At 40.0% G+C, this 122,502-nt stretch overlaps 3 protein-coding genes, 1 long non-coding RNA gene and 1 pseudogene across 7 annotated transcripts in view; 1 reads left to right on the top strand and 4 right to left on the bottom strand.

The window, feature by feature from the left end:
• The first annotated feature begins 2,794 nt into the window (after positions 1 to 2,794).
• On the top strand, positions 2,795 to 62,040 carry LOC146497172 (solute carrier organic anion transporter family member 5A1-like). 2 transcript variants are annotated; one of them, XM_085140640.1, is made up of 10 exons: positions 2,795 to 2,925; positions 3,704 to 5,256; positions 32,633 to 32,765; positions 36,752 to 36,972; positions 39,585 to 39,749; positions 46,262 to 46,460; positions 51,336 to 51,495; positions 54,252 to 54,496; positions 56,621 to 56,685; positions 57,272 to 62,040. In XM_085140640.1, the coding sequence occupies exons 2-10, from the start codon at positions 4,293 to 4,295 to the stop codon at positions 57,796 to 57,798; spliced, it is 2,679 nt and encodes an 892-aa protein (XP_084996766.1). In that variant the 5' UTR covers positions 2,795 to 2,925; positions 3,704 to 4,292; the 3' UTR covers positions 57,799 to 62,040. The 2 variants fall into 2 exon arrangements, with proteins under 2 accessions (XP_084996766.1, XP_084996767.1); XM_085140641.1 differs by lacking the exon at positions 2,795 to 2,925 and having other exon boundaries at positions 3,553 to 4,064; positions 4,279 to 5,256.
• Positions 62,041 to 65,073: 3,033 nt separating this feature from the next.
• Positions 65,074 to 85,596, bottom strand: stard3nl (STARD3 N-terminal like). The gene is made up of 9 exons (XM_085140961.1): positions 85,444 to 85,596; positions 77,986 to 78,350; positions 70,109 to 70,186; positions 69,893 to 69,970; positions 69,505 to 69,558; positions 67,629 to 67,746; positions 66,973 to 67,068; positions 66,064 to 66,131; positions 65,074 to 65,984 (listed from the first exon to the last, which is right to left on the bottom strand). Exons 2-8 carry the CDS (start codon positions 78,202 to 78,204, stop codon positions 66,067 to 66,069), a joined length of 708 nt encoding a protein of 235 aa, XP_084997087.1. The 5' UTR covers positions 78,205 to 78,350; positions 85,444 to 85,596; the 3' UTR covers positions 65,074 to 65,984; positions 66,064 to 66,066.
• A 1,708-nt stretch (positions 85,597 to 87,304) lies between these two features.
• The window catches only part of LOC146497169 (uncharacterized), a 40,259-nt gene continuing 5,061 nt past the window's right edge, over positions 87,305 to 122,502 (bottom strand). Inside the window, exons 1-5 of one of the 2 annotated variants that reach the window (XM_085140688.1) lie at positions 99,135 to 99,401; positions 97,120 to 97,329; positions 94,842 to 95,051; positions 92,567 to 92,788; positions 87,305 to 90,561 (exon numbers count right to left, since the gene is read on the bottom strand). In XM_085140688.1, coding sequence (XP_084996814.1) covers positions 89,375 to 90,561; positions 92,567 to 92,788; positions 94,842 to 95,051; positions 97,120 to 97,329; positions 99,135 to 99,297 — 1,992 coding nt within the window. In that variant the 5' untranslated portion in view covers positions 99,298 to 99,401 and the 3' untranslated portion in view covers positions 87,305 to 89,374. Of the gene's footprint in view, positions 90,562 to 92,566; positions 92,789 to 94,841; positions 95,052 to 97,119; positions 97,330 to 99,134; positions 99,402 to 122,502 lie in introns of those variants that run through there. The other variant, XM_085140689.1, reaches the window with a different exon arrangement.
• On the bottom strand, positions 100,283 to 101,682 carry LOC146497170 (uncharacterized). The gene is made up of 2 exons (XR_014870800.1): positions 101,295 to 101,682; positions 100,283 to 101,211 (listed from the first exon to the last, which is right to left on the bottom strand). It is a non-coding gene; the product is annotated as an uncharacterized LOC146497170 (long non-coding RNA).
• LOC146497168 (uncharacterized) overlaps positions 106,590 to 122,502 on the bottom strand; it is a 23,444-nt pseudogene continuing 7,531 nt past the window's right edge. The window contains exons 4-6 of the transcript XR_014870615.1: positions 112,705 to 112,903; positions 111,718 to 111,945; positions 106,590 to 109,174 (exon numbers count right to left, since the gene is read on the bottom strand). The product of XR_014870615.1 is annotated as an uncharacterized LOC146497168 (transcript). The remainder of the gene's footprint in view (positions 109,175 to 111,717; positions 111,946 to 112,704; positions 112,904 to 122,502) is intronic.

Raw genomic sequence — 122,502 nt, 5'->3', positions numbered from 1 at the left:
GAAAAGCGACATTCATGACGGTAATACAATGTTATCCTAATCATCCGGACAGATGTACTGCTAGAGGTCAGGTTCTGAGTAGAGAGAGTCTGACGGACGTTGTTACTGGGAGGTGGAGAAAGATTCAGGGGGTGCTTTAGTGGTGGAAAACAGATTTGGAGAAAATGACAAGTCGTGGGCTTTGGGTTTTTATAAACATCGTTATGATTTCAAACATATATTACCACTCCTGTCTCAGGTCCTCGTTCCTCCAGAGTAGGAGTGTACCTGGATCACAGAGCAGGTATTTTGTCCTTCTACAGCGTCTCTGAAACCATGACTCTCCTCCACAGAGTCCAGACCACATTCACTCAGCCGCTCTATGCTGGACTTCAGCTTAATAGTCCCATAGGACTATAACTATGAAGGACTATGAAACACATACAGACTTCATGATGTTTGGCTAATATTTTTATTGTGAATATTAATCATGAGGGTAATTTTAAATGTGTTAAATATTAATAATAATGTGAAAAATGTGATTAATTTAAATGCAGGTTTCTGTATTTGTTGTTTTCATATTAACCACCAGAGGTCGCTGCGTTCTTGTGCTCTTTTCTCAAGCTCAGGTCACTTACCTTCATATCCCAAAAGTATATGGACACCCTTTGTAAACTTTTAAATGGTGTCTGTTTTTGTTTTTACAGTTTGTTTTTCATTAGTTGTTCATATTTTGTTTTTATTTTAGCTGGATTTTAATTCAGTTAGTTTCCAGAGATAAGTTTGGCTATTTGTTTCTATGAGTTTCTATTTTGAGAATGTTTAATTTTCAAACTACACTTGACTGTTTGTGAGATGTAGACATCACACGCTCAATAAACACATGTACAAATTCCTCATTTTGTTTTATATTTTAGCAAATTTAATTAAAAAAATAAAAGATTTTACTTTATTGTGTTTTTTGTAAGTTATTATAGTTTTTGTTTTCAAATGTTTCTTCATGCTACTAAACTTAAATATAATCTTGTCTTTTGCAAACTCTTGTGGAAGACCCTATCCAGTGTTTACATGATAGTGATCATGCCAGCAAAGCTGGGTCCATAAAGACAATCTGCATGATAATTGTAACTTAATCTTTCATCTTTGCGGTGAACTGAAACAATGATTGTGGACGTGTTGTTGCACAACATCAGTGTTGGACTTCTCTAAGGTCTCATCTGGCTAAATGGGTGTAAATGCCTGCTCCCATGTTCAGTGTCTGCATCTCATTTTTTGGGGTTGTTTTTGAATTTGGATGCCTGATAATAATATTTGTGGTTTTTATATGTTTTTTCTTATGTATCTACCAGAGATGGGCAGTAAGGCGTTACAAGTAACGCGTTACCGTTACTGTATTTTTTAAGTAACGAGTAAAGTAAGGGATTACTATTGCAAAAAAGGTCATTAGATTACTGTTACTTTCCCGTAAGCACGCTGCGTTTGATTCCGTAAAAAGTGACAAAAACATTAGCGACTGCTGTTCACTGCGTGGGAAGAAAACTTTTTTTTACAGCGAAAAAACCCCCTAAACGTCCGAGCAAGTACCGACAGTACGCTGCCACGGGACTGTGAAACTCCCAGATCCTTCAACTGACCGCTGCGACACACCTGCACCAGGGCAAATCTCCTGCCCCACTCCTGCTCTACAGGTGAAAGCAGAGCAACAGGACCGCTGAGTCTTTGATTTTATTTATTTTCTGCTGTGTTTTACTTGCATCTGTTTGAAAGAGTGAGTGTAAACACAAAAAACTTTTATTATATATGCTGGAATGTGCAGAAAATAGGTTTAAATGTTAAACAAATTTCTTCTAGTCAGAGAATGTTGCATATAATTTAATGTTTGCTTGATGCATAAAGTTAAAAGACTAAAACTAATAAAACTAGTTTCAAAAAGAGACTTTTTCATTTGATTACATTTTATATGATGGATTATGCAGAAAAAAATAGAAAGATCTATTGCTTTATTACCTATTCAGGTTGTAAATCATTTTTTAAATAAGTAACTAAGTAACTAATTACTTTTGAAAATAGGTAATCAGTAAAGTAACGGGATTACTTTTGGGGGAAGTAATCAGTAATTAGTTACTGATTACTTTTTTCAAGTAACTTGACCAACACTGGTATCTACATACTTCATTTAGCCCTCGAAGAAGTTTGAAACCACATTATGCTTATTATGCTGCATGATGTTTTAACTAAACAAATAAATACTTATCATTAAGTGTATATTGTATATTTAACATGCAGTATGTGTTTCTGTATTCTAATTTTTTTTTCACAATCTCATTGTTCTCACTTTTTTAGATTTTAATTTATATTTAACTTTTATCTAAACTCTTTGCCTATTTTATGATCTAGATAAAAATGTAAGATAAAAAGGCTTAATTTAATATTTATATATTGGTCACATACTCAAGTATTGGCCTCACTGACTGATACCTGTGGAAACTTGTTTCAGCCTCTGACCTAATAACTCGAAATTTCGTCGAACCTTTGCTTGGCTTTTTTACTCTCACGCAGAGGGGTGTTCTTTGCTCTTTACATCTGCTATCTTTGACAAAGAGATGAAAGATTTGAAACAGTTTAGCTTATCTTTTGATTTGACACTACAGTATGAATAAATAACAAACAAATAAACAAACTCGGGTACATCGGCTATTGGCCAAACTGGTATTTTAAATACCTGCAATTCCTCAAAGTGAATCTCTCCAAAGTTCCCTTGCTTTAATGAGCGATCGCCCCCTTTTTTCTGACGCTTTTATTTTATTTTGAAAACACTTTTCCGGTATTTTCTCCACTAATTTGCTACATGATGTTTTGGATGTGGAATATTTTAACATGGACGTTGCTTGAATGACTCTTCACTACCAGCCCTTGAGTATTATTTAGTGGAAGTTGGACATGAAGGTCTGAATGATGTCTCATCTTTACCGTATGTCAGGTTAATGAAAGACAATGTCGATATTGTTATTGTTACGGGTTGTTAGCCGCTAGCTGTATGGCCGTTAGCCATGCTTCTTTTCAAAATAAAATATTTTAATCTTCCACACATTATATTGTAAACCCTACATTAAAAAGAAGAACAACAACAAACAAGCAAAAAAACCAAACAAACAGTAAAATTGTGATAATTCCGAATAATTCTAATCCGATAATTCTTCTAATTTGCTAATTTTGCTGTTAGGAATTTATTGTGTTTGTGTTAAGCAGACCGAATTTAATATTAAATATCGCAGATTCAGTCACATGTTCAAGAGTGATTATATATAGAGGCACGTGAATATACACAGAAAACGTTTTTTAGATGTAATATACAGTTAATGGGATTCTGTTTTTTTGTTTTATTTATTTTTGCAATATTTGAAGCCGTGTGGAGATAATTGTGAAAACATGCATTGGTCGGGAAAGTTACTGCAAGCTATATAATCTTAAATAGTCTAGAAAGCCCGAGATGGCCATTACATTTCACAGTTATGTTGCGTGTCTTGCGAGTTTTGTCACTAAAATTGTAGCTTTTATTTTGAAGTGTTTCCTGGATGGAACCTGGTTGTTTTCAAAACAGCGACAGACAGCAGCCGAGCAGCACTGCAGTGAGCTGCAGCTCTGTCTCTGCTCGCTGTCTTTGGTTCTCCTCGACGACTTCTCCCCATTTCCCTGATTTTTATTCGTTCATGTTCCTCCCCAGGAATTTGCACCGAAAGATAATCCCTAAATGCCAGCCCCCCTCGCCCGCTGGGAGGACAGCTGGTGCGGTGATAACATTGGAGTCGGGGTTGCCCTTGACTTGGGCAGGAGTTAGGAGGAGCAGGGGACGACGATCATGCAACCTGATGAAAGAAGTGACATTATTGCGGCTGTGTGATCTGCATCGGCAGGGCTGTCAGGGATGCTCTGTGAATTAATGTCATCCCTGCTCCCGACCCAGGAGCACCAGCGTCCTGCTGAAGCGAGCATCTGCAGGGAGCCCTGGCCCCGGAGCTCCGCTGGCCGAGCAGAGGAGGCCTGAGCGGTCTCCACCTCCGGATTATGGTGGATGGTGGCAGAAGGCAAGTGTGCATGACAAGATAAACAAACCCAGAGCTGTCTGCTGTCCTGCAGCAGAGATAAAGTAGAAGCTGTGAGCGTGCTTGTCATTGTTGCTTTTTTGGGTCTCTTTGTGGGAGTAGGTGATCCTATTAATAATAGATGTGATGGCCAGCAGCCCCTGAACTGTAAATGTGCTCTTTGACTGGGCCGGCTTGTTTTTTTGAACCTCTAAAGAAAATTGACTGAAAATGATGGCCGACCACGAGGAAGCAGAGCTGTCCGAGTCCCTTCAGAAGGAGGACGGGTTTTCCAGCGAGGTGGAGGATCCAGGTACCAACTTCAAATCTAAAAGTTTGCCTGTTTTAAGCGAAGCTGCATCTCAGGAGAAAACCTTACTGGCGAGCTCAGTGCGGATGTCCATAACGGCCGAGGAGAGCACAGAGTTCATCCAGATCCCGCCCAACGCTGAGTCGTTCCAGGCCGAGTCCCCAACGAGAGCAAACTACCCGCCAAAGCCAGGGAAGTCGGCGCTGAATAGGCCGACCTCGTACATGGAGAACACGGAGATCCGAAGGAGTAAACACATGGCTAGGAGGAAGCCCCCGGGGTTTTTCGCAGCCAGGCTAGCTCAGATTCGTCTGCCCAGTCGGAAGCACCTTGGCGTCATCTTGCAGGACTCTCGCTGCTTCCTGTTCTGCATGTGCTACCTGACGTTCATCCAGTCGCTCATGGTGTCTGGCTACCTCAGCAGCGTCATCACCACCATAGAGAAAAGGTACAGCTTGAGGAGCTCAGAGTCCGGCCTGCTCGTCAGCTGTTTCGACATCGGGAGCCTCCTGGTGGTCGTCTTCATCAGCTACTTTGGTGGGCGGGGCCAGAGGCCTCGCTGGCTGGCAGTGGGGGGCATTTTCATCGCTGTGGGTGCTGCCCTATTCTCCTTACCTCATTTCATCTCCCCGCCCTACCAGATCCAGGAGGTCAACTCATCTTCGGCCAACGAGGGCCTGTGCATGAATAGCAATGCCAGCAGCAGGGATCGCGTTGACATCACTTCCTGTCCCAGAGACCAGGAGGGCAACGAGCACAACCTGTACGTGGCGCTGTTCGTCATCGCTCAGATCCTGGTTGGTATGGGGTCCACGCCCATCTACACGCTGGGGCCCACCTACCTGGACGACAATGTGAAGAAGGAGAATGCCTCGCTGTATCTAGGTAAGCGTTTGGGCGAATGTTTGGTTAGTTTTCCTGCCCACCTTAAATATGGAGAAGTTCTGCTGGGGTTTGTACATGCATCCACCACCAGCATGGAGGCCAGTAGCAGCCGCAGTGGCAAATTGGGCATCACTGGCTCACAGCAAGACAGCGCTGTGACACTTTTGTATGTTGTGTTTGCATTTTGCTCTGGCAGATCTGACAAAACTACAGACACTATGAAAGATGGAAGTAGCCACCATGGTTACTAACCAGACTTCCACTGGTTTGTGAAGTCCCATTATGAAGCCTCAAGTTGAGCATCATTTCACTGTAAAAACGCCCACCTTTTCCCTATGAATGCGCCCACGATAATCCTCTAGAGACTCTTAGAATGACTAAAATTTCCAAATTGGGCTTGATGTTTATTCAGTGTGACCTTAGATGAGTAACTGAGTCCATAAACTCATCAGGACAGAGTTTAGAGAGGGCAGGTTGGAAGGTTGTTCTCCTACTAACTTCTATACAACTAGAAGTCCAGCTGTTGGCCCCTACTGGCTATTAAGAAGAACGCAGGTTTAAGTTTAAGGCACTTCCACGCTGGCTTCACCTTTAAGATCCATGTTTTATACTGCCTGTGCTCACCACTCAGCAGCCGTACTGGCCGCGTCCAAAGTTTTAATCAAGTTTTAAATTAAGAAAGTCCATTTGAAATTATGTTAAATTTAAATAAATTAATAAAAAAATGTGAACAGAATGAATCTGGAGTTTTAGAGAAGTGTAAAATTAAAGGGAATTAAGGTACTAAAAGGCAAAATAATACTATTATTAGAAAACAGTAGTTTGTTTTATCTTAATCATCTGGGTTTAATAATAATTGGAAGCCAAAGTTAAAATTGAAATCAGGTTAAAAGCTTTGGTTGTCAACATTTTATACTTGTACTACACATGCAAAGCTACACACCATGACGGCTTCGTTCATGGCTGTGTTAAAGTTCAGTGACTTTGGCTCCTCCCACAGGAGATCTGAACAGATATTACCATTAGAAAGGCTATAAGTACATTTACCTACATGTTTATTGTAAATGGTGTTCACCAGCAGTGCAATAACACAACTAGCCCACATGGTTTACTAGTTTGGCTGATGATTGGCTCTTCTTAGAGGCAGTGGTGGGACAACCGCCATCTGGAGCCATTATGGAGTCCTCTCAAAAACTTCTATTAGTGATTCTTTGAATTCCATGTCTCTGTTTTATACAGTGTTTAGTAGAAGCACTTGAATCTCCATTGGGAACAAACTGAAAGCCAGAGAAAAACAACTCAATGCTTATGTTTTTATTTCGATGAGTCCCTGGATTTATTTCTAGAGAAGAAAAGCATGATGGAGTCACAATAGAAATGAAATACAATAAAACAGACAATAACTAACCTCACCTGATTAATGCTGGGAAAAACTGAAATTAGGGCTGTTCGATATAACGATATATATCAGATGACGATATAAAAACGTCTATCGTTTCATTTTACGCTATCGTTTGTTTCGTGGTGTCGCAAAATAAACTGTTTGCGGCAATATTTTTTCATTGTTTTGATGGTCACTGTAGTGGCTATATTCATTTCTTAAAGTTCTCTCTTTCTCTTATATTTAATATAACCACACTATGGACGGACAAGCGCGTGTTTTTATGCGTTGTGGTTAGCAACAACGACGGTAACAGCATCGCGTGTCCGCTTGTTTATGTTCCACACAAACCTTTCACAATAAAGCTCAAGATCCTGTTGAGACTTTTCAAAATAAACGGAATCACATGAAAGAGCAGATTATTTACGGATGAGAAGTAAAAAAGAGCCGCCAGGTGCTAAAAAATAAACCTTAGACTCAAACGTTAGAACAGGCTTTTCCCCGCAACACGCCGTGTAATAAATACTCACAAAGAAAACGGCGGCTGTTACAACTTATGTCTAAAAATGTATCGTTTTATGCATCGGTTAAGACACTCGACTCCAGCTACATGACACGCAGCTGGAAACACTTCACGCAAGTCGAGCTGCCCGAGATTCACAGAATTTACAAAATGTTACATTTTTGTGATTTATATCGTTATCGGACGATAGAATTCTTATATCGGGATATGAGATTTTGGTCATATCGCACAGCCCTAACTGAAATGTCTAAATGCGTTGCAACCCTTTGTAAAGTAAAAAAAAAATTATACATTGTGTATTGTGTGTTTTCTAATGGTTTAATACATTACTTACTGTGTGAAGAAACCTCCAAAAAACAAATGAAAATCCAATTTATATGACACAGAGAAAGCTATGAGGTTTGTAAACACATCCGGTTTTTAAACTCAACGACTAAAAATGTTACACTTTAGTTGATCTCAGCACTGCACTGATAACCTACGAAGCACAAGGTAGTTGACTTTAACAGCAGATGCTACGACACAGACATATAATTAGTGTCACTTTTGCTTATTGCTCTTTGTTTATCTATAAAATGGTTAAAAGAGCGAGTAAGTAATATCCGTGTCGTGTCTTTTGTCCGAGCAAATGCCTAAAAGTTAGCAGAAGTTTACATTCATACACGATCAAGAAAAGCGATCGACTAAAGGATTAAATAGCCTGAAGAATGGCTGGTTACATGTTGGTTTGTTAGGTTATGTGTGTTTTATATGCTTCTTTTCCTCCAGTCATTACAATCCAGTGTAACAGCTGTGTGTGAATTCACTGTGGCTGCAGCTGCTTCTCCACACTGATGAAGGACTCTTAGAGCCTCTTTAAAACCTATAGCTGTGAAGCTTTTGTTTTTATTTTATTTTTTTGGTGACGCAGTCATGAAATGAAGACATGCGGAGTGAAGAGATGTGCTACAGAAGATATTTTAGTGTTAAATACTGAGCTTTATTATAAAAAACTGAAGTTGTTGATCTTTGCCACGTCTTTCTTGTGAAAAGCAATCAGTCCTCCCACCTGACTCCCTCACAATGAGCTGATGTATTTTAAATTTAGAGTAACTTTATTTGTTAAATTTATGCAATTTTTAGTTTCATATTATGAGAACTTTATGAATTATGTTCCTTCACATGTGGTGAATCAACCATTTCCCTATATTTTTGAAACCCTCACAACTTTGTAAGTGTGGCAGAGAACCACAAAAAAACCCTTTTAAGCTAAAAGTAAAAAGAACTGTCAAAAACTGCAAGCAAATCAGTTTTATAGTCTAAATCCAAATTCATCTAAATCTCATGTTTGTTCAGATTTGATCAATATGGGATAGATCATAGTTTCAACATAGTTTCAACGTAGCTTCAACATAGTTTCAACGTAGCTTCAACATAGTTTCAACAGAGGAACAGACACAAGCTTTCATAGCCTGGATGTAAGATCTGTTTTCTGATATTTCACCAAAGAAAACTTAAAGTTCAGTTTAGGTCAATTTTCCCAGCTTGTATCTGGTCAGAACCTTTGTGGCATCGGAAAGGTCTCTCCTTTTTGACATCAGGCTTATCTTCTAGTAATTTCTTCTATTATAACAGGCCATCAGTAGGATACGTAATCCCTGTTAACTACATTCACTTTGGGTTAGCCGACTGCAACTAGAGCTTTGATTTCAGATACTAGCTGAACAAAAAAAAAATCATACCATTTGCTGAGTTTATTTTTTTCTTTTTAGAGGTTTCTTTATAGTTCTTTATAACTCATTGGCCGTAGCTTATATTTAAAAAAGGCTTAAAACTACAAACTCCAAGGATGATGAAAACTTGAGGCGGTGAAGAATAATAACATTGTCTTCTAAGCTAGCCCGCTGGTTAGCTTAAGGCAATACAAAACATTCAGTTTGTGAGCCCTGGCTTAGAAAATGCTTATGTTGAAGGTGTTTAATTATTGTTTTTGTTTTTAAAGTGGTTTTAAATTTTAAATTAAAAGACAATATCCAGTCTTATGGGAAAGCACAGCTGGATCTGCATCTGGCTGCAGGGATTTTATTGAGTGAAGAGCATTAGTGTGGTCCAGCAGTTGTTGGGTGATGATTGGCTTTTTGCTTCATCTCAAAAGTGTTAGTTTGGGGAGGAATATGACCAGTTAAGCTCATAAAACTAAAACTATTTTTATGTTTAATTACCTGCTCTGTGACTCTACTGAGCCGCAGACTTGGTCCAGAGAGTTCTGCGGCCAAATGGGTTAAGTGACCCCCCCTGTTTTCACATGCTTCCCCAGAAGTTCTCGCTCCAGCAGCCTCAAACAAGGTAAAGCCTAATTAAACCGCCAAATGAGAGCTGAGTTATGAAAGGGGTAGGGGGGTGGAGGGAAGAGGGGAAGCTCTTATGTGCATTCCTGTTATTTGGTGGTGGGGGCAAAAAAAAGAGAGCCTCTGTACCCAAGTCTTGGGTACAGCCTGAGCTCTGTGCTCTTTTGAGCTAAAATGAGGCTTTGATCAGTGGATGAGCTCGATGGCGGTTCACTGTCACCTGGATCATGATTGGATGCTTTCCAAGCACGCAAAATGAATAGTAAGGGTTTCAAAATGAGCTTTATTTGGCTGCATTTTGCAAAGTGCAGCCTGTTGGTCTTCATTTCAGGGGGAAAGAAATTTAATGAAAAACAAAGTAGAAATTCCCCAAAAGACGCCTCAATAGCTCCTCAGTTTGTCTCAGAAAGAGCAACATCTGGTGTTGTCTTTTCTGCTTTTTTTTATCCACGCATCCATTTTCTTAACCAAGTTCAAGTTCAAATTTTATTCGCCACATGCAGGGGCAGGTTGCCCTGCAGTGGAATGAACCCACTTGTACAATTCAGGGTCACAGAGACTAGCAGCCTTTCCCGGCTGTCACAGGTCAAGGCAGGGTAACCCCTGGATGGGTCGCAGGGCCAACACAGAGAGGCAGTCAACCTTTTACGCCTGTAATGTCTTTGGGCTGTGGAGGAATGCTGAGTACCTGGACAAGGAGAACCCACACAGGGACATGGAGAACATGCAAACTCCAGAAAGGCCCCAGGCGAACGGAAGGTTCAAACCAAGAACCTTGTTGCTGTGAGACAACAGTGCTAACCACTACTCCACCGTACCAGCAACATTTGGTGCTGGGAAATTTAAAAATTAGTTGTGTTAGAAAATCAGTCTGGGAGAAGAGTGAATTTCAAAGTTAAATCAGAGGTCTCATACGATCCATAATATTCTTATTAAAATATAAATATGTCTGTATTTTAAAATATAGATACATTATTGTTATTATTTTCTCTTTTTGAGTAGGTATATGTACAAAAATCTAACAAAACAAAAACAAATAAACGTTACCCACATTCTCCCCTAACTGAATCGGGTTTGTCTGGCTGGACCCAGTTGACCAGTAACCGTTGGCATTCTTTTGTGGTGGCTTAAAGAAAGCATTTGTTCACAGCAGCGAGCAATGGCTGGATGTGACAGAGCAATGCAGAGCAGGGCAGAGGATCCTCAGTGAGCAGGAGGTTGGCTGCAGAAACACGGTGATGTGGTCGGCTGGGTTAACGGCAGCTGACAGCTCCTTCAGTTACAGGAATGAGGACATGGGCTGTTTAAAAAACAAACGGTCTTGTTTTCAGTCCTAATGGTGAATGTTGTGTGTAGGTTTACATTCCCATCACCTGATATTATAGAAGTAAGATGCTGTGTTACTGGGAGACAGAATCAGAATGTTTTTGCTCCTGTAAAATCTTGACTTCTACTGGTTTTGCTTCACTGTTTGATTTGCAGAGTGACAGCATGTCTGCATCAGTATGCTGAAATCTTGGACACTGCAAATCCTCCCAGTCATCAGTTTTATTATATCACTGGATTTCTCTCATAAGTTGCAACCAGTTCACCTCGCAGTTCCCAGTGAATGCACAGCAGAAGGAATGGGAAGAGACTGCAGTGTTTTTCAAGCGTTGTAACAGCGGTCAGCACATGCACAGATTAATTTACCTGTTAACAGTTCCTTTAATCTGTTAATTTCTCAACAGGAAGAATGAAATGTTGCCGTTGTTACACAGTAATGGTTAAAAGCAGTATTTTTCTTTTGTTTTAAATGCAGTCCAGGCTTTTTTAAATATGACATGTAGTCATTTTGAGGCTTTGTTTGAAGGTTTGGCTCGCTGCCTCTCTCTTGCATGAGTTGGGATCTACTCTGCGTCTGATATTGACCATGGAGAGTGAGCACAAAGGGCTGACTGTACTCGGATAGGCTCTTACGGTGCTTAGCCTACTTAGGTTATTATATTAGTGACATGAGATGAGTGGAGACAGATGATATCTTCGCTGAATCTGAAGCCATACTGTGAATTCAGCTATCCAAATAGACCACAGCTGCGTTTATCTGGGCTGGAGATCTAACTCTGCAGACACAATTTTACCAAAGCAAATTTGGTGAATCTGAACTTAAATCAATCTGTGCCACATGACAAATTATTTTCCTGATTCAGGGCGTCACTTAGTGTCTCAGGGCTGGGAGGGAGTTTTAAACTGGAGTTTCTAGTAAATCTTAAGTCCGACTGGCATGCCCATTGCAAACTGGGCCAACTCACAGCAGCACAATGCAACGTTTTCTTTGAGTGTGGCCCTGACTTGTTAAAGGAAAAAAGAAAAGAAAGGTCTTTCTGGGACAAAGATGGGCTTTCGCAAAAGTAATTTGTTATTTAGAGAGCTTTAGAACAACTGGGTGTTTATACCACTGCTATTATCACTGCTCACAATAACAATACTTCTTGTTCAAGTACATGCTTTTAAAGATGGACTTCAAAGAGGAAGCTGGTGTGTAATGATTGTACTGGGGCTCTCGTAGCTCGAGGTTCAGCCTGGACTCCTGGGCCAAAGGTGAAGGAAAAGTAAAAGGCCTGATAAGTAGCCGGGAGACCTTTCACCTTAGAGTTTAATAAAGCTTAAAATCCATCCCAGAACACACAAGGCTTTCATTTAAGAGGATAACACCATTCATACTCTAAAAGCTCTGGCGTGTAGCTTGTTCATGAGCATTTTCAAGCTGACTGATGAGTGATAAGGTGATGCATCTGAAGTGAGACGAGGTAAAGACAGGGGAGGTCCTTGTTTTTGAACATTTATCAAGATGCTTAACTGTCTGCTGTAAACACGCATTCTGGTCCGTATTGGCCCTTCTTTGTGTTAGCCTACATATGAGATCACGCCCAAAGGCAATAACAGACGACCATTAGAATAATTCAGGACAATATTGCTTTGTAACCCCAATAAGAGGCGCTCTGTTTGGTTGCCATGCGAGGCAGAGGGCCACGCCGCAGCCACTTGAAATTTTAATGTGCCAGCTCAGAGACGCAATGTGGTCCTCGCCGGGTGTGACGCTGCTAACGAATCACGTTAGCACTCCATGAATATGACCTCAGACCAGTCGCCTCGCAATTTTTTAAAACATTTTTTTTATTTTTTTAGGGGGGACAAGTAAAATCAGTGTTATTTACGACCATGAACTGCCAGTGTGACGGTCTAATTGGATTTAAGTTCACAGCAGATTAAATCACTTATTTTTGGCTAGACTTTGGTGCATCCACACCACAGGAGACAGATTTCTGTCTGAGTCTGCTTACACCTCCCCACTGAATTGTCTCGGGATCAGGATTTGTTTGTGATATTATCTTAAAACCTTTGGGAAATATCTCTGTTTTTTTTGTTATGTCTTGTTGTTGTGTAATTTAAAGCTGTGATATGAGGCGTCCAGCTTTACAGTGTCGGGCAGTGGGGAAAAAAACAGTCGAAAGCACATCTGGATCGAAAGCAGATGTAATTCACCTCTGGTAAAATTTCATCAAGTTATCCTGCTAACAAACAAACAAACAGCAAAACATAATAAATCAGGAATGCTCCGTTAATTGAAAAGAAAAGCGAGATATAGCAAATATGATACAAATTAAAACTAGAGAATGTTTTAAAAGTTCAATAAACACTATTTTTTTTAAAATTTGAATTTTCTGGCAATTATTTTTTCGTTCAGGGTTTACAGGGTTATCACCGTGACACGTGTTGAAGCTTCCTTCTAAGTTTTCTTATTACTCAGAGATCAAGCATAAAAAACTATCATGGCAGGTTTGTACAGTCTTAATGCTGTAAGGGCCTCTTCAAAGGATATAAAGGCAATAAAAGAAAGATCTAAAAGTAAAACAAGGGAAAAAGAGTCAAACAAAAGAGAGAAATAAATTGATACATCAGGACTGTATGTAAGGTCAAGGTCAAATTTATTTATATAGCACATTTCAAACAGCCGATGCTGCACAAAGTGCTTAACAATATAAAAATGGCATAAAAAAGCAACAATGTCATACAATAATAACAATAATAGGACAGTAAAAGAATTAAAACAATAACTAAACTAATTCAAATAAGATCAAAATGCTTGGGTCATAGTGTGTTAAAAGCCAGGGCATAGAAATGTGTCTTTAGTAATGATTTAAATTGCTCAAGTGTTTGTGCAGATCTAATATTTAAGGGGAGACTATTCCAAAGTCTGGGACCTGCCCAGAGAAGGATCTATCACCACGGGAGTTGAGGTTAGTCCGTGGGATGGACAGCATTAGTTTTGAGCTAGACCTCGTGGTTTTTCCTGGAGCATAGGCAGAGAGGAGCTCAGACAGGTAAGGAGGGGCTCGGGCATTAAGTGACTTAAAAACAAAAAGTAAAAGTTTAAATTAGATCCTGTAGGAGACAGGAAGCCAGTGTAAAGAAGCTAAAACTGGGGTTATATGCTCTCTCCGTTTGGTACCAGTAAGACTGCATTTAACTGTTTACTCTGTCTTAATAAACAGGTAAATAAAATAAAAAATGGTATCAGTCATTACAGTGAAGCTACATACAATATGAATGTGACATTTCCAGTTTTTAGCTTTGGACGACGTGATATTTGGGCTGCGAATTACATAATAAAGCAACCATAAAGTGTCTTAGTGAAGTGTAACCAGATCAGCCCCGATCAATCCCATAAGTATAAATATGTTTCATCACAGGATAAATGTGATCACTCAGAACAACTTTGTATTGATCTGTAGTGCACCTTCCCTCTAAGAGAGCACAAACAGTGCCAGCCAGACGCCCCCACCCCCACCCCCACTGCACAACAGAGTCACCTGAGCCCCTCACTGTTTGTCATCAGCTTTATATGTGGTGCATAAACACTGCTTCCTCACAGTGAGGTGCCAGTCAGGAGAAATGATGAGAAACAACGTAAACAACATTTTACAATAACTGTTGAAATTAGCTACCGTGCCTTATTTAGCCTGATGTATTCTTCCCATCGGCACGATCTGCATTTGTCACAGTAAGTGGTGAAGTTGTTGTTGAGGTGGAAGTGATTCAGAAATATTAAACTAGGCCACCACGAGTTGTGGTGGTTACCCATTGAATAGAATAAGCTACATGTTTAGATACTGTGATCCATTTAGTGGTTTGAGGCAGCAGTCCCCAACCTTTTTTGCGCCACGGACCGGTTTATGCCCGACAATAGTTTCACGGACCGGCCTTTAACCCTTTAAAACCGGTCGGAGCGGGCACGCTCTGTTTTGCGCAACTATTTTTAAATCCTGGTAGCACTGCAACCACATAAGCTAGCGCAATAATTTTTTTTGCATATGAAACCGGAGGAGTTGTACTTACATCTTATGCCATCAGCTTGTCCTCGGTCACAGTTTCCTTCCACATATAGCTTTGCAAAAACTGCATAAAAAGCACTTGCAGCAACAAAAACATAATATTCCAGAAACACGCTTTGCCGATCCGATCAGCTGTTCATAACACTTCCTACGTCGCGGAAATGTAGTTTTTTACCATCAGGGCCTTATGAGCCTATACTGGTGTTTTTAAAAGTTATGTTTGACTTTATGACTTTCTGTGTGGTTTCTGGGATGCTTAGGACTCATATTGCACTGCTGGAAATAGTTTATTTTGATGCATATGCTGCTTTTTTGCAAATTTGCATCATAATATTTATTTTCGTTTTTCCTGCAGTGTATAAAAATTGGTGTATTTCAAAAATAAAACTATGAAGACACTCAAAATAAATTTCCTGTGATGGGAAACTATTTTGTGCAACTTTTTTGTATTTACAGTTTTGAGGGATAAGCCTCTTAAATTTCTCTAACTAGAAATATATGTTAAAAAAAAAAAGATTTTCAATTTTTTTTGTAGTTTATTGCACTTTTTTGCAATTTATGTAATTGCTATGCACTTAATGCAGACATATTATTAAAATTTGGGCTATAATGATTGTATTGATGTATAGCAACTTGAAATGCTCCCAAAAATGGCTCCACAACATGTAAAAATATAATATAAGCTCTGGTGGATTTGGTTCTATGGTAGGTCTTAAAGGGTTAAGGTGTCGCGGATAAATACAACAAAATAAAACTAGTACCGGTACTGAAAAAAAGAAGATTTATTCATAACACACGTGAAAAGACCCAGGAAAACCAAGTAAATGATAAAAACGATAACAAAATAACGCTGAAAACCGATAAAAACCCTGAAAACAATACATTTCACACTTGAGCCTCAACTCTCACGGCCCGGTACCAAACGACTCACGGACCGGTACCGGTCCGAGGCCCGGGGGTTGGGGACCGCTGGTTTGAGGTATTAACTTTACTTTACACTGAGTCTGTACGTCTACATTTAAAAAAAAGGATGATTATTGCGCTCTTTGATTATACCTGAAGAAGTTTACAACATTGAGAAGAAGAATGTTGCGCTTTCTGCTTGGCCTGTAAATCAAAGAATTAACGAGCCAGCAGTTCATCTTAAAACTGCTGTGAGTTACTTTTTTGTCACAGCTTGAAAACACTCGGATTTCTAACAAAACTGTTTTGTTTTTCCTTTGAGGAGCATCAGATGTTCTTACGAGCCGCTTCAGCAGCGTTTCACTCTCCAGATTTGAGCCGCACATGACACGAGGGTGGGTTATCATGTTTCTGGGTTTGTGTTCTCAAATATTGATCTGGTCAGCAGCAGAGACAACGTGAGAGGAAGGATTTGGTGTTATTTACCTCTGAGGGCTTTCTTTCTTTTTCCTTTTAAGTAAGAGAGGAGCAAGGCAGGGTTAGCAGTTCAACACTATGCTGTTATACACCATAGACACTCATGGTGTTGGGTAATAAATGGTATTCACTGCTGTATAAATCTATTTATCCTACTTGAGTTGTGTTTGCAGCTTAGATCAGACCAGGTGTTGTGCAACACGGGGCCACATTTGGCCCTAAGTTTGTTCCTGACCGGCACGTGTGAGGCCAATGAGAAGCTGGGATTGAAACATAAATAAATAAACATCATGGAGCTCGTCCCATTTCTGCCACCAAACGCTCTTGATAACCCCAATCGTTGATAAACTACACTTAGACTTTGTCAGTTTGGTGTATTTTATTTTGAAGGTGACTGCTACTTTTAAATACTTTTTTAGAAATATGTGTAAATGGAGAAAATGCAGCTTCACTGGTACTGTTGATGTTGATACGAGGTGTGACTTTGCCAGCCCTGAAAGGGCTCCGCTCACTATAAACTATAAAATAAACGATTGAGACAGCATGTAGAGTTTTAAACAAGACATTAACTTGTAAATATGTATTTGCTGAAGTCGGAGGTAAATCCTGGTGCTTAGTTTTTGGAGAGCAGATCGTTTTGTTTCAGGATTACAGTTTGAATCACTGTTATGGGGCTGAACACGCAGAGATACAAGAAATGCAAAAAAGAAGGATTTGAGGAGGTAGACCTCTCAAGGTGAACCTAACAAGACAAATCGAGGAACAATCTGGAAATAAAAGTGCAGGAAATGTGAAAAATAAAAAAACGAGGAGTCACTTGCGGACACGGTTCACCTTGTGTGGATGTAAAGGTTACATATAAACTCAGAGGCAGGTGCATTTGAAAGTCAGTTACTTTACTGCAGTTTTTGATTCATCTCATCCTCGCCTGCACACTTCTTATGAAGCGATGACAGGAAATGTGCATTACTGACTTCTTTTAAGCCTTTGCAGGGCTTTTTTCTTGGTTCTTTACAATTCCTTATAAGCCCGAGTAAAAGCCTGCAGCTGGAGCTCCTCGAGCAGGAATCGGCTTCAATGCTCTGATTTAAATCACACTTCAATAACAAAAGCGTCTAAAAAGTTTTGTTCTTGCCCGTTTGTCTGCTGTAGCTGAAAAGCTGCCGTCGGTGTGTTCAGGGAATGGCTCATATATAGGTCAGGAAGAAATTCATGTGGCCGATGCTATTATTTTACCACTTTGGTGTCAGGCTGTTCTCTCGGATCAGGTCTGGTTTCCTGCTCTTGTGTTGCAGTGGAATTAAAAGATCATCACTGGGGGTTTGTGTTAATACCAGGCTGCAGTTCACTTGTCTCTCTTTTTTTTAATGCAGAGGTAGTGCATTTAAAAAAAGACTCACCGTCGGGGATTAACAGCAAAAACCACAAACCAGTTGGTGTGCTAAACCTGTCTGTGTGTGTCTGTCGGCTACGTTTAGTGTGGGTTTAACGTGTGGTCATGTTCTAAAACGTAACAGGTTTTCTTGTCAGCAATTTTAGAACGGTTTAATTAAATCTTTGACTGAAAGTTGTGTTATTTCACAGAGGGGAACTTTTCTGTACTAAGATTTCCAGAGTTAGAGAGGATATGTTGGTATTTAATGATCCACTCTGGGATCCAGGTGCTGTCCTTCCTCACTTTAATATTTTAAAAGATTTGAAGCCAGAAGACCGCTAATGCTGTAAATCCCAGTCACGCAGCCCGTCAACTTTACTTCAACTCTAGTGGACTTCCCAATATTTCATAAAGCCCAGGTTACACTGCCTGTTTATCTCATCTGCCCCAGAAACTTTGTAGCTTTGCAGCTTTGCACAACCATAGACTAAGTATAGTTAACCTGGGAATCTCTGCTTCCAAGCTGTTCTACTCTAATGCATGATTTCATTAAAATACTAGCACAACGGTAATCTTTACTCAAATCCTGTTTTTTCTTTTAAAAAGTATTATTTTGGGTTATTGGAAATGCATCAATTTTAATGCTAAAGTGGATTTTAATGGCTTTTTCTGATCTCTGTAGTTTCTGGAATAGTGTGTTATAGAGGTGTGGTCATAATTTAATCAGCATAAAGGCACACCTGCAGACTTCAACACAAACAAACGCACAAGAATGTGTGTGAATGTGAGAGTGAATGAATAATGGCATTGTAAAGCGCTTTGGGTGCCTTGAAAAGCGCTATATAAATCCAATCCATTATTATTATTATTATTAAGATCAGAAGAGTTTTGTGTTAACACAAAACTTCTTCACGGGGAAGTAAAACACCCTTTTACTTCCCCGTGAAGAAGTCTTTTATATTATAACTGCTTCCTCTCTGGGGATAAATGACCACATCGCTGGTTGTTTTACATATTTTTGTCCCTTGATGACTGACTAACTACTTCTTCTGTGCACTGGTCATTGTTTATTTAGAATGAATTATGAAGGCTAAGTCCCCAACGGTTGGAAATTGGTTTTGAGATTTCATTTCAGTAAACGTGTTAGCGCTCCACCCAGCTTTTTACCTGCAAGCAGTCAAAGCTTGCTCGAAAATTACCCACACTGCAAATGCAAAACAGTAAACCTTCAGTTCAGATAATGATAATAAAGTCAGTGCAGTAATAGAGTTTATTTGATGCTGCTCTAAATCTGTTACAAAAGAAATCGGGTATTTCATGCAAAGGCACAAACGACCATAGACCTTTAATGGGTTACACCATTAATTTGATTCCATACTAATGTTATTATGTCTTCTGTCCTGATTTCTTGTGCAGATATTTTATTTTGATAAACAAATATAAATGAACCACTTGGGCCTGTTTAAACTGTACGCTGTTATGTGAACAAGCGTCTTCAGTGCATAGAGAACTATTGAAATGGAGAATGAAATGAAGTGATGGGGTAACCTGGCCGCTCACGCTTCAGCTTTTTTAAATCTGTCTCTGGAAAGCGCCGCGATATTTGGAACTGTGATATTAAAGCTCGGACACATCTGTGGTTTTAGTATTTGTGATTGTTGAGCTGCAGTGCAGTGTGATGGCCGGGTTAGCGAGGAGCGAGTGAAACGCTGACGAACATGAGGATCAGAACACGTGCTGAGGTGAAACGCGCGGGAAGCCTCCTCACAGATTTCACGGAGGCAGGGAGTCTGACGTTAGCGCTTACGTCCCGCCGGGAAGTTGTAACCAGACCTTGCTGTGTCAGCAGGTTGCTATGACAACGCTATCATACCATAACATTTCATCGCGCTCCCTCCTCCTCGTCGTCCTGGGCCGGGCTGGCCTCAGCGCTGTCCGTCCGCCAGTCTGTCTAGCGTACCGCTACGCCGCTTGCCTCAGCTTTTACTAATCCTGTCGTGTGCAGCTGCACTGTTGTATGATTAAATCATACCATCAACAGGCAAACATCTAATAAAACATCAAATGAAAGTTGGCAACTCCAGTCCTGATTTATGCCTCTGATTTATCTGAGTAGACTGAAGGCTCACAAGCTTGTGCCTGCTGACTGAGCTCCGTGTCTTTCTCAATCTCATGATGTTTTTTTTAAACATTAATTTCAAAATTACATTTATTATGAGCATTTTGCAAGCTCTGAGCTTTTTCTCTAATGTACAGCTGCCATAAATCTCTTTCACGGCCCTGCTGTGAGTGTGTGTTGCTGCCCCAGCAGGTCCAGACCAGTGTAATCAGTGTAGCGGGGAGCCGAACTACATATGCAGACTCTGTACTCGATGCTGTAACACCTGAGAGTGCTCTCTGTGCTCATTATGCGTGATGTTGATGCAACTCTTTGGCTGCAGCAGTATTACAGCACATTAGGGTATTGTTACAGAGTAATCTGCAGTTATCTACACACCAGTGAGTGACATGATGCTAGCCAGGTGAAGGATGTGAAAGAGGGAAGGAAAGATGGATAATTAGCTACCTGCTCACTGCAACAGCTGATGCTGCCGCCACTGAAACATGACTCACAGTGCAGTTCAGATTGTGTCTCAAACCAGATCCAACCAGATCAGACTGCTTGGCTGCTTCTACCTGTTGTGTAACAAGCAGCATATTGAGGCTCTCTATGTAAGTCCGGCACACTGTCAAGGATCAGGGTATTATATTTATGCCTCAGGGACATCTCAGACTACATGGTGTACAGCTGAAGCTGATGAGGAGGACGAGGCCTCTGTGTGTGTGAGAGAGACTGGTTTGGTTGGTCTGCCTGTTCATTAGCAGTGTTACTCTAAAAGTTACAGAGGTTTGTGGAAAATGTTTGCCAGAGGTGGGGCTTAGACAAACCCAGAATCTGGATCTTATCCAGATGTGGATACTGGGACTTTTGAAGGATTGTTTATTGTGATATTGGACAAAACTGAACTTTCTGCCTCGTTTTCTAGGAATGCACCCATGCAACTCTTTTAGATAGATTTATGTTGGCTTTGGGTATCTGCTGGTGCAAGGTACTGATCCGAAGCCAGGGTTAAACGAATAAGCTGAGAGGCATTGTTTGATGTGTAAGGAAACATCAGGATTGACTTAAACGTTGATTGTGTGACTTTTAAAGTAAATTATAACAAATTCATCCACTATTAAGTATTAGTAATGTATTAGCAAGCGCTTAATTCAACATTTATACACATTAATCCTCCTTAATCCTCGTTATTTGTAAATATGCACATATGTTTATTCATCTGTTACCGATACACGATGTACAGCTTATCACTGCTAGTTGAATTCATAATCATAATCACTGTCATTATAATCTATCTGTATTTATCTAAATTATGTATAAATGGCCTACTAAGGAGAAATAATGCTATATAAATGATTAATTAAGCACTTGCTAATACCTTGCTAATGTTCAATAGTGTGACATTATTTTAAAGTGCTACCAAAAATTTTCATGTAATTTATTTGCACTTGTCTCGTCCCAGCCTACTGCAGGGGTGTCAAACATAAGGCCTGGGTGCCGAAGTCGGCCGTGGCGAAGCCTCGAATCAAGCCCACTGGATTTTCCTTCATACTACGCCAACATAATTAACTAACACCAATCAAATCACAGGAAAGTTCCTGTTTTTCAGCTATTAGCGAGTCCACAATAAATTTAAAAAATGTTTTATATATATATATATATATATATGTTTTAATTACAGGTCAGTCTGTGCAATGAACTGTCACAACATTTTCTGTAATTTTACACATTTATCGTGTAGTTTCACTGGTCCGGCCTACTTCAGATCAAAGTTGGCTGTATGTGGTCCATCCTGTAAGATGATTTTAACATCCCTGGGCTGCTGCTGTCTTAGAGTTGTGCTGCTTTCCTTTTCCTGCCTCTCTTCACTAATGCACAATGAACGTGAAGCTAACAGCTGAAGTGAAACAGTATCAGTCTAGATTACAGTAGCACATGATGTGAAGTGAAATTAAGTTGCAGTGAACAAACATCCTAGCGTCTGCTTGCTGTAACACCTCTATGTCCGAGCATAACAAGAATGAACGTAAACAAGTGAGCAGTAGAGAAATAAAAGTGTCGTCATATCAAAGCTTCTTGACCGCATTTTGCTGTTAGGTTAAAATTAAATTTTGCAAACATAAAAGAAAAGCTGTAGCAATAACTGTGAAGTACTTCCAAATTGGTCACTCTTTGCTTTTAGCCTCCTCCATATAATGTGCTAGCTTGTACTGCTGAACTGCTGCCAACGCATGGCATTACAAATCAGTCTGTTGTCACGGATACCCAGTCCAGCTCTTTTTGTAGCCGGGGTTGGACCAACATCTGTCTGTTTGTTCTGTCTTCCTCCCCTCACCCCAAGCTGTTAAAGCAGATGGCTCCCGCAGCCTGTTCTGCTGGAGGTTACTTCCTGTCAAAAGGGAGTTTTTCCTTCCCACTGTCGCCAAAGCGCCAGAGGTCATATGGGGATTTCTCTGTTGCGTTATTGTCGGGTCAACCTTACAATATAAAGCACCTTGAGGCAACTGCTGTTGTGATTTTTCGCTATTTAAATAAAATTGAATTGAATTGTGGAATTAAGAAAAAAACTGCGAGTCGTCTACTTTACAAACCACTTCATCCAAATAGCCTTTTGGATCCAGTCACTCAATTCAAGCATGGTGTGGAGAGAAGTTTCAGCCTCAGCTGAGGTCCATGAGTTATACTGAGACTGCCCAAATTGTCACCTGGCATTTGGACATGTAAGATGAGGCATGCATGTTTGACATATTAGTGTTTGTAGCTCATCTGGCCAAAGATTGAGTGAATTTATACTGTGACCAAGTGAGGCGAAGTGTCCGTTTGTCAGTCCATATTTCACAATAATCCACACTCCTGTAGTTTTGGAAAGCAAAATAACAATCACCTCGTGGGTCTACAAGTTGTGGTCATGGTTAAGGTTATATTTGTTATTTTATGAGCATTTTCATCACTACTACTTGGTCAGATTTTAATAAAACTTACACACAATGATCACTTCTTGGGTCTTAACTAGGGATGGGTATCGTTTAGGTTTTATCTGATACCGGTGCCAAACCGGTACTTTTGAAACGGTGCCGGTGCTTAAACGGTGCTTGAACCTGTGCTTAAAGAATGGAGAACACAAAATTGGTCCAAAAACCTCTCATGTTCAGCTGGGGTTTTTTTGTAAAAAGATAACAATGTTAGCCTTTTCTGCAGCTATGGGGCATATATGGTATCACTCTTGGCTGGAAGCAGCTTAAACAATGGAAAAAACACAAACTTTGTCCAAAAACCTCATGTTTAACTGTTTTCCACTTTTTCTTTGGTCATTTTAGCCTTTTTGTCCAGGGTGAAGGGAGTATCTGCCATCAAACAAGAAGACAGCCGCATGTAGCTATGATGATGTTTGCTAGTTCACCTTACATGCATTAATGTAATAACGTGGTTAGCCTACTCAACGTAAATTACACACGAACAACATTAAGCTACTCACGCAGAGAAGAACGGCTGCTGCTGCATCATCATCCTCATCATTTCTGCTACACTGGCAGGGCTAGGGGCCAGGACACAAATCTTCGGGTTTTTGGGGGATGTTGCTAACTCCGGGTCCGATAACAGGCACCACACCCGCAGTAGATGTGCTCGGTGTGAGGTCTCGCAGCAAGCTATCAAATACGGCGCATTTTTCGGCTTTTAAAAAAAATGCTATACGTCGCCAGGTGTTTCATCGGATTTGAGGTGTTACCTCCTTTGACAGTATCACAGTATCACCTTAAAGCACTTGTTGCAGCTGCTGAGTTTGCATCTTTTGCTGTGAAGTACAGCCAGACTTTGACCGCTTCGCCTTGGGCATTTTTAATCTGTAGCTCTGCTCTAAAAGAACGTACGTACCTGGGCCTGCCTACTATCCTCGGAAACGTAAAATGATTGGCTAGAATTCAAAGTGTGTGACATCTCAGGAAAAAAAAGCACCGAAATAAAGCACCGAAATGTGCGCTGCTTTTTGGTCTGGTTACTACCGTTTATGTAAGGTACCCATCCCTAGTCTTAACCCAAACTCTGCTCAAGCTCACATGTCTTGCTTTACCGGCATTGACCTGTGAACTATGACGGATCAGGAGGCGGATAAGCTGCTATGTCACTGACTTTTGTGGGTATTTCTTAGGATGACTTATGCAAAGTGCTTTATGTTTATTTTATTTAAAAGGGGTAATGTACAGTTATTTAATTAACATGAGCACTTATGTAAATATCTGAGATTTTTAACTGCAGGTTGATGCAATTTATGTAACAACATAAAAGAAAAAGCAAGCATACAGAAGGATCTATGCAGAGATAAAACCCCGAAGTATCTGAATGATAAAACAAAGACACAACCATTAAACATGTCCATCACCCCCACTGCAAAAACATAACATATATTTATAATAGGGTGGTGTTAATGGGACTGCACAGTGTTAACCGGTCTAAGGTTATAGATCATAAAGGTGTCTTTAGATTTACGCAAACTTTAGATTTCGAAAGATTTTCATTCCCAGGGTTTATTCTACCTTAACATTGATCGTTGGAACGCTGAGGCCAAAGATGGTTTCCCTCCATCAGCATAAACACTGCTGCCCCGACAGCAGCAGGTTGGTGCGCACTCTGCTCTCCTTCTGCTTCCTCTCTCTTTACATCCTGTCTCCTGTCTGATTTTATTTCATCTTTCTTTTTCCTTTTCTCTTCATGAAAGCCTCTTTCTGACAAACCATATGTGTGCAGAGTACATAGTTGAAGTAAATGTGACAGAAAGCATGGTTTGTGTGGCTTACACGTTCATCTGTTGGATTTTTTGTTTTTGACCTATTTCTTTAACCACTGAAAAAAGTGCACACTGGCTCCTTTGAGCATTTGCAACCTGCTTATAAAACCACTTTTAACAAATAAAGCACATTACTGTTGCTTAATTAACTGGAAGGACTCACAGAGACCTTCGCCAAGCTTCTAGACTGGTGGACCTATAATGCTAATTTCCAGCTCCATATTTTTAATGTCTTTTTTCCTGTGCTCCACCTTAGTTTTAAAAAATTGTAATACTGCTGACGGACAAACAAGCACAGGCATAATTCCTTTCACTTATGCTCCACCTCCGTGAGGTGCAGTGTCCTGGCTTCATACCAGGGCAGGGCTCTTCTGCGCACTCCTCTAGGTGCTCTGGTTTCTTCCATCACTGAAACATTAATTCTCCTTTCATTGCACTGGTATAGCTGGAGTTGGCTGTATTGGCTGCATACTGCTCCTAATATTTCGGATGGCTTAAATGGAGAGAATGAACTTTCCTATGGGCATCTTTCAGAGGCATCTTAATCTTCTCTTCAAAGTGTTTCTTTTGTTTATAAAAGTGGTTAATCTAGCAAAATTCTTAATTAGAGCAGGGCGATATGACCAAAAATATTCATCACGATATACATTTGAAAATTTGCGATAACGATATAACTGACACTAGACAAAATACTTTACAACTCCACAACTTTATTAGTGCAACCCCCCCCCCCCCAAAAAAAAAAAAAATCCATCAATGTATTTTCACTTAAACAAGCAGCTGTTTTTTTATGTGCATTAAAGTTATATAAAAATTTAACAGTGCAAATGCAAATTCCTCGCTGACAGTTTAACCAAAAGGCATTTCCAGTAGAAACTGGCCGACATATCCTCAGCATAACCATGTATAATATCCACAAAACTTAAAAAGAGGTTATACACACACAATACGGTAATATTATGTTGAAGCACAGTACGTATCGCTCCGCCAACAATAGTCGTAATGCTCCGACAATCCATCAAGCGGTGCGGGTTCGTAGCTTAGCAACGTTGTACTGAAACATCTGACAGATTTTCGAGCGTCGTGTACATAAAATCGTTTCAAGGTCAGTAAACACAACCAGAGTTCATACATAAGGCACACGGGATTATAAGGGGCTCTGTCGACTTTCAGAAAAATCAAAGGATTGATTTTAATTGTGCCGTACTTTCCAAACAACACGGTAATAACGACGGCCCGCTAGCATGCTCTACCAAAAAATAGTGCTTTGTTGTGTATCTGACGGACGAAAGCTAAACCAGTTCCACTGAAGTTGCAGCATTTTTACAAACCAGTTCTGGTTCATCTGTTTCATTTAATGATCCGCTTTCGCCCTTCTCATTCTCCGTCATGTGCGTATGAAAACAACGGCACTGCGTATGCGCGTTTAACCATATTCTATCGCGATATTTCATTTTCTTATCCTTGCCCAAAATTATACCGGTATTACTGTGAACGGTATCATATGGCTCAGCCCTATTCTTAATATAACTAAAACACATGATTGAGAGGCTTTTAGAAAAGTTTTTGGTGCTTAATGGTTATGTATTAAGATTTGACTTCCAGCCTACGTTGGAAATAAAGAGCAGCAAAGAAAAGCCATCATCCTTCTGGTCCCTGACTACTTTATCATAAAACTTTAATGAAGGTCTCACATCTCCGCTGTCACAGTCTGTCTTTCTTTGTATGATTCATTATCTTCTTTTCAGTTTTTATTTTTCTCACTTTCTTGCTGGCTCCTCATATCTCAGCTGGGCCCGTTTGCCTGACCTACGACCGGCAGCGTGCTCGTCTCTTATCCCTCTGAAGACAGTCACGTTACTGCATCACGTTGTGCAACACGGCAGCCTGCCAGCCGAGGGTTTTCCCTCTTCTTTTGCTTCGTAAGGGATTATCCACGGGTCCCCTCGGAAGGCCTGAGCCCTCAATCCCATCACTCTGTTTTATCATCCCAGAGTCTGGCTCTCTCAGTCAGATGATATAATAATCGAGTGGAAGGATGGCATGGAGAGACAGACATTGTGGTTCTGTCAAGATGCTGTGCAGATGAGTAACTGCAGTGCTCACGTTGCTGCCGGCATTTCTGGAATGTGTTGATTTGATTGGGAAACGCTCCCTAAATGAGGAATGTGTGCTGAATCTTTTCATTTTGCTGAGTGTTTGGGGTTTTTTGAGAAATCAGGCAGGCAGGTACATATTGATCAGTTTTCAAAATGTAGCTGAGGGAATTATTATACTGTTATTTTTATTTGAAGTAACTATTAACCTTGTCAGAAAATCAACATAGTATAGATGAGCAGCATACTGCTGTATTTTTTTTTTTTTCCAAGATTTATTTATTGCTTTTCCGACAACATTTTAACCAACAGGAAGAGAGAGTTCAAATAAAAATTAATAAAAAATTTGAGTGTATAATAGTAATGTATGTACATCGTATATGAACAGTGTTAGGGAAACACATAGATATAGTTATACATACTCTCCCATGTAGATCATTCAGATATTATTACAGAAAAAAAATATATAGATAGATAAATAAAACAAAGCAAAACAAAACAACCCCACAAAAAAACAAGGGTTAACAGATAGTGCTCCAGAAAAAAAACAGGTATAACATAGTGAGACATTAGGTTTAAGTGCATTATTCCAGGGCTTCGGGCTGAAGTTTAGTCTAAGGGTGTCAAGTTAGTTGCAACGATAAGCTGTGTCCTCTTCAGTTCCAGTCCATTTAATTTCACATCTCTTCTCCTGTCCTTCTATTGAGAGGTCCAGCACTCGCAGGCCAACCAGGTTCTCTTTGACAGCTGCAACACTACTTCTCCCATACAGGTTGAATGGATATAGTCATTTCTGTTCACTATCGATCATCTCCTCACTTTCCAAAAATAACAAAAAATTTCCCCACATTTTTTTAAAGGAAGCATGTTTACCCTTTATCATAGACGTAAGTTTCTCCAAAGCAAGGGATTTTGACAGTGTCGACAACCAAGTTCTCAAGTGTGGTCTACTAAAGGATCTCCGTGATTTGGCTATGCTATATTTCGGAAGATTGTGGTTTTTTGGTTAACTTTGCTCAGCTGGATTTCAGCTGGGAAAATTCCTAGGATGCATAGTTTAGGACATAGATTCAGCTTGACACTTGTAATATGCGCAATTACATCTAAAACTTCTTTCCAAAACTTTTGGATTTCTGAGCATTCCCACAGGCAATGCATCAGTGTGCCTTTTTCCCCACATTTAACACATATGTCCGGAGTTTTGGGGTCAAATTTGTTTAATAATGTTGGGGTGATATGTTCTCATTAACCATTTATACTGGATTAGTTTAAATTGGGTGTTTATAGATTGTGTTTGGGCTTTCAAGCAGGCTTTTTGCCATTCCTCTGTAGTTATTCTACACTCTAAGTCTTGACACCATGCAAGTCTGCTGTATTTATAACGGGTGAGCTGAAAGCCTCTGAGAAGATCAGATACATCACGTGAATTATTGGCTATGGGAATGAGACTTTAAAATTATACATAAGTCTGGATTATCAACAGTCAGTTTTTATTATTGAAAATGTTTCTGTTGAATAAAGTGTTTTTAAAAATAATAATTAATACCATATCAAAATGTTGTCATTATAGTTCAAGAAAATTTGCGATACTAATATTTATGACGATATAGAAAAAAAATACTGAAGTTTCAGTAATGAGGGGCATTTTTCAACGAGCTGCTGTCAGTGATGACACACTACCGAAATTGAATTGCGAGTTTACTGAAACAGGGTGGCAGCAGCAGCACTGTAACACAGCACGAGTCAAATGGAAGTACAGGTGGTGTTTCCCTGGAAATTTTAAGGAGACGTATAAAATAACAGCTTAACATGTTTCTTTTATAATAAGCAAAGTAACATAACTTTGTAACTCATCAAGAACTGAGCAGGTGTGCTGTATAAGTCCTGCTTTTCTTCCATGTAACACATCAGTCATTTCCACCTTCTCTCTTGGCTCTTGCTGTCAGACATGCCGAGGCTAGGAAACACAAACACATGGTGTTACTATAGCAATGATATCACATATGACACATGTCACATAAAAATATTCACAGGTTTATCACATACGATAAGATGTGGCACAGCTATAGTCATTACACTGTAGCTAGTCTTGGCGGTTTATCAAGACATTTAACTACTTTTTAACTGTTTTTCCAACCTATTGAATTGAGTTTTGTTTCTCCCAAAAAGATCTAGCAAAAAAGAAGAAATAAATCTCTGGGTAGTGACTTACTGCTTTGTAACTCAGCTGAGCAACAGCTCTCTCTGTGCCCTGTTTGTTCTGTGACTGAGCAGCAATGCTTCAGAGTGACAGAGAGCAGCAGTGCAGCGTGAGAGGGGAAAAAAACACTGAAAAAGTTATGCACACCGGTCATCTATCGAGCCATCCTCTTAATTGCTTATCCATCTTAGTGCCGTTAGGGGTGCTGGAGCCTATCTTTAAACAGCTTTGAATTATGAAAGCAAACCAGAGGACACCCACTGGACACAGGAAGAACATGCAAAATTTGCATGACTGGGGGAAGATAAAGAAAATGAACCTAATATTGTTTACTGAAGTCAAAGAGCCTGTTTTAAGTGTCGTGTGTAGTGAGAGAGAGATCCCAGCTCTTGTCTCATTGAAATAAAAACTCTCAACATGAACACAGAACAGAACTCAGCAGTTACTCTAAGGGTGTTAGTAACAGTGGGCTGTGATTACCCATGCAAACACTGGGAAAAAACACATATTTGCAAGAATCAACCACAACTTAAACTTGGTCCGTCCTGTGAAGAGCTACTGCAGAAGTGTTCTGTATTTAGGAAGATCAAATTATTTCTTTATTAATTAACAAGTATCCACAACTACACACTTCAGCACATGATCAAAAACGTAACATCACTGTAAGAGTGGCAAGTTGTTTGATTTGCACTATTTATAATAAGGCTTTTAAACCTTCATATAGTACATTGAAGTAAAAGCATGCTACATAAGTGAAAGTTAAGTGCATCTTGTTAAGTGTTAGTTTGGCAGCTTAATAAAATAAAAAATAAAAAAATGTCATTATGGACATCTTTGATTCTTTAAAAGAAGGTTAAAAGAACAGGAACACAACATTTACAACTGTGTTAAGAGACAAACATCTCAGTTTTAGTGTCATTCATGTGCCCCGTGCACCGTACTGTTTGTATTTAGATTGACTGAGTCACTTCCAGGCCACAAACACAGTGGAAACCATGTTACGCGTTCACAAGCACTAATATGACTGAAATAATCATCACAGGACTAAATTAGTGATTTGAAGTTAAACATGAACAGTGCCTTTTCACTTTCCAGACATGTTCCAAAAACATCTCAGTTATTCTACGAAATGAGTATCCACAAAAAAAGGACAGATAACAAAGTATAAGCAAGTAAACTTTAAACGCTCATACTTGTTGGTCAAAGTTTGTATCATTTGCTGCTGATTAGTAGCAAAAATGTAAAAGACAGATGTCAGAAAATATATGTCGTGTTCACTTAACAACAGTAAACAATAAAAAAATAGAAAAAAACAAAACAAAACTAAAGTGAAGTTAACAGTTTAAGCCATCACTGACGGAAACCCAGTGCTTCCAGTATTTCCCAGGACTCCCGGGACAGTTTTGGTTCAGATAATTTTCAGGTTCCTCCAGTGCCTGGCCCAGCTTTGAGTTCTTAAGTGCTTTCAACTCCAGCCAAGGAATTAAAGATTTTAATTCCCTCTAATTGGAGAAATCTTATTCGCAGCCTCAGCAGCCCCCTGATTGCACAGTCATATGATCTGCACACATGACACACACACACGACCTTTTGTAAATGGCTAGATTAGTTCTAGTGTTGCATAAGGCCTGCAGTTTGACAAATGTCATTGAGTTCAGTGTAATAGTTAAACTTTGACACAGAAGCTAAACAAAATGCACGATGCTGTAATTGTACCGGTTGTTCTCAATGCTAATGGAGTAGTCAGCATTCTGAGTCAGCATTTATTAGCTTTAAGTTCAACCTCGGGTTTTTACTTTCAGCCATGATGGCAGAGCAGTGCCCACTAATGCAAAGCTCACTCTTTTTCAGTTCAGTCCTCGTACCTGTCCATTTTCAGTGAAATGTTTTTTGTTTGTTAAGCCCCTTAACACTGACCTATGAGTCATTGCAGCATAAAAACGGCTCCTATCACAAGAGATGAACCAGTGTTCTAGTCACACATAATTGACAACTTCACAAAAACCCATTTTAAATGGTATTTTTAGGCCCTTCTTTATAGATTAAAAAAAAAAGTTATGTGTATGTAGTGGTATAGCCACCTTTTTATACAATCTATGGATGGATGGTTGCTTTTTCAGCATTCATTACAAAGGCTACGTTCACACTGCAGGCGAAAGCGCATCAAATCCGATTTTTTTGACCCTATGCGACCCATATCCGATCATGGTCTGACAGTGTGAACGGCACAAATCCGATATTTTCAAATCCGATCTGGGTCACTTTCATATGTGGTACTGAATCAGATACATATCTGATGTTTTAGAAAGCGACTTCTGTTTGATGGTCAAGTCGCATTAAATCCGTCTTTTACGTCACCGACACAAGACAGACGCTGATTATCAGCGCCGGAGAAGACATCGCGAACGCTTCCTGGCCATCCGGTGAAACTGTTGGGAAGACAACGTTGGAGGAACGTGAACATTTTATTTGTACTGTATAATCTGCAGATTCTGACAGAAATCTGCAACTATCCTTTGAAGCACCGCTCCTCTAAAACAGCAATAAGGATCATTATTAGGTTATTTACATTATTATTTAATAACAAAATAACTTAAAGCAAAAATTGGAAACATGAAGTCCGAAGTCTTTATATTAAGGGCCATCAGTCAAACAATACTGTTGCTCTGGGTCTAAACAGAGCGCGTTGTGTGTGACGTCTTCTTTTGCGCATGCGGGCCGCTTTGAGCGTTCACACTAGAGCGCGTTTGCTGTCGCATTTTATTTGTAGTGTGAACGAGCCGACAAAAAAATCGGATTTGATCAAAAAATCGGAATTGAGCATCAAGACCTGCAGTGTGAACGTAGCCAAAATGAAATCCAGTCATAGTACTCACAGTATTAAATCATTCCTCTGTCAATTATAGGTACTTGAAAAAAGTTTAGGATTTATTGAGGGGCAGCAGATGAACTCTGGGACATGTGCTGCAGTAAAACTAGTCTAGTGGCACTGCAGGAAAAGGGAAGTGTCTGACAAAGAATCGATTTTAGCCGTTTCCTAACCTGCCACCATCCCATCAGTCTTGGGATCCTGGTTGTAGCTAATGTCGTGTCGTGTGCTGCCTCCTTCAGTTTTCTCACTTAATACATACAAAAATAGTGCAAATTTGTGTTAAATCCGGGCAATCGTGGCTCAAGAGTTGGCAGTTCACCTTGTAATCGGAAGGTTGCCGGTTCGAGCCCCGGCTTGGACAGTCTCGGTCGTTCACCTACCACCTACTGGTGATGGCCAGAAGGGCCGATGGCACGATATGGCAGCCTCGCTTCTGTCAGTCTGCCCCAGGGCAGCTGTGGCTACAACTGTAGCTGCCTCCATCAGTGTGTGAATGTGTGTTTGAATGGGTGGATGACTGGTTGTGTAAAGCACTTTGGGGTCCCTAGGGGGGACTAGTAAAAGCGCTATACAAATACAGGCCATTTACCATTTAAATGACTTCTTCCTGCTTTGTGCTACATGTGAGAGAGAGGAACTACAAAATATCCAAACAGATTTTCTCAAACACGTTCACAGTTCATGTTTTAGCTCAGTTTTGGTCACATTAAAAAACTTCCAAAGCACCAGACAGCACAGTCAAAGATAAGAGCTTTTGATGGCCTTCAATAGAGATCGAGACCAAAACAAAGCAGAAAAGATGCATGAATGTTGGAGTTGATTTATCTGAACTGACTCCAGTGAGATGACGAGGCTGCTTTGTGTCTGCTGGATGTTGTTCAACTCTAAAAGTAGTTTTGATGTTCGGCCAAAACTCGCACACATTTAAAGTTCGAGCTCTCTGCTTCTCTCTGCTCTTTTCAGCCATCATGTACGTGATGGGAGCGCTGGGCCCAGCAGCTGGCTACCTGCTGGGTGGAGTCCTCATCGGCTTTTACGTGGACCCCAAGACTGTTGTCAACATCGACCAGAGTGATCCCCGCTTCATTGGAAACTGGTGAGAAGAGTCTGCCACGAGCCCATCGAAATGTAAAATATGTGTGTATGTTGAAGTCGGTGGTTTTTTATATAAATTTCCATTAAAGCAAATACACTCTGTGAGTATCACTACTATTACCAACACAGTAAGTTAAACATTTGTGTCTTCAGTGTGATTCACTGGGTTTAGTGCTGAAGCTCACAAACGGGGCACTGAAGAGTATCCTTCGAGTTTTTATCCCCAGTTTCTCAGAGTGTTAGTGGTAAATAAACTGTCTTACCTAAGTACAATACAATACAATACAACTTTATTTGTATAACACATTTAAAAGACCAGCGGTACACCAAAGTGCTTTACAATAAAAACAGGAAAATTAAGACAATAAATAAAAGACTATTAACAAAGTACCACATATGTCATCAGGTTAAGGGCACTAATTATACAACAATAAAAGGGAATATAAGAACAAAGTTACTAAGAACAGATATAGCTAAAAGATAAAGTACATAAATAAGAAATTGAACCAAATATAAAACAGGGACGCTAACTAGATGGAAAAGCTATGTTGAATAAATGAGTTTTTAAACAGGATTTAAAAGATAAAGCGGAGTCTGACGCACGGATAGCGATAGGAAGGTTGTTCAACAGATTCGGTGCAACCAGGGCAAAAGCACGGTCACCCCTAGATTTAAGTCTAGATCCAGGCTGAGCCAGGAGTAATTGGGCTGAAGACCCGAGGGCTCGCCCAGGGACATATAGACTAAGAAGATCTGCAAGATAACGAGGGGCTAAATTATTTATATTTTTAAAGGTGAGCAACAATATTTTAAATTCAATGCGATACTTACCAATGCAAATCAATAAGAACTGGGGTGATAGAGGCATGCTTTCTAGTGCCAGTCAGAAGGCGAGCCGCAGCATTCTGGACAAGCTGAAGTCTGTGAAGGAGAGCGGAGTGAAGACCAAAGTAGAGGGAGTTACAGTAATCCAATCTAGAAGTCACAAAAGCATGAATGAGCTTTTCAAGATCTTTGTGAGGGACATAGTGCTTAGCCTTAGCAATAAGGCGCAGCTGGTAAAAGCTAGATTTGATTACTGAAGACACTTGTTTGTTAAATTTGAAAGAGCTGTCCAGCAGAACCCCTAGGTCACTAACTTTCAGTTCATTAACACAGTACAGTTCAGTAGTGTCTTTCTTAATGAAAGTGCTAGAGACACACTTTAGTTGGTACCTGGGGTGGATTCTAAGTTAACCCTTTGGTGATGACCAATTTTGTGTTCTCCATTCTTTAAGCACCGGCACCGTTTCAAAAGTACCGGTTTGGCACCGGTATCGGATAAAACCTAAACGATACCCATCCCTACATCTGACAAAGGTCATTGCAAAACTAAGCTAGCTGGGGCTAGCTGCTTAGCAGCAACTCAGGTCTTTTACTAGTGAATTACAGCTAGCTTAAACTGGCCTCCTGCTGTACAGAACACCATGATTTTCTTTTTTATGTATAAAAACTACAACAATTGGATGAATGTATCTTATTAACCTGCTATCACCTTTTCACTTGTTACACTTCTAAAAAGATCTTAGAAAAAATGCAACTAAGGAAAAAAGGAAAAAAGAAACAGAAATGCTACAATTTAATACTTACAGTGGGGCAAAAAAGTATTTAGTCAGCCACCGATTGTGCAAGTTCGCCCACTTAAAATGATGACAGAGGTCAGTAATTTGCACCAGAGGTACACTTCAACTGTGAGAGACAGAATGTGAAAAAAAAATCCATGAATTCACATGGTAGGATTTGTAAAGAATTTATTCGTAAATCAGGGTGGAAAATAAGTATTTGGTCAATAACAAAAATACAACTCAATACTTTGTAACATAACCTTTGTTGGCAATAACAGAGGTCAAACGTTTACTATAGGTCTTTACCAGGTTTGCACACACAGTAGCTGGTATTTTGGCCCATTCCTCCATGCAGATCTTCTCAAGAGCAGTGATGTTTTGGGGCTGTCGCTGAGCAACACGGACTTTCAACTCCCGCCACAGATTTTCTATGGGGTTGAGGTCTGGAGACTGGCTAGGCCACTCCAGGACTTTCAAATGCTTCTTACGGAGCCACTCCTTTGTTGCCCGGGCGGTGTGTTTTGGATCATTGTCATGTTGGAAGACCCAGCCTCGTTTCATCTTCAAAGTTCTCACTGATGGAAGGAGGTTTTGGCTCAAAATCTCACGATACTTGGCCCCATTCATTCTGTCCTTAACACGGATCAGTCGTCCTGTCCCCTTGGCAGAAAAACAGCCCCATAGCATGATGTTTCCACCCCCATGCTTCACAGTAGGTATGGTGTTCTTGGGATGCAACTCAGTATTCTTCTTCCTCCAAACACGACGAGTTGAGTTTATACCAAAAAGTTCTACTTTGGTTTCATCTGACCACATGACATTCTCCCAATCCTCTGCTGTATCATCCATGTGCTCTCTGGCAAACTTCAGACGGGCCTGGACATGCACTGGCTTCAGCAGCGGAACACGTCTGGCACTGCGGGATTTGATTCCCTGCCGTTGTAGTGTGTTACTGATGGTGACCTTTGTTACTTTGGTCCCAGCTCTCTGCAGGTCATTCACCAGGTCCCCCCGTGTGGTTCTGGGATCTTTGCTCACCGTTCTCATGATCATTTTGACCCCACGGGATGAGATCTTGCGTGGAGCCCCAGATCGAGGGAGATTATCAGTGGTCTTGTATGTCTTCCATTTTCTGATGATTGCTCCCACAGTTGATTTTTTCACACCAATCTGCTTGCCTATTGTAGATTCACTCTTCCCAGTCTGGTGCAGGTCTACAATTCTTTTCCTGGTGTCCTTCGAAAGCTCTTTGGTCTTGGCCATGGCGGAGTTTGGAGTCTGACTGGTTGAGGCTGTGGACAGGTGTCTTTTATACAGATGATGAGGTCAAACAGGTGCCATTCATACAGGTAACGAGTGGGGGACAGAAAAGCTTCTTACAGAAGACGTTACAGGTCTGTGAGAGCCAGGGATTTTCCTTGTTTGAGGTGACCAAATACTTATTTTCCACCCTGATTTACGAATAAATTCTTTACAAATCCTACCATGTGAATTCATGGATTTTTTTTCACATTCTGTCTCTCACAGTTGAAGTGTACCTCTGGTGCAAATTACTGACCTCTGTCATCATTTTAAGTGGGGGAACTTGCACAATCGGTGGCTGACTAAATACTTTTTTGCCCCACTGTATGTCCACCAATTATAGAGTCGATCATTTATTTGCTGTATGTGACTCTAACAGTGTCGCATTCTTCCTGGTACAGGCTGTACTGCGGGAATATCTTGTTCTCTCGGCTTCCCCGTACTGTGGGTGCAGAGATGCAACGAGACCAACGTAGCTGTGAGCGCATCTGTGATTAAATGAGTCGCAGGACGGACGCACTTGGGCGGCTTTGTATGATAGACTCGGGCAGTAATAACAGACAGAGTGTACTTCACTCAACACCAAATAATAGACTCTGTTAAAGTCTGGAGGGGTAGAATACACTTTGTCCCTGTTCGTCTCTGTTAAATGTGCGAGAAGAGAAGGAAACCTCTCCCAACACGGTCGCATCTGAAAACAAACTCGGGGTTTGAATCCTTCCAAACCGAGACGTGTTTGGTCCTTAGGTCACGTTTTCGCACATATCATCCATCTGAAAATCTGTTGTTGTGTGTGAGATGTGGTTAGTCATCTATTTAGAGCTCTCACTGATGCCTTCCTCTGACTGACAGCATAATCAGTGACTCACAAGCGAACAGCCACGAGCTTTCTACATGAATTATAGGTGATGATAGCAGGAAGATGATGGTGTACCAGTTTATGTGCATATTAATGAGGCACACGAGATGATACCAAGTCTGAGGTTGACTCTTTGGTAGCAAAAGGAGTAAAAACGGACTCAGAATTTAATAAAAACATGTGTTTTTAATATTTTACTTCAATAATCTCTGGGCTGTGTAGGTGGAGCGGGTTCCTGCTGTGCGCCATAGCCATGCTGCTGGTCATCTTCCCCATGTTCACCTTCCCCAAGAAATTGCCGCCCCGACACAAGAAGAAGAAGAGGAGGAAAAAGCTGAGTCTGGACGACCTGTCCAGTGACGACGACGTCCTCAAGGAGAAGAGCAACAACAACAAGACCCAGACGGTCACTTCGTCCATGGGCTTTGGCAAGGACATCAAAGGTACTGGAAAATCGATGATGTCAACTATTAGAGGAGTGTTTCCCAGAACTATGAGGGTGTGGGCTGTTTAAATATAACTCTTTAGTTCAATTTATTGACCTTTAAAGACGAGTTCAGACGGTCTTTCAAGTCTAATGAATGCAGAACCCAAGTCAGCCTCCTCTAATTGAATAACAGAGTAGAGGCTTATCGTGTAACTGCAGCTGCCAGAGAAGAGAATAAAGCAGGAAGATTTCTACTATTCAGAGCCGTTTCTGAGAAATATGTTACCCTAAAAATCCGTTTGGGGCCACAAAACATATTTCAGCATTATAATGAAGGTGATACAGCTTATTGAGTGTAAATAACCCTGTGAGCATGTCAGTAATTCATATATTTTACCACATGTTTCTACTCTGCAATCCACAATTTTTTTATTTTCATTAAAGTAACATTGGGGTTTTTTTTGCATTTAGGAAACGTGACTAAACCAAAGAATTTGTCAGTTTTATTATGAAACAGTTGTGAAGTAGAGAGAAACAAAAACAGCTGTTAGCATTTTTAGGCCTACTTTGAAACAAAGTAGCTGTAACGCTAAGATGTCCCCTGTGAGTCCCAATTAACCACGTTAAAATTGTCCCAATTTAATAATTAGTAACAGGAACGGGATCATTAGGAATCCCAAATATATTTGGAGTAATTTTGACTGAAAGCGTACTGCTAAGCCAGCAGTGTTGGTGGTCAAAGCATGTAGATGTAGTGACATCACTGTTAAATTCTGACTTTCCTCCTTGACTTTCATTCTTTTGGATTTGGCATCTGTAGCTAGTCAGCAAAATTAAAAGAATAAGTAACCGGATGATACATGGAGGCAATGACACGCAAAATATAACAACTTTTTTTTCAGTACACAACAGTATCCAAAACAATAAAGGATGAAATGATTTCCTTAATCACGATCATCTAGTTTTCTTTCAAAGCCACGCGGTTCCACTGAGAATGAGCTAAAGAGCTTCAGTTTCGAGACGCCCGGGTTAAAGCAATAGCTACACTTTTTTTTTTTTTTTTAACATTATGTTTATTGACTTTTATATTACAGAACAAGCAAAGAATAATAGTACAGTTAACATGAGATTTATATTAAAGAACATAGTCCCAAAATAAACAAATATAAATTAAAAGAAACAACAACAATAATAATAAAAATAAATAAATAATAAAATAAAACAAAACCGATGCACAGCATGGGTAAAACAAACAAAGCAAGATGCGAACGAAAAATAAAAACAACAAAAACAAAGAAACCGATAACAAAGAAAAAAAGAAAAAAAAAACACACACACAAAGAAACCCAAAACTCAGCACCAAGTATCACTTTCTAAATTAATTCCCTTCATAATGTCTCAGAAACTCAGTTAAAGGTAACCATATTTCTTCAAAATCTACTCCCTTTCCTCTGACAATATAAGTAAGTCGTTCCAATACAATACATGATGCCATCTCCTTCACCCACATATGACTTGAGGGTACATCCACTTTCTTCCAATACAAAGATATTAAGCGCCTAGCTTGCAGGAGGCCAAAGTCAATTAATTTTAGCTGTCTGGTGCTAAAGTCACAGTTCTTTGGATATATACCCAACACACACATATAGCTACACTTTTAGTATAGAGAATAACTTCTTAAAATAGGATGGGTACAGAGTAGAAAGATATAAAACCATCAGTTATATATCTCAGCACGCACAGCAACAAGTGAGGCAACAACAGATGGTTTAGAGTCGATCGTTGTCCACAAAAGTCCTGTTTTTGTTTCGTGTTGACCCCGCTGAAAGCCACAAGCCGAAACAATGAAATGACCACATACTGCATTTGTTGCTGGAGCTTTAATCTCTTCAGGATTGCAACTAAATAAAAATATACTTTTTGCTACATCGCGGTAGCATCTTTGATGATTTAAGCAGACTTCGGTGTTGCTCAGGCAGCTCCTCATGAAAAGGTTTGACAGCAAAGTCAAGAGAACGTGTTACGTGTTACTGCAAGCTTTGTTTTTCTTCTGAGTGCTGCAGAGTTTGGAAAGAGAAGTCCAAATGGAGTTGGTTTCAGTGCCCCTCTTCACAGCACTGATTTAGGAACATTTAGCCAAGGGGGTGGTTAAAGTTTTCATTTGAAGTGCCAAATTAAGGAAGTAGTATTGAAGGCTTCAATTTTAGCTGTTGTTCATGATTGTGAGGATTTTTACAGGCAGCCCTTGAAGGGCTAAATGGTTCTCTTACCCCCGTGTGAAATATTTCATATTTATTTACGGCCACTTTTTCCCCAGTTGAGTGGTTTTATTTATTTTGTGATAGTACAGCTCTGTTTGTTTCTTGTCATATTTTCTGTACCCCTGAGAGTAGAAAAGCTACTCTAAACCTGTGTGCAAATGTGTACACATTTTGACAGCGTGCAGATTATGAGGACAGTTGAACTAAAGGGAACTCGTCAGTCTGTCTCAGCCATCTGTAGTTCAGACTGAATCACAAACGGATTTGCAAAAATCAGAAGGGTTTATTTTCACTGTTGTGACGCTGACAGAAAAAAAACAAAAGCTTTACTTTGTGTTCATGTCTTTTTTTCTTCACCCTCTTCCAGACCTGCCTAAAGCCGCAGTGAGGATCCTCAGCAATGTGACCTTCTTGTTTGTCAGCCTGTCCTACACGGCAGAGAGCGCCATCGTAACTGCTTTCATCACTTTCATCCCTAAATTCATCGAGTCTCAGTTTGGGATCCCTGCCTCCAATGCTAGCATCTACACCGGTGAGTTAAATGTACACATTTTAAAGAGCATTTCGCCTCACCATCCCACCTCTGAAATCCTGCAAAGACCGAAAACTGGGCTCAACTTTTTAAACTTGGAATTTATTTCTCATATTAAATGAAGCCTCCTGTGATTTTCCTGCAGACAGCATGCAGACAGACCAGAATATTCATACGACATCCAGGGCTTTAATTTGTGCAACTGCAGCGCTGGTTTTATCGGAGAGCAGAGCCAGAGAGGCTGTTACCCTAGTGCTGCAAGCCAGCACATTAATAATAAAGAAACTGCTGTTCTTCAAATGAAGGGGGCACCTGGGACGCTGAGCTGGAGCACTGAGTGCATCACACACAAAACATTAAGAAACACACAAAGATACAAGCACGTTAATGTCCTACATACACTCACAGTCACACGCCGATGCACATGCACACTTAAACGGGCTAATACTTTAGCTTAAACACAGAGTTTGAATGCTTGTTGTGCTGATTTTCTGTATTTGATCTGAACAACAATCTAGATGGATAAATAGCATTTCAATGTGTTAACGCATGGGTTTGTTTTTGGTGTGAACTGTCCTTTTAATTTGAAAATCCAACCTGAGGCGAGTGCTGCCTTGTATCAGGCGATGCATATAGAAGTGTACAGTCCTGTTTAAAGCCATCCCGTTGTTGTGGCTGATAAATAAAGCAGCTGAAATGAACATGACACTCGGGGCTCGCGACCTTTTTTAGTGGCTTTGGTTATTTTGGTAGACAAGAGCTGTTTGCAGTTGGACCACATGTGGAAGTCTGCGTAATGCTGTTGTTTATCAGGTTTGATGAACTCTGCACATGAAATAGCTTGCATGGTATACAAGTCTGTAAGAAGGAGTGCTTCAATTAGAGCAGGGGTGTCAAACATATGGAGGCTGGAACCTGTAAACTGAGAGCTGATTGGGACAAACATTTGACATTAAATATATATGCTGTGTATGTGTGGCCATTAATGTGACTCTTATTCACCACTGTGGGCCCTCATGAAACTGACTTGGACTATTTTAGGAACTGAAAAGTCAGAGTGAGGTCATTTGTGATTCCATTTCATCCCAGATTTAGGAAGTTATTTTGTTACTGGATAAAATATAAGGCTACTTACAGCTGCTCCCTTACTCACAGGGATAACTCCACACATTTAAGCTGGCAGACCCTCCTGATGCAGCCCCCAAGCCATTTGTGTCTCCTGAAATCAAACCGTGATCTTGAGCTATGCTAGTTAGTAATAATGATAATAATGAGAAACGTAAAGCGTTTCAGAAAACATTCGTCCATTGATTCTTTTTTTTTGCTGCTTACATGAGTCACAAGGGCGGCAGTCTAAGCAGAGATGCCCAAACTGGTCGCCTCCTCAGCCAGTCGTGTCCTGTCTCCAGATCTTCAGATTGTAAAGGACAAATTTATGATAGAAATTCTTTTTATAGTTAAAAATATCAGAACCGTACACACAGTGGAGTCAAAAATGACCCCACTCAGTCCCTCTAAATGATTCTCACTCTCTGCACGGATTATTCTTTGCTTTGAATTTATCATTTTAATAAAAAGAAAACGAGCAAAAACCAAAACAAAACTTTGCCCTTTTAAAAAATTGATTTTGATTGCTGTCGTCAAAGAACAGCACATCATTAGTCACACTTGTAGGTAACCATGAGTCATCTGAACTTTCCACACAAAAAACTCGATTACTGAAAGCGGAGTTTATAAACACCCAACAAACGAGTGTTTTTCACACTGGTTCTGCATTAATGTTGTTTATTCCTTTTAGCCACATTAGTATGATTTTTCTCCAGGAAATTACATCTTGTTATCAGAAATGTTTTAGTGTTTGAGTTGCATAACTGTCTCAGCTGTAGGCGGAGTGGGCTGTGAAGCCTGTGATTAGAACTGCCACTCATATATATTTTCAGAATATGCCATCCTCCGGTGAGTGAAATAAAATTATTTCTTGGGAACCTGCTCAAGAGTTTGTGAAGGTCCCAGGACCCCAATTTGGTATCCACAGCTCTTCACTTTAAGGGGCCTGAGTGGGTAGAGCAAAGCAGGAGCCCCCACCAGCCTGGAGTCACGGTGCTTTCCCTTCCATTATTCAGCAGAATAAGTAAGATAAAGTGTAGGATATAATTTTGTGCCCATGTCTTTAGAGTTAAATCCACAGTTTAGTGTTTTGTCCTCAACTGTGGAAAAAAATTCATACTTGGTTTTTGCAGTTTCCAATTTAGTGTCTTCTGTACTTTAAAGCCTTAGTGAAAGCACGTTGATGCTGTGTAGCCACACCTCTTTTAGCTTTAAACCTGCAAGTATCAAGAAAGAAACAGAAAATTCACCCACTGATCACTTGAAACTGTTCTTAGAGCCCCAAACTGATTTTGTTATCAGACACTGCGTTGGACATTTGAACACAGGTTACTTGCTTTAGGAGTCTGCCTCAAGTGGCCTTTAGAGGAACTGCAGTTTTGTGGCACTTGCACATATCGGCTTCAATTTCATCCCGAGATTTTGACGCTTGGTTTTGGATTTAAATGGCCAGTTAGTCTGTAATCCACGTGTCTTTAGTCATGCTGGCATTGTGTTTAACATTTCTAGAACAATCTTGAAAGTAGGGCAGGTTTTATTAAGGAGGAAGCATTGCTTACAGAGAACCAGACAGTGTGTTCAGCTTTTAATGACAGTCACTTAGGACCAGTGTTGGTCAAGTTACTTGAAAAAAGTAATCAGTAACTAATTACCAATTACTTCCCCAAAAAAGTAATCCCGTTACTTTACTGATTGCTTATTTTCAAAAGTAATTAATTACTTAGTTACTTAGTTACTTTTTAAAAACACAATTTACAACCTGAATAGGTGATAAAGTGATAGATCTTTCAGCCCAATTCTACTTTTTCTACATAATCCATCATACAAAATGTAATCAAATGGAAAAGTCTCTTTTTAAAACTTGTTTTATTAGTTTTAACCTTTTAACTTTATGCATCAAGCAAACATTAAATTTTTGACTTGAAGAAATTTGTTTAACCATTAAACTTATTTTCTGCACATTCCAGCACATAAACTAATTTTTTTTTGTGTGTTTACACTCAGTCTTTCAAATAGATGCAAGTAAAACACAGCAGAAAATAAATAAAGTTCATGACTAGCGGTCCTGTTGCTCTATTTTCACCTGTAAAGCAGGAGTGGGGTAGGCGGAGGTTTACCCTGGTGCAGGTGTGCCGCGGTCAGTGGAAGAATCCGCGAGTTTCTCTGTGAGTTTCCCATTACGTCATAGCGCACTCGGAGCTTGCTTGGAAGTTTAGGGGTTTTTTTCGCTGTAAAAAGAAGTTTTCTTCCCACGCACAACGGACACTAATGTTTTTGTCTCTTTTTATGGAATCAAACTCAAAGTAAGGTCAGTACTTCCACGCTTTAAATGCTGCACGCTCATACTCTCTCCTGCACTCGATATATTATCCATTGTTGATCTGCACACAGCTGTTGCCACGAACGTCGCACTCGCTTACGTCACTGTCATGAGACATTCTCGCAAAAAAAATCACGGTTTTAGCAACGCAGTAACGCAGTAACGCAGCGTTTCTACAGGAAAGTAACGGTAATCTAATTACTGTTTTTGCAATAGTAATCCCTTACTTTACTTGTTACCTGAAAAAAGTAATCAGATTACAGTAATGCGTTACAAGTAACGCGTTACTGCCCATCTCTGCTTAGGACTGAACAGATCTGGGGACTCCCTGAGGCTAACGGCTGGGCTTTTACCCTCGGGAACTACATACCTTTATGGACTTTTTCCTGTTATAATTCCCATTTAACAGGAATGCACACGTGATATATTACACATACCAACTAATTACAACTTGCAACAGCAGTGTTTTTTGTGTGTTGTTGGGTTCGTGATGTAGAGTTAAAAAAAACATGGAGCCACTACTCTGAGACAGAAGCTTCCTCCGTTAGACTCCATCTTCCAAGCTGAGAGGACAGACAGCTGCACAGGACACATTATCTAACACCTACTGAGTGAAGAGAGCATCTCCGCCTGGGTTAGAGGCTTCACTCCCTCCGAGGCTACCCACACTATAAATGTGTGCTGTCATGGCAATGCAAGGCTGCCCGGAGGCGGATGTTGTTGTGATCGCTGCGTTTTCTTTAGGATTTCATTGAAGAGAAAGCAATAGCTGCAGTGGCCACAGCTCCACAGTGTGCCGCCGATTTGATCTGTGAAAGTCCAGCTTGAAAGCGAGCTGAGGCTTGAACGATAAACATATGCTTTGCTCACAGAGAAAATCATCTCTGGCCCTTAGTCCAGATAATTTACCCGCTTCATCAAACGCACTGTAACTATAGAAACAAAGTGCAGTGCGTCATGCTCTGAAACGCACACACGATAAAAAGAAATAGTGAATTCACCACAATGTGCAGCCGCAGGTTTAATTGCTACAGGATTTGTTTATATTGCTTATACATAACCTGACTTCATTACCCGGTGAATTTATGGCCACTTGGTGGCAGAAAAGCAGAACAACCAAACTGAATTACCACGTCTAGTTTTTATGGCTAATGAGTGCAACACGCAGCGTCCTCAAAGACTCAAATATGAAGTAAAATTTCAAAGACAAATATTACAGTTTCTTTAAAGGCCACTTGAGGCTGGCTACAAATCTCCTGCAGACCTCCGTTTTATTTTACTGTTTACTTCCTCTTAGAAGAAATTGGCTTAAATTGATCATCTCAAGCTTCCTAACAACTTATAGGATGCTGAATCTTTTTTAAAATAAATGCATTTGGATGCTGGTTTTAGGGGCATGGCTGCTTTAACATACCAGTGTCCTGACCGTAGATGGTGTAAAAGATAGATGCAGCCGCAGCGATGCCACCAGCTGACGTCCTGTCTTAGTGAAACTGCTGTGAAGCATTTTATTCGTCACCATCTTGGTTTTTTGAAACCACGTGTGGTGAGTTAGCTCCTCTGTGGTTTCAGCTGTTACTGAGAAACATATCTGTGACTTTAGCTTCTAAAAATATTCTCTTTTTTTCACCGGCTGACTTTACATTTTCTATCTTCTATCTTTCAATGATACCAAAGTCATTACATTTATTACTGTCTGTGAAGGTTCTCAGTCATCCAGGTCATCGTAGTCAAAGGAGCTTGCAAAGAAAAGCGTCTGGACTTCTTTAAGTTACTTGAAGACGTTTCACCTCTCATCCGAGAAGCTTCTTCAGTTCTAAGGTCAAATGGTGGAGAGTCCCAGATTTAAACCTAGTGGGAGTGTCCCCCCACAGAGGGACAAAAGGACCCCCTGATGATCCTCTAATCGCCTGAGCCAAGGTGTGAAACTGGGTGTGGGTCCCAATCAGCCAGAGTTTCGGGTGAGCCCTTAAGATGCAGATGGACTGCAGCTGTCCATCTGCATCTTAAGGATAAAGGACACTCTTTTGAGGATGCCAAAATTCACATTTTGGACAGAGAGGACAGATGGTTTGAAAGAGGAGTGAAAGAAGCCATCTATGTCCACTGTGAGCGACCATCTTTGAACAGAGGCGGTGGTTTGCGACACCAACTGTCTGCCATCTATAATCCAGTTTTGAGATCCCTCCCCAGACGCCTTAACGCCCACTCACATCCTGGGCCATCTGACCTCAGGAATTCGCATGATAAGGTGGGGCCAGGTTTCACAATGAGCTCACCCGAAACTCTGGCTGATTGTGACCCACACCCAGTTTCACACCTTGGCTCAGGCGATTAGAGGATCATCAGGGGGTCCTTTTGTCCCTCTGTGGGGGGGAAACTCCCGCTAGGTTTAAATCTGGGACTCTCCACCATTTGACCTTAGAGCTGAAGAAGCTTCTCAGATGAGAGGTGAAACGTCTTCAAGCAACTTAAAGAAGTCCAGACGCTTTTCTTTGCAAGCTCCTTTGACTACATTTATTACTGATATAGAAAAAAAATATTCCTAGCGATTTTGGGCTCCAAAAGGAACATTAAAGATGATAAACATTAAAGCCAGTTTCATGTTTCTGTAACATAACTTTCTAGTTATTTTATATTTTTATGAGTTCGCTTGACTAACTTGAAACAGCTTTGAATGAAACACATTTGAGGAAATATCAGTCAGTGTCTCCCACCGTTTAGAAAACCACCTGTACCACATGATAATACGACCCCTTTTTTCCTCCAGTGAATTATCAGAAAGCAGGTCAACAGACAGAGTCCCAGTTCATTTTTCTGTTCCTCTTTGTCTTGAATTGCTGCCGTTTTGGTTTTGAAGCTTTGAAAAATCCCATAATAGAAAAGAGTCTTTGTTACTTTGTTATCTCCTGTATCAATGAAGCTGTGAGGCCCCACCTCCATTTGCCTCATTATGAACTTTTCATAGTATGAAGGTAAACGTTTCTGTGGCTGCAAGTTATTGTAATCTGCTGATCCTGAGAGGTACGGCTAAGATTTTTTTCCACATTTGATTATTTCTGTTTGCTTGTCTTTGTCTCTTCAGGTGTGATTATTGTACCTAGTGCCGGCGTGGGGATCGTCCTGGGCGGCTACATCATTAAGAAGCTGAAGCTGGGCGCTCGCGAGTCGGCCAAGCTGGCCATGATCTGCAGCGGCGTGTCCCTGCTCTGCTTCTCCACGCTGTTCATCGTGGGCTGCGAGAGCATCAACCTCGGAGGGATCAACATCCCCTACACCACCGGGTAAGGAGAAGCTGGGCGAGTGAAATCCAGGGAGGTGGTGGGTTGTGCTGCATCACAGCTGACGAGGAAGACTGACGTCACTTCGGCGTCAATGCCACTTCATTCATGTCTGAATTGAATCTTTACACTGAGTGTGCTGTTCCTGCAGTGATGTGGTTGTGGAGGATGTAGAGAAACACTGAAAGGATGGAGGAGACAAAGACGAAGCTAAGAATAAACAGACAGAAGTAAAAGAAAATCAGACTGACTGAGGAGGAGGGTTAAAGAAACTGAGTAATGAAAGCAGTTGAAAGAGTGAAGTCAGCCAAATAGTTTATCTGGTCGTTTAAACACGTGTAATCTGTTCCTGCCACTTTTCTCAGCCTTATTTCGTGTCTAACTTTGCGTAATGTTGACCTCGGCCCTGTTTTGGAACCATATGAGCATCATCTTCGAGCCTCAAAAACATGAGAGGCAGCATCCTCCCTACCTGGATAATACAAAGGTTTGGTCCAAATCAGTCGATGAGTTTGTAAACGTGTAGATTTTCCCCATGATTTGGTTTCTTTTCACACAGAACAAACTCCATAGAACGTAGCGTTTTGTGGGAACGAACAGATGAACAGAATCAACTTTTGGAGGTACAGGAGGTGTTTGGCTCACGTTCACATGATAAACAAATTGCTCTGAAGTTTGTTAAGACAAGACTGAGACCTCCTCCAAAGGGTCTCTGTGGATGTTTTCATCAGCACCAGAGTGATGACTGTGTTCACACCTGCATCTGTGAACTGCACCGAGAGGAAAAAACAACCCAGAGTTTGATTTAAACAGACTAAACAGCGCAGTGTGAAAACACACTGATAACAACACAAGACATTTTGTGACAAAGTTTATCTGTGTGGCGGAAAAACTAAACATCCAAACACCAGCCTACAAGCAGACTAAGCTCTTGCAACGTGCATTCTTGCACTTTGAAGTCATGTCCAGGACATTTATTACAGCGTTTTGTTTGTTATTTGTGTAAAGGACTGATGTACTGCCTGTTGCTAGAGGCAAAGACAAAAAGTACATCTGTACAAGAGGTGGGCGATGGATTTTCTGGATCTGTGAAGGCAGGCATTAAACTTAGTTACAGACACGGAGAGTCACAGACATCCTGCACGGGTCATCATTCCTGTTACGGTTCACGTAACGTCCAACTGAAGGATGCATGCATAGTCGGTGGCACTAGCATTTGTCACTTGGACCAGAGTGGATCCTAGAAACGTCTTTAAGACTAACAGATGTTTAAGACTTCCTCTGCCAGAAAACAATGGCGATGTCACGTGATCCAAAGGCTCATGCTGCCTTCCTTGTACCTCACAGGTTATAGGTCAGATTTGGAAAAACGGGCGATGTCTTGCTCTGAAGATGGAGCCATTCAGCCATCAGTGCAGTGCCTGAGTACAGCACAGTGTATATATTTTTATTTTTGTCTAATAATACAGCTGTAGCACGTTCACTGATAGAACACAAAGTTCAGCAGTTATACTTCCAACTTTGCACTTGAAATTGAAAGCAGCGTTAACTCAATCTGTGTCCAGACTGAAAAGTAAATCGTGGTTATAATATCATTATAGGCCCTGCTGCTTGCACTGACAGTGGCTGGTGTTGTAAGCAGGCTATAAATGGTCTAGTTTGCTTGTTTGCTAATGTTGCTGACATGGTACTGTAATGAAATGGTGCCTTCATGTGTCTTAAAGAGGATCAACCAAACCTGGAGGGCTGGCTGATTGTGAAATGTTCTCTGAATGACTTCATTCAGCCCAGTTTGTGACTTATTACAGACTGTAACCATCAACCTCTGCTTTTCACTGTAAAGGGCATCTGCAGCTATTTCAATACTGACTTCCTGTGACACAAAAATACTTTTGTTACCTACAATCACATGAAACAGAAAGTTTTCCCCTATTTCTTTTCTTCTAATTGTTTCCTGTCACTGACTGATGTATCAGTGACGTCTGCTCCAAACTTGTCTGTTTGTTTGATCTTGAAAATTTAGAAAATGTCAGAAAAAATTGGCTTCACGATTTTCCAGGTGACATTTTCAAAGAGCTTGTTTTATCTGACATACAAAAAGTCAAAACTCTTCCATTAAAAAAGGTAGAAAAAAACCTCATGAACCTCAGGAATGTGTTGGTTTATCAGCGTTATTATCTGTTCATTTCCTGTACTGCATTTTTTAGCATTATTCTTATTCAGAGAAACAGAATAACTTCTTGCCTGTTATTTATTTTTATTTTGTTTTACTAGGAAACCTTGGTGGGCATATCCTCCAGCTTTATAACTATTTTATGGCTGAACAGCTAGATGGTTACTGAAGACAATTAGCAGCAGGTTTATTTGTTGACAACATAATAGGAAAAAAAGAGATTTTATCCTTCAGAATAAAATATCAGGCTAGTTTTCTTAAAATGTTATAGCTGCTGTAAACCGAACAAACTCAAATCTTTGATATGAAGTAGAGCTGGGCGATAGAACGATAACGATATGTATTGCGAAATAACTTTTTCTCGATAGAAAAGTTAAACTATTGCGATAGGCCTCGTCTCTCTTGTCCTCTTAAAAAAAAAGAACAGCCAATCCAAATTAACTAGCGCAGAGCCGAACCAATCACAGCCACAGCGTCACGTCACGTGATTTGTTACGTACGGCACAAGTGTGTATTTGTTTGGGAAGCAGCCAGCCGCCGTGCCGCCCGGGTAATGGAGGAAATGAGTGTGCCGACTAGAGAAAAATCAGCCGAGAGCGTGACCGAAGGTTACCGAAGAGAAAACAGATGATGGTTCCAATGCCGGAGAGATTGTCGAACGGAAGAGCCACAGAAGTTCCGTAGTGTGAAGGTATTTCGGCTATTTCAAGTCTGACAAAAAACAGAGTAGCGCACTGTAAATTGTGCCGAAAGCAAGTCTGGAAATACAATAAAGCGGTGCATGCTCAATCTCTGACTGGAAGCGCTAATTCGTCATTCGGCTTTTGTCAGACTAAAGTAAGTGTTAAAACTGTTTGAAAAGCTCAGCTATACAACAAGGAGAGATTGAGTTTCCTTTTAGTTCAACAGACAAAATTGACTAACTTTTGTCAATATCAAAATATTGACAAAAGTTAGTCAATTTTGTCTGTTCTTCTGTAAAACAAACTAAGATTTATTTTTAGAATTAAAATTAGAATTATTTTGTTTCTAAGTGGAATTGACAATTTAGTAGTTTTGTTTGTTCTATTTTGAAACTTAAACGCTTTAGCGGCTGCCTTTTGTGTAGTTTGCAATATTTGCCTTTATTTATCTGAAAAAGTGTCATGTTCCTTAAGTACATCTACCCTGTTGAACTTATTATAGGAAATAAATATTTAAATCGAAACAAGCTGCTGATTATTTCACATTTTACTTGTGAGCAACGGCACATTTAAATCTTACAAATATAGTTATTTGGCTTATATCGTGATATATATCGTGATCCCCTGAAATGAAAAAAACATATCGTGATGTGAACAAATCTTATATCGCCCAGCTCTAATATGAAGCCATAATAATACATCTTTTCCCCTGCAATCATCCCACACAGTTCTGAAGTTCATTTTTAGTCATGTTTTAGTTTAGAGGCGGCACAAGTTTTTGGCCAGATCTGCTCCATTCAAGTCTGCAGTTTCATCAACCTGACCGCCATCAGATCACAAGAAGAAATACAATTTTGTTCCTTAAAGTTTACACATATTTGATATTCAGCTATCTTTTTGATTTTTTTGTATTAAGTCTAAAACCTTAGTTGTTTTTTTCAGCACCTCCCCTGGTGTCGTTCTTTTGCTTCTCCTTCCAGATGCAAACTTGGAATCGTGACTCTTTCCCTTAAACCGCAGACATCCGTTTGCCGACTGCAGCGTGGCCTTTCTCCTGTTTAATCATTTCCCGGTCTGACGGAGTAGGTGGTAGTTTTCATCACCCCATCTGTGGCTCGTGTCAGGGAGGAAGCGAATGTTCGGATGAGTGCAGGATAACAGATAGCGAGCCAGTGAACGGAGGCGTTTTCTTTTGCACAAAGCGTCCCTGAGAGCGATTACATGGCAACCGTGGAAAATGTCCAAGGACAGCTTGGAAGAGAGGATCTTTGGCTGCGTGCCCTCTCTGTTTTCTCTCTCGTTTGTCCCTCTGGTCTTTTTTGATTTCCCTCTGTGAGTCTGTCTGTATGTCCCTTTCGCCCTCCACTCTTCATGTTTCATTCTTTTCGATTCCCTCCCTTCTGTCTCCTTTTCCTCGTCCTCGTCCATCCAACCCTCCTTAAGTTGTTCTGAACAAAATAGATCAGGACGTTCCAGCTTGGCACAAACTTTTACATGGACGAAGGACAGAAGAAATGATTCGTTTTTCTACGTCTAGGACCAAGGCCACTGTGACCTGAAAACAGCTTGTTTTGCCCATAACTTAAGAATTCTAGTTTTTCTTTTTGGCTTTTCCCAAACACGTCAAATCGTCTGAGAGTGAATTTCTTTATCTGTCAGATTTCTCTGAAGAAGATTTGTAACTTTTTCCTCACGTAGTGTCATCATTACTAAATAAAATAATGGAGAAATGTACCGAAAGTGCTCATTTAAAAGCTGTGATGACTTTTCCATCAGCCTGAGCTTTACTTTGATGCTGCTTATCAGTAATGTGTTAGACAAGCAGTCAATATGCGGATCATTGCGAGCAAGAAATGAGCTTTTACACAGTGTTTAGTGTAATGATGTCGCCTGTTAACAGACTGAATTTGACTTAATGCCACTAAGTGCTGGAATTAATTTGTTTTCAGTGTTACTCAGAAGTGGAATAGCTTTAAAGGGAAATAACTGTCTAATTAAAAAGGTTGTGTTTTCTCCCTTCAGACCTACACTCACTATGACGCAGAGGAACCTGACCGGAGGCTGTAATGTGAACTGCGGCTGTAAAATCCACGAGTACGCTCCGGTCTGCGGCTCTGATGGCATCACATATTTTAACCCCTGCCTAGCTGGCTGTGGCAGCGTGGCCAACGACAGCACCGGGGTAAGAGGCCTCGATTCCTGTGTCTTTTTTTCTTCTTTTTTTTAAATGTCGACACTAAAACATCTTAAATTCAGTCTAAGATGTATTTTAAATGTTTTGTTTCACTATTTTCTGCCCACGGCACGATGTTTTCTCAGCTTGACTGTTGCTATTTTCAGCTCACGCAGCTCTGTCCTCTCATCCACAGGCAGGCCCCTGAGCCTGGTTCCTCCTGGAGAATACTTCCTGTTAAAAGGGAGTTTTTCCTTCCCACTGTCACCAAGTGCTCGCTCATGTTAACTGGGATTTTTTTTTTCTGTATTATTTTAGCAATTTACCTTAAAATAGAAAGCGTCTTGTTGTGATTTAGCTTTACATAAATAAAACTGAATTAAATTAAAGGATCAATAAGCTCATAGCAGAATTGCTACTCCACCTACAGCATTGGTCCAAATGTAATCAAACTAGCACAAACTAAAGGTCACGTATGTCATTTTTACTGGCAACAACCTCTGAACTGTGATGGATCATGAGTTTGGTGATGTTCTCAAACAGTCATGATGTTTGCTGGGTTAGCTTCTTTAAACCATTCAGCTTCTTTTTTAAATTAGAAACAGGTTCTAATTTGGTATATTTCTATGTTTCTGTTCTTTTCAAATTAATAAGTGCATTTAGACAGTGTTCTTGAACTTAACTGTTACTTTATAAATTATTTCGAAGTGAGATGGAAGAAGGTTTTAGTTTAGTTTTTAAAAGATCTTCAGTTTAACTTGTTTGAACTTGTAAACACTACGGGGTAGCAGTAACCTGGACACTATCCTGGCGTTGTATATGTGTGATTTCAAGGCCAAAAACCAGAAGATTTTAATAATTTTGGCAAAAAAAGCAAAATGTTACCAAAAAGTTCTGTTTAATTCATTTTGTTGTTATTATACAAGCAAAGCCAACACAATGATATATGCAGTATTAATATGTAGGTGCAGCGCAACACAACACAGTAATGACACGACACAGTAACATAATAGAAAAGCAAAAACATGACCTGTGCAACAGATGCAACACCTCCCCCTGTGATTTAAGTCGTATGTTTTTTTTGCCTGCCCGTCACTTCAATTATACTGGACTTTTTACTCTGAAGTGCTCTCTCATGTTTTCAGCGTTACTCTCAAACCATGTCCATTAGTTGCCATTTTTGGTGTTTCTGAGGCCGCCACCCTGAACCTTAGTCGTAAGCAACTGGATAATATCGCTTTCACTTCACTGCTGGCACGGCGTCGAATTTTGCTGTCTTGGAAAGCTCCTCACCCTCCAGCCCGATCACGTTGGCTGGAAGATGTTATGTTCTTTTTAAAAATGGAGAAAATAAAATTTAGACTCAGAGGAAATGTTAATAAGTTCTCACAGATGTGGCAGCCTTTTATCATTTACTTTAACTCATTGAAAACACTTACAACAGACTAGGGAGGGAGTTGATTTTTTTTTTTTTATTATTATTATTTTGTTTGTTTGTTTGTTTGTTGTTTTCTGTGCGGGGGTTGTTGTTCTTTTTTTTTTTCTTCCTTTTTTCCTTTTTTTTTTTTTCTTCTTTCTTTTTTCTGTTTTATTGTTATCATCCGAATCTTAATGGCCTAATTTGTTTTGATATGTCTTTATATCGGTTGGTACTTGCTGTATTGGGCCTGATATGTCAAATTACATGTGCAAAACTTTATAAATAAAGGGGAAAAAAAAAAAAAGAAAAGCAAAAACATAAAATAATATAAAAGAGGATAAAATAAATAATAAAAATAAAAAAAATCATATAGATTAATATAAAGAAAATAAAATAGCAGATTAGTGATTTATAGGTAATCTGTTGTTACTGATAAAGTGTCAGAGTGAGGCAGGTTCTGATCCAGTGATTATGTGTGTTACAGTGTGTGACTGTGAGTTCAGTGCTTATGTTGCACATGATCGGAGAGACAGATTTACAGTCCGGGAACAAAAAAATCTGTTCCTGAGCCTTACAGTGCGAGACACTGGTACTGTTTCACACTCGGTGGGGGATCAATGTTGAAAGGGGGAGTGGGGTCATAGTTCATGTTACACGCATGCAAGGTAAAGCGTTTCAGGTAGCAGTCTTTAACGGCACGTAGCGGGTGCCAACAGGACGCTCTGTTGGTTTCACTCACCGCTGCAGGTGCAGTGATCGTACCAAGCTGTTGTGCAAGATGTTACCGTGCAGTGGTAGAAGCTGTCCAGATGGAGCCTTTTCAATCTCCTCAGGCAGTGGAGGCATTGTTGTTGCTTATCAGGAAGTATATAGAGACCATGTCAGGTCCCCAGAGGCGTAGACACCAAGGAACTGAAAGCTCGTTATGTTCTCAGCTTTACCCTGCTGTAGATGGGCTCTGTCTACCTTTTTTGGACTTTCTATAACATTAAGATCGAGGTTTTTGTTTGAGTCAGCAGATGCTGGATCTGCCCTCTGTAGGCCATCTCGTCATTATTAGACGGAGGCACTTGGATAGGTTTGAAAGTAATAAAAGGCCTTTATTTTTCCAGTGCTAAAGACATTAAAAATACACCAGTGCAAATCTTCAGGGTGCAGTTGACTCGCCCACTGTTAGACTGCCATATGAGCAGCAGTGGTTTGAGGGACACTCCTGTTATTGGTCTCATTTAATTCATCTGCTTCATGGCTTTTACTTGTTTTTAGCAGTTGCATTAATGTCTAAAGTATTAACATTGTGAACCATGTATCTAAACTTCCATACGTATCTTGATTTGCCCTCCAGATCCGAAACTACTCCGACTGCGCCTGCGTTCAGAGCCGGCAGGTCATCACGCCGTCGACCGGCAGTCAGGGCAGCAACCAGCTGCAGCTCGTCATCGTCAAGACCTACCTGAACGAGAACGGCTACGCCGTGTCGGGGAAGTGCGACCGCACCTGCAATACGCTCATCCCCTTCCTCATCTTTCTCTTCATCGTCACGCTCATCACTGCCTGCGCTCAGCCCTCCGCCATCATCGTCACCCTCAGGTACGCCTTTATGAATCACTCACTGTGAGGAGGATGGGATGTGGATGTTTTGTTCCAACTAAAAGTCGTTTTTAAGTAACAGCCTCTCTGCAGACCAGGTGTTCTTATCACCTTTCTGAGGAAAAAAAGAAACAATTTTCTGTTTTGTAGGAAATGAGTTTTCAAAAATATTCAAAAGTGCTTGAAAAGTTGAAGAAACTTAACTGACTGGAGACAAACTGTGAGAGTAAAGGCGACACTGTTGACTCACTGATTGATCTATATTCCTTCTCTTACCTTATTGGCCTGCAAGGAGCCAGTTGAGATGGTTTAGGCATATGAACAGGATGCCTCACGAGCGCCTCCTAGGTGAGGTGTTTTGGGCATTTCCCATTGGGAGAAGACCCCTGGGATAGTGCTGGGATAGTACTGGGATAGTGCTGGCTTGGGAATTTCAATTCAATTTTATTTATATAGCGCCAAATCACAACAAAAGTCGCCTCAAGGCGCTTCATAGATACAGAGAAAAACCCAACAATCATATGACCCCCTATGAGCAGCACTTTAGCGACAGTGGGAAGGAAAAACTCCCTTTTAACAGGAAGAAACCTCCGGCAGAACCAGGCTCAGGGAGGGGCGGGGCCATCTGCTGCAACCGGTTGGGGTGAGAGAAGGAAGACAGGATAAAAGACATGCTGTGGAAGAGAGACAGAGATTAATAACAGATATAATTCAATACAGAGAGGTCTGTTAACACATAGTGAGTGAGAAAGGTGACTGGAAAGGAAAAACTCAATGCATCATGGGAATCCCCCGGCAGCCTACGTCTATTGCAGCATAACTAAGGGAGGATTCAGGGTCACCTGGTCCAGCCCTAACTATATGCTTTAGCAAAAAGGAAAGTTTGAAGCCTAATCTTAAAAGTAGAGATAGTGTCTGTCTCCTGAATCCAAACTGGAAGCTGGAAACTGGAAGCTGGAGGAATGCCTCAGTATCCTTCCCAGATCAGCTGGAGAGGTCTGGGCATCTCTTATTAGACTGATGATGTGACGATGAATTTGAACGTGAACATTTCTTCTTTCATCCAAGTGGCAGTACTATCAAACTGTGATTTCCAAACATTATCAACTCAATTCCTACAAAGTCTTTGCACCTTTTAAATGTGATCACCACATACAGTAAAAATAATGACTGTGTAACTAATTTGTCTGATGGAAATGTATGTATTTGATAGATATTTCTGAACATTCGACAAATAAAAATGTTAACATCATTAAAGGTTTCAGGCATGGAGCCATTTTCGATTTAAAAATGGATAAGTGGGTCTTTGTTAAGTAGATTTGGATTCACGCAGTAGGACAGTCAAGTAAGATGAACATAATAAAAAAAAAAGAGCCAAAAACACAGATATTTGTTGTGAATGAGCAGAATTGTTGCTGAATCACGTCTAAGATGATCAAGTCTGCCGGCATCAGTCTTGTTATCTTTATCTGATAACAAACTTCTCCTGCTCTCATCCAAACATGGTGACGTCTGTGTGCAGAGTCAGCAAACTTTAAAGAGTTTTATCAGAGTCGACGGGTGAATCCCCGCCCTTTTAATGTCCCTGTAATCCACTAAGATTAAAGGTAATTTGGCTAATGCTTGAAAAAAGCTGTAAACATAAACATGGTTATGTGCCGTCTGTGGTGAAAACACTCTTAGCCAAGTCCACAGATCAATTCCCATCCATTTGGTTCATTTTTACTTTTGCTTTTTGTTTTTAAGAATTAACTGTTTTATTTTTCATAAATATTCAGTGAAGCTTTTCGTTTCTTTGGGGGATTTTATTGCATATTACAGACCAAGAGGTTGCACAACAGGCATGGATGGTGAATATTTATTCGAGTTGTGAAGTTTGACTACCTCAACCAAATTTCCATTTCTACTCCTGTGTGTGGTCGCAGAAATGTTTTAGATGCAGGCACGATGCTCGGAAATAAAGCTACATTCACGGAAACACAGAGTTGTGTGTTGTTATCACTGAACAAACACTTAATTTTAGCAATTCAACTGTAATATTTAACATTAGCTTAGGCAGTTGCTTTATTTGGTTCTATCATCCTCTGTTTCTGCCTTCCTCAGTCTCCTGTCTGTGTGTTGCAGGTCTGTAGCGGAGCAGGAGCGGCCGTTCGCTCTGGGAATGCAGTTTGTCCTCCTCAGGACTCTCGGTGAGTAGAACCGGAAAGCACAGAGCTGCTCGTCTTGTTTTATTTTGCCATGACATTAAATAGAAAAGCAGAATATCAGCAGTGTTATTTGTGGAGCTCGATGTGGAGCTGCTTGTAAACACTCGGTGCCTCCTGACTGACGAGATGTTTTACAGATTTTTAAAAAGTGGCGGTTATCCTGAATAAGGAGGATTCAAAGGAGGTGAATTATATTTGATGCATGTTCGGGGAGCTGCTGTCAGTGTAAATTATTTGGACAGTTAGAAACTCTGAGGTGTTTGGGGTTAATCAGGTGAGGAGGATTATGAAATTTATGAAATCCAGGATGGCACTTCTCATCTTGTGCTGCAGTTTCTCACAGCAGCTCCTGCAGCTTTATTGGCGTCTCAGCTCACTGAGAAAGCTGAGCTCACGTCTGTTCTGTTTTTTTTGTTTAGTTTGTTTTTTTTACCTCCTTTGACCTCTTCTTTCCCTGTTTTCTCTTCCATGTCATCGTTTTTTTCTTTCTTTCTGCTCTTTCCATCTCCTTTTCTGTCTCTCGTTCTTTCCCCCGCCTGATTTCTTCTTCTTCTCTCTTTTTACTCAGCCTACATCCCGACTCCCATTTATTTCGGGGCCGTCATCGACACCACCTGCATGTTGTGGCAGCAGGACTGCGGCGTCCACGGCTCCTGCTGGGAGTACGACGTCACCTCTTTGCGCTTCGTGTACTTCGGCCTCGCTGCGAGCCTCAAGTTCCTTGGCTTCCTCTTCATCTTCCTCACCTGGTACTCCATTAAGTACAAAGAGGAGCGGGTAGAGCGCTGGCTCAAGCGCCACCTGTCGCCCGTCGACACCGTGGGCAGCCTCGTCTGCCACCCCGGCGGCCACAAGGGCCACGCCCGCACCCGATCCTGTCCCGTAAACATCCCTCGAACCGACCCCAACGCTCTGCCCGCTAATGCACCGCTGCGCGCCGGCACCCTGAACCGCGGCGTTAGCACCCAGAGCTGCCCCGGCCAGGAGCTGAAAGCAATAACTCCTCCTCCGGCAGCCACGGCTGCACCTTCACCCGCAGCGGCGCCCAACCCCGCACCTGCCCAATCACTGGAACACGTCTCAGTCCGAGTCTGAGCTCCAGATCGGGGCCAGGCGACGAGGCAGGTCTCTTCCACTGACATCTTGTTTCTTCTGAAATCCAGTCAGCTGGGTTTTTAGCCGCTGTCAGGAACACCAGTCATAACACGGATGTCCTGCTCGCATCTCAAATCTCTGATTAGCTGGTGAAACACTGGTGGACCGAAAACCTTCAGGTGGACCTCCACTTTGTCCAGACCAGGTGGAGATCTCTGCTCGGTTCATGGAAGACAGTTCATCGCTCACAAGCCCCCACCTCCACCCCTCCACCTTGGCAACGTGTGCCTTCTGTCACCACGATCCTCACATTAATAGTACAAAACACACTGGAAGCCCGTCACACACAGACTGCTCACCTTGTAGGAGTCACCTGAACAGATACCTCAGCTTCGCTAACCTCTCCCTTCAGCTTCACCGTCGCCTCACGTCCACGTGCTTCATCCTCATTTGCGATTTTCTTTGGAGCCATTTTTGTTCTCGTATCAGTGCTTTCACTGGAAAAAAAAAGAAAAGAAAAACCTTTGGAAATGTGATACACAACCGTTAAAGAACTGGAAACCGATGGCATGGTGCTATGTGAAAAACAGCGTCCTTTTTTTTAAATCTTTTTTTTTAAAGAAAAAACCCAACAGGTCACTGGGCTAAGCAGCTTGGCATGCACAGAATGCCTTCCTCTCCGATGCAAGGCCTTTTGTTGCTCCCCTGACACAATGACACGCAGTATTACTGCTGAAAGTCGGATTGTTTTGGCTTTTTCCAGCTCCATACAATGCATCCATACATCCGGGCCTCCGACTGGCACCCTGTGATAAGCAGCTTAACCTGGGGAGAAGAAAAGAAAAAAAAAGAGGATCGGCATTTTCCTCCTGACCACATTCCCAGCGAGCCAGCGGCGGATTCTCCGAATAAACAACTGGAAGAACGAGGAAAGAAACGGACTGCATTTCAGGCTCAGTGACTTCCGTCCACTTTACTAACAGCAACTCTAACATTTGTACTCAACACGTAGGATGGCGAGTACTCGACCATCACGTAGAGGTCATAGTGTAGTCATCTGTTCCCTTTGTCTGCTCCAGAAATGAAAGCGGCGTCTGCAGATGGAAACTGTATGAACGCAGCTTGTTGGTTTAATATGAAACAGTAGTCCTGGTGTATTATGGGTAATGACCTGCTCGTCTGCCAGAATGTGATGTGCGTTGCGTTTGATAGGTGTAAGTCGCAGCCAAGTGAGGAAAAAATAAGAAAATAAGGCATCAGTTTGCAGATTGATTCAGTAGTTTATTGAGAAAGTCGAGAAAAGGTCAAATTCCTGATGGAGTGCAGCTAATGATCGTTTTCTTTGATCGAAAAAAAAAGTCAAACAATGTAAATCAACAGTTTTTCTGAGCTCAAATTTTTTTGTTCAACCCCAAAACCCAAACATGTTTTTAGCAATATGAAAAACCGAAACGCTCAACCTATCAAATGTGTCCAATTAGGCTCATTCCAGCTCTACTGTTTTACTCTCGGACTCGACTAGAGTAGCTTTGCATGATTCACAGTTTAAAATAATCCTCTTTTAACTCATACAGGCCTTTGTTCAGCCCCTCAATTCGTCCACTGTCCCAAACAAGCTCTTTTAATATTTTACACCAGTGGTTCTTAAACATTTTCAGGCCTGATCCTGTTTTCACCTGTCACTAAACCATTTTATCAATTACTAACAACAAACGTAGGGTTTTGATCTAGAGTCAATGCAAGAGCATAGAAAAAAAAAGTACCACTGCTTTAAACCTGCTTTCTTCTGGTTGGCTGCCCCTCACAAACAGTAGGTTTGAGCAGGAGGGGGAGGGGCTTTGGTGTCACACCCAGAGTGGTGTTGCCTGAGATTACAATAGTAGGGACTTCCCAGCTCACTCACTTAAATATTCACCATTAAAACAGCAGACATTTAATGGCAAGTAAGGATAACAGCTCGACTTTAAAAGACGTGAAGCACCAGTTTGGACCTCAGACGTTGTTTTTTTCTTTTGGCAGTTTGGTGTAACAGATTTAGTCGTTAAAGGTCAGAATAAATTTTGCTCCATTTATTATGGCATTTAAAAAATATAATATTAAACTCAAAAGGAGAGTATTCACTGAGCTCTTACACAAAGAAGAAGCAGAGGTTTTGGTAGACGTGTTCTGTGAAGGAAAAGTTGCACAACTGCTACTAAATGCACTGAAAAGCAAGCAGTCACCGTATTTGGAAACAAATATTATCTCAACAAAAATAAGTAAAAATGACCAATCTGAAAAAAAACCACAACCCAATAACAGAAAATTTAGACCTTTTTTTTTCTTGTTTGTTTTGATTTTAAAGCCATATTTAAAGCTTGTTTTAAAATGAGTTAGTGGTTAAAGTAGTTAAATTTTTGATTTAGCAGCCCAGTGGAAGCAAATAAACACCATCACTTTTATGTTTTTAATTCTACTTTACACTAAACAAACTGTGGAACTGAAGTGATACTTAACAGTGATGAAAGTTCAAAAAGTAACAAGTTTAATTCCTAAAATGTTTTAATAGTTTTGCAATAAATCAATAAATGAATAGTATTAGTAAAAGTCAATTAATAACATTTGTCGGACACTGTCAGTGCGCACAGTGATGGGACAAACTTATAAAATAATTTTGCTCCAAATTTTTTGGATTCTTTTAAATCCAGAGATTACATTTACAACGGAAATATTTTTGAACCTGTGCCACCATCCATGTTTGTGTTTTGTATATAAACAGTTTGATGAGGATTTGCTTCCACTGTGGCTGCAGGCCAAAACGTTTCTCCTCAGTCTAGAAACGGTGAGGGCATTTCTGAGCTTTAAGAACAGAAATATAAATTTAGATCAGTGTCAGAGCTTCTTTCCTCTCTGTTTACAGCTCGTTACACATCTGTGTTTGTTTTTCCCTCTGAAAACTCAAACCTCACAAAAACACTGTGTTTGGATGTCGAGGTGCGATGCACGCGGAGGTCCGATGCTACGTGTGCTCTTACTGTACACGCGCAGTTTCATCGATCGCTGTCCTGTGAGGACACCTGCTGGGCAGATATGCACCAGCCGTCCGACACGCACATCATGTCCCAAACCAACCGAAAAGAAACACGATCAATACATGTTACATGCGAGACAGAACAAGAACCTAAACAGTATTTTTGTGTGTCGACAGCACGGTTGGTGCCTCATTTTGTCCCGGTGTTTTTACTTTTGACACCTCAGATAAAAGCAGCTCTGATATTTAAACTGAGCAGACTTCAAAATGAGATGCCTGACCATCACTCCTGAACCCCAGAAGGTTTACACTCATTTAAAGCCACCGGTTTCATTTGCTGCACGGTTTCAGCTCCAGCAGGTGAAGGACAATTTTTAAAACATTTTCTGGCGGTTAACCTCTTTCACCAAACTAATAAAAACGTAACAAAAGCAGCTATTTAAGCAGTAAGACTTCAGACAGATACGAACAGGTCGACTCGGGCTGTATTTTTATGCATTCATCAGAGATTCAGTAAAAGGACTCGATGTTTACAGTCCCTGACGATGCATTGCTTTAAATGGAGAAAATCTTGAGTGATGGCTGTTATGAGGAAAAGCAGCCCAGAAACTTGACCAGCGGCACACATCGTTGTGTGCCTAAACGTTCATTTTTTTACCCAACCTAATCTGCCCTTTTTCCTTGGTTAGATTTAAAGAATTTAAAATTCAAAATAGTTAAACTCAAAGGTTTGAGCAAGTCTAGGCATACCTGTAAAAAGAGAACAGTTACTCATAAGTTTATGTTACACGTGCATTATTGACACAGTATTGTCACTTCATTGTAATCGTCGATACATGGTTATCATGAAACTCATAACAGCCAACAAACAATCGATCAGTCGACCCTTGTTTTTGTTTACAGTTACTGCATTATTATTATTATTATTATTATTATTGTTTTACACGTGCTTCCTATTTTGTTCCCCTCAGAGTCGCGGTGCATCTTGTGCAGCAATAGGATAAAAAAATTCAAATTCAAGCTAAAATATTTCAAGATGAGGCGCATGCTGGAGCTGATGACTGGTGACTGGTGAGCTTTAAGGGTTCAGTGATTTTAAAAAAGATTCTTGTTTTAATTAAAGTGATTATCATGGTTGAACAGGTTAGAGCTCATGTCTGTTTCTGTAATGTTAGAGTGACTTTTGAGGTGATAAAATTAAGGACAGGTGGACAATAATCACACACAAGAAACGTCGTTGGGACAAAAAAAAATCGCACCACTTCTCAGTAAATGGAAGGAAAACTTGACGCACGATTTCAGTAGAGAAAGTAGAGTAGAATCAAATTTCAGCACATCATTCCATTTTCATGTACAGCGAGAACAACTAATACAAATCTCACCCGTGTCCGTCTGTGTCGTGTTAGAGATGCTCGTCCATCCGTTTAACGTTTAACAACCAGAACATCTGCTGTTTCAGTTTGTCCGTGCAGCGCTGCGGTTTAGCTGCAGGCGGCGCTGTTTCACGTCTCAAACGACACTGGGGGGGATGAACTGCTGACACCAGTATTTCTTGATGGCTGGCTTTTTTTTCATTTTTGATACCACACAAAAAGAAAATGGGAAGTTTTTGTTTGACGGGAGGAAAAGGTGCGTTTATTGGGGACTATTTTTCATGGCGGATTAGTCAACCTTTGTTACTTTAGGGGCAGCACAGTGATGCATGTGGGAGTGGGTCTGTGTTCATGGTAATAAAGGAACATTTCAGTTGTTTTTGGACAGTGGTGCAACGGTGCAGGAGGAAGTTTGTGGCTTTCTGGGTGTCGTACAGCTTAATAAACCTTGTAATGAGGCACACAGGAAGCCTCCTAATCACACACCTGGACCACCTGATGCACTGATGGATATACTATAATTTTTATAATGAAGCTGAAAGCTTTTTAAGGGGTTCAAAGGTCCAGAAATTCTCACTTCTCATTTTAGCTGCACATAACCAGCCGTGCAGGTGGTGTCAGTATTTCATCCTCCGGCTTCAGGATTTTACCACATCGAGTCGTTTACCTCCGTGTGTTGCTTCATATGTGGCATCATTTCCAGACTGTGACTACAGACAAAGACTGAATCTTTACGAGCTCCTTCAGGCAGATGTAGGTTTTACCTTCTTCTTCTTCTTCTTCTTCTTTTTTTAAAGAAAAAAAACAATCAGTATTGTATTTATTTCCAAACAGTGTTTTTGAATGACTGAACGATCGCACTGATGAGAGGCAACATGTAGATTTGTGGATGCACTGTTTACAGATGCCTTGGTTACTTGACTTCTGTCAGTAAAAATGTGAAGAAAAAAATTAATAAAAGAGAATTACAGAAACTGCTGCTTTGTGTTTCTTTTTCTGTCTGCAGTCGTTTATCTGCCGCGTTCCCTCCAGCTAGTTTATCTTAACGGGAATAGTTATTAACGGGAATTGAAACACAGAAGAATGACAACTAAAAACAACCCATTGAGCACATGTGGTTTTATACATTTCTTATATGTTAGATTTCTTTGGTTTGCAGTTCTTTAGATGTTATTCTGGGTTCTTTTGTGACCTGGATGAGTCACTGGTAGCTTCTTGGAAAGTTCACCTCTCCGTTGTTCACTGGAGCCCCAAGGCCTTACAAACATCTGCAGACTCATAGATGCCAATAACTTTGTTATTTTTCTCATAAGTTTTCTTGAGCGTCTTTACATCGTGGCGTGATGTTTGTTTTTCTGAGCTTTTAGCCTGCTTCACTTTGACAGACAGGTTCTGTTTGAGTGATTTCTGGATTTCTAACGAAATCATCATTTATAAAACACTTTTTTACTTGGGTTATTTTTTATCTAATATTAAAATTAGTTTGATCTTAAAATACAGGCCATATTAAAGAGAAATGGGAACAAGAACTAAATATTATCACTGATAATGTATGGGAAGAGACGTGTAAAACTTGTCACAAGGGAATAAGTAGTCAATTATGGAGAGTTTGACTGGAAATTTAATACACCTCTTGTTATCTCTTCATATTGTAAGGAACCCAATGCAGAACTATGTTGGAGAAAATATGGGGGAATAGGAGACGATTCACATCTTTTGGGACTGTCCAATAATTCAAGGTTTCTGGATAAGAATCAAAGAAGAAATAGAGAAAATCCTACAAGTAAATACTGCACTGAACCCCACCATATTTCTCTTGGGAGTTATACCTAGAGAGAGGTATACCAAAGATGAAAAATATATTCTGATAGCTAAGAAAATGATAACTGTGAAATGGAAACAAACTCACCATCCATAACTCAATGGAAACAGACTGAAAAGAGTTCATACAATGAAGCGCCTTGAGGCGACTTTTGTTGTGATTTGGCGCTATATAAATAAAATTGAATTGAATTGAAAGAATGACAGCAAGCCTGCAACTGAAGGTGGAGATCTTCCACCAGAGATGGATGTGTGGCCAGACAATATAAAGCTATAAATCTCCCCTACGACATATCATTATATTAATCTTGGTCTGTTTTTTTTCCCCTCTCTCTCTTAAATGGTCTTATGTCAGAGAATGTTAATATGTTGCTTGTTTTTTTTCGTTATTGCCACAAAAATTACTAAATAAAAAGTTCCCCCAAAAAATTAGTTTGATCTTATTTAATGAATAAAAGATACATTAAATTAAATAAAGGTTGAGCTGTATTTATGGATGCAGCATGCTAGCAATGCTTGCTTAGCAAAAAAAACCCCAAAAAACTAAATTTTAATCTAATCTAAACCCAAACTGAGATAAAAATAAAACATTTCAAGACTTTGAACTTGGAAAACTAAACTAAAAATAGGGCGTAAATCTTTATTTTTAGTGATATCTCTACTGATTTTCATAAATGTTCCCTCTGACATTTGGCTTCCATATAACAATAATTTAAAAGCGTAAAAGTAACTGAAACTAATAAAAACTAAACTGAAAGAAGAAAATTCACTCTGGAGACTAACTGACACTAAACTGACCTTAAAAAGTCAAAATGGAATAAAAAAATAAAAACTAGAAAATTCCAAACTAATAACTCTAGTAAAAGGTCACCTCCATCTTTTATCTACAGTCCATGTATTCAGTAGCATGTCTTTTTTAAAAATAAGGGTTAATCTTTATTTAATTCAATAAATGTAATTAATATAACAAACTGATATTTTCACATTTTATTTATTCATAAGGCTAATTTATGTCTAAGTTCTTATTCTGTTGAACTCGACATTTGACATAAACAATTAAACAAAACCACATAACCTTTAACATTTTAATGATTCTGTTATACAGACAGGCTTTTCTTTAAAAAAGAAAAAAAAAGAAAAAACATCCACTGAGCTTGCAAAGCATGCATGAAGATATGTACATTTCCATTAGAGCGTTTCCCCGCCCGTCACAGCAGCTTTCGAGAGCAGCGTCCCTTCTGTTCAGTGCACGAAACCCAAATCTCCGAGTGTACATGCTGCACGTTTATGGCTCGTTTTCTTTAACACACGATCCTTCGCTCTCGTTTCAAAACAAACAGTATCGTTCACATCTCTATATGTTACTTTAATATTCTTTCATGCACATTTTTAAGACATTGAAGTAATCATAAACATCTGTAAGAGTTTGACTTTATCTTTCTGCTACAGTCTGGTCTGCAGGCTCAATACTGGCTGAACAATCCTTTCTGTGGAATCCATGAGCCTATTTTCCTTTGCAGTGACTCAACCGAAGCATAAGAAAATGATCACAGAATTATAAGTAAACATTATGCTGGAAATAAGACATTAACACTCTGTTTTTTAATTGAAAGTGTATATATATATTATTTTTTTTTAAGTTTTAAAATGAATGCAATGCTTTGAATTATGGATGGATGCTGATAAGGATGTAATGATTTATTTCAGATAAATCTCTTGTAAGGTCTCGAGTTCCTTAAAGGTGGAGAAACAAAACTCATACAGTAACCAGAGTTCATGACACTGAAACTTTTAAGTGGCACTTTCCCGGTCCCGGTGTACGTGCAGAAGGCTGATATCAGAACGTGAGCTGCATTTGTGGATATGAACTCCTTTGGAACAAATACAAACTAAAATGGCTGAAAGTGTAAGGCAGAAGTTTTCCCCTCAGTAGCACAACGCTGGAGGACCCAAAAATCCCTCCACGTTCAGGATCGGAGATCCTGTGGAGAAAAAAACAGCACATCAGACTAATACTGTGGATACGAATCCTGACTGACGTCTGTCATTACGTATTCTTACCTGTTAAGTCACTTGTGTAATGAGCCCTTTTTCAGGTTCGTGTTTATCATCCAGCTCCTCGTCAGAGTCTGAACACGAAAGGGAAATCGGTCAGCGTTTTTATAGAAACACCACAGAAAATTTAGGATGAGAAAAGAACGGTGGAGCCAGGATTAGAAGACGACCTCTCTGAACCCGGACAGCTCAGGTATTCATGCCAACTAAATGTATTATCCTTAAAGACATTAATGGCATCTACAACTGCTTAATAGCAGATGATGCCCTTCGCTCTTATTTTGAAAATTCAGCCACTGATAACCAGCCTGACAATTCCCGTCTTGTCAGGTTTCATCATTTTTAAATTTTCTTGTTTATTGACCTGTGTGAAACATCTGAGGCTTGTCTTAATCCGTCTGCAGGAGGCTGCAGGTTCAAAGCAGCTGCAGGAGTCTGGTGTGAGAATAAACCTTCCTTTTTAATTCTTCACATTTTACAGAAACGGGAATTATTTTTGTATTTTGTGTTATCGACTGCAGCTCTGCTTCTGCTCTGGAGAGTGTCTGTGTCTGCAAAGGATGGGCCCACCCATTGTATGGAAAGCTCACTGCAGAGGCAGCTGAGTAATTGAATTATTTTCTAAGCAATAAGATGTCTGCAGATGAAAAAGCTCCTTTCACTGTGCAGTGAAACAAATACTGAAGGAGCTACGCCACTCATTTATGAGTGTGAAGTGCAAAGCTGGAAATCTAAAAACTGTAATAATAATAATAATAATGACAATAAAATGATCTGTGTATCTTCATATTTTGTGTCTGTACGCTCATTTAAATGGGAATGAAGAGTCAGAATCATCAGACTGAGCAGTCTGAAGGAGCGACAGCTGAAGCGAGTGTGTTTGGGTTTGTCTGATGTCAGTGGGAGGAAACAGACCTGCCAAAGACTCTGGCGGAGAGTAGAACTGCCCATCAGATAAAGGACCTGGGCCCAGGAGAGGAGCCCTACTTGTATCTATGATGGACCGATGTCCTGAAACACAGAAGGATGAAGGAAGCAGGAATAACTGCATCAGCACGACATCAGTGAGGTTAAAATAACATAACAGTAACATAACAGTGGTGAAATAACTTTAATTTATCAGGTGAGTAAACACATTTGCAGATGTTGTTCATGGCATATAATTATTAATAATTACAGGTAAACTATGCATTACACTTTACTCTAACATTATAATAAATTATTATAATATTAACTTCTTATCCCACGATCTTTTATTTTAAATTAAACAACTGAATAAAATTACTCAGTATGTAGCTTTGAATGTTCACCAGCAGGTGGGAGTGTTTCACCAGAGCGTCTGCTGCTGTTCGTTATCGTTTTCTTGTTTCTTTTTCATTCTCCACTCAGAGGCTCTTGAGTCATAGTACTTGTTTTTTCACATTCTTTTGCTAACTTAAAGTAATAATGAAAGGTTTTAAAAGGAACCTGTACGGTAAATGATCTGTTGACAGAGATCACAGCAGTGACAGCAGCAGCACTGCAACAGTAATGAAGGTGCCTTTTTTATTATTAGGTCAATTGAGACTCACTGTTTTCGTCTTCGATCTCCTGAGGCAGGACCTTGAAGTCGAGCAGCCACGTTTCTATCCAGGCCAGAACGAAGGAGATGATGGGCAGCAGGTACCCAAAGGCCCCCTGACTCAGCAGCTACACAAGAAACACACACGTCCCAATATGAATACGTAATTCTACACAAAGCATACAAAATCTGACCATTTAAAATTTAAAAGGTGCAAAAACAAATATTTATTATTGTTAAGCAGCAGCAATTACAGGTTTTTCTGTACAGGAAGGAGATAGTTTGCTTCACTTCCTTAAATCCTCATATATGTATGCATCGCCATCTGGGAATATGGAGCAAAGACTGCAGAGGAAAATTAACTCCAACAACAAACTGTCCTGTAAGAGGTTTTTGTGTGTGGACATTGACACCAATACTAAAATAAATAAAGATATTATTAGAAGTAAAAAACTAAAGTCAGTGCAATATTTTTGTTACAAATAATGAAAATATTAGATGTTGTCAGGTTTCTTAGATCAAAGCTTTAAGTACCACCCTGTTTTCTGAGGTGCTGTTAAGGTGTGTGTGTGTGTGTGTGTGTGTGTACACCCAGCAGTGCAGACAGAGGATGAGACTGAGGTGAGAGAAGTGCAGACTAGGGCTGGGTATCGTCACTGATTTCTAGAATCGATTCAAATCCGATTCACAAGGTCCAGAATCGATTCGATCCACGATTCGATTTAATTCGATTCGATTCGATTCACTTCGATTTGAATCTGGGAAATTTTGACAGTCAGAAATATTATAATTCAGATCAGTACATTTACATATTTTTGTATCTATAAAAAGGAAGCTGACACACGCAAGACTTTATCAAAGGTGTGAGCGTCACAGCAGATGCCTTTGTGTCAAAGTAGCTGAAGATAAAACACAGAAACACATGAAGGTGATTTTTCCTGGCCTGGGATTTTATAAAAATATTCTGCAGTACATCAAAAACGAAAGAAAACCATTAATCAACACATGAACGTTACCTCTGAAGTTACAGCGGTTTTATTAGAGACATGGCTGAGCGTTTTGCATTTTGCATAATTTTAAAAAGTTTAAATTTGTTCAGCATTGAACGGAAGAAATTAGGTTTTCTTTTCGGAAGTATATAAAACGGAAAGAAAAAAAAAGTCGGCGATAGCGCTGTAAACAAAGGTAGACTTGTGCGTAACAAGCAAGCGAATAATGCAGAAAACCATACAGAGAGAGAGAGGGGGAGAGAGAGAGAGAGAGAGAGAGAGAGAGAGAGAGAGAGAGAGAGAGAGAGAGAGCTGTGCATCATGGTAGAAGCAAAACAGTAAGAGTGAATACATGATGATGTTTATGTGAAGCGTAGTTTGGATCTTCTTTTGCTGCTGGTTCGGTCAATATTGTTTGGAGAGACATCAAACTAACAGCTTTACAATCAGTGCATAAAGGGCGTGAACACAAAGCGCGGACCCGCCGACAGATCAGAATCAGCGGGCTGTCGGCTTTCAGCCCCGACTGTGAGAAATTCGACATCTGATTCTGATCCGCGGGCTGCACTGTGTGTTTAAGTCTTTGTGCAGAATCCGTGTTCCTGCTCTCATTTATTGTTTTAGCTGTTTGGTGGTTGTTGAAGTTTTGTGAGATTTCACCTGAGATTCTGGCATTTCGGGCAAAATAAATTTATATTAAAAAATCGATTCAGGATTTTAATGAATCGATTTTACGTAATCCAAGCCAGAATCGATTTTAATCGATAAATCGATTATAAAAACCCACCCCTAGTGCAGACATACTGACCTCAGTGCAGAAACACACATCTTTGATTGAATTCATGTAAAATTAATAATAAAAATGTATTCGTTAAGAATTGTAAAGCTTTTTCTTACCTTCGACAAAATGACTTTAGCAATCAGGAAAGCACAGCTGACTGCAGTGGTGATCTGCACAAAGACAGAAAACATCAGAAATGCTCATGCTCTTATTTTTGCTAATATTTTAAACAGAACCCCTTTTACCTGAAAAGATCCTCATGTTAATGGTCTTTAACTCTCTAAATATACAGAATATAATGAAGTGAAATGGAAAATCACAGAATCACACTGTAACAAACACTGATGCCCCCTGATGACATATTTAATGCACAGAAACAAGAATTAGTGCATCCTCCTGCCAGACACTTCACTGTGCACCCAACAATGTGAGCTCTTGCTGGGCAGCGCCCTCTGCTGGCGCAATTACAGAAACACTGTTGTGGCATACAGCCTTAAAACCTACCGCGATTGCCCACCAATGACGAAGCTTGCAGACAGCGTAGGCCAGGATGAGGACGGCAAACCTGAAAACTGCCAGCAGCTGAGGGAGGGGAGGAAGATGAAGGTGGCACAGAAGGAGGGAAACAAAAAGGAAGGAATAAAAATAGTAAAAAAAAAAACCCCCACATAAAATAAATGATATAAAGTTGATCATTTAAAGCAAAAGAAAGAACCTTACAAAGATGTCGAAGAAGGAGGCGTGGTAGTCGTAGTGCAGCACTTCTTGTTCCAGCCGATTCTGAATGCCGCCGTTCACCTGACAAACACAAACAGCTCGTCGTGACAAATACTCAAGTTAACCCTGACACAACTGAGGCTAACATGACCTGAGTGAGGCAGTTAGATTTTTTGTAAGTTTATTCCATCTAAAATAATAATCATAAGTTTTAATACAACACAAAAAACATGGGAAGTTGTAAGATTCAAATAAACATTTGGGGTTAGGGCTGCGTGATGACCAAAATCTCATATCCTCATGTAACACATTTCTCATCCTGATAACGATGTATCGATGTAGACAAAAAAGGGCTTTTTATGTAAACTCTGAATCTTGGGCAACCCGACTTGTGTGAAGTGTTTTCAGCTGGGTGTCGTGTACCTGGAGCCGAGTGTTTTGACCGGTGCATGAAACTATATGTAACGGCCACCATGTTCTTTGTATTTATTACACAACGTGCTGCGAGGAAAAACCTGTTCTAACGTTTGAGTCTAAGGTTTATTTTGAGCACCTGACGGCTCCTTTTTGCTTCTCATCTGTAAACTCTGTCAACAACCTTTCACATGATTCTTGCGTAGGTGGTAGAAGAGGTTTGTCGTGTTTGAGTCTGTGGCAGGAACCGGTTTGCGGCATAATTTGCATAGTAGAGTTTTCTGGTGTGTGTCAGACTTATCATAACCAAGTCAAGTCCATGCTACAGGGGTCGGCCCTCATTAGGAATAAGGTCCTCGTTTTGTTTTGACTAGTCCTTCTGTTTGGAGCTACCTGGTTCTGCCTCATATTCACTGGCCATGCTGGTATTCTCTGCGCCCCGATGGAAAAACGTTGCCGTAAACAGCTTACTTTGGAAACCACGAAACAAACGATAGCGTACAATTTGAAACAATAGTTTTTTCATTTCGTCATCGATATATTTCGTCATATCGCACAGCGCTATCTTGGGTCATAAAGGACCTCACTCGGTGACTTCCTCTTGATTTTATGCCTTAAACTGAGAGCTGGCTCGACAACATCTGCAGTGTATCAGTTCTCTAGAACCAACAGGAAATCTGAGGGTGTTGGTGCTATATTTAAAGTCTCACTTCAATAAAACAGCACTCATATCTGCATGTATTAAAAAAGGACATGAAAAATGCAGCGGCAGACAGTTTGCAGACCTCAGCTTCACCTTTGCTTTTGATGACCTCAACAGATTTTTACTTTCTGGAATTTTTTACAGTTTTTACGCAACTGCATCATTTTCAGTCACTGAAACAATCCTGCTCTCGTTTACAGCTTTCACCTTTTTAGACTATTTGCAGATCTTCTTTGATGCCTTTTTTTAAATAATGGGCTCTCCCTCGCTCAATAACACATTTTGCACAATGAGTCACCGCAAAATGCATGAAGTTAACTACAGGATGCAGAGGTTAAGCTTACAGATCTGCAGCACTCGCGTCATTTCCTAAGCACAGCAGCTGAAAATCTTCCACCCCCACCGGCAATGGATGGAAATCATCCGAGAGGCAGAGCAGGAGGACGAGATAGATCAAGAAGAGTAACTTACAGGAACTATAAATAAAGGAAATGTTATTCTTGTTTGAGAAATATCTGAAAGAAAGAACCAAAGAGTCTCACACTTCAAGTTTCTTATCATTTCATGTATAAATCCAGAACAGCTGCTCAAATTTCACCTAAAACTCGTGTTCCTGGTTTTGTTCTTCCTCGTCTTCCTCTCAGATTGTTTCCATCCATCGTTGGTGTTGGTAGCAAACAATAGCTAACAATATGTATAACTGGAAAATCCCTGTGCTGCAGTTGTGTCTGTGAATCTTTGCCGTGAACTGATGTTTCTGTGCATCACTCTGCAAATATAATGAGAGGCTGAGAAGCAGTGCGAGTCTGCCATTTTTGCAAAATTAAGAAACAACAACATGAGGTTAGAAAGATAACGTTTAAAGATAGTGTGGTTTTAAGCACTGATAAAATGGTTTAAATGTGTTTGTGAGGTTCTGCAAATATACTTCGAGTAAGGTTGTTTAGCAACTGTGAGAAGCTACAACTCAGACGAAGTCGTGAGTATTAACATTAAATTGACAAAAAAAAGACTTTTGCTTCATTTACAGTTAAAGCTAAAAGCTGTCAGCTTGTACAGACCTAACAGTGAATAATGTGCTGTCACCTAAACAACAAAATTCAAAACTGAGCTCAATCAAATGTGAAAAATTACCACAGAAATACTGTGTGGGTGATTAAAATGAACTTCCTTTTGTTTCAAATGTCTCTGAAATGAATCTCTCTCACACAGTTTCAGATTAGCTCAGTGTGGCTAAGGTTAGCACTGTCAAAGCAAAGCAGCCGATAACCGTTTGACCCGAGAGATGCAAACCATGCTCAGCACAGACGAGTGTGGTTTTGCATCTCTTGGGTCAAACGGTTATCGGCTGCTTTACTCTGGCAATCTACTCACACAGCTGCTCTTTTTCTAGATCAAAGTGATAAAGAAATGCGATCTGTCAGTCCCCGCTACAACATCTTAGACTCAACAGCTAAAAATCTTTGTATGTTGGTAAATATGAATTGAAATATGAAATAATTCACTTTATCGACTAGCAAGAGTGCAGCTGGTTGCACAGAAAGCTGGGATCTTCGTCACTGTGCTATAATTAATATTTCGATTTATATGAGATGATAATATATATTTTTATTATCATCCTAAATAGATGTTTGAAAAACTAGGTACATTAAAGGAGACTGGAGGATTTCAGCTTTTTGTGTTAGAGGGCTGTGAACTCGACTCCCCTCTGTGATAAACACAGAAGCAAACTAAATGTAAGTGCAGGAACTTGGACTGAAAACACAAAGTACAGGTCTTGCTCGCTAGTTTACTCAGTTTCGTGATCAGCTGCAGTGGCATCATCGGCATGAGTGGAATGAATTGTTAGACAGAAAGTGCCACACTGTTGAAGTCAGTGGCTGAACTCAGCTCTGGAATTTAGCTCTCCGACAACAACACGACCTGCAACATATTCAGAAAGTCTGTATCCAGAGATTCTTTCTAGAACTTCTTTTACGGCGCTTGTACACAAAGAAGCCGCTCCTGACCATCAGAGGGAAGATTAATCAGAGGCCAGAGATTAAATGCAGAGTGGTGTATAAACACCATTAAATTCCAACTGCAGTGCTCTTATGTTGAAGGCTGATTTTTTTAAAATCAACAAACTGCCAGCAAAAATACAACATCGACATCCTGAGTTGTCTTTGGTTGGCTGGCAGCTCCAACTTAAATCCAGCCTACACACTAATGCACGCCTCATATTTGAGAAGAAACAATCAGGATAGAAAAATTATTAATTACCTAAATAATCCTGTAGTAACAGGACTATTTTGAAGTCCTACGATTTAATGACATAACTGCTTCATCAACATTAGGCAAAGAAAAAAAGAAGCATATACTTACTATAATAATGTGTCAGTCATTGCACAACCAAGACGTCTCAGATGTGGTTTGTATAAAATAAGTTAGTATTGTAATTATGAGCATAATACTGGTATTAACATGGAGCTATTCTCCTTATTTTCTGCTACGTAGAGATTTTTTGTTGTTACTGACCATTTCTGTTATTTTAGTTTGAAACCTTATTAAATCAAAAACACTGTTAAAAACAAAAGATTTATATAAAACCCCCTCAGCATTACTAATGGGTGCAAATTAAAATCTTTTGCTGCATATGATCATGTTGACTAGGGCTGCCACGATTAGTCAACTAGTCACGATTACGTCGACTATTAAAATCGTCGACGACTGATTTAATAGTCGACACGTCGTTTGAAGCTTTGTAAGATCACAAAAGATGCAGGAATAAGTAGTAGGATTTAAGAGTGTAATAACGGACTGAAACAGAAGATGGCAGCACTGCATGTACAAGGATGCCAGCTGCCGTTAAACCCTGAAGAAGAAGAAGCTGTGTCCCAGAATTCATAGCGCAGCCCAGCTCAGTTTCCAACAATGGTGGCAGCTAGTTAGTTTTAATATTACTCTTATTATTCTTTCTGGGTCACAAAATAAACGTTTAACATATTTTCAGGCGAGAATGTAGCTGTGTAAACCTCAAATATCTGCTCAGTTTATCAAGACACCACATATTTTCAAAAGCGCTCCGACGTTTTCGGAGACGTCTGTTACCCACTAGCTCAATAGCTAGCCGGGGGCTAGGCTCGCTAGAGCCGTGAGAACACCGGACTCCCGGCAAATCGTTTTCAAACCCACCGCTGTCTTTCGCTACTCAGGTTAAACATATACAAGTCACTTAGATAACTTAAAAATGTTATTGTTTGGCTTTTTTCTAGTATTTTATTTGTTCCTGAGTAAATCGGTTTGGCTGAGATTAAAGTTATAGTTTTTACACAGCTGAATAAACGTCAAGCAGACAGCTGATTATCATAAGTGTGAGATGCTGGAGAATTTACTCCGGTGTCCTGTTATATTTTAGATAGCAAGGAGTTTATTAAACTTCACCGAAACAATCTGCAAATTTCATTAAAATGTAATAAACTATCATCTTGTCTTTATTTTTAGTTAGCACATACCTTAAACACTTAAAGCTGTAAGCTAATGATAGTTATATAAGAGCAGATGCATGCTGGTGCAATAAGCTGTACGTTTTACGTCCAATGGATGATGATCTGATTAGTCGACTAATCGCAAAAATAATCGGTGACTAGTCGACTATCAAAATAATCGTTTGTGGCAGCCCTAATGCTGACAGACCTATACTTAGCAGGGTGTGTCACCTTCATCACAGTGTCCAAATGTGATTTTGAGGCAGAAATTGCAAAAAAATGTATCTTTTCATAGCAAAGGTATTAAAGGCAGTAAAGGTAGGAACCCTGTCTGAATGTTGGGGTTTTCTCTCCAATACTGTTGGGTCTTTATCTCATAATTGTAAAGCACCTTGAGGCCACTTTACTAACGATATATATAAAAAAAACTGAACTGAATTAACACTCAGCACTACTCCTCCAATCAGTCCCATAGCAGCTAGTCAAAACAGAGTAACAGCCAAAGTGTTCAGTGTTACAGCTGAGAGGAAGGAAGGAAACTTCTTCACAAAAAAATAAAAAAGTCATCAAATTGTTGAGTAAAAACCGCTCAGGATTAAAGTCATGGATGATGAAACGTTCTCCATTTTGAAAGTGAGCAGGTTTGCAGTGCATTTGCAGGGTGCTCTTCTAGTTACACAAAAGAGAACAAGTTCGTCTCTCGTGGACAGTTATTTTAGTGCCCGAGGTCAAATGGAGCATTCTGGGAATGTGTGCCGCAGTCAAATCACTTCCTCAATCAGCTGCATGACCTCGATCCACTCGTCCAGCATGCAGGCTGTCCTGCTTCTGCTCGACCTTGACACAATTCACTCCAACTGTAAACGTTGTTTCTCGGTGCACAACTGCAGACATTTTACAGTTCCAGAGCGATAAACAGTAACCTATCATGACCGAGGATGACTGACAATAATGTAACTGCTTCCTCACAGTTAATGGTTAACAGACCTGTTTTTAACAAGTCAGATAAAATAAAATCGTAAAACATGTAAACAGGCAAACTGAGTATTAAAATATGTGCACAAGATTAAAAAACGTTTTTTTCTGTAGTTCATAAACTGTTTGTTTGTGGTATCTAAATGCACCCTTACAGGAATACGTTTGATAATTCTGCTGACTTTATCTCTTATCGTGATGGTATTTAGTAACATTTTTTACTAAATGTTCCTTCCGGCTTTTTTCAGATGTGACATTTACAGAAAAAGCAACAACGCTGAGTAATATCTTCAAAAAGGAGAGAGACAGAGTCCACTCGGCTTAATTAATGATTGCTGTCATCTAAGAAGATAAACATGTTTAGAATACATTAAAACTTTCAGTCAAATACTGTAAACAGTTCAGAGTCCTGGAGGACACAAACACTGTTCCAACATGCTGGACACTTCAATACTGCAGCACGAGCCTGTAAATTCTCCATTAGTTTAAATCAGCAGACCCTGAGATCACGGTTCAAAGCAGAAAAAACAAAGATCGGCACCCTGCACATACTGCAGCATTTCAGTAACTAAAAACCAGAAAAGTCCCTGCAAGAGCTCCTCCTAAACTGCCACCATGATAAGAGAATAGAAACAAACAGATGTATGTTTTTTGTTTTTGTTTTTATCTGAATGGGTTAACAACGCTGCCGTTTGTTAAAGACAAGAATTATTTCCTTTTAAAACAAAGCATGGCTGTAATTTGATAAAGTTAGTTAGCTTTCTAACACTCATCCAGATGTTAATGGTGGGGCAGTGCTGAGAAAGCACAAATATTTTGGTTTGGTTAAAATATCCTGTAGCATTAATCTTATTGCATATTTTAATAGTCCATTTAAATAACTGGAGGAGGACAGTCTGGTGCAATCTGGCCGCTGCGTTGTATGACCGCGCACAGATCTAATCAGGTATATCAACAGGTATACTTTTTTAATCCATCTTAAAGGACGTTGCCATCTGCGACTGATTTACTTATGGACAATCCTGTGGCTCTTATTTTGAAAGTTCAGTGTCTATCCGCTCATACCTTTATTCTGTCATCACTACCAGCCGGCTCTCTGGTTATGATGCTATTCTGGGAGTTCTGTTGTTGCTTCTCCAGAGAGTCTCTCATCCAGCTCTCTGACTCCACCTAACTGGACTGAAGCCCTCAACAGAGTCCATCTGCAGAACCTGCACCATGTCAAGAACTGGCTTCTGCACCACTATATGAAGCTCACCAAGAGCAGAACGAGGATAGCTGCCGCAAACTGATGTGTAAGACGGTGGATTTGGAGCTCAACCACTAGATGAGAGACTCACTGAAAAGGCAGCTGGTTTTATTACTCAATGATTTGTTGTTACAAAGATAAAAATTGTGAACAGGAAGAAGTAATGGTATTACTTCTCCCTTGTCACAAGAAGTCACCACAGCAGGTAGATGTCTTTGCTGAACCAAACCCAATGGGATAAACGTCTCCTTCTGGGATCTTTCACCTGGTAGGCGAACCACTGTAAACCACCATACCAACTAAACCACTTGATAGTTTAGTTAAGAAAAAGTCTGTACAGATAAGGAACGTGCATTCTTCACCAGCTTTAAACCTTTGTTCACATGCAATGCCATATTCCACACTTTGCTATCAGTTGTGTACAAATCGGTGTCTACTCACGAGTTCCTCTGAACTTTCATACAACTGAGCTCAACAAACAATAACTGTCAGTCAGCAGAGGAAACGAAAGTCAACCAAAGTGATTTAGTGCATCAGAAATCTACGGTGTGTTTATTTCTGTTATTCAGTTCAGTTGTGCGTCAAGCTGACTGCTGTTAATCGTACCGATCAGGCACAAAAGTAAAAGCAGATAGGAATGATACTGTCAATCGGAGAGTCCACCACAAGCTGAAAGAAACAACTCTAAAAGAACAATAAATGTTTTTCCACAAAAAAGCAAAACCAAAGGCTCTGAGCCTGGCCTTTTAATGGCTTCACTTTCACTGTTTAAAAACTTCAATACTAGCGTTTTATCTTTCCTGACTTTGTTTAACTTTACTTTTAAATAACCCTTTATTGTCTGGGAAATAATAAAATCATCTTCAGTTTTAGTTTTTTCTTGAGCAAAATAGAAGACAGCAGATGATTCAATAAATGTCTCCCGAGTAGGCTGACCCAGTCAAAAAGGCTCACCGTCTGGTGATATATCTTAATCTCGTGTGGTTTTACATTGCTGTAAAAACTTTATTACTACAGATATCTAATAAGAAAAACAAAACTGCTGTCACAGCCACTACAAACACAGACTTACATTGAGTTCTATGATCCAGAGCATGGTGACGAACAAGAGGTCAAAGGTGACAAAGAGGCAGAAAGTCCTCCTCACATCCGAGATGCATTTCTTCTCTCCGATGTCGTACGCCTCCAATCTCACAGAAACGGCCGGCGAGTTGACAGACCCCATGCCTGTTCTGACAGGGATCTGTGAGTAGCTACCGATGCTGCTGCCTCCACCACGTCGGCCTTCCATCGCTGGCCACCCCACCTGGGCAGGGCTGGCCCCACCTACTGGTCAATTTTAGGAAAGAGTCAGAGGTGGAAGATCATTGGAGCTGGAAGCGAGGCTGGTGTTGGTGATGTGGAGTCACTGTGTGGAGGTTAAAAGCATCACTGCATCTGTAGAAAAGAAGATGAAGGAGGTAAAGAAATGGCTCTCAGGGAGTAAACCTCTGCGATTTTCTAAAGCATCTAAGTCATAATAAAAATTCAGACAATCTTCTGCTTTTTTTTTTTGGAACAACATAGTAAAGCAGAATAAGCTCCATCAGGCTGTGGATTTACATCGTTGAGTTAGATTTTATAACGATTTGTTCATAATACAAAGCTTTTAGAGATCTTTGGACTTTGCAGTGCTAAGAGTGTTTATGTTTCTGGTTTCTGAGAGCAGAGCTAAAAACAAAACAAAACAAAACAAACAAACAAGCACAACACAAAAAACCCCAAAATCTAATTCAAACCACTAGTCATGCACAAAACCAACCATATATATGCATAGTTGTTGATGCTCTCTGTATGGTTGCCACTCGAACTCCTCACCGTATCTCAAAGACTGAACCCTTCAGAAGAAACTCATTTCTGCTGCTTGCGTCTGTGATTTCTTCACTACTCGACGTTTCTGAGATCTGGAATGCAGATCGACTAGTAAATCAAAGTGTTCACCTTCTGGCTCAGTTCTCCCGTCACCACCACAGTCTAGTGCAACACCTGAGGTGTCGGAGGTCATCCCAGCCTGTTCACATCCAGCAGTAAACTCTCTACTACATGGTGATTGTTCGGATGAAGCCAACAGAAACACAATGTCTGAAAAAAATGCTGTATTACATCTTTTTCTTCATGTAAACGAACGAAACTTCTCTCAAATCCATCAATCTTTTCACTTACTCTTGCGTTAATTAACCAGTGTTTGCATTTCTTACCATTTCCTGCATGAAGAGATTACAACAGCTGCACCTCATTATTTTACAGTACTGAAGTGAGCAGCTTCAAATTGAGCTTAAATTGGACTTTTCTACTTAAAAAAAACAAAAAAAAACAAAAACAAAAAAAAAAAAACCCTGTAAAAATCACATGACCCAGAAAAAGATTTCTGTTATCATCTGGCTTCAATGACTTTTGGACCTCATACCATTAAACACTGTTTACACTGTCTTTGTTTTAAGGAACTGAAACCAGTTGTGCTTTAACTGTCAGCTGCTCTGATACACAGAAAAAAAAGGCAGAATGGAAACGTGATTTGTACAGTCTGGTCCCAGCAGGTTTTCTCTGGTGATGTGGTTTCACAGTCTTGTGACTTTCATGTTTTACATGAATTAGTCTTTTTGGTTCACAAAATGCATCTATTTTAGAGCTTTAGTCAGGTTTAAATGACTGTTAATTACCTGAAAAATAAATGTGTTAAAAGAACCATTCAGTCGCTTTGTAATGACAATTGCATGTACTGTGCACCTGAAAATAATATCGTTCACCATTTGGCGCTTCCTTCTCACATGCCAGAGAGCTATTACAGTTACACCCCAGATTGTGTCTAAAACGATTTAACCCTCAACTTCCTAGCAGTTGCATCATTACATTATTTCAGCATTTGCAGTTATTCCAACTGTTTTATTAATCCTTAACATACTTTTCATTTACTTGTTCAACTTTACAAAATGCCAGTCAAAAAAAAAACAACAACAAAGTATCCGGGACATTGACTGTCATTCAAACCTGAACTTTACCCAGTATTTTCCACATAAATCAGCTAGCACCAACATTAAAACCAATTACATTTGCCACGCTGCAATGGATCCTGGTTTTTATGTGGATGTTGTTTTCACACAGACTGCCCTACTTAAACATTATTACAGCCAAATTACACCTCACATATGGCAATGGCACTCCCTGACGGCTGCAGCCAGTCTAATGCGTCGCACAGACGCATTAGGCAGCTAGTCTAATGCGTCAGACCGGAGCTTAATTATTCAGGAACAACAACAACAACAACAACAACAACAACAAAAAAAAGATAAATCCACATATATATTAGCGTCTGAGTTGCAAGGGCCAGCAGTCAAAGCAATTTTAAATTACATTTTATTTATACATATGGGAAACAAAGAAACAGATTAGAGCTGGGGACCTGTCACTGTTCTAAATGTCTTTGAGTGGTTACAATTTCCACTGCTTCAAATCTGTTAACTAAGAAGTTTTCATTTAAATATGAGACTCCAACATATTTACAAGTGGTAACCTCCAGGTCTGAAAAATTAATCCAGAATCGAAGTGCAAACAACTAACAGGAGCAGTTCCTCTGAAAGACACCAAGGCTGGTGCCAATTCTCGCAGTCAGAGCAACAAATACTGAGGCAGCAGTTTGAACAAGCTCGCCAAAGCTGGACACAGCGGAAGATTGAAAAGATGTTGCTTGTCTGATGACTGCTGTGACATTCAAATGGTAGGGTTAGAATTTGGTGTAAACGACATAAAATAATGAACATCTTGCTTTGTATTAACATTTCAAGTTGCTGATAGCGGTGTGAGAGTGTGGAGAATATTTTCTAGGCATACTTTGAGCCAATTAGTACCAGCTTAGCATTGTTTAACCACCACAGCCCAGCTAATGCTGACCATGTCTATCACTTTATAACCACACTGTACCCATTTTTTGATGGCTGCTTCCAGCTCAAATCATCTCAAACTGGTTTCTTGAACATGAAGTTCACTGTACTCCAATAGAGCATCTTTGGGATGAGGTGGAACGGCAGATTCAAGTCAACAATTAATGAACACGACTTCATGACGCAGTTCTGTCAGCAGCAGGGGTCATACCTGCTATAAACAAGGTGTACCTAACAAAGTGACCAGTAATTGTTATGTAATGTTATGATGGATGTTTATAATAAATATTAACTGAGAGAGAAAAGATGCACCAAAGCTACTCTAGGGTAATAACAAAACGAGGGAAATTAACAAACTACATCTAACTGTTTTGGATTCAGAACAATTATTTTCAGCTTTTTATAAGTATTAAAATTTAATTCTGGATTTATTTTGGCAGCTTGAACTAGTTAAAGAAGATGCTGCCTATCCTGACATTTACATGAAAAGTCAAAACTACTATTTAAGCACAAAGACGGCAGACAATCCTGTAAAACATGGAAATATGAAGCATCTCTGAAGCTCAACACAGTAAGAAGAAGGGATGGAAATGATGTATAACTAGCTGAATACTGGAATCAGTGTTTTAAGCTGTGATGTAATAAACTAGTGCTGGGAAAATGAAAAAGAAAGAAGACAAATGTTTCCCTTTTGTGTTTTCCCGATTATGTGTCCGATATTTAAAAAAACAAAAACAAAAAAAAAACAACTATCATGTACAAACTCTTTACAGGAATAAACCTGAAACCAATTGTTCTGCTGGGGAAGTTTCGTAAGCGGTACGAAGTTTAAAAACCAACATTCACCCGAGGGAGGCCCCCAGGAGCTCAGGTCTGGTTTCAGCGACCAGAAACTGGAATGTACGGTGAGCAAACTGTGTTAAAATGCAGTGACTGATAAAAGACGGATGAGCACCATCACCATCACAATTAGTTGATCAATATTCTCAATAATATAACAAAAGGCTGTCTTACAGACCGTATTATAATACAAATACAAACCACACATGGATTATTGCATGGTCCTGAAGCCAGCAGCGCCCTTGGCCATGAGATTTGTTTTAAATGTTTGCTGTATTATTGTTTTTAAATGATTGGAGTATACAGATTTTAAAAGTGTTTTATGATTACAATAGTTCGTAAAGTAGCAGAAGTATTCACACATCACAGTGACGGAGGTTAAAGGTTAATTATCAACCTTCTGTGGAGGAAATAAGGTGCTTGTTGTGCATTACGTTCAACATTTTCCTAATGTACCTTCAAACAGCTAATACCGCTTGAGCATTCCTGTCTGTGCCTAATGTCAAGTCATAGGACTATCCAGAATATTCTGACCGGCTACCTTTGATAACGCAGAAACAGAACTCTTGAGTTGTGGTATCAGGGTGCTCAGCCCACAGATATTGAACTTCACATACCCCATCTGCCTCCATTTGGGACTGCAATGGCCTTAAAAACCCTACACATATCTTCCCTACTTAAGTGCAGCCTTTTTTCTAATGGAATTACAATATCGGCATCTGGTCTCTGACTTCTCATCAATTGCGTGGGCGTCCTTTAGAGGACATTTCATCGGAATAAAGGCAAATACGGTGGTGCCTTTATCTGCAGAAATATGTGGCCTGTAGCCAGTGGGTGGGGCACCACACGCTCGCTCTTACTGTTAGATTGGATAGAAAAGTCTGCAGCAGGACAAGCGAATATTAATGACGTTTCTGAGTGTTTCAATTCCATCAAGAACAAAAACAAATCTTAGCTAACCACCACTCACTGGGTTTTAGTGGATTACTATATTTCACAGAAATATTACAGAAACAGTTTCTTTGGTACAATAATCCAGCTGTGCAGAAATCAGGGAGTCGGGAAGAAGCAGCTCATTAAATTCTGTGCTTGTTTAAGACTGAAGCACATATTATATTATCATAATACCAGAGCTGAACTGGATGACTCATTCCTCATTAAATTACTTCAGATGTTATTTAAAATATATATATATTTCATGCAAGTGAAGCTGCTTGTGCTGCCACCTAAACCAATCATAACGTGGCCTCAAATGTTAAAGTAACCTTATGAGCAGAATCTGATATAAGAGACTATCAGTTATGGAGACAAAGATAAAGGAAAAAAAACAACTGTATTTAAAATAAATAAGCAAACTGATATGAATGAACCTTACATTTTAGATAATACAAATCATCAGCAAGAATAATAAAAAACAAGCAAAAACAAATAAAACAAACCTCAGCTAACGTGGAAGCTACACTGCAAGGTGGTCTGTTTAATAAATAAAATCACATACAGGACCATTAACATCTCTGTAAACAGAACTCAGCTCCCACAAAGCTCCAAATGAAGAAAAACTGCATCTGCATGCAGAGAACTGTTTGTGGAGACATCCAGCATATTGACGCACAGTGAGTGAATGATGAAGAACAAACCATAACGAAGGGCAGGGCTGCTACACTGCATTGTGTCCATCAGGTTAAAAAAAAAGAAAAAAGAAGTCTGTTGGCTAATATCAATAACAGCTTCCTTAAGGTTTTAAAATGCACTGCAGCTGCATTTTAAAACATATCTACAAGCACTCTAAACTTAGCAGTGCGCATATGTTTCATGTTTACACTCAACAGAGAGACACATCGTTGATTAGATCATCCTCGTATTTCCCCAGATAAAAATGACGCTTCCTTGCAGCCTGTTGAAAGATATTATACTACTGTGGTTCCCTGATGAACTTTTGACCGGTTTCTGTTCTCAGATTATCAAATCACCATCAGCATCATCCCCATCATCTCTGGAGCAGGTTAGCTAAACTCAAGTACCCAGTGTTCTGATTTTGGGGGGGGGGGGGGGGGGGGTCACAGGGACTTGTCCACTTGTAATGCCAAAGAAACACACAGGTATGAGTACAGAGGTACTATGAAGGTAGCTCACTTCTTACTGGAGTATATCACCATAGTGACTTAAAACTGTAGAGCAAACCTGCTTCAGAGCAGGTTGTGTTTGAGATTACGGATCAACAAGTATGAAATCACCACTTGGATACCAATCAGTTCTCTGGAAAACTGCTTTACCTGAAAGATCCCTTTGGACTGCTGTGCCATGGACAGTGGGAGGATCTTTCCATTGATGAGCATCAGTAGTCTAATCAATTTAGATTCTTAAATTCAACTTCATTCTTTGACTTTTCCCATTTGTCTGCAGAACAATTTCACAACATTTTGAATTCCTCTATAAACATTAATCTCGTTTTTTTTCTTTTGTCTGCAACGCTTGTCCCTAGCATGTCCTTGTCCATGAAAGCATTTAATCTTATCTGAGTAATTCCTCTTGGTCTCCTGTATCACTGCTCATCATTCGACATGCTTTTCCCAATATATCCACTGCCATTTTTGTATTTATGCTTGTATTTTCTCCCAGACTGGTAAACATCAACAGAGCTCAGCAAAAGAACTTTTAGTTCCTCTTTGAACTTTATTAATACAAGTGTTTAACCTTTTCATGTTTATAGTTTTAGCTTTCTTTGTAAAGTCAGCTGTTCTGCTGCTCTGTATGTGATTGGTCAGATGCCCCCAACGCCACCCCTTTCATGTAAACAGGCTAGTAGCTAAAATGGGAAACCCTGGGTTACCTTATAGAGTTGATAACTAGCGTCATGTGATCACTTAACCTGATTGACAATCAAGATAACAGAAAGATATCTTGAGTATGATGAACAATGAATTTAACTCCTAAATATGACTTCCTAACACAGAATGTGATGACGTCATACGCTTTGTACTTTGATGTGTGGTGATTGGAAGTGTCTGTGTGGTGCAGCCTGGACAGACCAGACCAGCTGCACCACACAGACACTTCAAACCTCACCTGAGGACAAAAAGCACAAGAACAACAACAACAAAAGAAATAAAACAAACCTTAGAAACATGCAGGGTTACAGGAGAAGCCAGTCGTGCAGAGGTGGGCCTGTGCGAGTCTGAATTTAACTCCTATTTATGACTTCCTACCAAAGAATGATGATGGGAGAAATTTGATTTATTTATTAACAGATTTATTACGCATTAGTTCCACTTAAGGTCAGATTAGTGTCTATGAAACAAAATGAGTTTCACACCAAGACTAAAGTCATGTCATGCTCTCAAGGCCTGATTTTATTTTAGTAGTTAAAACGGGTCTAAAAGGAGGTCTGTTCCGTGTTAATGCTTCTTCATAACCACGAGTCCAGATGCTGCTGCTACTTTGACCGTCACAGGGAGTCACCTGCGCCTGTTTGGCAACTTAAAATTCCCGATCAGAGACCGAAAGCGCACCGCAAACACCTGCCTAAAGAGGCGGAAATGAGACCAACAAAACCCGCAGCAACACGGCGTCGGGGTATTTAGCACAAATATATGCCATTAAACCAGAAAATAACAAAATGAACGAGGTGAAATAAAACGAAACAAACACTCACGGTACATCTGCACGATGCCATAGCAAACCCGAGCGGTTCCTTTGAAAGCTAGCTAGCCATTTTGTTAGCTTAAATTCGTTTACTAAAACCCGGTTTTTAAATTCGACCTCCTACAACTTACCTCTAAAACTCGCTGTTTCGGGTGTTTTTTTTAATATGCTGTCATCCAGATGACTTCAGCGGGGAGAGATCAACCCCAGTAGAGCGGACAGCTCATCTGTTTCCTCCTTGTTTGCTTGGACAGGACGGAGTAGCTGCATTAAAATAAACTCACGCAAAGGACTCTGGGAGATGTAGTATGCAGCTGGACCATAAGCTGAGCGCGGACAGAGTGGTCCCCCTGGCGGCTGTTACTGCATAACTACACACAAAGTGCTTTCCATATCAAAATAATTACAGTTTTCTTGGTTATTATCATAATTATAATTTAGTTTTAAGCTTTTTTTCCAGTTCAGTTCATTTGCAGAGTGACTTTGCTTTACAGTTTAGTTCCTATTTGTTTAGTTTTATTTATTCACGTTATCAAATGCAATGACTTAATTTAGCTTGACGGTTTCTATTTATTTATTAATGTAAAAAATGTTCAGTTTTATTCACTTTTTAATACTCTTAGTATTATTATTATTTTATTTATTCATTTATTTATTTATTTATTTTTTACAGATTTTAGCTATGCACAGGTCTATATTAAAGTCCACTTAAACAACATGCTACAGAGTAGTCCACAGACAATATTTAAACATCTCTATAATCCAAGCCCTTGTTTAAGTAAGTATAGTTGTTGGCCTGTACTGTATAAATCCAGAAGCTTCTCGTTCTGTCTTGTGTTTGTGTTTATTTACAACTCTGTGTCTCTCTCTCCCTAGTCTCAGTCATGTCTCTGTGTTCTGTCTCCCCAGTCTGTCACGTGTTTCAGTGTTTGTTTATCCCTGTTCTTATGTCAAGCTTGGGTGTCCTTATCTGAATTTCTGTGTTTGTGCTACTTCCTGTTTCATTTTGACTGTACCTCATCTCATGTGCATTGTGTTCAGTTTTGCTTACTGCTGTGTTCCCAGGTGTCTCCACTTCCCTAATTACCCCTCATCCCTCTGTCCTTTGTCAGAGTGTCTGTTCTCCTGCGTCTCCAAGTTCCTAGTGGTCTATCCCGTTTAGGTTTTCCTGCTTAGTTCCTTGTTTCCGTTTGGTTTTCTTATTTTTGTTCTGTTTTGCCTTAACAAATGCCTCTCCTTCAGTTAACTCATTTCGGTCACCACACGTCTGCATTTGGGTCTTCTCTCTGCCAGACAGACATAGATTTAACAATGTTTATGTTAGCTAACTAATGACAGAACTGAGAGCTCACTGGAAAACAAGAAGGTTTAAAAAGATTATTATCAGAGCATATCAGCTAACAGATGGGGTTTTTAAAAAAAAAAAACATTTCTTCTGCAGCCGCTATTAGGCTGCTATCAGTCTCTTCCAGAGGTGGCAAAAGTACAGACATTCTGTACTTAAGTACAAGTACAAATACTACTTTTAAAAAATAAAAGTTTAAATACTGATTCAACTTCTCTATTCAGGTAGAAGTAGAAAAAAAATACAGACTCTGAAATGTACTTAAAGTAAAAAAGAGAAAAATTGTTCTTTGCAGGATGTTTCAGAAGAAAGATTCTGGGTGGGGAGATCAGCAAATCTGATTTTCCCTTCAAACAGCTATACACAGGATGATTTCTTTAGATGACTCATCCTTTAAAATACTTCAGTGCTTACAGTTAATGCAGACTCAGGCATGGAAAGGCTGGTCTTTGTGACAGGTGGGTACTGACATACATGGCTGCAGCTGCTTCACCTCTGCTAAACCTGTGTCTCTGAACTGGACCATGTCATTGTCAGTGTTTGTAGTCTCATGAGCTCTCCTGTGATATTTAGTTTGCATACTTAGATTATTCCAATAATTGATTAATATATTTGGATATGACCTCTTTGTTTCTCGTGGTATTGTGTGTATTTTGTTGTCTCTTTCAAACAGCTGCCGGTCCTCACCTCTGCAGTGCTGCCGTCTCCTGTAACCCTGGATGGTTCTAAGCTACGTTTTCTTTCTTGTTTCTGTTGTTGTGGTAGTTTTTGTCCTCATATGAGGTTTGAAGTGTCTGTGTTGTGCAGCTGGTCTGGTCTGTCTCTAGACAGCTCAGGCTGCACCCACCAGTAAATGGTGGAGGCTCACAAGGACATAGTCAACACACACAAGTTTCTGGCTTTCTGAACTCTGCACGAGGGTTTCTTCGACGAGGGGAGGGCAGTGAGGCACAGCCCCCCGTCCCCCGGTGACCCTGCTATGCCTGCCTTCCTAGGGAAACCCTCTGCAGAGGACCCGAGAGAGCCAGGAACTTGTGAGTTGTGTAGGTCCACTCAGGCATCATTCATACTTGCTCTGTAGGCAGTTCAGGAGCGCCGGGGGACGGAAGATGGTGCCTCAGTGCCTCTCTCCTTCTGACATTAAAAAAACCCAACAAATTTAGAATTGTTTATATGTAGGTAATGTCCTCAAGTTCTTGATAACCACTTTTCCTCTCTCTTAGGGAAACCCTTTGCAGAGAAGCTGTGAGTTAGGAACTTTATAGCTTTTTGAGCTCAATATCATATTTATATAAAACTAAATTTTCAGTGAACATTTGAACCTTAATAACGTGTTAGTCCCAACACTGGTAATACCACACTGTGTCCGTTTTTTCACAGGAGTCACAACCTGTAACACTGATGCTGCATTCAAGGACCATTACAAACATCTGAAAGGACTTAAGAAAATCAAGACAGAAGAAAAGACTTTGTTCAAAGTTTGATTTATAGTTAAACCTTCCAGTTTATTTACACAATAAAACATCAAAACAATATATGAATTTATTAAAATCACAGTTTTTCCTCATTTGATAATTTTGAAAAAACAAAAACACACAGTCTGCCATACTCAAAGAGAAATGTCGACATTTTTCAAAACAAATATTCAAGAAACATTTAGAGGATAGAGAAATATTTTTGTAAATCAAACTCATGATGAGCAGTGATAGCCTCCATAAACAGTCACAGGAAAGATCTCCTTTAAAAAGTCCAAAACATCAAGAGAACAACTAGAAGATGTGGAGGTACCACCTATGATGTTTGACTGACAGCTGATCTCTGTGCAGAAATGATGGAGAGAAAATGGCTGCAACCGACGTGTGTAGATCAACAGTGCAGTGTGGGAGAGTATGACCATGTAGCATTTAAAGCATGGACGTACTTATATTACTTCAAGTTTTATTCGGTAAAATAAGTGTATAAATGTCATTTAAAAAAAACAAACCCAATGGGAGTTTAGGCAGGGTGCAAGTCGGCAAACAGTTAATGGAACCGGTGCTTTAAACACCTTCATTTCAAAGAGAAAACTGATTTTAATAAAGCTTACCTCCACATGTACACGGGCAGTTTTTTTAAAACAGTGATTTGTCTGAGTTTGTTTTTAAGAAATAGCTCTGACCACATGAACACACAAAAGAATATCTCAAGCACTATCAGGACCATGCCTTAAGCAACATTGTGTCAGAGGTGGACTCTGGCTCAGCTGCAGGGGAGGGGTAGTGCAAGGGAGGTGGCAAGGAAAGGTGCACACGATGAACTAATGAGGTTTCTCCCCTTTTTATAGTGAAGTCAGAGACCAGAAGCAAAGACAGCTGGAAAGCTGATGGACCTAGGTGCTGAACCTAGAGAACAATAAACCAGTGTTGAAATCAATAAAGACTCTTAAATAAACATGGAACAGTGTGTCGGGTTGGGGTCCTTTCTAAAAACATGAAGAAATGTCAACCAATCAAAAGCCTACAAATAATAAAACAATGACGTTAGAAAAAAGTGATGAAGGTGAACACGAGACAAACTCATGTTTTCAAATGCTTTTTTAAAATCCACATGTAAACAAAAACTAAGCTTTAGAAAATCTTCACCCTTCATTTAAGGTGGATGAAAAGCCAAAACACATAGAAAAAGCTATGTTTACCAAATGTACACGTGCATGTAGCGAGAGACACCATTAACATTTTCTAAGAATGAAACTTAGCATCGTTTTTCATATGCATTTTCAACTGTACCGAAGAACTGAAACTTTTTCCACATGTGCTACAACAATAAAGTTTTTCACCCCTGTGGACTCTCATGTGTCTTATCAAGCTTGACAAATGGATAAAGCCTTTCCCACAGCCTCTGCAACAGTGTGGTTTCTCACCTGTATGACTTTTTATGTGGCTTGCAAAATTTGCTGCGTCGCTAAATCTTTTCCTACAGGTGCTACAGTAATATGGCTTCTCACCTGTGTGAATTCGCATGTGTCTCTTTAAATTTGTTTTTAAATGAAATCTTTTCCCACAAGTGATACAGGAATGTTTTTTTTCACCTGTATGAAAATTCATATGAATTTTCCAATACGCCTTCCACTTAAATCTTTTCCCACATGTGCTACAAGAATATGGCGTTTCACCTGTGTGAATTCGCATGTGTCTATCCAGGCGTGTCTTCTGACCAAAACCTTTTCCACAAATGCCACAAGAATTCAGCTTCTCACCTAGGTGAATTCGCATGTGTCTATTCAAATTGGTGTCTAGATGAAATCTTTTGCCACATGTGCTACAGGAATATCGTTTTTCACTTGTATGATATTCCAGGTGCATTTTCAAAGATTCCTTCCGATTAAATCTTTTCCCACAGGTACTACAAGAATGTGGTTTTTCACCTGTGTGAATTCGCATGTGTCTTGTCAAGTCTGACTTCCAACTAAAACTTTTCCCACAGGTACTACAAGAATGTGGCTTCTCACCTGTGTGAATTTTCATATGTCGATTCAAGTTTCCCGTCCTATTAAATGTCTTTCCACAGGTGCCACATGAAAGTACTTTCTTGGAATTTGTAACCATCGGGTCTGCTGTGATTTGATTCGAATTATTTCTGTGTAAGTCATTGTCCTTGCTTTCACACTGATCTGTGACAGGAGAGTTGTGAGAAAGGACCAGGACACTGCTTGGTTCTGGTTCCCTGTAGTCACTTTCTTCACTAGCAGGAAAAGTTTCAGTCTCCTGCTTTTGTTCAAGCGCTTTTCCCTCTTCAGTGGTACTGAGTTCCTCGTGTTCCTCTTTAATCTGTGAAGGATCCTCCTGGTCCAGACTGGAGTTCGTCTGGTTGCAGATGTGCTGATGTGTGAGCCCCTCCTCGTCCTTACAGTCATGTTGTGGAAAATCTGAAGGGACAGATTAAAAAAACAACAACATACATTTGAGAAATTACAAGGTAACCTTAACCATTAGCAGGTCTCCACATGGTAAGCATGTTATTCAGATATACCAGTGAAAGGCATGTTGTGGGGAGAAAATATTTTGCCGACTCAGTGAAAACCATTTTGGCTGCTCATTTACAAACTATATGAAAAAACACTCTTCTTCTGTGATCAAGTTAAGTTTAGAATCATATATTTCAGAAAGCCAAATATAAATATTTACCATACTTAACTCAATCCGGAATCTGTTTGAATATTTTTTCCCTTTCCATGCTGCAGAGCAAACCTCAAATTCTTGAAAACCGGCAGAACAAAATCTACACTTAAACTTTGTTGGGTGTAGATTTTATTGTAGAAGTGGGTGGACATTTTAAACTTAAACTCACTTAAACTGACTTCTTATTTTCTCCTCAGCTTCTGCATCAGTTAATAGTGGAAATCTAATTTTTGTATCACCTTTCAGGGGAGATTTCAAAACAGCACAAAAAATGTCAGCTGTAAAAAAAACTATTAGATTCTCATAAATATTACTGTGTTGTACTTTCTGTGATATTAGGTGACTGTTGAGTCTTTGTTTAAGAGTAATCTATTCATGTGTATGTAATTTCAGTCATATCTAAAAACGGTTCAACTGACTTAAACTCTTGCCTTGAACATCTCACATGTGTTTCACCAAGATTTTTGCTCCTGTTCAAAACCTTATGCTCATCCCCAAAATGTTGCATGAAAACTTTCTGCGTAAAACTGATATCAGACCACCACCACTTTCTTCTTGCTCCTCCATGGTTATCAACCTGCCTCCATGTGCTCCCAACAGAGAAGATACCATAACCGACAACACAACACAGTGTGTTTGTGGTGGGGGATTAGGGCTGAAAGATTCATATATTTATAACAGCAACAATCAAATATCAAAACTGTGCAAGAACAAAGATCAATTAAAACATAAACAGATCACCAAGGATGAGAAAATAAAGGTGATTTGTAACAAAACACACAAAATGTAGGAGAAAACAAAATACTTGATATATAAAAGGCTTGTATTAACGGTTAAATGGCAGAAAACACAGTTAAAACCTTTACATGACACCTACTGCAGTACATTTTTATTTAGATTAACCATAAATTTCCTGAGCAGGTAATGAATAGGATTAGGCTGCCGAGGGCTTCCCATGGTGCCTGAGTGTTTCTTCTTCACTCACCTCTTTTCGCGCTGTGTGTTTATACTACACCACTATCACATTTTATAGAATTTAACTCTGGCATTCTCTGCTTTCCTCCCCCTCCACTCACCTCCAACTGGTTGCAGCAGATAGCCGCCCCTCCCCTTTCTGCTAAAAGGTTGCTTTTCCTCAAAATTGGGGACTTTAAAAAAGCCAATGTGAGCCAGGAACTTCCAAATATAAACAGTATACTCGACCAGAGAGGAGAGGACATTGGATCACAGTTACAGCACGATTAGTGAAGCCTATCACGCTGTGCCATGTGCTGCACTCGGACTTTCTGACCACGTCATGATCATTCTGATGCCCGCGAGGCTGAAGCTCTCCAAACCTATTGTGAGGACTAAAAAACTGGAGTAACGAGGCTGTGGAGGAGAGATGCACGGCTTGGAATCTACAGACTGGGACACATTGAAGGCTACTTCTAATGAGTTTACGACACTGTCACCTCCTATATCCACTTCTGCAAGGACAGCATTGCGCCAGGGTGAGTTTTAATAATGGCAAATTCTGGTCCTCCTCTGCGCTTCTCCTTGTACACTAACTGCTGCACCTCCACCCACCAGTCTGTCAAGCTGATTAAGTTTGCAGATGACACCACTGTTATTGGACTCATCTCGGACAGGGATGAGTCTGTCTACAGGATGGAGGCTGAACGTCTGGTGTCCTGGTGCAGCCGCAACAACCTGGTGCTGAACGCCCAGAAGACAGTGGAGATTATTGAGGACTTTAGGACGCACACATACCTATTCTTTGCAACTTTACTTCAGGGTTCCACATGATGTCCAGCTCCTGCCCAGTCCAGACGATGACATCTTTGGTTTTTGGCTTCAGTGAAAGCTGGTCACTTTCCTGATTGAGGGAGATTTCCTCTTGTTCATCTTTAGTCTGTGGAGGCTCTGGGTCCTGCTGGTCCAGACTGGAGCTCCTCCTCTGGTCACAGACCTGCTGGTTATCCAGAACTTCATCTTCAACACAAGGACACAAGAAAATAGTGACAAGAAAATGTTGGTCATGTCATAGTCAATATTCTGACCCTGAGTCTCCCTAAGCTTTAGCAATTTGACCTTTTTCTCATATTTAACAAACCAAACATTTCATATTCTGCTTGGTTGTAAGTGAAGAGAGAGTCAATGTAATGGATGTCTGGTGGGAAGGAGTTCCAGAGGCCCACAATAACAGTGGAAATTTAATCAAAGAGATCTCAGGAAAAATCTCTTGGGAACACCGCATTGGAAATGAGAATTCTTGGGAATTTACATTTTATAATAATAATAATAACAATAATAATGGATTGCATTTATATAGCGCTTTTCGGGGCCCTCAAAGCGCTTTACAATTCCACTATTCATTCACACACTGGTGGAGGCTACAGTTGTAGCCACAGCTGCCCTGGGGCAGACTGACAGAGGCGAGGCTGCCATATCGCGCCATCGGCCCCTCTGGCCATCACCAGTAGGCAACAGGTGAAGTGTCTTGCCCAAGGACACAACGACCGAAACTGTCCGAGCCGGGGCTCGAACCGGCAACCTTCCGGTTAAAAGACGAACTGCCAACTCTTTGAGCCACGATTTATGACTTGGTTGAACCGACAGGAGCCAGAGAGAAAATATTTAAACCAGTTTAAGAGTTTGTCAGTGATTCTAACAGAGGCTAAACTGTCAAGAAGCTGTTAGAGTGTTAAAGTGCTCATTTTTGTGACTGCCAGTGATTAACACACAATATAAAAAAACAAACAGAAAAAAACCACACAAACAAATGAACAGCAGGATGATCTGAATATGACAATGAAAGCTAATCTTTTAATATTTTACTAATAACTATACACTCACTGGTCACTTTATTAGGTACACATTCCTAGTACTAGATTGGAGCCCTTTTGTCCTCAGAACTGACTTAATTCTTTGTGGAGATTCAGCAAAATGCTGGAAATATTCCTCAGATATTTTGGTTTATATTAACCCGAGAGCTTCACACAGCTGCTGCATATCTGTCACCTTCACATCCATGATGCAAATCTTGTGTTCCACCGAATCACAAAGGTGCTCTGAGGTTGAGAGCTGGTGACCTCCTAAGTACAGTGAAGTCACTGTCATTTTAAGGTAATGGGGTTGTAACCAATTATACTAATCAATTGTTGTATCCCATCTGCTTCAAGATTCAACATGTTATGTGTATTCAGAGATGCTCTTTTACATATCTTAGTTGTAAAATGTGCTTATTGGACTTAATGTCGCCTTCCAGTCAGGTTGAAGCAGTCTGTTCATTCTCTTCTGACATCAACAAGGAGTTTTCACCCAAACAACTGCCCTCACTAGATTTTTTATTTTTCAGACTACTCTCTGCAAATCATACAGATGTTCATGCTGGAAAATTTCAGCAGCTCAGCAGTTTCTAAAACACTCAGCGGAGCCAGTCTGTCACAAACACCCACACCGCAATCAGAGTGATTTAAATCAGCGCTCACTTTGAACTTCAGCAGGTCATCTTGATCACATCTACATGCCGAAATGCATTGACTGCTGCAATGTAATAGGCTGATTACATTTTGGATTAAAGAGTAGCTGAATGGGTCTCTCAGATATGCGAGTGATATTTAAGGTGTTTTAAATATTCTCTCTCATGCGCTGAACAGCAAAGAATTCTGTTCATATGCAGAAAGTCATCATTTATGAGGCGTACAAATCACTAGTCCAACTTGGTCCTTGTGGCCAATATCCACATTTTTCATTGCCTCAACGGTTTTCCTACATTCTGCGTGCAGTTCTGGGCCAACATGACTTAAATCTATATGCAGGAAATAATATAGAGATTTAAAACCCAGTTTTTATTTTACTGTATTAACACAAAACATGTCTTCAGTGAGGTAGTATGCCAGGCAGAAATGCTCACCGCCTGTCTTTGTGAGCTCTTTTCATGAGGAGTTAACTCTGATATCATCATGTGATGTTTTTATATGAGTCATATTCATTTCTGAATTCTGAAATAATAAAAATAATAATATATTACAGTTTTGCATACCTGTTGTGGTCAGCTTTACTCCAGGTTTACACAACAAATCCAGCTCTTCCCTTGTCCAGACATGAATGCCTTCAGCCTCCTGCTTCAGTTCAAGCTGCTCTCCTTCCTCACTGCTGCAGGTTTCCTCCTCTCTAGTCTGTGGAGGCTCTGGGTCCTGCTGGTTGAGACTGAAGCTCCTCTCCTGGTCACAGACCTGCTGCTCATCCAGACCTTCGTGTTCAACAAAGGGACACAAGAAAATAGTGACTAATGTGATGACAAGAAAATGTTGGTCATGTCATAGTCAATATTCTGACCCTGAGTCTCCCTAAGCTTTAGCAACTTGACCTTTTTCTCATATTTAACAAACCAAACATTTCATATTCTGCTTGCTTGTAAGTGAAGAGAGAGTCAATGTAATGGATGTCTGGTGGGAAGGAGTTCCAGAGGCCCACAATAACAGTGGAAATTTAATCAAAGAGACCTCAGGAAAAATCTCTTGGGAACACCGCATTGGAAATGAGAATTCTTGGGAATTTACATTTTATAATAATAATAATAACAATAATAATGGATTGCATTTATATAGCGCTTTTCGGGGCCCTCAAAGCGCTTTACAATTCCACTATTCATTCACACACTGGTGGAGGCAGCTACAGTTGTAGCCACAGCTGCCCTGGGGCAGACTGACAGAGGCGAGGCTGCCATATCGCACCATCGGCCCCTCTGGCCATCACCAGTAGGCAACGGGTGAAGTGTCTTGCCCAAGGACACAATGACCGAAACTGTTCGAGCCGGGGCTCGAACCGGCAACCTTCGGGTTAAAAGACGAACTGCCAACTCTTTGAGCCACGATTTATGACTTGGTTGAACCGACAGGAGCCAGAGAGAAAATATTTAAACCAGTTTAAGAGTTTGTCAGTGATTCTAACAGAGGCTAAACTGTCAAGAAGCTGTTAGAGTGTTAAAGTGCTCATTTTTGTGACTAGATTAGCACACAATATAAAAAAACAATCATACAGAAAAAACATACAAAACCACACAAACAAATGAACAGCAGGATGATCTGAATATGAAAGCTAATCTTTTAATATTTTACTAATAACTATACACTCACTGGTCACTTTATTAGGTACACATTCCTAGTACTAGATTGGAGCCCCTTTTGTCCTCAGAACTGACTTAATTCTTTGTGGAGATTCAGCAAAATGCTGGAAATATTCCTCAGATATTTTGGTTTATATTAACCCGAGAGCTTCACACAGCTGCTGCATATCTGTCATCTTCACATCCATGATGCAAATCTTGTGTTCCACCGAATCACAAAGGTGCTCTGAGGTTGAGAGCTGGTGACCTCCTAAGTACAGTGAACTCACTGTCATTTTAAGGTAATGGGGTTGTAACCAATTATACTAATCAATTGTTGTATCCCATCTGCTTCAAGATTCAACATGTTATGTGTATTCAGAGATGCTCTTTTGCATATCTTAGTTGTAAAATGTGCTTATTGGACTTAATGTCGCCTTCCATTCAGGTTGAAGCAGTCTGTTCATTCTCTTCTGACATCAACAAGGAGTTTTCACCCAAAGAACTGCCCTCACTAGATTTTTTATTTTTCAGACTACTCTCTGCAAATCATACAGATGTTCATGCTGGAAAATTTCAGCAGTTTCTAAAACACTCAGCGGAGCCAGTCTGTCACAAACACCCACACCGCAATCAAAGTGATTTAAATCAGCGCTCACTTTGAACTTCAGCAGGTCATCTTGATCACATCTACATGCCGAAATGCACTGACTGCTGCAATGTAATAGGCTGATTACATTTTGGATTAAAGAGTAGCTGAATGGGTCTCTCAGATATGCGAGTGATATTTAAGGTGTTTTAAATATTCTCTCTCATGCGCTGAACAGCAAAGAATTCTTTTCATATGCAGAAAGTCATCATTTATGAGGCGTACAAATCACTAGTCCAACTTGGTCCTTGTGGCCAATATCCACATTTTTCATTGCCTCAACGGTTTTCCTACATTCTGCGTACAGTTCTGGGCCAACATGACTTAAATCTATATGCAGGAAATAATATAGAGATTTAAAACCCAGTTTTTATTTTACTGTATTAACACAAAACATGTCTTCAGTGAGGTAGTATGCCAGGCAGAAATGCTCACCGCCTGTCTTTGTGAGCTCTTTTCATGAGGAGTTAACTCTGATATCATCATGTGATGTTTTTATATGAGTCATATTCATTTCTGAATTCTGAAATAATAAAAATAATAATATATTACAGTTTTGCATACCTGTTGTGGTCAGCTTTACTCCAGGTTTACACAACAAATCCAGCTCTTCCCTTGTCCAGACATGAATGCCTTCAGCCTCCTGCTTCAGTTCAAGCTGCTCTCCTTCCTCACTGCTGCAGGTTTCCTCCTCTCTAGTCTGTGGAGGCTCTGGGTCCTGCTGGTTGAGACTGAAGCTCCTCTCCTGGTCACAGACCTGCTGCTCATCCAGACCTTCGTGTTCAACAAAGGGACACAAGAAAATAGTGACAATAGTCACCTATGGAGAATTAAGTTTATGGTTTCATGGATTCTTGCAGACTTTACTAGAGAAACATTTACTCATAGTCATTTGTTGATTGGGTGATGTTATTAACCCTGCAGCTGAACAACTGTAGTCCAATTTTTAGATGTGACTGCCAGTGATTACCACACAATGTAAAATAAATAAATAAATAAAAGAAAAAAAACATACAAACAAATGAACAACAGGATGATCAGAATATGATAATGAAAACCTACAGCATTTTAAGAAGGCCGGTATATGTTAATGCTAATTTTCTAATATTTTACTAATCAATATACACTCAGTGGTCACTTTATTAGGTACACAATTCTAGTTATGTGTATTCAGATATTCTCTTCTGCATATCTTAGTTGCAAAAAGTCATAATTGGACCTACTGTTGCCTTCCTGTAGGTTGAAGCTGTGTCAAAAGATTTTACCTTATTACCTTCATGTATAGCCTTATTTGAATTTTGTAGTAATGCCTGTACATAGCGTGTCAGCAAATTCTTTAGCTGGAACAAAGTGATCACATGAGGAAGTTGCTCAAGTTTAGCCAACACCCACATGTATTGTTCTAACCCACTACAAGATCGTTAATCAACTTGTCCATCTTTGTGTTGCAAGGCTGCATCCTGTGTAGCCTCGTATGCAATCACCAGATAAGAAGTTGTTTTTTCCTAACTTGTACTCCACCCATGAGTGTTACGTGAGTATATAATAAAGTCTGACCAGATGCCTGGGCGCATTTCCTGCACAGGATTCGCCCATGTACATGAATTAACTCCGTGATTCTTTGCTTTCCTGAGGTTTTTCTCCTTACAAGCTGTCTCCCCATTCTTCTCTGACATAAACAAAGAACTGCCCTCACTAGATAATTTCTCTTTTCGGACCACTCTCTCTAAATCATACAGACGTTTGTGCTGGAAATGTGAGCAGATCGGCAGTTTCTGAAACACTGAGACCAGCCAGTGTGGCACAAACAGCCACACCACGCTCAAAGTGATTTAAATCCAACTCGCCTCCCCAACACGACGCTCACTTTGAACTAACAGCAGGTCATCTTGACACCTGTTGTGCCAAAAAGTGATTGTCTGCCAAAAAGTGATTTCCGGTATTTGCCAAAAACTGATTGGTCGTATTTAAACTGCTATAAGTAACTTGTTGGGCTATAATATGTGAAACATATGTTAAACGCATCCCTTATGGATGACATAAAGTCATTTTGAGCAACAAACAAAATTCGTGTAACAAGGTAGAAGCCGCAATCAGTTTTTGGCAGTGACTTTTATATAACCTTTATTTATGCAGTTAAAAAAAATCTCATTAACATTAAAAATGTATTTTGTCAGAGTAAGCTGGCCAAGAGGACAGAAGAAATGGCAGCAAATATGACAATAGTTCTGTAAAAATATTTTAAACGAGGATAAAGGACCGGATTGGTTATAATGTAAGTACAATAACACAGAGCTCTAAAGATACTTGAAAAAACAGATAATTTTTAAATTCTATATATAAACCCTTTGTAAACGCTGTTCACCGAAGTCTATTTACCAACATACATAAAGATATTACACATAAAAAAAATACACGGAAACATTGGAAATCAGTTTTTGGCAGGCAATCACTTTTTGGCACAACACCCCGTCTACATGCCGAAATGCATTGACTGCTGTCATGTAATTGGCTGATTATATTAAAAACTATTGTAAATCAACGCATGAATTTACTACTAATAACAGAAGTTTACACACCTGTACTGTGTGACTTTATCCCGGGTCTGATATCCAGCAGTCTAAGCTGACTGATCTCTTCCTCATACCGGACGATCGTTTTTTCAAACTCTGAGAAGATTTGTTCTGCGGCGGTAGTTAATCTCTCCTTGATAACTTCTCTTAGATGAAGAACTGAAGACATTATTGCTACAACAACCGATACATTCAAACTAAATTCTTCAAACAAAACTCGATCACGATGCAAGTGCTGAACGGCATCATTTCCGCTATTCTTCTTCTATTGAACTTCCGGTAGCCTGGAAGTATCAAAGGCGCATTGCTGCCCTCTTCAGGTCAGTCCAACAAAAATCAAGTCTGGTACTTTCCAGAAACCTGGATAAAGAATTTATGGTTTCAAATGACCAATTCATTGTGCATAAGGTTTCTTTCTGCAGACCATCAAACCATGCTTAACCCTTTCTGACTTACATGCCTCGCACTCATACTGTCGCTTTATTATCATCACAGCAGCAGTAAAGTAAGAATGCTTTGTTGATAGAAAGATATTTTAATATTTAAAGTCCCCCCCGCCCTTTTTTTTGAGATTTTTAATGTGTTCAGGTTAAACCGTGCTGCTTGATGTTACTGTGTGCCTGCTGTTTTCATCAACAGTCTTGTTCTGTTTTAAACACTCAGATTCTCTTAGCCTAGGTTGATATTTTTGCCACGCGATTATAAGTGATATCCTGGAATAAAGAAAATTAATTGATTAAAGTTTGATTTAATGGAAAAATCTTTATTTTTTTCCAACATTTAACATAACAAAGAATGATGTCCTCATTGATTATAATCACAACTATAATTATTTACAATCTGTTTGATAAAGGAGGGTCTCCTGATTTCTCTGTTAAGTCCATGAAGTGGAAGTGAAATAACAACATACAAATACCTTAATATGAATATTCTACATACATTTAGAGGACAGAAATCAACATTTTCATGTGGAGAAGGATTTTTGTAATTAAAAAGATCACAAGCAGTGTTAGTGTTAGCCCAAACAGACATAAGAGTTCCACCTAAAGCACTCAAAAACACCCATAATGTCTGACTGACAGTTGATGTATGTGCACAACATAAAACCTTCATGAATTAGAGTGTTGTTTCTTTCTTTAAACTGAAATAGACAATGTGTTGTTGTTCACACTACAAATAAAATGTGACAGCAAACGCACTCTAGTGTGAACGGTTCACGGCCCTCAAAGCGTCCCGCATGTGCAAAAGAAGACGTCACACACAACGCGCTCTGTTTGCGGAAGTAAAAATGGCGGCTACAGAGCTAGTAGGTGTTGTTGCAGCAGTCTACCAATTTCTGCACAGTCGTAACTGACAGAAATTTGACAAATTAATTACAGAAAGAAGGATACTGAGAAAAAAGAGAGGCTGTGTTTTAACAATGGCCTTGTTTGGAGCAGTGGCTGCTACCTCCGTGCAGAGGTATATATGGACACGGAGTCGGAACCAGGAGTGGTGGGGTTGGTTTGTCTTCTCCGGTGCTGATAATTGGCTTCTGTCTTGTGTCAGTGACATAAAAGACGGATTTAATGTGACATGACCATTCAAACAGCAGTCGCTTTCTAAAACATCAGATATGTATCGGATTCAGTATCACATATGAAAGTGTCCCAGGTCAGATTTGAAAATATCTAATTTATGCTGTTCAAACTGTCATACCATGAACAGATATGGGAAGCATAGGGTCAAAAGGTCCAATTTGATGCACTTTTGCCTGCAGGGTGCACGTAGCCTTAGTCCATATCCATGTCAATTCCCTGCTCTGCTCATATTCTTGTATGCGATTGCTCCCTCTCTCCACCTCCCTGTCACAAAACGGACGGAGGCCGAGTACCAAAACTGAACCCATGTGCAGAGAACCAAAGCGGAGGTTGAGGAAATGTTTTAACATTGTTTTATTAACCAGCACAAGGATAATGTTTATAATGGCACTCGACTAAAGGCTTGATAAACAGGGCGTGGGGTCTCGGCTCGGAGAGAGGAGTAAAAGCAGAGTGACGGGTCCAAGAAAGCAACGGGAGCTGGACTGGTGATTAGGTACCCGCTATAAGAGAGGAGAGCAGTGTTAAAATGGTAGCCAGTGAGGAGTTCTGGAGAGAGTGGAGGCTATGAATTTCTTTGTCTTACTGTGCAGGTGGGAGATGAAGCGTTGAAGGAGAGGTGTTGTGGTCCAGGTGGGATTAGTGGTGTGTGTCGGCTGTCCTGAGTGTTAAAGGTTTTGTGGTAGTTTGAGGGGAGGCAGGTGAACCACATTTCCAGGATGAGTTGTTCAGCACTGTGGAATAACCAGGAGCAACTAGAACACAAGGTAAGTAAAGGACTTGAGAATTACTGGTATAACGTGTGAGGCCTGGTTACCAACATAGGGTTGTTGGTGAACTGGCGAGGAAGCAGCGTCAGGAAGGAGCTTAAATCTCCAGCCTAATTGCCTCAATCAGCTCCAGGTGAGGGAGGCTGTAGGCCCTGCCCATGGCCGGATACCAGGGAAGCTCAGACATCCATTACAGCCACACACCCAGACCATGACAGTCAGACTCTCTCTGCTAAATATTGGATGTCAGATAGATGTGCAGATTATTATTTATATTGGGTCTGTCGGTCCATGACCAATTCTCTGGACATCTGTAGACATTTGAACTTGGTCCACAATTTTAACGTCCAACCATGACCCAACCTGGACGTCAATGTTCAAAATTTGAACGTCATTTGAACTGGATGATTTCTTTCGGATATCATGTGGATGTTTATGATAAGTGCTGTTTATTTACATGATTAATAAATGTGACTTTTTTATTTATAAATATAAACATTGTTTTTATCAACATGATACATATGAATATAGGTTATTTGTAAATAAACAGGATCTATTATGTGTTAGCCTATTGATTTATTCAATAAATGTTTTTTTTTTGTTAGTTTACATTTTCCTGATTTTCTTTAATCGATTTAATAATAATTATTTGTAACCAGGTTAAAAATGTAATTTATTAAAATGTGTTGATATAATAAAACACTGAAATCCATGTTAAAATATAAAATAATAACGGTTCAAGTCTTTAGAAAAATTCTGATATTCCTTTTAAAAGGAGTACAATGTGTTTTATATGTTTGAAAGAGCATTTGCATTATATATGGTTCTGTCCTGGTTCTGGGTCTTTTGATCCAGCATTTTAAGTTTTATGCCTTTTTGTATTATGTTCTCCAGGTTTCCTTACTTAGTTCTTATCTGTTTAGGTTCCTTCCATGTCTGTGCCGTCCCCACTATGGTGATTATAGTGTCGTGTCTTCAGTGTTTAAGTCTCATCCTTTATGTGTCTCAGTGATGGCTTTGTCTCTCTTACTCTGTTTGTGTTTTGTCTCCTCTTCTTGTTTACAGGTAACCCTTTGTTCGTCATTCCATCTGTCATGTGTGTTAATTTTGCCTTTGTCTTTTCTTTGTATGTTTTTTTTACCAGTCTAAATAAACTCCCTTTTCATTAAGTTCAGTCCTACTTTTGGGTCCACAACTCACTGGCCACTCGGCCATGAGAGTCTGTAGACTCACTGAGTGCTGACAGTGACCATCTCCACCCTATTATCATGGCCACATCAGGATCCCCTTTAGTTTGCTTACCAGCCATGCTTCAGAGCTGAGGATGCAATCATCTACATGCTCAGTCGTGTCTATGCCCATCTGAGCCAGCCGGCGAGCACTGTGATTGTGACTTTCTGATGACTCCTCGGTGGTTGGATGCGTCAGTGAGAGTGATGAGACAGAGTACCAGGCTGTGGTTCATTCCTTTGTCACGTAGTGCAAACACACTCATCTGCAGCTGAAAGTGACCTGACTTGATTGTGGACTTTTAAGGACTATGAAACCATGGACCACTATTTCAATCCAGTGGGACGATGTGGACATTGTGGAGGACTACAAATAGAGTGAAGTACACATGGATAACAAACAGGAATGGGTTAAAAACACAACTCCACTCTACAGGAAGGGCCAGAGTTGTCTCTATTTTCTGAGGCGGCTGAGGTCTTTCAACATCTGTCATACAATCCTCAGGATTTCTTTACAAATCTTTTGTGGCCAGTGCCATCCTCTATGCTATAGCACGCAAGGGCAGCAGGTTGAGACATGGAAAGTAGGATGAATGCGAAGAACTGTAGGCAATTTAAGTTTAATGGCTAGTGGGTTGATAATAGTTTCAATTTCAAAAGGGCCTATGTAACGGGGTGTGAACTTGCATGACAGTGCTTTGACTTTGTTAATACCTGGGAGCAGACCTCGAAGCACAGAGCAAAGGCTCCCAGGCACACACCCGGATACGCTGAGTGCATTTCACATGGTGTTGCACAGATGGAAGAGCTAAATCCAACTCGTTCTCTGGGAACAGTGGTGATTGGTATCCAAAGGTTATTTCAAATGAGAAATGGGAGGTGTGAGGAACAAGTGGCCGGGTTATAAGAAGTGACAATTCAGAGAATGGTCTCAAGCTCTTGATTTAACCTGTCGGTTTGACCGTTGGTCTTGGGCAGAATTTAAACTAATCTTGGTACCAAATGAGGTGCAGAAGGCCTTACAGGTCTGGGAAGGGAATTGTGGGATTCTATTTTATGTGGAATTCCATGGAGCCTAAAAACATGATGGATGAAGTCAGCTGTTTCAGTAACAATTCAATTCAATTCAATTCAATTTTATTTATATAGCACCAAATCACAACAAAAGTCGTCTCAAGGCGCTTCATAGATACAGAGAAAAACCCAACAATCATATGACCCCCTATGAGCAAGCACTTTGGCAACAGTGGGAAGGAAAAACTCCCTTTTAACAGGAAGAAACCTCCGGCAGAACCAGGCTCAGGGAGGGGCGGGGCCATCTGCTGCGACTGGTTGGGGTGAGAGAAGGAAGACAGGATAAAAGACATGCTGTGGAAGAGAGACAGAGGTTAATAACAGATACGATTCAATACAGAGAGGTCTGTTAATACATAGTGAGCGAGAAGGGTGACTGGAAAGGAAAAACTCAATGCATCATGGGAATCCCCCGGCAGCCTACATCTATTGCAGCATAACTAAGGGAGGATTCAGGGTCACCTGGTCCAGCCCTAACTATATGCTTTAGCAAAAAGGAAAGTTTTAAGCCTAATCTTAAAAGTAGAGATAGTGTCTGTCTCCCGAATCCAAACTGGAAGCTGGTTCCACAGAAGAGGGGCCTGAAAACTGAAGGCTCTGCCTCCCATTCTACTTTTAAATACTCTAGGAACAACAAGTAGGCCTGCAGAGCGAGAGCGAAGTGCTCTAATAGGGTGATATGGTACTACAAGGTCATTAAGATAAGATGGGGCCTGATTATTTAAGACCTTGTATGTGAGGAGCAGGATTTTGAATTCAATTCTGGATTTAACAGGAAGCCAATGAAGGGAAGCCAAAACAGGAGAAATCTGCTCTCTCTTTCTAGTCCCTGTCAGTACTCTTGCTGCAGCATTTTGGATTAGCTGAAGGCTTTTCAGTGAGTTTTTTGGACATCCTGATAATAATGAATTGCAGTAGTCCAGCCTGGAAGTAATAAATGCATGAACTAGTTTTTCAGCGTCACTCTGAGACAGGATATTTCTAATTTTAGAGATGTTGCGCAAATGGAAGAACGCAGTCTTACATATTTGTTTAATATGTGCATTGAAGGACATATCTTGGTCAAAAATGACTCCAAGGTTCCTCACAGTGTTACTGGAGGCCAAGGTAATGCCATCCAGAGTAAGAATCTGGTTAGATACCATATTTCTAAGCTTTTCAGCGCCGAGTACAATGACCTCAGTTTTATCTGAGTTAAGAAGCAGAAAGTTAGCGGCCATCCAAGTCTTTATGTCTTTAAGACATTCCTGCAGTTTAACTAATTGGTGTGTGTTATCTGGCTTCATGGACAGATAGAGCTGGGTGTCATCTGCATAGCAGTGAAAATGTATGCTATGTCTTCTAATGATGCTGCCTAGGGGAAGCATGTATAATGTAAACAGAATTGGTCCTAGCACTGAACCCTGTGGAACTCCATAATTAACCTCAGTGTGTGAAGAGGACTCTCTATTTACATGCACAAATTGGAGTCTATTAGATAGATATGATACAAACCACTGCAGTGCAATACCTGTAATACCTACAGCATGTTCTAATCGCTCTAATAGGATATTATGGTCAACAGTATCGAATGGTGCACTAAGGTCAAGAAGGACAAGCACAGAGATGAGTCCACTGTCAGAGGCCATAAGAAGATCATTTGTAACCTTCACTAAAGCTGTTTCTGTGCTGTGATGAACTCTGAAACCTGACTGAAACTCTTCAAATAAACCATTCCTCTGCAGATGATCTGTTAGCTGTTTGACAACTACTCTTTCAAGGATTTTTGATATGAAAGGAAGGTTGGAGATTGGCCTATAATTAGCTAAGCTAAGCTAACAGTAGGCAATTTCTCCAAAGCAACGAAATGTACAGATTATGAGAATCTGACTGTTTTTCCTGAGGTAGGTAACCCATGACAAAATCTACAGTGATGTGGGACCATGATCTGTGGAGGGTGGCTAGAGGCACGCTGGTGTTCAGGCAAGCACACTTCTGCAAGGGCAGAACTTCCCTCAGACACGGGCTGAGCAAAAGCCTTTTTCAGTTCACAAAAGAAAATGGGCCGGTGGGTGAAAAGAAAAATACCCTTCACCTCAGTTGCCCTACAAGATAGGATGATTTTTCTGTCTTATTGGGCAATGAATGTGGTGAGCATCTGAAAATCAGCAAGCATTACTTCAGGAATCCCCTGCAGCGAATCAACTCCCTGTAGAAGGGCTCAGGTGCCGGAGAAACTGTGTCACAGAATATAGGCTCAACGGTTGCAGCTGCAGACAGCTGCTGGACACTCTGTGGATAACTGAGCGGTTACAGGTAACTAAGCGGTGGAGGACCTGGAAAGTGAGGACGAGAATCAAGGGAGTCAGTATGATGAAGCCCCTTGAATGTGTTGAATCTTTCTGGCCAGTTGCTTCACCAAAAGGCAGATCACACGAAGCCCTGTTTAACAGCTCGTTTGAAAGTACTCTTCATTTTTCAAAGAGCAGCAGGATTGTGGGGTCCCAAATTTTAAAGGCTGTGCAGAATTTCATTAGGGCGGAAAGATGTTGATTCAGGCTTTTGGAATTTAAACCCAAACACAAAATATTCAGTAGATGAATGCCGACAGTTATATTGAACATATGCAGGCCAAAAGCCAAAAAACATAAATAAAGACGAAGACTCCCGGGGCACTTCTGAAGAATCACCAGCTCCTCCTCCTTTATTATATAATTTTTTAAAGATTTATTTCCTTAACCATGTCCAAATCAAAATTTTCTTAAAAACTTTGCTTCCTCTATGATCAACACTTGTCTTACATAACTTTCTGGGATTTCTTCCAATGACCTCTTCAGCCATTATCTTCATAGTTTATTTTGACAGGTTTTGACTGAGCTGAGCGCATAGGGTCATGAATAATGGCTGTTATGCCAGCTTTACAGTGAGAAGCAATTAATACTACTTCAGATTTTTATTCCTTTAAAACAATTTGCACTACCAAATGTAAGGTAAGTTTCCGTAATTAGGCTATTCTACAACTTTGGACAGTTTGGACCTTCCAAATGACTCATATAGATAAAAATAATTACCAGATGCATCTTTGTCTAGTTTCCACCAACCACATGTCACAAACCTGTCAAAATGGAAAACAGCACTGTCAAAGTTACACTTTTTTTTTTAGATCCAAATTATTCAAGCTCAAAACAGCAGCTGGGTATCAACAAGTGTTCACATAAAAGTATGATATAAACCCCAACCCCCTATTTATTGACACATTGAATTGAATTGTTTAATGGTGTATTTAATCAATTCATTTTTGTCACTTCTATCCCTCCATTCCTCGATATGTACACAGACATTTTTTAAACAGATATTCTCTAGTGTATTTTTGAGAAATTCTTTTTGCATCAAGACACAAAAAGTATCTCAAGCACTGTCCAAAGAGAACCTTTAGCCAAGTCAAAAACCACAAATAACAAAAAAAGTCAGAAAAAAGTTAAGTTTTTTTGTCCACAAGTAAACATAGAAATCTCAGAGATCTTCTGAAAACCTTTTGAAAATAAAGTTTTGTCAGACGCTGAGTTTCCAAAGATCCAAACACTTTGTTTTACCATCAACATTTTCTAAAAATTAAACTTAGCATGCAGTATGGTTTCCTATATGCATTTTCAACTGTACTGAAGAACTAAATTTTTCCCACAGGTGCTACAACAATGTGGTTTCTCACCCATATGAATTCGCACGTGTCTATTCAAATGCCCCTTCTGAGCAAAGCTTTTCCCACAGGTGTCACAAGAATGTGGCTTCTCACCTGTGTGAATTCTTGCATGTTCATTTAAATGTGTTTTTAGAGTAAATCTTTTCCTAGAAGTGCTACAGGAATAGTGTTTCTCACCTGTATGATATTCCATGTGCATTTTCAAATGTCCCTTCCGATTAAATCTTTTCCCACAGGTGCTACAAGAATGAGACTTCTCACCTGTGTGAATTTGTATGTCTAGTCAGGTGTGACTTCCGACTAAATCTTTTCCCACAGATGCTACAAGAATGCGGCTTCTCACTTGTGTGAATTCGCATGTGACTATTCAACTGCCCCTTCTGAGCAAAGCTTTTCCCACAGGTGTCACAAGAATGCGGCTTCTCACCTGTGTGAGTTTTCATGTGTTCAGTTAAATATTTTTTTAGAGTAAAGCTTTTCCCACAGGTGCTACAAGAATGCGACTTCTCACCTGTGTGAATTCTTGCATGTTCATTTAAATATGTTTTTAGAGTAAATCTTTTCCTAGAAGTGCTACAGGAATATTGTTTCTCACCTGTATGATATTCCATGTGCATTTTCAAATTTTCCTTCCGATTAAATCTTTTCCCACAGGTGCTACAAGAATGCGACTTCTCACCTGTGTGAATTTGTATGTGTCTAGTCAGGTGTGACTTCCGACTAAATCTTTTCCCACAGGTGCTACAAGAATGCGGCTTCTCACTTGTGTGAATTTTCATGTGTATTTTCAGATTTGTTACTACATTAAATCTTTCCCCACATATGCTACAAAAATATGGCTTCTCATCTGTGTGAATTCGCATGTGAATATTCAACTGCCCCTTCTGACTAAAGCTTTTCCCACAAGTGGTACAACAATGCGGCTTCTCACCTGTGTGAATTTTCACGTGTTCAGTTAAATATGTTTTTAGAGTAAATCTTTTCCCACAGGTGCTACAAGAATGCGGCTTCTCACCTGTGTGAATTCGCATGTGACTATTCAACTGCCCCTTCTGACTAAAGCTTTTCCCACAAGTGCCACAACAATGTGACTTCTCACGTGTGTGAATTCTTATGTGGGTTTTCAAACTTGATTTTACATTATAACGTTTCCCACAAGTGCTACAGGAATATCGTTTTTCACCTGTATGATATTCCATGTGCATTTTCAAATGTTCCTTCCGATTAAATCTTTTCCCACAGGTGCTACAAGAATGCGACTTCTCACCTGTGTGAATTTGCATGTGTCTAGTCAAGTGCGACTTCCGACGAAATCTTTTCCCACAGGTGCTACAACAATGTGGCTTCTCACCTGTGTGAATTTGCATATGTCGATTCAAGTTTTTTGCAGTATTAAATTTTTTTCCACAGGTGCCACATAAATGTACTGTCTTGGAATTTTGAACTGGCAGCTCTGATACAATTTCCTCCAATTTATTTCTGTGTAAGTTATCATCCTTGCTTTCGTCCTGATCTGTGTCAGGAGAGTTGTGAGAAAGGAGCTGGTCACTGCTTAGGTCTGGTTCACTGTGGTCACTTTCTCTACGAGCAGGAAAAGTTTGAGTCTCTTGCTTTCGTACAAACGGTTTTCCCTCTTCAGTGGTACTGAGTTCCTCCTGTTCCCCTTTAATCTGCGAAGGATCCTCCTGTTCTTTACAGTCATGTTGTGGAAAATCTGAAGGGGCAAAAAAACAAAACATATATTTGAGAACTTACAAGGTAACCGTAGCCATTAGCAGGTCTCCACGTGGTAAGCATGTCGCTCAGATAAGCCAATAAAAGGCATGTTGGGGGAGAAGCTGTTTTGCTGACTCAGTGAAACCGTTTTGGCTGCTCATTTACAAACTATATGAAAAACACTCTTCTGTGATCGATTTAAGTTTGGAATTGTATATTTCAGAAAAAAAGAATATAAATATTTAACAATATTTATCCCAAACCGGAATGTCCTTAAGTAATTTTTTTCCATTCCATGCTGCAAGGGAAACCTGGAATTCTTTAAACTGACTGAAAAAAATAAAATGAAAATCAATGAGGTGGAAACTTTAAATTCAAACACTTCACTTCTTGCTTTCTGCTCAGTTTTTGTATCACTTAATGGAGGAAATATAATTTATGTAAATAAAAAGATAATCATACATCAGGGGCAGTTTCAAAACAACACAAAAATTCAGCTATAACAAAAACTGTGAGATTCTCATAAATATTACTCTGACTAATGATCCCAGGGTTTTGTTGTCTTCTAAATGTGATAGTGGCTTTTCCAGCTCTTTTAGTTTAATTATTAATAGAAACATTAATAAAACTTAACCAGTTTGCCTCCTCACCTCCTTTTTTCAACCCGGACACTTTGTTACTTTCCCTCATCCCCCGGAGCTTTTAAGGAAACGTAACACAGAGTGTTGTGTGATTGTTGTGGTTTCTTTCTAATATTGTAGTCTTTACCTTACAGTATAAAGCCCCTTCAGGACACTGTTGTTGGAATTATTTCCCTATATAAATAAAACATATTGGGAATGAGTGAAAAAGGTCGTGTTAAACAAGCTAAAGAATTATTTATCCACAAATCATAGTGGGAGTTGATTAAAAAGGATATGGGACACTTTTCTTTAATAATACCATATGACTGCACACAAGCAAATGCAGAACTTACCGCCACATAAAATCCTTCCTAACTATTAGGGTTGCGTGACTAAACGCATATATAGACTATCGACGATAGGCTGAGCCCATAGGATATTGTTTTTACACGGGCAATTTATTTATTTATTTGCCCATGAGTATGTTTGCTATTAATGATGGAGCTAATAGAAGGAGTCAAAAAAATAAATAAATAAATAAATAAATAAATAGTGCTGTTTTAACAGCACCCCCTTTCATCTTCAAATAAATGCACCCTCCTCAGAGTGCGCCCAAGTGCTTGTTGATAGAGCTGTAGAAGCTGGTGATAGCCTAGCATATTGAGCAGGATGGTGGACACGTACGCTCTCATGCAAGTTAGTCGTGTTTAAGTACTTTGCTCGCACGACACGTCTCCACAAGCGGCACACGGCTTTGGTTACATCATTAGTTTTACCTCTTTCATCTTGTTTAAAGCCTTGAAATGTCTCTGTCAACGCATTTCGGGCAGTTTGTCCAAAGTTTGTTCATTTTGTGCTCCAGATCGGTTGAGCAAGTTAAAAGTTTTAATTGGTGGCACAGCAAAAACATAATTGTAAGTTTTATTTTTTATTTATTTATTTATTTTTTTACATGCTGTTGTCAAATATAGGTCACTTGAAAAATGTGGCCAAAAAACAAAAGAAAAGTATTACATGCCTAGTTAATTTCCTGTTATTGAATTTGATATTTACTGTAAGTGCGCCTGCAGGTGCAGGGGCGCAGCACAGGCGAAGGAGTGACGGCTGCAATTCGTGAGGGACAAACAAAGTGACAATATGAATGACAAATATGAATATGGAGGAATGAATAAAAAGTTGATGTGTCAACTCATTGTAGGGTGTCTTCCTCTCTCTTGTACTCAACTTAATTATTTCCAACATAGGACAGTCCTGACAGGAGCGACACTGTGAGGGCTAGACATTTTGGCTCTTAGAATATTACATCATGTTTCCTTATTGCAGTTGGACCTTAGATTCTCCATGTGTCTCTATAACATACCTGTTCTGACTGTTGTCAAATTTGTACATGTTTGTTTTGTTTGGTTAGTGTACTGGCCCTTTAAGAGAAAGGCATGGTCCGTGTGCGGACAGGGGAAGTGTAAGAAAGAATCAGACAATCAACTGAATGTGATCTATGCTGTGATTTATGCTGTGATAGGCTGATAAAAAGGCATTCCCTGTGAGTATGCATTATTGTTTGGCACTTTATGTTGATTAAGAGCAGTTAATTAGATGCTGTATTACGCGTGCTAATTTATGGTTTGTAAACAGTTGTTTGGTGTTAGCATTAGCACATTAGCACGCAGCTCCTCAAGTAATTATTTTAATTTCTCACTCATCTACACTGTATTTTGTTGTTACAGTTTCACACCTGCCATATAAAGCAAAGTCTAAACCCACTCTGGCGTCAGTGACTTTTGTGTGGAGGTGTTTAACTCCTGGATAGTAGAAAGTGGTTCTACGAGGCCAGTACAATACCTCTGAGGTCTGATAAGGATCCAACAGGACTTAGATTTCTTAACACAAAACTGAGTCTGTCTATTAAAGTTTTGCATACCTATTCTTTCCAACTTTACTTCAGGGTTCCACATGATGTCCAGCTCCTGCCCAGTCCACACGATGACATCTTTGGTTTTTGGCTTCAGTGAAAGCTGCTCTTCTTCCTGATTGAGGGAGATTTCCTCCTGTTCCTCTTTAGTTTCTGGAAGATCTGGGTCCTCCTGGTTGAGACTGGAGTTCCTCTCATGGCTACAGTTTTCCTTACAATCATGTTGCTGTGGGAGGTCTTGATGGACACGACACACAAGAAAAAAGTAACACTGTGAGCAGATCTCAGATATGTGAGCGATATTTAAATATTCTCTCTCATGCAGTGAACAGCTAATAATTCTGTTTACATACAGAAAGTCATAATTTATGAGGCGTACAGCTCGCTACTCCAACTTGGTCCTTGTGGGTATTTTTCTACATTCTGCGTACAGTTCTGGGTCAACTTGACTTAAATCTATATGGAGGAAATGTTTGTTTTTTATTAAACAACAGAAGATTTTAAACCCAGTTTTTATTTTACTGTGCTAACAGAAAACATGTCTTAGGTGAGGTAGTATGCCAGGTGGTAATGCACGTGTCATTGTGAGCTCTCTTCATGAGGAGTCAACTCTGATATCATCGCCTGATGTTTTAATATGAGTCTTATTCATTTCAGTATTATGAAATCTGTATATTATAATTTTGCATACCTATTGTAGTCAGCTTTACTCCAGGTTTCCACAAAAAATCCAGCACAAACAAAATAAACAAATGAAAAGTAGTATGAATTGAATGCAAATGCAAATCTCAAATTCCACCACATCCCAAAGTTGCGCTATTTTGAGCTGGTGACTCTGAAGACCGTCTGAGTACCAGTGAACTCACTGTCATTTCGAGGGTATGGAGAACACTGTAGCCCATTACACTATTCTATTGATGCAGCCCATCACCTGATTTTCTGATGAGTCACATTCATTTCTGTATTATGAAATCTGTATATTACAGTTTTACATACCTGTTGTGGTCAGCTCTACTCCAGGTTTCCACAACAAATCCAGCTGTTCTCCGGTCGACACATCAATTTCTTCAGCCTCCTGCTTCAGTTCAAGCGGCTCTCCTTCCTCACTGCTGCAGATTTCCTCCTGTACCTCTTTAGTCTGTGGAGGCTCTGGGTCCTGCTGGTGGAGACTGAAGCTCCTCTCCTGGTCACAGATCTGCTGATCACCTTCGTGTTCAGCAAAGGGACACAAGAAATCAGTTACTAATGTGATCATAAGAAAGATCAAGAACAATTAAAAGGGAGTTGAGAACTAAGCTTATGGTTTCACGGCCTCTTGCGTTCTTGCAGATGTTGCCACAGAAACATTCACTTCTGGCCATTTTTTCACTGGGCGACACTGATAACCTTAAAGCCGTCTGGGGTCTAATTTTTAAAAGTGACCGCCAGTGATCATCACAAAATGTGCAAACACAAACAAAATAAACAAATGAACAGCAGCATGATCTGAATATGATCATGAAAGCTATTGACCAAGCATCATTTAGGCCCCCTGGTAATTTTTGGTCATTTTGGCTGTAAACGGGCCAGAAATCAAACTAAAAGTGAATATTTTTGCCCCCTTTTCAGAACAACCTCAGCTTTCAATATTTGGCACTCATTTTACATTATTGTATTGTTATGGCAATGAAACAACAGTTTAAAGTGAAAAAAACTGACTTTTTTTTTCAGATTTATAGTTAAGTGGAAACTGATATTCAACAGGAACAAATGTAGCACAACATCAACTTTAAACATCAACTACACTAAATATGTACAATAAAGTTTTTGAGCAATGGCCACTCAGTTTTTTTAAATTTCGAGCGTTGCCACTTTTCCATACATGTGATTGGACCGTCGTTGCTCGTGTTTTCTAATGATGCACCGTAAAGTTTCGTAAAGCTCTTCTTCTCGTCTTTCAGTAACCGTTTGAAATGTCTCTCTTGCCCAAATGGTCGAGGGATTACGTTAGTGAATCTTGGTTCTTCAGACAGCAGTAGCTTGCGAACGGTTTGTGCTACCGTAATACACCAAATATCCCCGTAAAACTCAGCATCTCTTCTTTCAGTAACCGTGTAATTCTTTTTCTAGCTTAAATAGTCGATAAGTTACGGTAGTGTGAAGCGCACATGGTAAAATCTAAGCAGTTGAGTTCCCGCGAGGATCCCGCAACCCCCATTCCTCCACAAGTTTACATACCTATATTATGTGACTTTATCCCGGGTCTGATATCCAGCGGTCTTAGCTGACTGATCTCCTCCTCATACCGGACGATCGTTTTTTCAAACTCTGAGAAGATTTGTTCTGCGGCAGCAGTTAATCTCTCCTTGATAACCTCTCTCAGATACTGGACTGAAGACATTATTGCAACAACAACTGATACCGCCAAATTAAAGTCTTCAAATATAACTCGCGACGCAAGCGCTCAGTGGCGTCATTTCCGCTATTCTTCTTCGCTCTTAAGCTGGAAGTATCAAAGGTGTAATACTGCCCTCATCAGGTCAGTCTAACAAAAATCAAGTCCTGACATAAAGTCTGGTACTTTGGAGAAACCTGGATAAAGAATATTTATTTTAACATTAAAATATAGATCAAAGCTCAAAACATTATGAAAGCTTCGTGAATTAGTGTTTTCTGTTTCTTTGAAACAAAGACAATAGTACGTTTAATAAATAGAAAAGGGTCGATTTCATTTTAATGAACTCAGCAGTGTCTCCAGTGTTGTAACGAGAAAGTCCAGCATAGAGCGGCTGAGTGAATGTGGTCTGGACTCTGTGGAGGAGAGTCATGGTTTCAGAGACGCTGTAGAAGGACAAAATACCTGCTCTGTGATCCAGGTACACTCCTACTCTGGAGGAACGAGGACCTGAGACAGCTAATATTCTTGTATGTGATTGCTACACATACTCCCCCACTCCACCTCCCAGTACAGTCAGACTCCCTCTACTAAACACTGGACATCGTTCAATGTTTATATTGAGTCTTTAAGTCCATGACCAATTCTGTACATATCCAAACTTGGTCCACAATTTTAACATCCAACCATGACATCAATATGATGTTCAACATTTTAACTTTGGACTGGTTAATCTTTTATGCAAACCGAAGGTGAGCAGTAAAAATGTGATGTTTTGAGATTTACCCAGGTCTTAAAAATGAAAGATACCCACATATTTAACAACGTCTAACATTTTTAGTCATATTTGCTCAATTCAGCATACAATCTGAAAGAAACTAGCCTTTTCTTCATTTTCTTATGAAGACACTTCATGTTAAAACGTTTGGTACACATGTTATTTTCATGAGTTGTCTTATGCAGTACCCTATAGTCAGGCCAGATCAGGATCTCCTTCAGTTTGCCTACCAGTCCCACCTCAGGCCTGAGGACACCATCATCTACCTACTCAGTTGTGTCTACACCCATTTGGCCCAGCTGGCAAGCAGTGTGAGGGTCATTTTTATCTTTTCCAGTGCATTTATTACCATCAAATTCAAATTTTATTTGTCACATACACAGTCATACACAGTATGATATGCAGTAAAATGCTTAGACAACTGCTCGTGACCTAAAATAAAAGACTATGAATAGGATAGGAAATAAATATGAAAATTAAAATGAAGAGTAAATTTAACTAGGAAAGAATAAAATAAAATATAAAAAAAATTAAAGTTAAAAATAAAATAACTGTACAACAAAATACACAATACATAAAATACACAATATAGAAAATATATAAGAATACATGAAGAAATATGGAACAATAAGAGCAGCTGTACGAGTAATAAATGGTAATGAAAGAAATGTAATGTCCAGGGTTGTGCAATCCACATATTTAAGTGTCTTGTGTAGTGCAAATATGCTTAAAAGTGATTTATTTAAGCGACTTGTGATAGAGTGATTTGATTAATCAATAACAAGATGGCAAATGTAAACAAATGTAAACAAATGTCCAGAATGTCCAGTGTGTGTCTAAAAACCATATGTGTGGGTCAGTACTATGTGGTGGTGTGATTGAGAGACCGTATCGCCTGCGGAAAGAAGCTTCTCCGGCTTCTCAGGCCAACCGTCCTGGGAGATAAGCTGACTGAGATGCAAGTGGATGCCTCTCCTGTGTCCTGGATTTTTGAGTATCTAACACAAAATGTGCTTCTTCAACATTATGTGTCTCACAAGGTGATCAGCAGCACAGGGGCACTACAACGGACTGCCCTCTCCCCATCACAGACGTCAGCCATTGCACAGAGACCTGCCATGTTCAGATGTTTTCTGATGACACTGCGGTGGTTGGATGCTTCAGTGAGGGTGATGTGATGGTGTACCGGGCTGTAGTTGACTTCTTTATCAAGTGGTGCAAGCAGAATCATCTGCAGCTCGAAGTGACCGAAGACCAAAAATTGATTGTGGACTTTAGGACGACCAGGAAACCTGCGACCCCTGTTTCAATCCAGGGTATCGATGTGGACGTTATAGAGGACTAAAAATACCTTGGAGTAAACATGGATAATAAACTGGACTTGGTTAAAAACACCACTACACTCTACAGCAGGGGTCAGCAACCTTTAACACCCAAAGAGCCATTTGGAGCCGGTTTCCACGGAAAAGAAAACACTGGGAGCCGCAAATACTTTTTGACATCTAAAATGAAGGTAAAACTGTATATATATATATATATATATATATATATATATATATATATATATATATATATATATATATATATATATATATATATGTTACTTTTATGCTTTTTATAAAAAACTACAGTGTGTTGCTTATAAAATCCATGAAGTGCTAAAGAGAAAATTACATTTTATTCATGTAATGAACACACACATTTTGAACTCTTAAAAAGATTATAACGAAAAAGAAAGACACCCAGTTGAAAGTCTCTTTTAAATGAATTCCAATATCTGCATAAATGTTTATTTTATATGGATAATGTGTGTGACAGGGCGCGACAGCAGCATCCACAATCACTCCTCGCTGGCTTAAAGTCTGTGCTCTCTGCTGTTGAGTTGGTATGTGTCGGGCTGTGAGCTGGAAAGCTACAGCTGGCTGTGTGTTTGTGCAGCAAACATGTGGGAAAAGTGGTCAATAAAGAGATGCAGAAAAGCATGTTCATGCAAACATTTTTCTTTTCTTACATTTTTCTCCTTACCAGCCCTAGCTGGGGTTCAAAGTCTTAATAAATGCACAGCGTTTTGGGAGGTATACCGGCTTCTGCCAGTGTGACACATATTTTGAGCGACAAAAATAATAAATAATTTTACTTTTGAATTTCAAGATCATGATAATCTTCCAACTTAGAACCACAAGTTAAAAAAAAGAACGAACACAAATAAAATACACTTCAGTTAAATACTTATAATTTATTTTCCCAAGCCACGTGGAGCCGCAGTATAAGGATGAAAGAGCTGTATGCAGATCTGGAGCCGCAGGTTTTTCTGCATTTTTGAGTCCTCAGAGCTTCAGAAGTAATCTACTGGAAATTCAGACAAGCGTGATGCCAGACAGGTGAGTATTCCACAGAGTGAGCTCAGCAGCAAGTGGAAGAGGTGAGTAACTCAGTGTGACATGGGCTCCTGTCATGACTGCTTGGAGGGAGAAGAGATCAAAGTTAGTCTCAATCAAAACATACAACAGAGACTTCATGGCCTGGTGACAACCATAGGATAGCTGACAGACTGGCAGAGAACTGGAGGAGACGCTGATGTTAAATACACCTGATGATTGCCGGCAATGATGAACAGATGAACGAGGCAGGTGTGGACTCCGGGCTCCACCTGAACAGACCAGGCCGGAGCGGAAAAACACTGAACACTCACACAGACCATGACATCAAGGACATCAAGGACAGAACCAGATGCTGGAAGGTGAAAAAAATAGTGTGAAGGTATAGTACAGACGTCACAGGAGCTGTAACTTTTCACTCTGACTTTATTCATCTCCACACAACAACTGAACAAGGCAGGTGTGGACTCCAGGACCAGGTTAGAGCAGAAAATATGATTCATTAAACATGTTTGTGGTTGTTACAGTAAAAAAAAAAAACTTCTTCTACTCGGATTTTATGTTTTTTGTTTGATTTTTAGATCAATTGTGTTAATGCAGTATGTCAAAATGAAACTAGTAATTAATTACTTTTTCAAAGTAATTTGCCCAACACTGGTCTTTATGAAAATTATGTCTTACGTTTTCTCCAAAACTCACAAACCAATCTCTCTGGGGTGATTGCATTGATAAACTCTTTTGCAAGAATATCAGATTACTCAATTAACTGATCAAAATCTACAGTCCTTCCAATTAATTGCTCCTTTCATAATTCTTCTTCTACACCGCTGCAGTCTGAAAATATAAAATATTTAGGTATTAACATTTCTCCCAAGCTTGCAGATTTAACTAAATTAAACCATATCCCACTTTTAAAGAAAGCAGAAGGCGATCTGGCTAGATTGAAATATCTACCCACATCACTCATGGGAAGGGTTGCCGCTATAAAAATGATGGTCTTACCAAAATTAAATTATTTATTCTCAATGATCCCAACTAAACCGCCACAAGATTGGTTCAGGTCTCTAGATTCATATATGTCCAGATTCCTTTGGAAAGATAAACCCCCACGTATAAGCTTAAAAACACTACAAAAGACCAAGGATAAAGGAGGATTAGATCTACCTTACTTTCAACACTACTTGTGAGCCAACAGGCTTCAATTTATCTCAGGATGGCTAAAACATACCTTCTTAGATGAACTTTGGCTAGATGTAGAACAAGCACATTCCAACCATTTATCAGGGGGGCTGGGAGGAGGAGTTGGCCGCCCGATTGGAGTCTGGAATGTGGTGACTCCCTGATAGCGTGGAGTCGGGGGCTGACAGGGGATTTCTTTAAATCACCCCGCAATTCTTCAGCTGAGACACTTGAGTTAGAAAACACAAACACTGCAGTTGTCTTTACTCGCGAGGACAAGTGACAGAGCGCTCCTACACGTAAGAGACACTCACGGACTTGCTCTGTCACCGTCTGCATTCTTTATTTATACAAGAGAAAAGAATACATTCGTTCAGTGACATGAGCATGTGATTGTGTGTGTGTGTGTGTGTGTGCGCGAGGTCAGAACTGCTTGTTCAACTTCTTACTATCGCTGTGGAAAGATTCAGATACCAATATCAGAACACGTTTCATAAAGAACAATCAGTTCTAAACAAGGAAAAGGTCATCATGCAGTATTCTATCATCAATAAACTTATATCACTAAAAGCTTATACTGTCTACTCAGTACAATTTTCCATTGACAGGGGCAATCTGCTTGTCTCCACCCCAGGGAAAAGGGTAACATCCTGGGTCTAGGTGCAGTTTCCCCCTCTAGGGGCAAGAGTACCTTGACCTGGAGTATAGAGTATGTTTGGGGGGTGCGATTGTGTGTACAGTGTCTATTTATGTCTGTCTCCACGTTGGGTGAGTGCTGAGTATTTGCATATGTGTGCATGGGGGTGGAATAGGATGTTCGTATCTGTGTGTGCCTGTTTGTCTGTGTCTATATGTCAGGTCGGGTATCAGACGTCACCTCTAGGGATATCTCAGGCTCTCCAAGGTATCGAGGCCTATCTCCCCCCACCACTCTCCCTGCCAGTGGCACATGCCCTCAGACATCGGTGCGTTGGTGGTTCTTGGTGTCCGGGACTGGGCGCTCAGGTATGCTTCTCAGGGCCTGGCGCCTGTGGCTCGGTTGGGCCCTTCCGGAGGGTGGGGTGCCCTCGACCTCTGGGCCTGGGGCTCGGTCCACTCTGTCACAGCTGGCTGCCGGCAGAGCTCACAGGCACGTCACTTCAACCCCCTCTGGCTTCTGCTGTGGCTGCTGGGTGACCCCTCGTCTGGAGCTCTTCTCAGCTCTTTCCGGGAGGGTGGCATGGTTGCCCCTCTGTTGGTCTTCCGTGAACTCTTGCGCACTGGGGGTCTCTGCATGTCTGGAGCCTGAATCTCCTCCATACCTGCTTCATGCCTGCTTCATGGGGAATGGGACTATGGCTCCCCACACCCTCTAGCAGATCGTTACATGAAGGAACCTTTTAAATACAAGCGCACTCATGCTCACAGCTATACACATGGGTGCTCACAAACACAAAACTACATCTTTCTTGGCTGCTACCTCAAAGCACACTGTGCACTGCATTGTTTATATTGCTCTCTTTTTTGCTTGTTTTCTCTTTTCTTTCTCAACAGGTGATCCAAGTGATTGATATATATGTATCCCACCCCCCCACACACACACCTTTTTTTGTGTGCTTTATCACTGTTCCTCTTCCCCGCTGTTTTTCTTTCCCTCCCTATCTTTCTTTCTCCCTTTCCTTTCCCCCACTCATGGTAAATGGTAAATGGCCTGTATTTATATAGCGCCTTACTAGTCCCTAAGGACCCCAAAGCGCTTTACATATCCAGTCATCCACCCATTCACACACACATTCACACACTGGTGATGGCAGCTACATTGTAGCCACAGCCACCCTGGGGCGCACTGACAGAGGCGAGGCTGCCGGACACTGGCACCACCGGGCCCTCTGACCACCACCAGTAGGCAACGGGTGAAGTGTCTTGCCCAAGGACACAAGAGGGACCGAGACTGTCCAAGCCCCCTGGCTTGGACAGTCTCAGTACAGTACAGTACAGCTGTGTACAGTGTCCTTGAGTGTTCTGAAAGGCGCTTTCAAATAAAATGTATTATTATTATTATTATTATTATTATTATATCGTTGACCTCTAGGGCCTCTCCCTATGTGAGAGAGCTCCTGTCACTCGTGAACAAGACTCCGAGATACTTAAACTCTTCCACTTGGAGCAAGAACTCGTCCCTGACCCGGAGTGGGCACTCCACCCTTTTCCGGCTGAGGACCATGGCTTTAGATTTGGAGGTGCTGAGTGTCATTCCCACCGCTTCACACTCGGCTGCGAACTGCGAAAACCAGAGATGAGATTCTGAGACCACCCAAGTGAAAGCCTTCCGCCACTTGGCTACGCCTAGAAACATTAAACATTATGATACAAATTGGTGTAACCGAAACTCTGAGAGGGAGAGGTTTCTCTAATAATTATGTGTTATTTAATTAAATAGCACTTGAATGAATTAATCCTGTTGAGTAACTCCTAATAAAATGTGGACTGCATTAATAAAATCCACTGTGATGTCTAATTGGCTAATTTAATTAAAAAAAATACCATTGCAGATTTGTTTGAACAACCTGTTTTCACATCACTGATGGTGGTATAGAAACATTGGCAGAGAGGAGGTGTGTGTTCAGTATGATATGATCCACTTTTGTTCTTAAAAACAACTCCAGAGGGCATTTGTAGAGTATAATGGAGGACCTGGAAAGTGAGGATGAGAATCAAGGAAGTCGGCATGATGAAGCCCTCTGAAAGTGTTGAATCTTTCTGGCCAGTTGCTTCACCAAAAGGCAGATCACACGAAGCAACTCGTTTGGAAGTACTTTTAGTTTTTCAAAGAACAGCAGGATTGTCAGGTCACACAATTTAAAGGATTTGCAGAAGTTCTTCAGGGCAGAAAGATGTTGATTCAGGTTTTTGGAACACAATTTAAACCAAAAGACAAAAATCACAGGAGATGAGTGAAGTTTGGTGCCAACAGTTTTATTGAACAGACAAGATAAACAAAAATTTAGAAAGAAAATCAAAGCCCTCTACAGTGTTTTCCTTAAGCACATACAGGCCAAAAGCCAACAAAGATAAAAATGAAGACTCCCAGGGCACTTCTAAACCACTTTATGGGAAAGGAGTCACCAGCTGCTCATCCTTTATTATATAATTATCCATATTTTTTCTTTAAACTTATTTAATTCCAATTTTAAACTAGATTTATTTCTTTAATTGTTTACAATTTTTTTCTTAAAAACAATTATTTATAGAATGTTTTTATTAATGTCTCACTTTGACCAGTGTATCCAATTTACACAACTTTGCTTCCTCTACAATATTCAACATTTGTCTTGCATAAATAACCAAATAACCAAACCACACGATCTAATAAAAGATAAATATTGAAACACTGAAGCACCCCCAAAAATGTGCTAAAATCTCCCCTGATTGTCTTCATGTTTTTCTGTCTTTTATCCTCAATTACTTACACAAATGCTGCTTACACCTTTGATAAAGTCTCGCAAGTGTCAGCTTCCTTTTTATAGATATAAAAATATGGATATGTACTGATACGTGATCAGAATAATAATATTTCTAACTGAGGCAAAATTTCCCAGATTCAAATCGACTCAAATCAAATCGTGGATCGAATCGATTCGAGGCCTTATGAATCGGAATCGAATCGATTCTAGAAATCAGTGACGATGTCCAGCCCTATTAATACTACAGATTTTCATGCCTTTAAAACAAGTTGCACTAATAAATGTAAGCTATAAATTTCACTAATTAGGGGATTCTACAACTTTGGACAGTTTGGGCCCTCTCTGTGACTCAGACTTCTCACCTGTGTGAATTTGCATGTCTCTTCAACTGTAGGTTTAGACGAAACCTTTCCCCACATGTGCTACAGGAATATGGCTTCTCACCTGTGTGAATTGTTATGTGGGATTTCAACCTTGATTTAAAATTAAATCCTTTCCCACAAGTGCTACAGGAATATGGCCACTCACCTGTGTGAATTTGCATATGTCTCTTCAACTGTGTGTTTAGACGAAATCTTTCCCCATATGTTCTACAGGAATATGGCTTCTCACCTGTGTGAATTGTTATGTGGGATTTCAAAC

The sequence above is a fragment of the Neolamprologus multifasciatus genome, chromosome 18 (genome assembly GCF_963576455.1).
Source record: "Neolamprologus multifasciatus chromosome 18, fNeoMul1.2, whole genome shotgun sequence".
Classification (NCBI taxonomy): domain Eukaryota; kingdom Metazoa; phylum Chordata; class Actinopteri; order Cichliformes; family Cichlidae; genus Neolamprologus; species Neolamprologus multifasciatus.
The sequence above is the reverse complement of the archived record's forward strand: the minus strand, read 5'-3'. Positions and strand labels throughout refer to the sequence as shown.

What these genes read in the sequence shown, in the direction of transcription:
- LOC146497172 (XM_085140640.1), top strand. Translation starts at nt 4,293, where the DNA reads ATGATGGCCGACCACGAGGAAGCAGAGCTGTCCGAGTCCCTTCAGAAG. An exon ending in GCCATCATCGTCACCCTCAG is followed by an intron (nt 54,497 to 56,620) that starts GTACGCCTTTAT and finishes TGTGTGTTGCAG; the next exon opens with GTCTGTAGCGGAGCAGGAGC. An exon ending in TGTCCTCCTCAGGACTCTCG is followed by an intron (nt 56,686 to 57,271) that starts GTGAGTAGAACC and finishes CTTTTTACTCAG; the next exon opens with CCTACATCCCGACTCCCATT.
- stard3nl (XM_085140961.1), bottom strand. Translation starts at nt 78,204, where the DNA reads ATGGAAGGCCGACGTGGTGGAGGCAGCAGCATCGGTAGCTACTCACAG. An exon ending in CCTCCTTCTTCGACATCTTT is followed by an intron (nt 69,971 to 70,108) that starts GTAAGGTTCTTT and finishes CCCCTCCCTCAG; the next exon opens with CTGCTGGCAGTTTTCAGGTT. An exon ending in GGAGATCGAAGACGAAAACA is followed by an intron (nt 67,069 to 67,628) that starts GTGAGTCTCAAT and finishes TCTGTGTTTCAG; the next exon opens with GACATCGGTCCATCATAGAT.